This window comes from Alnus glutinosa, chromosome 2, assembly GCF_958979055.1.
Source record: "Alnus glutinosa chromosome 2, dhAlnGlut1.1, whole genome shotgun sequence".
In the NCBI taxonomy this organism is placed as follows: domain Eukaryota; kingdom Viridiplantae; phylum Streptophyta; class Magnoliopsida; order Fagales; family Betulaceae; genus Alnus; species Alnus glutinosa.
The window spans coordinates 32,564,240-32,697,108 of NC_084887.1; the positions used below are offsets into that span (position 1 = coordinate 32,564,240).

The following is a 132,869-nucleotide window of genomic DNA, read 5'->3' on the forward strand; positions in this document are numbered from 1 at the left end:
ATTAATCCTCCTTTTAACAACTCTTTCTATACTTACTTTTCTAATCTTTCTTTATCTCGCTATTCAAATGCTATAATTGTTCATAGGTTTCAGATATTCCCTTTAAAATGTTTTCTTCTTCTGAGTTCTGACGCATTAAAAGTAGGAAGAAGAATACTAAGAAGAACGTGGCATCGGAGCACGGAAGAATCCTATATGCATATTTTTTTAATCCTTGTATAGTACTGTAGCATGGCAGAGCGCACTCGTTTGACAGGTGTATATATGCTCCTTTTGTAATTCGTGGATGTTCCCGTTCTCACTAAACTCTTCAATTTCTTGGACCTTGTAGACTGGTCAAACGGTCCTAGCTATAGCGTGCGTTGCAGTGTAGGGGTATACCCTCTACTAATTGTAATCTCATCCGATCAGTACAACATATACAGTACTGTTGCAACTTAATTAAATTAATCTTCTGTTTAATATTCATCCAAAATATATATATATATATATATATATATATATATATATATATATATATATATATCTTCTGTTTAATTGGAAAGTATATTTTCCAACAAAGAAGAATTGTCAACCTTTTTGTTTCTCTTGTCAAACAAGGAACTGATCACTTTGATTGATTTCTGATTTAGACCATCATTTTGTTTAAGAAATCTATAGAGTTTGCAATTAGTCAATAAGCAGTTCTATTGGGTTTAGAAACTTTATAATTTTAGGGCTAGGCTACATGTTTAGGTCAATGATTGAGCCTTTAGAAAAAACTGAGTCCACAAAATGCTTCAATGCTTAAGCTTGAAAGTCCTTATATAGACTGTACAAATATTTCTCATCTATATATGGATGTCGACATGTCGTTATAGTTGTACAGATCAGTGCGACTGTACGTCGTTGCTCTCGTATATATATATATATATATATATATGTTTCTTTAATTAGTACGAACTTTCTACAGTTTAGGGTTAAAACGACTTTCTACAATTTTGTGTAAAATCAAATTTTAGTTGAATACGAGTTAAAAGTTGAGATGGGTTTTTGGAGATCCTGAAAGAAGAAATCACAAGCCTAGAGCCTAAAAGAAGAAGACATCATGCGAGCAAAGATGACTTTGACATCACAAAGACAAAGAGGAGCACATTAATTGAACATGATTATTTCTTGAAATTTGGTTTAATGGAGGCTGTTGAAAAAGTAATTAAAAACCTTAAATATTGCATGTATTTTAATTTGTAGTACTGCTTCCTACAAAGAGCTTGCAATTTACTTTGTAATTCCTTAATTAAAAAACATGTAGTAATTTGATTTGATTTTTATAACCTATAGTTTATTATCATTTTAAAAAGCTAGTGATCTGATTTTTTGTGTGTTGCTAGCCTGGGCAATGAGGATAGTTGTTCAATATATAAATGACCATACACCTGTTTAGGTCATTACTTAAGTTATTTAGAGATAGTGGTAATTTATCTATTCTCAATATATAGTCATGATGAAAATATTGCTCGATCGCTTATGCAAATATATATATATATAAAGTCAAGTACTAGCTAGTGGACGTTTCTCGATCTTGTATGGGGGGGACTACATAAATAAGTGTCACTTTCATCTTCTGTATATTGTGGTGTAGTTTCTATCACCATAGAATTAGAGTGATCAGTTGATTGATAGAACCTTTTCACCATCTCCAATATACTTGTTTGGCATGTACAATAGATGCAACTTAAATTAATGCAAGAGGTAGTCTGTCCAATCTTAATCAATTGATTGATGATCTTGTTATCTAGTGGTACTTCTCCTCTCATGATCAGAGAAGGACGTTTGAATATATATATATATATAATGACCCACCTAAGCGCGATCAAAAATACCCATACTAAATAAGCAAGAGATTAGGTTAACAACAACAAATTATTCTTCCTTCAAGCCTAATTAAAAATAGCCGACTATATATATATATATATATAAATAAAATAGATTGAGATTTTCAGTAATTTGCTGTTCAAATTGCTAGCACATTATGAGGAAGTTCATATTAGTTTACCTGTCCAAATAAATTTTTGATTCCCGTTCACCTACTCGGACAAGTGAGTATGTTTCATGTGGTCCGATATTGATCCTTATCCCCTATTGTATACATATAATTTGATCACTTTCATAGAACATAAAAGTCGACAGATCGACTATGAAAATAAAAATGAGAGACATGTTATGTTATGGAAGATCGATATATATGCTCTTGTGGTCCATCCCTAGAAATCGAGTAAAAACCAAAATAAAAAGAAGACTTATTGGTAAATGGGATCATTATTTTACTGTACTATTGTAGCTAGGTGATGATCTAAAACTTATCATAAATGTGGTCCCATTAGTACTGATGAACATTTTTTTAATTTTTTAATTTTTATGTAACATTATCGCATCTCCTACTCCTAGAACAAAAACCTGCTGGCCGGGGACCATATATCGACCATGGGCCGCAGGCAGCTGCCTCGTGCACGAATATACCTACTTTGATTCAAAGCAAACCTTAAACGTTGTACACGTCTAGCTAGCCATCTGCACATGCATGCCATGGGAGACCATTTTATCATAAATTTTTAAAAGAGTAATGTTATTTAATTAGTATTTAGACTGTAATGGAATTGTTATGCAATTGAAATGATTTGACAGAAAAAATTAGTTGTTTTTTTTTAATTATTTTTTTATAAGTACTGATATAAGGGCTGATTTTTTCATCCTCACATCATCAAATTGTATGGTACCTTTACTTTTGTTTGTTTGTTTTGGAGCAAAATATTTTTTGAAAATTATTTTTCATACTTTATTGTATTCGGGGTACTAGATGAAAACTATTAGGTTTTTCCCTTTTTTTACAAAAAAAAAAAAAAAATCATTATCAATATAAGAATTATGTACACATGCACACAAAACTTGTGTGAAAACATAAGCCATTTTTGAATCAAGTCTATTCCAAATCTGTTTATCATTATTAATAATGTTTATCATTACAAATCTGTTTTATATGATTAAAATCGTTTTTTTTTTTTTTTTTTTTTAAGTTTAGCTAGACACTCTTCAAAAATACTAAACATTCAATTCTCTAAATCTTTCTCTATTCAGTTTAAATATTCTTTTTTATTCATTCTTTTATTTTATCCTAACAAAAACACCTAACAATTGACAGCTAGCCTACCCGACCCGAAACATACAACAATTGATATTGCTTTAACACAAGAATTTTCACAATATAACAACCAATCTAAAGCAATTACAATAGAAAAAGGTGAACCCTAAATTCATGGCCCCGACCGAAATTGAAATTCAATTTCTCTCTAATTACTCAATCTTCAAACAATTGAAATAAATCAAAATCAACATCAAAAGACTGCAGTTCAGTCCCAAATGGGCAAAAGGGTGATTGGGATGATCGAGAAGAGTACTGATTGGGTAATGATCGTATTTGGTTTTACCAAGTTGTGTGTGTGTGCGCGCTTTTTTATTCGAAAAAAGGCAAAAGAGGGCGATCAACTGTGACTACTCTATCTGAGCGTTACCAAGGTAGCTAGTAACTATTTGCTGAAAATTACTTAAGAAAAACTTAAACCATAAAAAACCGCATACATTCCTTTAAAATCAATCGTAATTGATGGAGGTGCTTCTATACCCATTCAATTGCAAGAAATCTTGATCCGGTCATAATTTTTTCTAAAAAAAAAAAAAAATTATAGATTTACATAATTTTTGTGCACACTAATCCATTGAAAAAATACCCCATCTCTAGTCAATTTTTTTTGGAATCTGCAAATAGATAGAGTGGCATTTTTTTTCTCTCTAAAAGGACAAAGCTTCTTGAAACACGCCGACCAAGGACCCTCCTCACTCCAACGCTGAAATTGGGGGGATAAGGCTTGTGCCCATGTTGGCAGGAGATGGTGCAATTAAGAAATGGGAGCCCAACTTGTCTCAAAAGTCATACGGCAAATATAATTAGTTTTTGCAAAAAGAAAGAAAAAAAAAAAAGAAAAAGAAAAAAAAAGTCAATAAGTCATTGTGAAAGGACAAAAGATATTAAATAAATTATAACTAAATTTAAGCCTTTTGGTTCCCGTTTCATTGCGTTAATTAGGATGGTGCTTCAATCGGGTACTGAGGGCATCACTTCAAGGACGCAGATATGGGGGCCATCTATGGCTTTAATATTTTTCTTATAAAACTGCAATACTATACTAAAATAATGTGATAAAGAGTACTAATATTGTAGGTTTATAAAATATCTACGTGCAAGTAACTTAATAATAAAAAAATATATTATACTTTTTTTGGAACATAAATTTTCTTCAAACTAGATTAGATGAATTTCCTCTAATTCAGCCTATAAAAATGACATGTGTTCTTTTGCATGTAAGAAATACTTATTATTTAAAAGACAATTGTTATAGCTTCTTCTTACGTCCTTCTGGATGATGTGCATTTAATTTTTTTGCTTAAAAAATTACATTTCGTAGGTCACCTTTTGAAATAATTTTTTATTAATATTATTAAATTCATGTCGATCATCCAGAAGGACGCTAGAAGGAACTCTAATATTTGTATGTGGTTTTTACATGCAAAAGGACACATGTCATTTTTAGAGATCAGTTTGAAGGAACTTCCAACCTAGGCTCAAGGAAAAATTCAGTCTTTTCTTTCTTTCTTTCTTTCTTTTTGAGCATACAAAATATTGTGTTTATTAAGTTAAATCACAAGCTTTTGTTTTTCAAAAAATAAGATATACTATTAAACTACATGAATAATTATAGTACGTTTAATTTCTATATATATTGCTACTTTTCCTTGAAGCGAGAGATCAAAGAGAGAGAGAGAGAATTTCGGCAACATGGCAAGGTCTTATGAAGGCAGATTGATATAAATTAAAGCAAAAGATAAAAAATTTAAATAAAACATTTTAATTACAGATGTTAAAGTTTTATATTTAATATAAAAAATACAAAATAATTTTTCTTACTTTTTAAGATTTAGAACTACTAATCACATATAATGAGATAAAGTGGGAGAGGGGGGAGGTTAAAATGAAAGATTAATAGAATATGAATTGTTAAAGAAAAGAAGAAAAAATATTTGAAAAATGAATGTAATTGCTGATATATATGTACGACAATTTTTTTGAGAATTGCTTTCTATCAAATTAAGTAGGTGAAACTATCCTTATTATGGAGAGAAATTAAACCATATCGACAAAATGAGATATCTCTATTCTTTCTAATTTGTAAAGTAGTAATTCTTAGACCACATAATAATAATATATTAGTATTTAAAAAATATTATTTCTTAGGGCATTAGGCGATCGAGCATTTAATTTGCTTTTCCATTCCTCCTTTAAAAAAAAAAAAGATTTTCCAATGAGGCGGCCCTAGGTCTTAATTAATTATTCAAAAACAAGAGAGGAAGGGGATTTTATTATTATTATTATTATTATTATATCAGTGGCATGGCCGGCTACATGCAGATATAACTATATATAAATTTGAATAAATGGTTAGTGTCATCAATTTTTATTTTAATGGACTTCTGTTGATGTATTAAGGATATATAGGTCAAGAAATATTTAGTGCTCCATATTTAACTCAATTATTACTCTTAAAGACAATCAAACCGTGGAGAAATATCAAGAAGAACAAACCAAAGAATAATTGCACAACAATGCAAACGTGTAAGTTTGTTTTAAATTTTTTTTTTTTTTTTTTTTTTTTTTTTTTAAAAAAAAATGATGCTCGATAACATTAGGAGAGGTTAAAACTCACTTACACGTCAGCATTGTGCAATTATTGTGTAAAAGTTGTACAACTAACATATGTCCAAACGAAAACCCAATTCGGCCGTTCAAATCCCACTAACATTTTTTTTTTTTAATCCAAAAACTTACATTATTAAGGGAGCATTAATTAACCTGTGTCTTAGGATCCCCAGGAGCAGGATCCTTCAAATTATTCGTAAATGGTTCTTCTTTTTTCTTTTTCTTTTTCTTTATACCCCAATATATTAGGCGATTCAAAGAACATGCACCAGAACCGTTGAAATCAACGATAATGCAACTAGCTAGCTAGGTTTGATTCTACGAAAATGATTAAAAAGTTGAAGGAAGGTTCGATCCCAATACTTATCTTGTTCCAATTAATCACATATATCCTCAATCTTTAACCATTGAATCATTAAAGTGAGACTCCATGCACCAAACAGAACAATTTAGAGCCCACTTATACATTCATGACACTTTAAAGTTTAACGTAATTAATCGTGCAATAAACATCATCAATGCCATTAATTAATTATTATTTTCTCTTGTACTAATATGTTTCCTACAAGTCAAATATTCAGCCTAGACTATTTTTGTAACAAGTTGACTAGGAAATCAAAGCAAAAAAAAACTCTTGTAGCATTAACCAAGACCAAAAGGTGTCTTCCTTTTTCTTTGTTTTGGGTCCTATGCTAATCTACTCGCCTGCTTAATACTTTTGAAGCACAGTTTCTACCAAGTCGTGGTAAAATTTGAGATTGAGGCTAGATATTGTGCCCATATTGACAGACAAGGGTGAATCATCCTTAATTAATATATATATATATATCTGCATGTTCGATTCCTATATGTAGTACTATATGAGACGTGTTATATATATATATCCTCTAGCTTTAAGTTTTTCTGAAAGAAGGACCAAAGGAGGAAACAAATCATTTCTGATCATATTATATGGTTCTGCAATATTGCGTAATATGTTGAAATTAATATATTGCTATCTTCTGTAAAGAGTTTTTCCTTTTGGATGAATGAATAATGAATATATTGACATAACTTCTGAGACTACAATAAAAGATCGAGTTCGTATGACGACAGTTTCCTAGAAAAGTTAAAGCTTTCTACCTTCTACCTTCGTCATAATAAAAACGTACCTACATTAAAACTGTTTAACGTACGGTTAACTCTTTGATTAATTGTATCACTCATTTGAAACATGCTCCCTCCGAAAAACTCTCTCATGATCAACGCTCCTCGCTAGAGAGAGGAGGGGAAGAACCTACTCCCCTTCCCCTCTCAATGTGATGTTTCCACCACCAACTTTTTTAGACGGGTAATTACTTTTACTGCTTTTTTATTTTCCGTCTTTTTGCTTAAGGTTTTGGAGATTAAATCTACATTTATCCATCCACGCTCCCTCTTCCTACTTTCACTAGCACTATGCTATTTTCCATCCTATGACTCCTATTCTTATGGGTGTACCACGCGCACCTCTTTGGTGCATGTGCGTAGGTTATATGCGCCACTGTTACCATGGGTCTTTTACAGCAAATTCATGGTCTCCTGGCTCTTTCTTGGAGAGCTCATTTCCAAAGAGCCTTTTTGGTTCCTCAAATTTCTTAGATCCGGATCTAACTTTGATAAAATCTGAGGTGGGATTTTAGATTCGTTGCCCTAGAAGGAGATTCCTCCATTGTTGAATCTGTTGTAAATATACCTCTTAGTTCCTCCAGTTATATGTCTCGAAAGCTAGTCATGAGCTAAGTGTTATGGGGTTCTCTTGTTAGCAATACTCATTATTTCTACCTGGGTCCCCTACCAACTTCGTTGGTGTCATTTTTGCTTGACTTTTATTTTTGAGGTCTCCTTTCGGAGCAGTGAAGTGTTAGTTGTTTGTTTAAATTGAATTTTACTGTTGATTTGCTTGTATCTGGTTATGAATTTTTCTGATTTTTTTTGTCGTTGTAATGTTTATTATGTGTAGTTAAGTTCTTCTATTATACCAATAAAAACTAATAATAATAATAAAAGATGCATCGATCAAAGCATTCTGGCTACCACGGTTCGTACCATCTTTGCCGAATCATTTATAGTCAATATATGAACCATAGTGATCGGTCAAATCATCTTTTAAATATCATATTTAAGCTGCTAGAAAAATAGCGTAAAACTTTTTCCTTATGGTACTAGAACTTAAATTTCCCTAGAAAGCAACTGGATTGGATGATAAAAGGCAACATGATAAAATTATGTTACAATTAGACAATGGCCATGAGAGAGTTAAATTTGAAAGGAATAGAGAAATTATGTGGAAATAGTCACCTAATAATTGTTCCTTCTCGGTTAGAAGTAGTGCTTAGGGATGCCTTTGCATGCCTTTGTGCCCCAAAGAGTACTGGTTTGACATAAAATTGTACCATGCATTTAATCGCAGGATTTCTAGGCATGCGATGATCCTTAATTTAGGCTTTAATTAGTCTTTGGTAATTAGGACTAATTAAGTTAACCATTTCCCACAAAATAGGTGGTTGGTTGGGTCTTGGGGACTATCTACGAATGTAATTGGTACGTAGTTAGGCTCTCGATCTGGTCCGTTGTTTGTTAATTAGTTACTTGTTAGGCTGTTTTGGTTGCCTTAATTCTTTGGGTTAAATATATGTTGTTAACTTGTTAGTACTATCTTTAATTTTGGTGAATTATGATCCCTTACAATTTTTTAAAATTGTGAGAGTATATAATTCCTTCAATCAAGGTCGTTCATTAATTGTAAATGAATAGCAAGGATTATGCCATGAAAGTTTTGCAAGAAGAAAAAAAAATAATAATCAAAAGAGGTTAAGCAAGTGGTCGGCCACTTCTATAATAGGCTGAGGGGGGCTGGACCACCGCTAAACATAGGCTTCTGAGGGTGGTTAATTGGTCACTTCAAATTGAGTGGTTCGGGTAGTTCAATCATCTCCTAATACATATTTTAGTCCAATCACCGCTAAACATAGGCCGGGAGTAGTGGGCCACCACTAAACATTGTTTCAGTTTTTCTGGGCACTATATATAGCACAAAGTCTAACTAGAAAGGTTGATTTATGTAAGTATATGTGCATTAATTAATTGCTATTTATAATTTAAATTCAAGTGAAGAAGCAAATCATTTGATTCCACTAACTCACACAAAATTCAAAAATTACGGTACTTCTTTTTTACAGTTTAATCTATACATAAGTAATTAATCTTATCTATATATACAGATAATTGAGATCGATCCTGCATGTGAACATTGAATGGGATGACACTTAGCTTTATCATGACTTATCTCTTAAATATACCTCATGAATGCAATCTTAAGCTTTTTAACTTGCATTTGTTAAAAAAAGTGAATATATTTAACCTTTTCTATATGATTTGTAAATGCTGGGCCAAATTAGGCCAGAAAGACAAAATTGAAAAACTAGTCTAATTATGGTATCTATCTGTCTTTCCTTCTGATTAATAATATAAATGCCACTGATTCCCATTATTATTTGCTTACTTTATATGGCAACTGTTGGTCTAGCTAGGTCGTGTTGCCTTGTTAATTAGTGTAATATTTTCTGCTATATATATATATATATATAGATATAGATATTAATACCCTCAAGAATAGCATGATTAATTTTGTTACCAAGTAAGGAAACTTTGAGATCGGGTCATTTTGATAAAGACTGCGAATTTGTTACTAAGTAAGGGAATTTGTGATTGATATATATATGTAAAGGCAATGGAGTGGAGGGCAGTCAAAATCAAAGGACAAAGAGCGAGCATTTAAGTAATGTATAGTAATTATATTAGAGATTCTTTTTTCGTACGTGTGGGGACAAACTAACAGTAACAGTACTATAAAGCAAAAAGAAAAAGAAAAATAATCTTAATTTTATCAAAATGGATGAGTGTCCATCTGTTGATCAGGGAGGGATCCCTTTTCTTTCGGCTCGATCGATCGTGTCCTTTTGCATCCATCCACGTGGGATTATGTGTTTCCAGTCTCTTTTTATATTTTTATTCAAAACCAATTATTTTTAATTTTCAGACATTAATTCTTCTAATATATATATATATAGATTTAATTATTATTAATTGTATGGTGATTATATTTGTTGTTAACATTCTTCTTTGGTCTTTTTCCCCTCAATTAATTGCTTTTTTATGCAAGTGGCGGGGACAAAATTATGGGGGTCAGTCACTAAAATATACCTAACTAGCCATATGGAGTTCACCCGTACACAGATATATCTGCCTTGATGGACCGAATCTTAGTTTATTTTAATCCTAGGATGCATGCATCGGAGATCATTGGGGAAATTAAATTCTTCCCCAGAAAAAAGTCAAGTAATAATGTCATTCTTCTTAGGTTTTATTTTATTATTTTTTTATTTTTCTTAAAAAGAAAAAGCAATAGAAAGGTAGGGGTATATGCACCAAAGCAGTACTAAGCCATTGATGAAGTTCAGGAAAAAAAAGGAAGCCACTGAGGGAAGCTAACCAATCATCAAGTGAGCACCATATTCATGTCCTAATTATGCCTTTGTAAATGCGAAATGAATAAAGGGTCATTATCTCAATATTTCAAGTATAATGATTACATGCCACCACAAGAAGGTTTTGAAGAGCATATATAGTAAAGTTACATAAAAATCATGAGACAATGCTCTTTAATAAAATTGATATTAATTTGTTCGAGTAAACTTTACTTTAACCCTTCCCAACTTTCATCATTTTTGCAATCCTTCATTTAAAGTTTAAAAACTCTCAATTTAATGTATCGAACATTAAAAAATTTGTAATCTTATTTTTCCATTAGGATTTTTCGTTAAATCCTAACGGATAGGTGATAAATTTTTAAAATACTCTAATTTTTTAAAACAAAAATAATTTCTAAAATACCCTCATTTTTTTAAACAAGTAGTAAAAATTTTCCTATTTGTTTTTAGAGTACGTGATTTTCAAGTGCATTTAATAGAGATCGGGTGTATACAAAAGCTAAGACAGCATGTAGAATTGTTAGATGGGCTTTGGCCCAACACCAGAAGCTAACACATTGCATGTTTGCAAATTACACGGGTCGTAGGCCAGGCCTGGATCGGGTGTGAGATAATTATGCCAGATTTGGGGCAGTTCTATCAAAAGAACGAGTTGGGCAACTGTTATACATTTGCATCAAGTTAAAGGGAAGTGGGAAGGCGTTTTCTACACTACAGAATGTTGGGTAAACTCAAAAAATCTTGAAATCAATAAATATTGCTAGTGAAGAGCTTATATATATATATGTTCCTAGTAACCAAAAGTAAAAGCTTTCTGCTGGATTTTATGTAACCTATATTAATGTATAATGCATATATGTCATTTGAAAGAAAACAATTACCAAGGGCAAGCATGTAGGCCTCTTAACTAGAGAAGAACAAATCATTTCTTCCACTAAAACTTATCCGAAGAATAAATTATGGGAAGAATGTACATTTTAGAACAAGTTACGATCGAGATTGGACGTTAAATTATTAGTTGTTCCAAAAGCTTGAAAATTAACATTAATATGCGGGCATCTATATGCCCGAGTGGTTAATTGGGAGGATTATAACTGCATCTTGCTTTCACAAATTAGAAATTTTGGAGCACCGTTTTATAGGATTTCAAGGTCATCAGAATCACCACAGAATATTAAGGACTATATATATATACTAAGATGAGTAAAAGTTAAGTGAAACCACAGCCTTGAGCCTTATATTAATTTGTCTGAAAACCATAATAAATTAAGTCGATCTCCCCATAAGGGTTAAGTTTTCAACATTATATATGAACTCCTTACATGCCTTTTGCTTGGCTAAAGGTTCCATAGTGCTCTGTAAGTCAGTCAGTGCTGCTTAATTTTATGTTAATAAGAGCTTACAAATGCTTAATTATGAACCATGCATTAAGATATTGCCACCGGCCACCAACAAGTATTTGCCTAACTGATGCGTGCGTGCGTGCTTGCTTGGAACGCTGACTCAAAGCATCCATCCGGGGATAAACCCATGATTGACTTGTTGGGCATGAGTTGTAGCAGTTATCTGGTCCGAGCTTGAGGCACTATACCTGCTGTGACATCCAAAAAAGGAGTTATATTAATTAAATTAAAGAAGGGGAAGTTGTATGCATGTATAGTCAAATAAACTTGACCCTTGTTTGAAGGTTTACCCTATCTGCAATGTGGGATTGCAATCTAAAGGCTGGAAGAACCCCTGAGATTGAGCACTCTGAGGATTATATGACATACTTTGCTCACCGCCTTCCCATGTTTGTCCAAGGTGATTTCTTGAACTAATTTCATCCAGCTGCATGCCAAGAAAAGATATTTTATACCATATATATATTTATATATGTGAGTGGTCAACAATCATATTGAGTCTAGATATTTTTTGTGGTCTTTTGATTGTTGGAAAGAAATATTGACCGGCCGGTATATATACTTAATTTATAGTCATAGACAATTAATTGCTACACATGCAGGAACATAAGGGTGCCTTCATATTCAGAAACCCAAGAAATTCGCCCAAAATTTAAAATTTGAAAGCATATTAATTCATGAATAATGACTGGTATCCTTCCACAATCATGCAGCTTGAAAGCTGGTGAAGAAGCCTAAACCATCCATGAAAATGAAGCAGCACGGTTATTACCTTTATTGTCAAAGCTCTGTTCGCTTCCAGTAGTAATTGTTCCTGTACTTGAACGGTAGCTTGTTAATATTAGAAGGAAAGTAAATAGCATTACTATCAGTATTATTGTTCGATATTCCATAATTAAGTGCATACCTTATTTTGGAGATCAGAGAGCTGGTCCAGCATGTCTTGCGTCTGCAAAGCAGATTATAAATATTTGCATTAAGCTCTGATCGATCTTCCTTCACATGACGCTGGAATTTCAACTTCACAAAAAACTTAAGTCTATAGCTAGATTTAAGCTTAATTATGTTATATTAATTAAACACTAACATATATTTATGACATCTATCCAAAGTGACACTTAAACTTTTTATACTCATATCATATGGTGTATGGTACTATACTCAACAATTCGTCCCTCACATGTACTTCAATCACATCTCTATACTTCTCCTCGAACAAAAAATTTATTAATTTCATGAACCGTCACAAGGATAATTTATGTAGTTTTCTATAAGAATTTTATAAACAAAGAAAATTTACAAGGTGGCCACCCAAAGGATGAAGGCATGATGAGGGATATGCCAAACAAGCTTATGCCAAAAAAAAAAAAGAAAAAAAAAAGCAGCAGCCAAGGGGGCCGGCGGAGGTTCTCCCAAGCAAATTTGATGGAGAAAAAGCCAAAGGGCCGGAGATCCCATCTAGACAAACGAATCATGGGATGGGTCAATCCCACCAATCTAACAATCTTACCGTGAAGAAGCAACCTAAGCTTCAAAATACTCCTCCAAGACCATGAGAATCACTAGGGGGCCTTGTGGCCCAAAAATCCCTACCTTTAATGAGACAGGTTCTGACCCAGTTAGTCCAAACCGAGTGGTCGTTGTCGAAGAAGATGTGCCATAGATGTTTTAAGCGTCGCTGCTTTATTCTCAGATCCAAACGCTTTAAACCAAGCCACCTTCATTTTTAGGACGGTAGATGACCATTTTTGTAGGTTATGTGAGCTTTATCCATGCCATGCGCACACCTAGCTTCATCCCCTACTTCTAATCAAGGGGCTAGGTCTAGCTCCAGAATTGTTGATGTGGGGGGTGTGGGGGTTGGGGAATGGATTGAGGTAGGGAAAAATAGGAAACATAAGGTCATTGGGGATGATAGTCACAATTAATTAAGGTAGTTCCTGCTGCTCCTAAGACACCTCATTTTCTAAGGGTTGTGTTGGCCGGATATATAGTAATACTGAAGCTCCCTCATCGTCTAATCCTTTGGGCAATGTTCAGAATGATGTGGCGATGATTAAATCACCGGGTAGCAGTAACTAATTGGATGGTGCTTTGTTGGCTACTTCGGTCAATGAAGTATCAGCTTCTGACCAGAAGCTTTCCTATCCATAGAATATTTAGCCATAATTAAGGCTAAGAAGATGCATATTTGGAGAGTCTTTTAGGGAATCAAAGGCAACAAAGCACCTACTGCTATTCGAGTTTCAGTTTGATCAGTGTATGCACTATAGGGTTCAAGATGATCATGGTAAATGGAGTTGCATGGTGTCAAATTTGTGGTCAGACCTTGTCTTGAGCGCTCTTCCTTCAAGGATACTGTGGAGATATTGTGAGAATATCTTTACAAGAATCAGCCACAAGAGGAACCACCATATTCCAAAGTAAACTCGATGAAGAGTTTTGTGTTAGTGGGGGTGACTGATGTAGGACAATAATTTCATCTTGTACTCGACAGGCTCTTATTACCGAGGGGGCTCGTCTTGCCGTTAGGAATGCTGATGAATGGGCTCATTTAGGAACATTCTTACCATTGGATAAAGAGCTTTACCGAATGATTATTAGCAAGTTAGGACGGAAATGTTTTATTGTTGGGAACCAAACAAAAGGTTCCAACGAGTAAACTACTTTAAGCGGGACATTTCGTATTGTCGGCACCAAGTAGACATGATGACAACTAATATCTTACGGTGGAAGTACAAAAGAAAAAGGCTACCGGCCGGGTCGATGAAGAGTGAGAAATGACCGACAGGCATGAGTAGAAAATTATCGACAAGACTTTTAGTACCGTCGAGCCGTCGACTCCAAGGTCAAGATGTCGGGCCCAAGATGAATGAAAAATTACTGGCGAGACTTTTAGTGCCAACGAATATTAATTAATTGGTCTATGATGTGGTGACGTAATTGATTCTTTTACATCCATAACAGATATCATAGTAATAGACCAAATCAAGAATATTTAAGCAAGAAGGAAAGAGTCAACTACCATATGTTGTCCAAGAAGAAGAAAAAGAGACTATTGACAGATGGTGACTTAGACGATATTCTGCATAATAACTTTTCCTAAATTTCACAATTCCTCCTCTAGAAGATTCTTATATTTAGATTGACGTAGCTGTACAAAATTGCTCTAGTTATTTTATGTTCATTATTTGTTTTAACTCATTTCTTAGAAAATTTTACTCTTTAGTAGCTTTAGGATCTTTCCATATTTCAGCTTATGTAACTACTAAGTATTTCCATAGTTTGTTTCTTTTGTTTTATTTCTATTCCTAGAATATTTTACTCTTTTGTAGTTTTAGGGTTTTATCATAAATCAAGAACAATTGTAATAGAAGAATCAGTTCAGGTTTTTGCCATCAATAATATTATCAGTTTTCTCAATCAATGTGTGTGTTGATTTTTGTGCATTGATAACACAGTTTCTCATTTGTGTCTATCGATTTCGCTACGTCATCATATCAGTAGAAGGCGCATTGGGGACAATAACCTTTTGGCCTAAGAGCTTTTGAGAAACTACTAAAGGGATAAAAAGGTTCTCCCAGGTGTGCTTTGAAAGTTGATTTAATGAAGGCTTATGATTCTGTCTTAGCAGTTTTAAAGGCTGCTAGAGTCCCTGAGGTTATGGTACGATGGATCAAAAAATGTATCACTACACCTAGATTCTCTATTTGGATTAGTGATGGGCTTAAGGGCTTTTCTTGTAATAACCAAAATAATGTAGGGCTTTTTAGTAATTTTACAAAACTTTTTTTTTCTTTTAAAAAAAAAAGACACTGCTTGTCCTTGAAGTTTCTAAAAGGTTTGTGGCTCTTCCTTTTGTTAAGAAGTTTTAAAAAAAAAAATTAAAAAGAAAAAAGAAAAGAAAAAAGAAAGAAAGAAAGAAAAAGAAAAAGAAGAAGAAGAAGAAGAAATAAACAGAAGAGGTAGAATGTGTGAGAGTGAAGAAGAAGAAAAATAAGAAGAGAAGAAGGAGAAAATGAAGGAAATGAGGGTAAGAGAAAAGAAGAAAGGAAGAGAGAGAGAGAGAGAGAGAGAGAGGGGTGATAGTTGAAGGAGAAGCCTCCATCTCCAAGGTGAAGATCTCTAACTTCTTTATTTTACTTGATAATTTCCTTTGGGATTTTGTTGAGTATTGGATATTGGTTGCTTATGTTTTGGAGAAGGACCTTAGGGTGAACAGTTTGATTGAGTCTCAGAAGTGGCCAGTTGGTTTGGTCCGTATAGGGAGGTTGTTGTGTGGGATCAAAGCGATAAGATTTGGGATGGGGAGAATGGAGTTTTCCCTTTCCCTTTTGGTGTTTATCCGCCCAATATGCATTTGGATTGGGCAGGGGTTGGTGGAGAGGATGAGGTTTCGGCTTTGGCTCCTAGATGCCAGCGTTAGTGAAGAGGATAGTTTCAACGAGAATCTATGGTTGTGCGCCAAAAGACTAAAGTTAGGAAGGATGTATTGAATTTGAAAAGCTTCATTAATTATGGCGATGATTATGCAACCTCCCGGCGTCGGAAAAGCAAGGCTCGTGGGTCTTAGGTCTTTTGGCTTTATGGTTTATGGATAGAAGGGTGTGCTTCTTAAGGGTTCGGGTTTGAGGGCTTTTGGTTTATAGGGTTTGTTGGGTTTCTTTCTTTTTGTGGATTGCTTCGGCTGCTCTTGTGTATATTTCCTGCTTTAGAAATTTTGTGTTACTGATTAGGGCGTGAGAGAGAAGAAAGAAGAGAGAAGAGAGAAAGAAAGGAAAAGAGAAGAGAAGGGAAGAGAAGAGAGAGAGAGAGAGGAAAGAAAAAGAAGAGAAAGAATAAAAGAATGGAAAAAAAAAAATTTAAAAAGGTCATGTACGGATGTGAATGAAAATGAAAAGGAAAATGTAAGAAAAAGACAAAATTTGGGAAATGTGAGAGATAAAAGATAAAAGTGAATTTATTTATTTTTGACTATTTTATGAATTAATAACTTAAATAATATGTATTTTTGTTTTAGGTATTGATAATTAATTATTTTATTTTTAGGGACAAGTGACATAAGCTGAGGCGTGGTAAATCCCCATGGTAGTGGTACGTGAATTTAAAGTAAGTAGAATTAATTAATCAAAGATTTTATGAAAATCATATACCCAAAAGTGAAGATTTTCAAATGAAATGTATTTGGGTGCATATACATGTGCATATATCTTATTGTAATTGATTCTCACAGTAAATGATAAATTTTGAATAAATCATGCAAATAGTGAGTCGAGCTATATTTTGATAATGCTAATGCAAAATGTAAGATTGATATAGTGGTACCATTGTAGAATTTATATGTGAAATTTCATAAGTATGAATTGTATTGTTGATTTGGAAAGGCATTGGATTGCCAATGTGACCGATGATATTTTTATCATAAAATATGACATTGAGTTTTCGAGAAGTGGACATTAGCACCTTATATATGATTGATGAATGATTAATATTGACTGTGAACATCTTGATTATTATTTGAAAACTCCCTATGACATAGTGAAATTTATAAGCTCGGTACCGAAACTATTCCTTGTATGAGGATGTCGACTGTTTGGATCATAAATTTTAGGATCGTGCAACTATGTGTGCTATGGAGGGAGAGGCAACATAGTAATTGGTCATGGATGAATTTCTCAGAAATTATATGGGCAATCCTATGGTTAGAGACTCCAAGGAAGGTTGCTTCTTCTTGCCCAAGAAGAGGTTTCAGTCCCAATATGGGGATCGCACAACCCGATCAGATGGGACGAAAATGTTTAACAACGAGTGTATGACATTTGGGAGATGGTTTTAATATATTTGAATCATTGCATTATTTTATTGCTTACAGTAAGAATGGTTATTCACGTGCACAAATTATTCTCGTAGTTATTGAATTCAACAAATGTAACATTTCATATCTTGTTTTGAAAATATTGAGAATTGTTTTATTAAGTTATGTGCATAATTCCAACTAGTAAACGGCTCGACATTACTTGATTAATTATTTCCACATATTGAAGTTGCTCATTATATTTTATTTACATTTTTCAGAGATAGCAAAGACTCTTAATAGAATCGATACTGGGAAAATTTGAGGATCTTGGAGCTTAGTGAAAGGTTGCGTATCTTGGAAAGATTTTTGGTGACTAGTTAGTTGGAAAAATCCTACATTATTTATTTTTTATGTGTAGGCTTGATGTATGTTTTGTCAACTTTTTAGAGATATGTAATGGTGTAAATATAATGAAGTGACTTATGGAACTCATGTGGATTATTAGAGATATTTAAACTTTATTTGGGGGTATTAAGATTAAATATCTTTTTTATATGGAACTCAGGTGATCTTTAGATAATATTAATTACACGTCAAACGAGTTCTCAAATTATCTGAGAGAATACAAGATCCGACGCCAGTTGACTACTTGCGTATTCGTCTATAGGTCAAATCATATATGTAATTATTGGAATAATTGTTGGAGACTCAAATGGTGGATCAAGACAATTGGCCGAATCCCGCGAAACTTCTCGTTGATCAGTTCGCCTTCGCTCTATTGAAAGGTCTCAATTCCTACGGCGATTTTGTCAACGAATAAGTTTCGGGTTGGATTGACTAACCTAACCCTTAAGGGGGTGGTTCATTCATCTGACCATATACTAGAGCCACTTTTGATTAAGTGCTTGAAGATTATAGAGATGCCCTGGTTAACTTGTTGAAATTATTATGACAGATTCATTTGATAATATTATAAATAGAAAGTATGTTTCCATGCAGATTGTTGGATTGGGGTGTTACATCTCTCCCGGGAGTTCTATAAGATTAAGGAGACACCGTATTATTAGAAGAACACATGTAACAACTAAATGGGATTGGCCGGCCGGAGAATGGATGAACATAACTTTTTTGGGAAAGGATTGTAACTTACTGTATACTCTAGCTCTAATATTGGTTTGTCTCAAGAGATTTTGATTGACATGGTTAATACAACTTGTTCTTTGGTGAATAAACTTCCATAAATCATTCAATTCTTGAATGTTGCAGTACTATTTTTGAGGTATGGTACTTAATTATGTTGATTACTCGTATTAATTTGTGAGTATTTGGTTATCCTTGAGCTTATGAGCGTAGTGGTAAACGTGGATCATGTGCAAAGAAGCATATATTGTATTTTTTGTTTTTAGTTTGAAGTATAAAAACAATTTTTATATGTATTTTTTTATGGGATTCATATTTGAGAAGATGTTTTATATAGAGTATACCTGCTTATTTTAAAAAATCCAAACAAATGTAGAGTCTCGCATGAAAAAAAAATAATTAGAGAGAGAGAAAAAAAAAAATGTCAGTTGGGGCCACCCCTTCTCCCCTTGGGGTGGCTGTAATTTTTTTTAAAAGAAATAAATAATAAATTAGCTTTTATCATTGCAAGTTCGGCATGGATTTTGTCAAAATATTCATACAATAAGAAAAGAAGAAAAATTGTAAACAGTATTTTATATTTTAAGGAGTGAATTATTTGTTAATATATTTACATGTTAAAAAAAAAAAAAAAAAAAAAAAAACAAAAACAAACAAATATCACCTAGAATACAGAGCATTCCTAGGTTTTGGTATTTTTAACCATGCAAAACAATTAACCCATTCAAAAGATGAGGTGATGAGATCATGACCCTGTTTAATAACTCCCCTCCCCTCCCCTTAAAGCATTCACAGTGGGTTATGTAAAACCCACTGTAAATCTATAATAGATAAGAAAACACCAAAAACACACCTCCATCGGCTTCGCTACTCTTATGCTAGTTTAGGTTTCTCTTCCATTTGTGTACAGTGTAACGCCAGATGTGGCGTTACATTGTGCACAAATGTATTGTTATTTTATTGTTTCTTTCTCTCTCACTCTCTCACAATTTCCGTCTCTCTCTCTAAGTTCGTCTTCTCCGGCCACCCCTCTCAACGTGCCTTTTGTCTCCAGAATCAAAACTCACGGCGGCGACGATCAAGTTCCCGGTTGAAAAGGCCGGCCTGCCAAAAGGACCACCACCGTCGAATCGTTCGGCTTCAACGAAGCCTCGCTTCCCCAACCCAGCCCCACGAGCGGCGATGATACAAGCTCAGCAGGCAAAGAAACCCGTGGCCAATTGGGATTTGGGAGGATGGGTACGGGTTGCCGATTTTTTGGAAACTTTTGAGTTTAGGCGTATGGGTTTGGGTTGCCGATCTTTCGGAGTTTTCTGGTGGTCTGGTGCGGTGGTGATGGTTGCAGTCTGTCTGGTGCGGTGCTGATCTCATGATGGTTGCTGGTTGTCAGGTGCGGTGGTGATGCCGTGATGGTTGTTGGTTGTGTGTAGAAGTGTTTGTGGGTCAGTGTGGTGTGTAGAAGTTTCCGGTGATGATGTGTTTTATTTGGTATTTTTTTGTGAAGATTTATTATTAAAATTGATTATTTTAATAAAATAGAGAAGAAGTTTAGATAAGCTGATGGAAGAAAGTGTTGAAAAGTAGTTAGCTAAATTAGTAAAAGTGGGTTTTCGTTAGTTATTATAGATAAAATTTTACACAAGCCGATGGGAAAGCTCTTATGGGGGGAATTTTTTTGTTGCGTTAAAATAAAAAGTGATTGATGTGATATAAAGTAAAAATAATTTATATGAAAAAGTGAAGAAAAAAAAATGATATAAAAAGTAAAAAATATTAAGAATGTTTTAAAATTAATGTTTTTTTAGAAAGATAAAAATAAAGGAATGAGGTTATTAAACGGAGCCATGTCTAATACTAATGATGAAATAGTACAAAAGCACCACCACTATATGATTATATCTAGCTATTTGGTAAAGACTTTTTATGTAAATTTTTTTGTTTGAATAATAATGAGTGATTGATGTGATGTAAAGGGAAAAGAAAATTTAATTTTTTTATAAGAAAAAAAAAAGTTTGGTAATAGAAAAAAAGAAATAGAAGTGCACTTTTTTGAAAAAGAAAAAGAAAAAAAAAAAAAAACAGGGAAGTGTGTGCTGCCAAACAGATATGATATCGATGTCTTCCCTTTTGTCTGTGGCTGAGTCTAGTTAATTATCATGAATATTACAAAATAGAAACATGTGTCCTGTGTCCATGCAACAGGATTACCACATTCTTATTCCTCTAATGACAGTAAAGCATGCATGTTCAGGGTCTCGTTAACAGGTGCCTTAAGGGCACATTTTAAAGAGTGTTAAATGTTCAATTATTAGATATATATAATGCACGTAGGTCATAGTTCATAATTAATCACCTTAATGGACCTGACTTGCTTCAGGGATGACTCCAGTTGACGCTCAATCTTCTCAAGATCGTTTGTGTTTAAAGGGCCCAAGTCTTCCCCAAGAAGGTTTCTGGAGGACCAAGGAGAAATGTTTCGTGAATGAATGCACTTATGTGGCAGCTGAACTGCTCATAAACAAAAGATGCAAAAATATTGCTAATCCCATCCTTTTCCTTTTCTTTTCTTTTTTCCAATTCAAAAAAAAAAATCATCCAACTCGAAGTTTTTGGAGAAAACAGTACTGATCAATGTAATTAATTTTTCTAAATAGTAATTACCTCTGAGTTCGTTGTAAGGACTCAAACCTAGTTTTCAGCTTCAAGTACTCCCGATAGCTGCTCTGCTATACATCACATGACAACAACGATCGATATGAAAATCACAAAACTGAGGCATGGTCCATTGCAGAAACAAAATACCAACTTCATTTTATGCCATAAACTAGCTAGACATGGAAAAGAGATGACCTTTATATTTGCCACATTCCAACAGTCACACAACAAGCCTAAAGAGCAGTAGATACAGTTTCTATAACACTAAAACTTTGTCATCAGCATACTGATGATTACTGCAAAGTCAGTTATATAAGTGCTAGAGATAGAACAGTTAAGCTACCTCGAGCTCCTTGCCAGGTCTGTTGACTTCCACCGAACCATAACTGCTTTTTTGGTACTTTTCAAGTGTTTTGAGCATGCTATGTGGATACAATAAAGAGAAGGAAATCAGGATGATCAGGGACATAAATTATGATTAAATCTAGTTGTCATAACAATTTTAATCCATGCACCAATATAATCAAGCTCTAATGTCATTTCACGTAAGCAACATTGTATTCTTTTTTCATCCAGAAAAAAAGGTAATATTTTGATTTACTGCCAAAAACATGAAGCAAAGTAATAAACACTATATATCCGTACTTCCTGATCTATGTAAATGGTACACTAGAAGTTGAGAGTTACGAGTGGAAAGATTGAGGGAAATACAGGCTAAGATTCATGCCAATCTATCTCTTGATATCTTTTGAATGAATGTTAAAACATGCATGCATGGGCTTGTTTGCGTGCATCAGTGGGAGCATACACTAAACTTCTTCTTCTTCTTACATTTTCTTTGCTTTTCTTTAAGTGTTGTAGTATGATGGTGAGGTCTTGTCAAGGAGTCCAGCTGAGAGCAAGCATGGTTCCCGTACACATCTACTGTGGACACTATAGCTAGTGAGGTATATAGTACGTATCCTGTAGTTGAGTTCTTCAAGGGGCATATTTCAAGTTCTCTAGGGCATTGGAGCTGCTGTAGAGATTCTTTTGAGTAGGCAGGAAAGTTTTCAAGCTCTACTTGGTAGACATTATCAATTTTTACAAGAACAGATAGCCTTTTCCGAACAAAAGGTTATCAATGTTGACAAGAATTGGGAAAACTAGTACGTTTATGTGGCTGGTGGAGAGTTATTTATGAATGCTGACGCCTGACGGAAAGCCAATCTCTAGAAAATTATGCCATGCTAATTCTCTCTTGCTATTCATTTGATAAAGAATGTCTGAACTTGAAAGATGGCAAGTTCTAAAATGTTGTTTGCTGAACAACTAAATTGATTTGAAAAAGCTGCAAACCCTGAAATGAAAAGATGTCTTCGAGTAAAACTCTATGAGTAGTATTCATAGAACTAATTCTCGTGCTGTTTTTGGTGTAAACATCATCATCAATCATTATATATCACTATTTCTTAATGAGCTCCAACTTAAAAGGTTCCTCCTCTTACCCATAAGAATGGAATAGATGGTGATCAAGTCGTGGATTTGTATAGATTATAACAAAAGGGAACTACACCATGTAGTTTGTAAAGGATGTCAATAGAAGAAGATTGATTCATTTCATGAAGTTTTCAATGTGACTAGTTCATACTGTGAAGTTATATTAATCTCAATATATATAGACTTGATTTGTACAAAAGGCTAGGTGTGAAGTTGTCTTCTAGGCCATAGCATGATGATGTATACTGAGATCCTGCTACGTACGCTAGGATATGCTAATCAGCGAAGATGCTAATGCATCTTAGATGCTGCGGTGTGTCATGCATATTTGGAGGGAGAGAAATCAACTCAACATCTTAATAAATGATCTGTTGACAGAACCACCACTTAAATTCAAATATTTTACCAATATTATGAACTTCTTATTCTTATCTGGCTATAAATGCACGTCTTTTTTTTTTCTTTTTTTTTTTTGGATGAGTGGTAATATCGTAAATGAACATTTTCGTTCTTGTGGTGACCTATGAGAATCTGTTTGGACCAGAAATCCATGAGTACTCATGATACTTTCGAAGTATAAACCCCCTTTCAAGTGATCGAATAGAAGAATCCTTAGCCCTATTAATATCCATTACTCCTACATCAACCATGGATACTTTTAATCCTAAATCCCCCTCCCCCCCCCCCCCCCCCCCCCCCCCCCCCCCAAAAAAAAAAAAACAACCACCAAGCTTCTTCATAAAAACCAAGCTAAAATACTATATTACTTCTAAAACATGATCTCATTTAAACAGACGTTTAGTTATTAGTACGTGCAAAGAAAGGAGCAATAACTTAAATTGACTTGTTTAAATTAATTGCACTTAAACAAAATAGTCCTACGGCTACAAGGTAAAGAATTAAGTATAATTCCCTGGTCATCACTTTTAAGAAAGGGGAAAGAAATTAAATAAAAAGTCACAGCTTAACCAATAATATTTTAAGTGAATGCTTCGTTGAAATATGTGTCGTTACGGATTTGTTGAGAACATAATAACGCAAAAGAACTTTCTCTGGCCATGCCATTTAAATCTGATCTCTATACAAACCCCAAAATATGGTACATGTACATGATCTCAGGCTTTTGGACAAGTTTACAGCGATCTCTCTCTCTCTCTCTCTCTCTCTCTCTCTCTCTCTCTCTCTCTCTCTCTCTCTCTCTGTGAAAATTGACACTTGGGTCGCAACAAGTTCTTTCCAATTCCAGGTGATCTACTAAACTTCATGCAATGTCAGTAATTATCAGAAAGAGACTTTTTTAGAGGACCTAGCTAGGAATAATAAGTAATTATCTTTTTAAGGAAAAGGCCAGAAAATCTGGGAAAGAACTAGATAGGTAAACAAAATCTAGATGGTGTTGTTTGAAATTTAGGTCACATATATGATATATACATAATGAAACATGTGAGTGAAGGTAAGAAATTAAACTAAACATACGGATCTTTTTATGAAAAAAACAGAAAGCTGTAGGCATGCTTCAGATCTCATAGTGCAATATTTCCCATTAAAAAAATATGGTGTGAGATCAGACGTAGAAGATCAGATCAACAACTAAAGTTAAAAAATCACAAACTTATCTACTACTGAACCTTGGAAACGATAAAGAATCATGAAACTGACATTCCGAAAAAACTGAAATATAAAATCAAAATACAGAGAGAGAGAGAGAGAGTGAGTAAAGGAGTAGAGAGTGTGTGACAGGAGGTTCACTGTAGAAGAAAATCAATCAAACAAGAAAAAGCAAACAGATCCTTCACATCTGTAGGGACGAAAAGAGAATTTACCTAGAGCTGCTACAGAACTCATAGAGCTTGCCACGGTTGGAGAAGATGATGAGGGCAACCTCAGCATCACAGAGAACTGAAAGCTCATAGGCTTTCTTCAGAAGCCCATTCCTCCTTTTTGCAAACGTGACCTGCCTGTTTATCTTGTTCTCTATCCTCTTCAACTCCACTCTTCCCCTCCCCATATCCTAATTATCCCCAGACCCTTTCTTTCCCTTTTTCTATATATATAAATATAACAAAAGAAAAAAACCTTTCTTTTTCTTGTTTTCTTTTTTTCTTCTTCTAGTGTTCTGCTCTTTAACCACCTTATGAAAAACAAGAGGAAGTTTGGATTCTGAAAACCCTAGAGAGAGAGAGATAGAGAGAGTTTTGTGTATTTGGGTGTCTTCTATCTCTATCACATGGCCTTTTAAACCTCAGGTTCTGAATCTACACCACACATTGAAATGTAGTTTAGGGTTGGTGTTGTTTCTTGTTTCATAAAACCTGTTTTTCTTCTTCGCCTTGCTTTTCTTTTGTTTGAAAATGTATATCCCACTTGTAGTTGGGGCGCGTGGTCACCAAACCTTCTTGACTTGAAGGATGACCAGCAGCGACATCCACGTGGGCAGCATGGATGCTATCCGATAGGAATAAAAGCCTCGCAAAATTTGAAAGTACGTTACTCAAGTCAATGGCGCGTGGCAGATGGCGATGCTGAAATAATTTCTGATGTAATAAATGATCTTTTTTGTGAGTTCTATACAGTCTACAAACCTATCAGAACGTCGTCACCTTCCTTAAAATGGATCGTTACGTGTCGCCTCCTTACAGGCTTGCAATCGCCATCAGCCCATCACGTTGAGTTATTCTTGTCTATCTTTCTTATTTTCCCAGATATTCGTGTGACCACAATGCCCCTGCATGATTAGCTAATTACAGGTAAAACACCTAATTAAAAAGTGCTTTGAATACTCATCTTACAATATAAACTCTATGAGATTTTAGATAATTAAAATACACTTTTTGCTTGTTTAGCTAATTATTTTTAAAATTATCCTCCAACCGATTATTTAGATTTTTATTTATTTTATTAAAATAATCATTTTTTTTTTATTGGGTTAAAAACCTCTCTCCATTGTGCACTTAGAAATTTTTGGACCGTCCTTCCTTTCCAAGTTGCTCTCTCTAGGGCCTCCAGCCCATCGTTTTAAGAGAAAATGCTTAACCGTAGTGTTTCTTTGACCCACTACAGTTTAGAGCTTCTTTTCCTTCTTCTTGTTATCTAGATTGGGTACGAGATTTCAATTTCTTTTTGCTCTCTTCTTTGACTGGAATTTTTCTTGGAATTTATCTCTCTCTCTCTCTCTCTCTCCAAAGCCTCCAATGGCTTCCTCATTGACCAGGGAAGATTACAGCAAAGCTGGCAGAGCAAGCCGAGCAGTACGAGGAGATGGTGGAGTCTCTCCCATCGGAATGTGCCGTCGATTGAGCAAAAGGAGGAGGGGCGGTGTCTCCCCTGTTGGAATCCCGAAGCTGCCACAAGAGAAAACCTAGAGAAGAACGCGCGCAGAGAAGAAGAAGAAGAAGAAGGAATCTTTGAGAGAGAGAACGGAAGAAAAACAATATAATATTGATACATATATGAACAGTGTCACGCTCCATGTGGCGTGACACTGTTCACAAATGGAGATTGGATCTACTCTGGCGTTGGGATACATAATTGGATGGAGTGGTGTTTTTGTGAGTTTCTTATCTATTATAGATTCACAGTAGGTTTTACATAACCCACTGTGAATGCTCTAAAAAATTCTCTATTTTCTTATATATATATATGATCTACGTGATACAACTCCGAAGATTTGCATTAGGATCCTTGAACTGGAAAGGATCCAGTTTGTTGTAGTGTAGGGGTATTTTTGTCCAAAAAATGTGAAAAAATAAAAATGTCCTTACATTTATAACTAATGGAGAGGATTCGTTTCCCAAAAATTTAAAGTGAAAGGACATGAAGAGAGGGTCTACAAGTTTAAAAAAAGAAAATCTTATATAGACTCAAGCAATTATCGATATCCAATTTTGAAATGAAAGTTTTGGTGCAACACCTTATACATTGGGAATAAGAGTTTCTAGAGATAGAAATTCGAGATTGTTATACTTTGATCATGAAAAATTTCTGGAAAACTTGATTAAGAGGTTTGAGATAGATAAATCTAAACCTTTAAGCACACCTGTTTCCACAGGTCAAAACTTAAGCAAGAAAATGTGTTATCAGGATGAGACATAAATTGAAAAAAATGAAAATAGTCCCCTATGCCCAGATTGTGAGTAGACTCATATATGCCATGACAAGCACAAGGTTTGATATTTGTCATGCGATATGATTGATGAGCAGATATCAGTCCAATCTAGGGAGGAGACATTGGCAAGTGATAAGTAAAACTTTTAGATATTCGCAAAGCAATCAAAACATGGCTTTATGTTTTGGATTAAGTTGTAACGCCTCGAATTTGAGCCTGCAAATTCGTAAGCAGAAACCTCCAGTTTTCACATGACATTACTACATCAGAGATAAACTCTCGCAGCAGAATATATTTTTTCTTCTTCTAAAGACTTAGGAATTGATAGCTTAACACATTAGAGCTGACTGAAATACCTCGATGCGTTTATTAAAAGTTACTTAGGTTTATCCTTACAAGCCATATGCACACTAGGTGCATCAAAATTAATGCAACATGCAGCACTTAAGCATATAACATAAAACGTGTCAAACATGACATCGTTATACATATTTACATGCCATAAAACAAAACACACATAAATACGACTAGCAATTTCTAAGCTGGCACATATTACTAGTAACTATGCAAATATGACGTTATCATATTTGTATAGACAAACAAGTGAGTCATACATTTTCACATCTAAGTTACCATCAACCTAAAACAGTTCATAAAGAATGCAAATGCAAGGGTTGTATAAATATGCATCGTAGTAATCATTTAGTTTGGTATTTTATGATCATCTTTCTTCAGGCCTCTCGTTCTAGGTTATCTGAACCCGTTCACATCCGTTGTCTCACACTTAAAGTCTTACCTGTTTTTACTGGAATCTTACTGGTTCCAGCATTAGCTATATATTACGACTTTGGACTGTTATTACACAGTCCACTGATAGCTACAACTTTCCAACTCTTTTATTATTGATTTTGGATCCGGTAGCTACAATATGAAATGCATGAACAAACACCCATGCAATGAACACACACCACACAATCCTAATGAAACATAGAATCATCCTCAGTAAGTACATCCATACTTACTCTCTACTTCATGTAGTTCCTTAGACTTATTTTCTGCATATAAATGCATTCACACAATAATATATATATATATATATTCAATTATCTATCAAACAAATTATTGTTTATAGACCATCATCTCTTTATATTTAGTATTATCCATCACTTCATTATGTTTGAAACGTTCACTTATAATAATTTTAAAACCTTAGTTCATAATTTGATGACGAGGTTATATGACCAATACCACCAAATATGAACTTAAAATATTTAAAATATATAATAAGAACAAGAAGAGTAAATACGATCAACTCATGAAGTCATGAAGACAATCAAATGTAAAAGGAAATGTAAATACGATCAACTCATGAAGTTATGAGGACAATGAAATGTAAACAGAATTATAAATACAATCAACTCATGAAGTCATGAGGACAATAAAATGTAAAAGAAAATATAAATACGATCAACTCATGAAGTCATGGGGACAATGAAATGTAAAAGCAGTTTATATTACTTTTTAATTTAATTCTTTTATCTCTTAAGCTTATTGGGTCTTTAAACAACTCATAAAAACAAGAAATGAAATCAAATAGTAAGAATGAGATGCCAAGTGGTTCATAAGATATTTCTTTGAAAGTTTCACGTTCAAACTATATTTTTTGAGTTTTTGGACTCGATATAGCGGAAGTGAATTAAACACTTTCTTAGGAATATTCAAGAAGTCACTCCATAAATCAAAATCACTTACCAAGTTGATTTGGAGAGAAAACCTTTAAGAATACCAAAGTGATCGTGTGGTAGAAGGAGAGAAAAATGGAGAGAAAACCAAAGTACAAGCTTTGATGAAAGTTGTTTATGATTTGTATGGAAAAACCGAGACCCTTGCATGCTTAGGGTATTAAGGTGCAAAATGTAATAAAAGAACTAACTTATTAGATAATATCTTGCAAACTAGTCCTTACTCCGACCTACTTTTTGATGGTCAAACCGACTCCGATTGATGTGAAATTTTGAGGGTAGATAGAGTACTTCAAGACAAACACTTTCTCTTTTTGGTTTGACTCATTTCGAGTTCATTTTGACTTAGTTCCGGTCAAGTCAAATTTTCTGTCTATTAAGCCAAAATATCTTTAAACTACTTTCTGCGTTCACACTTGCTTTATTGATTTTTCTTTCTTTTCATGATTACTCTTGAGATATTCTTGAGATATTTTATTCCTTCATCATTACTCTTGACTTCTACACAAAAATGTTCTAGAACTATGATGATATTTTTCTTTGATAGTTTTTCGTTTAATTTCGACAGTTGGATTATTTAGGCTCGGGTCAAAAAGTCAACTGGTAGACTTTTTTACTAACTTTTCCCATATAATAGATCTTTCTTTTTTGAGCACAACGGTCTTTGAATCAACTAAATCTGAGTTCGTTTGACCTATTTTCGGTTCAATCAAAGTTTAAAGCTTAAATGTTACTTTTAGTTTTTTAAGGGTTTTTAAGTTTTGATCTTTAAGTTTTCAAAACAACTTTAGGTTTGATTATAAAAACATATGGATATTGTCTCCTCAACAATATTAAGGTTTTCTTAAGAGCTTGAATTTTTCAGATATTGTCTCCTCAACAATATCAAGGATTTCTTAAGAGCTTGAATTTCTCGGGCGTTACATAAGTAATCTGGAAATTGTAGAGTACATATGCATATTTTGCAAGAGATACATATGACAAAAAGTTAACTAGTGGTTATATGTTCTAGTTTGGTGGAACATTTGTTTCTAAATTAAGCAATAAACAATATTTTATTGTTAAATCCACATTGGGAGCTAAGTATGTATCATGCAACACAAGGGTAAGTAATTTGGTCTAAATTAAACGTTTTGTAGATAGTTTAAATGTAAGTATACATAGTTGACCGATCAATGTGTTTTGTTACAATAAGTCTACTATCTCGTTAATAAAAAGTGGAGGACATGGCTTTAAGGGTAAACATTGATTTGAATTATCACTTTATTCAATATATAGTAGAGATGAATGAGATCAAATTTGAATTCATTTACTCGATCGAGATGGTGGCTGATCTTATGACTAATGGATTGTCTTTGGATAAATTCGAAGGGCATGTAGCTATAATGGGATTAAGAAACACCTCGGTAATAGCTACATGAGTTAGCGCATAGTCAAACGGATTCGGAATGTCTGGATGAATGATTCTTTACACTTCTGCCAAATGGGGACATAATTGGTCAGTTAAAGGTAGATGACACTAACGAGGTACGGGTATTACAACTCACATAAATGTAAAGTCCATTAAGAGGCATTATGTTGAGTATGGTATATATATATATATGCTCAGAGAGTGTAAAACACATTGATAAGGTGTATCAAGGAAGACTCTAGGAATAATGGCTTTAGAGGAAGTACTTGATTGAATATTCGACGCAAGTTGACACATGGACTTGGGCATGGCTGAAGTCATCAATTGTGAAATGATGTGTGGACTATATATGTTCCCAACCACAAAAAATTGATGTTTTAAACGTACCTCTAGTATGTTGTCAGTGGGAGAGCATATAATAAAGGGTGCAATCAGATAAAGTAGTGACAAAGTGTTCACACATATAAGTCAATTATGATTTGACGCCGATATGTTGGGCTCACATATGAGAGTTGGCATGAAAGATTTATTAGTACCAAGGTAATCATGTTTAATTAAGTTTATCACCTAATGTTACAGTGTAATCAAGTGGTAGATGATGATATGTTTTAGGAGATGTCATAACAAGCGCAACTTCCGTCCATAAATAAATGAAAATTCACATAAATTTGTATCGTATATGTACCTCATTAATTTTTTTTTTCTTTTAAAAAAAAAAATCTAAAAATATTTTTATTTTTTTTCAAAAAAAAGCTTTTTGAACAAAAAAAGAAGGGTGCAGCTCAAGCCACCCCCTAATAGCAAAATGGGGTGGCCGAAACCACCCCAAGGGCCTTGGGGATGGGTCCCCTGTTTGGCCTGGGGGTGGTTTCAGCCACCCCTTCAGCGTGTTTGGGGGTGGTTTTGGCCACCCCTTTGGGCAAAATGGAAATGGGCCATGGGGGTGGTTTAGCCCTCTTTTTTTTTTTTTTTTCTTTTTTTTTATTCTTTTTCTTCTTCTTATTATTATTCTTCTTTTTTTTTTTTTTTTTTTTTTTTAATATTTTTAGTTTTCTAGTTGTTTTTCTTCTAGTTTTTTAAAATTTTTAATGAAGCATAGGGACACATGTTTGTTTTTGAAGGGTATTAACGTGGATTTTCATCAATTTATAGACAAATATACCGTACCTATTCTTAGCCATAAGCGATGTTCCATCTACGATATAAATTGAAACTTAAGTGTAAAAAAATAAAGTTGGTAAGTCGTAAGGAAGAAAAAAGTATTTAAGCCATATATAAAACTTTTGTAAGTTAGCGATGATAAAGAATCATAAGCCTTTTTATTATTGTTTATAATGTATGTGTAACCATTATTAGTTTGAAACCAATTAAACACTAGTTTGGAAGATAGACATTAAAATATTAACTCTAAAACGAAACACTCATGGAGTTTCTATAATAATTATTGATCTTATATCCAACAAGTACTTTTTTTTTTTTCTTTTTTTCACTAGAGTTAGCTTTTTGCTAGGTTTCCAACCTTCTCTACGAAATAGATAATTGGATAGGCTTTTAGGACTATTTAATTAAGAAAGTAATTGGTAATTACTATATTTTCTTGTTAGTGGTTTATCAAATTGTTTTAACTGTTTCCTTTGGATTGTATGTTGTTGGGGTGTGCTTTTAATAGGGTTTTGGAGCTGCTTAATTTGTTCGGTCTCTTGCCTTGTAATTTTTATTTTTTCCTTTAATAAAAAAATGTACGGTCATATCGTAACAACAAATAAAAAACAAAGAAATTGTGGTTGTTGGGTTGGTTTGGCTATTCCTAATTAAGGACTGGTTCAGCCACTCTCGATGACCGGTTTGGAAGTAGCTTAAACCATCTCCTTAGTCACAGGATGGTTTGGCCACCACAACAACTTTTGTTTAGTCCTGATCTGAGCCGTTTATTTTAAATGAATGGCTCCCAAAAAATATTGTATTGCACAAAGTGAAATACCCTAACTATTAATGTGTCGGATCTCAATCCCATCAATCTGATGACATGTGAGAGAAATCTCATCTATGCTCTTACCCGATACATCCAAGTACTCAAATGTTCCACATGCATGTCGTGTGCTAAATGCTAATGTCTATTGGTGCATGAAACTCCTTGATTCCTCCTTAAAAGAGCGATTTTCATCAAACTTGGAACATATCACTTGGATATCTTTTCCAACAAAATATTGTGGGCAACTTAACACGAACTTGAAATTAAAACTGCAAAAAGTCCAACGTAGTTAATATCAGCTAGCTGATCTGAATGTATCAGAAATAACGGAGGAGAACCTCCAATCCTGGAAGATGCTGGGAAATTGGAGAGCCAAAATAACTACCTGAAAATCACCTTCAAGTATGAACCTGTTAAGCTTGAGCGAAGAAGCCAACGACACCGCCAGCAAAGCAGCCAGAGGTACACCATAATTAGGTGAACAAAGAGGACTATTGTATCAGTTATCAACTATTCCACCACAAATTAAAGGAGATCGACTCATATTTGGTCGTCATAAAAAGGAGTCCAATTCAAGTTCTTTGTAATTTGAAAAATATGTCAATTTTGAAAGACGTTTTATTATTATTTTATTTACATATTCATTCTATTTTTCTGTTTACCATGTGTACGTTTGGGATCACACGAAAACAAGTTGAGGAGACAAATACTGTCAATATTGCCAAATGATCATAAATTTTATTGGATTGAGAGAAAAAAAAAAAAAAAAAATTTAAAGTTGTGAACTGGAGAGTCCCATTATTCTACCAACACTAATCCTAGGACAACATTATTCTACCAATACTACTTCAACTGTCTTAGGTAATAAGTTCTTTAACACGATGCTTGTAGAAATTTTTATATGTAAAATAATAATTTTCTTCTTAAATGGTTTGGATTGAAAAGTGATAAAATTTCAGCTATATATGTTGAAAAAATAATAATAAAAAAAGATGTATGACCATATAAACGGAAATAAATAACTTTTGTCCTTATTTTACAATAACTATCACTCGATTCAACCATATACAAACTATGTATCATCCAAAATCATTGACCAATATTATCATGTTGTTAACCATTCATCACGTAACCTCTTATCAACAATTATTAAACGGTTTAAACCTTCAAACAATTTGTTATCATCAAATAAATTTCAGAGTTCATGCATAATTCTGCCCATTTTCAAACACAACAAAAAAATAATAATAATAATTATTAGAACACAAACTTGAAACTTCTCTCTCTCTCTCCTCATTGAAGAATATATATATATTTTTTTACATAATATTAATTGCAAATAACATTAAAGAGTACAAAAAAAAAAAAACACCATGAAAGAGTACAAAGCAAAAAGGCAGAGTTTTGATTACCCAAGAGACAACCTAGTCAGTTAAACACGTGTCTTAATAAGAAACCCGTCTTATGTCCAAAGCAAATCTATGTTGTAAGAAGGACGCCGTTTACCGAGGACTGAACTAACAGCACTCTGCCAACAACGTGTCGACTTCTCATTGCTGGGCTACTGTACCAGGTGACGCAGAAGATCGATGGCGAAACCTTGGCCAGTGACCGTACAATCCAAACGGAGTCTAACTGGACAGTGACCTGCCCCAGACGCACACGTGTCAAGAAAAGACAGCGGAAACACAGGCCCCAGTAGATTTTCGCTGGTTGACGTTTGTGTCGGACGCGTGCTTAGAAAAGCTAAGCTGTCTATAATCTATAGACTATAATAATTGGGCAGGCAGAATCGGGGGGTTTTTACTTGTTTACCCTTTGGTTATGTTTTCGAATATAGTACAGCCGATAGATTTCATTTCATGGCTGACATGGTTATAAAAAGGTCGAACAGTATACAATAATATGTTCCCTCTATTTTCTGATTGAAAAGAGAAAAAGGAGGAAAAATAGTGAAAATAATGCATTGGCAATCAATGACCATCCACAAATTTGATTCTTGCAGGTACAGAGTGTGTATTCAAACCGACACCCAAACAGAAAAGGTCAGATTGATCTTCTTCGATCTCGGATTGATGGGTTGGGTTGGTTTGGTTTTAAATTTTGAAAGAATTATTTTAGTATATATTAAAAATAAAGATATTTATTTGTTTTTATAGGTCAAGAAACTTATATCATATGCACTTATTTTTTCCTTTTATGATCCTAAAAATATATCAATTATTGTAACTAGCTTATAACTCGCGCTATGCGCAGTATATTCATTAATTGTAATTTACTTGAAAGGTTTTAAAAAGATTATGAGTAACAAATTTCCTTTCCCAATGTTGTTCATCGATTAAGTATGTAACAAACAAAGTATTAAAAAAAAAAAAAGATAAAAAGCTATTAAATAAATAACTGCGTAGACTAAAAATAGATTGTTATACCTGATATCAAAAATAATGATAGGAAACTCTCCTATCTCACCATCATTTCCATGAATTGAGTGTAAATTTTCAAAAGAAAAAAAAAAACTCAATTTTGAATACAAAATAATATATAAATTAGAACCGAAAATAAAAGAAAAAAACAGAAATTATATGCAAATGGGTAAGAGGTAATTAGAAGATGAATGCTTAATATGCCTTATATCTTTACTTAACAGCATAAATAAAACCCAATAAAACAATATATTCACTACAAAATACTTTGTTCTCTCGATAATTAATAATAATATTAATATGGTAATACTCCCTGCAAAAAACAACGGAGGAAGCTTTGTCACTCACCATCATTTCCTTGAATTTACTGTCAAATTTACAAAAGAACATAACCACAAACAATAAAAGGCCAAAAAAAAGAAATTTTTTGAAAAATACTAATATATATAGACAATAAGTGGCTTTTCCGTATATTTTTCCCGGTTCCAATGAAATTTATAAGTATAGGAAAAAGTCCTATCAAATAGATATTTTTTCAACGTAAAATAAATTACTTTTAAACATAATTTAAAAATTAGAAGAAAAAGGTAAAAAATAGAATCTAAAGAACATAACCACATAAACTAAAGACAAACAAATAGATTATTTACCATTCTCTTTGAACACAACCCCTGCAAACACATTTTCCAAAACCCAATCAAAGTTAAAATTAATAATAATCTAACGGAAAATTAATTGTCTTTTCCATACACTTTTTTTTTTAATTTTTTTTTTTTTTGGTTTCAATAAATTTATTGGTATAGGAAGAATTCCTGTTAAATAAATATTTTTTTTTCTTTCGATCATTATTTGCATATATAACATAAGAGAAAATATTTTTAGAACAGAAGTAATAATTAATATAAAAATTAAAACAAAAAATAAGGACAAAAAATAGAATCCGAAGCATAGAATCACAAAAAATAAAGACAAACAAATGGATTATTTATCATTCTCTTTGAACACGACCCCTGCAAACACAATTTTCAAAACCCAATCAAAATTAATACTAATATAATAAAAATTAACTTTCTTTTTCGTATACTTTTTTATGTTAATTACAATGAAATTCATAGGTATTAAAAAAGTCCTGTCAAATAGATATGTTTTCTTTCCACCCTCTTTCGCATATATAACGTAAAAGAAACTACTTTTAGAAAAAAAAATAATAATAATAATACATAAATTATAACAAAAAATAAGGACCAAAACAAATGAAGATATGAAAATCTCTTTCTCACCATCATTTTCTGAATTCAATGTAAAATTTACCAAAAAAATAATATACAAATTAGAACAAAGAAATAAGGACAATAATAAAAATAGAAAAACAGAAGCCAAAATGTTTGATTCGTCCTAAAAATATAAAGTTGTAGAGATATATCCAAATGCATTGCAGAAAATGTTCGTATAATACTTGCTGTTAATTGTAGACTTGGTAAAGTAATATTTGCGTTGCGTTGCATATAGTTTATGAAATGGTGCATGAGGGATATCAATATTTGGTTTTAGACTTATAGACTACAAAAGGTTCTTAGTGGTTTTCATATTGAAGAAATTAATGGTTTATTTTTATTTGTAGTATTTTAAAGCCGTTTTTTAAAACAAAAAACAAAAACGCCACTTGTCTAAAAAATAGAATGTCATTATATAATGATGCCACTTGTCTTAATATACAATTATTTTCTAGGAAAAAAAAAAAACTGTTTTCACACAAAAAAATAAAAAATTTACATCCACATGAAATTACCATCTTAATGCGTTGCAATCTGGGTTAGAATTATATCCCCTTAACGGAAATAGGTTGTGGCAGAGATAATTTATTTGCAAGTTAGTTTAGAAATCATTTAGAATATAGAATTTTGGTTCTTTAAATTACAATCAAAACAAAAAGAATCCAAAAAAATCACAAAGAGAGAAATCAACATAGAGAAAGAGAGCTAGAGAAGCACATTTAGGAATTTGGCCGGAAGGAGAAGAAACTAACGTTCAATGTAAAAAACCAACCCACATTGTTAATTAATTGAAAACTGGTTAAAAAGTGTAACAGTTTTTCAGGAGGATATATATAATTTAGTATGAGGGAAAGCTGTGTTTAAGTGAAAGTGTGAAACAAAGTGTTTTAAACTCACCATTAACTTAACGGATACTTGTCAAAGTTTTATGTAGCCACTTGTCATAATTATAGGCACTACTCTAATTGATTCCCCTATTAAATAGGATATAGTTATTTTCTAGAAAAAAAAAAAAAAAATGTTCTTTGACAATGTTATTTTTTTTTTTTTGAAGGACTTTGACAATGTTATTAAAAGCACAGTTTAACTTTAAAGGCCCTTCAAAAAACAAAAAAAAAACTTTAAAGGGACACTTGGCTGCATTTTAAAACACCACTTGTCACAATACTATGCAATGCTCTAAGTGATTCTTATATATATATATATATATATATATATATATATATATATATATATATATATATATATATATATATATAAGAATCATTATTATCATATGTGACTTGGACCATTATTAAATAGTCACATCGGTTACAAAAATTATCCTATGTGGTACTTATAATTGTTTAATTAACAGAATTATTCCATTCGTTCCTGTTTCATTCAAAAACTTTACAACATATTACCTCAAGACCTCTCAAAATTTGACAAGTATCTCATGCGCCACATCATTTATTATAATCATCAAGACTTAATCCACATTAGCTACATGTTACTGACACATGTTTAAAGAATTCCACACCAACGCCCTATTAGAATTACACTTTCTCCAAAATAATAATAATAAAAATAAAAAAAAATAAAAAAAAATTACCATAATTTGTAAATCCATCATTCCCCTTAATTTCTTCCCCAAATCACACAAACGAACCTGGTCTTTCTCATTTCTCCCATCTACCCCTACCTCGAATCACTTGTTGGTAATTTATGGAAAACATTTTGTGTGTTGATGAGTTTTTAGTCAATGAATTGATTGACATATGTATGTGTCATCATTTTATTAGTGCTAACGTGATGCATTAACGAAATTCGTAAAGTGTTTTGACAGAATTTGATTGCATAGATTAAATTGTTATTTTGGCATACCCTGAGAACCTCTAAATTATATATTTTTTATACGGAAGATAACGATTTATAATTTAACCCAAATTGATTTTAAATTTATCCCAATATATAATTTATGTTCTAAGAAACCTAGCTACCTAGGCAATCTGACGACACAACCCACTTGGGGTCCCTTCTTGCCCCATTTGATGCAAAGCGACACAAACACATTGCCATAACTACCATCTCCCCTCCCCCATTTACCCACACCCACATGCACTAACATTTTGTCGTTCCCATTTTCCCCCAGTCGAAAAGATAGAAAAAAGTCCATTGAATAGTCAACATCGACGGTCACGTAGTGGCACATATATACCAAATCAACCAAAGCATAATTAATTATCCTGTCGGTGAATATGGTCAAACATGTCCCATATATGAATGCTCCTCTCCTCCATAATACAGTGAATGTCGACCCGTGTGCGATGTGCTTTTGGCATCGGGGGGGATGGCAACCAAATTCGATCAATCAAAGAATAACTAATCAACTTCAAGTCCAATCCCTACTCCGACAATGTGTATTGGAAATGAATTGAAAGTAGCTCTTGTCCGCAAAAAATAGGATGGTGGGTTCTTTTTACTTTAAAGCTTTGTCGCAATTTCTTTGCTTTGATTTGATCGCCTTTCATTAGGATGATTGCTTGGTATGTTCTTTTCTGAAACCTCACATATGGTGAAATCCAAGGAAATGTGTGCATGCTGTGGGCAAGTAGCTGACTGAAACAAGTTCATCGCTTGCCGTGGGAGCACTGAAATGTGTTTATATATAAGCTCTTTTTGTTCCTCGGACTTTTGTTCTCCATTTATTCCTTAGTGGCACCGTAGGTTGTTGTAAAGTTTGTGAGCCAAAAGACAAAATTCGTACCAATATCATAGAAGATAACGATATTCATTCAAGTCCAACCAAGGCAGAAACCAAAGCAAACAATGATATTCATTCGGTCCAACCATAACTATTTTACCTTGGTTTAGTGGCCTCAAGAAAATCTCTAAAGTAATTGAACATGTACTAAAATGAGAGTTCGAGTACTCCCGAAAAGAAAATCATCAATCCTATTAGTATTAGTCGCATTAAGTCACACTGATAACCTATGAGGCTAGGTTAGGCTATGTCTCAATCGGATTTGAAGAAACACCTGTGGTTCCTACTGTTTAAGCCTCTCCTATGCAGCTCTTAACGAGAATGTGTTATTATGGTCACGCTCAGGTAGAACAGCTACGGTTGGTATCCACTGAAAATCAAATTCTTTTACTCATACTAAGATTAGACCGAAGAATATTGTAATTTGCAAGCCAATATTCAGTGTCTTAGCATCTCTTGACTAGTGTTTACTGAGCTCCAAGCACATTTATTGTTATATCAAGATATATAATAGATTTTGCAATTTTTATAAATGAAATGCTATTACATATTTCCAAATTAAAGTTTCCAAAGTCATGAAATGCTTTCACATGACCTGAGAAAATTCAAACTGATGCCATTTTAGTGCAATCAGGGCAGGAGAAATGGCCCTTGGCTTGACATTTAGAGCAGGAAATGGAATATTGCACCTTCGACTCACCATCTCCAAGTGATCGATACAAGTCACTGTCAATAATAAAACCAAAAGGTCCACCATTGACTCGTCCAACTCCTTTACATTTTGAGCACGCTATCATCCTCAGATTGCCGCATCTCTTGCACATACCCAAAGAACTGAACATTTCAAGGTTGAAGGCACAGCATGCACATGTCAGAATGTTTCCACAACCCTCATAACTTGAAAACGTGTTTACAAGGATAACGTAGTTATATCAGTGTTTTAATATAAGTCTCTAACATTTGTGAGGAAACTTGCAGTACTTGTGAGATGCCACTTGCTTCTAAAGTCAAACCAATAATGCAACTCATGGGACTACCTGACAAAGTATGGATAATCTAATAAACCTCAACCCTTCAAAGACCAGCACTACTGCAGATAAATTCCCAGTTATAATTAAGTAGCATATAATTAATAAATTCTGGACAAGACACAGACCACCAAAGAGCTACAGCAACAGCAGAATCACCTTGAATACTGACACAGTGGTGAAGCAGTTCATTAAACATCGATTATTCATAACCTAGAATATTTAATACAAACAATGGTCAAGAAGTTTAACGGGCAAGTCCCAAACTAATTGCAATGCAGAATGGCAGCCTCTTTTTTAGAGACTTTATAAAATAATTCAGCCGGCCACTAGCATTTTTCATTTTCAGATTTCTATCTTTATAACTGTTTGGCCACATACAAATTCTGTTCGAAAATTAAGGAAATCAAGCACCCAATAAAAAGAAGAAATGAGTACTTGCAAGTAGCAAAACAACAGAATTCTAGTTTCCAAGCTCAAGAGCAATCATCAATACCATTCACGAGGTAATAATCAAACAAGAGAGCCAACCACAACAAACACAAAGTGGGGTGGAGATACAATACCGTTAAGAGGAATAATTCTAGAAATCCATCATGTGTTACTCTTGTGTTAGTGTCCCTTAAAAAATGAAGCGGCTTTTAAAATCACAATTTGATCAAAATTCAATAGTGATCAATCACAAGTCTAATGGTAATTTTAAAAGTCATTTCATTTTTTTAGGGATACAAGAAAAAAGAAGAATTTCTAGCATTAATCGCCGTTAGAGAGTGTGCAAACAACTCTTTCACGCTAAAGTGAAGTACCCTAAAAAATAAGACACAAATACGTATCCCATTTTAACCAATATCAAGTCCAAGCCTTCTTCCAATTGACAAGCTCCATGACACCTACGGGTAACTACAATTTCAGCCGTAAGCACTAGATATCCAATATAGTTAAAACAAGTTAAGCTTAGAATAATAAAAGTTCCCAAATACAAAATTCAGAAAGGGTATTAAAATGCAGTCTAGTTATAAGAATCAGAGGTTGATAATTTATCATACTGACATTAACTCAAACATCAAAAGGACAAATTTAGCAGAACTTTTTTCAAAATTACCCATACCAATATTCCAATATTTCAAGTCAAAATCTACACATCTTGCTCAAAAAAAAAAATGGTAAATTACACTTCGCCCCCTAAACTCTCACCCCAATTGTAGTTACACCTCCAAACTGACTCAATGCAACTCAATCCTATAAACTGCCTAACTGTTTTGATTTACCCTTTGAATCGGATTTGGCTGTTAGTTTGGATGGAAAACGTCATACGTGACTAGCATGTGCACTTGAGCAATTTTTACATGATTAATTTACCCATGTTTTGTATGTAAACACGCCTTTTTCATAACAGCGGGGAAAAAAAATTGATGCAAAGTCCGTTCAGATGAGAATGGCCGCCCAAAAAAAAATGAAAGTTTGAGTTTCATGTTATATATTCTCTTGGGTTTGAAATACCAACAACAGATTTGCTTTTGATTCGAGAGGACAAAACCGAGGTAGAACACACTAAATAGCTAATAAGAAGCATCCACGAACAAGCTTTTGGAATTTAGCATCATCATAATTAGGGTGTCCAAGCAACTCTCTCATACTAAAATAAAGTAAACACACTGAAAAAGAAGACACAAGTACGTATCCCCTTTTAACTGATTTCAAGACAAGGCCTTCTTCCAATTTAGAAGCTCAATAAAACCGAAATGGAAATACAATTTCAATCATAAGGTTCTGGATGTCCTATATTTAAAACAAGTATAGCTTAGATAAATAAAAGTTCTCAAACACAAAAGTCAACAAGGGTACTATATTCCACTCCAGTTATAACATTTAGAGGTTGCAAATTTTTCATACCTAGGCTAACTCAAAAATCAAAAATCAGAATTGGACAATTTTAACAGAACCCATATACATTCTCTTTTTTTTTTTAGATGAATGAGAGTTTTTATAAAAGATCACGATCAGTACAAAACAATCCAGTAAACACATTCAACAATTTCTCTTCCCCCACCCCCCCCCCCCAAATTCTACTACATCAGCTAACAACTACATTATGCAGCCAACATTCTCCAGCAACAGAGAACCCGTATACATACTTGTCATTGCCAATATTCCAAGTAACAATTTACACACATCTTGGGGTAACTTTGAGTTTCATGTTATATATTTTCATGGGTATTAAATGAGAGAAGAGCCCCAAAATCAGGTAAAGAATATGGGATAAAGAGTTATGAAGTTTACCTGCGCTGGGAGGCAGAGATGAAGGCATCAACTCTTGGGGCAGCAATGGTGGCGCATAATAGCAGTGTGCCAACCCCAAATCCAGCCAGTTCGCTTGCTGTTATATTCTCCATCTCTTGCTTGTTTATCCTTGTGGCTCTGCTCTGCTACACCGCCACTTAAGCGCTGGTGGCACAGACCCTTATCGGAACTTCCAAGTCCATGAATTTGCGTTAATAAATTGTTGGTTGAAATGAAGAATCGAAAATGGCCTATTAGCTCAGTTGGTTAGAGCGTCGTGCTAATAACGCGAAGGTCGCAGGTTCGAGACCTGCATGGGCCAATTACTACTTTTGTAATTTTTTAGCAATAAAACAAGGCCTATGTGGGCTTCTTGAACATTGGGTGACGATCCAAGACCAAAACCAATGGATTGGTGATCAATGCCGGAATGGGGTATATATATATAAGTGATTTTTCTTTTTCTTTTTTATTTTTTAACTTGTCCATGCCACATGGAATTTCCTCCGACGGTAGATAATTTCTTGGAATTGGATCGTAGAAAATTTCTTAAATTCAGTCAATTAAATTAATGTATGTTCATTGCTTTCAAGGTTTTTTTTTTTATTTACTTTATTTTAGTGTGAGAGACTTGGCCAATTGGACACTCTAATGAAGTAATTAATGATGATACTAATTAAATTCCAAAAACTTCTTCGTGTCTACACGGATGCAAGTCATTATTTCTGCGTAAAATATGCAAAATTTGGGAGACTTATAACAAGTAATTTGATAGAATTAAGCAAGACGCAAATTAGATGTTGGCCATGATGAAAGCTAGCAATAGAGAGAGTGGGGTGAATGAGGAAGATGAAGCCATAGTTGGATCAGACAATAGGGTACGTGTTAATTAGCCAAGAGGCGCTCATACCATATATAAAAGAGTTTGAAGAAGAATAATTTTACTTCATAATTTCATACTGTACAAAAGGCAAGTCCTAAACCATGGGAAAATATTGTTAATGAAGGAATAATATTGAAGCTCTAAAAATATAGTTCAACTTAGGATTGGGCATACAATAAGTAATTTGGATAGCTATTGTGAAAGAGATCATTTAGATCCAGTTGCCCAAATAAATTTTGGATTGTCTGACTACCTACCAAGATAATTAGGTCCCACACGAATTCTCTCAAGTTGTTAATTATTTGGGCAGCTAATTGTTGCGCATTCCAATCCACTTCATTTCTCACAAAGATTTCCAAAGTAAATATATTGATTCCAAAAAAATTGGTACACACAACGCTAAGACCCCATGCAAATGCACCAAGTTATGAAAGAAAGAGATTTTCTTCCGCAAATTCACAATGTTACTGAATTCTTAAAAAAAAAAAAAAAAAAGTAACATGCCAAGGTCTTTATTATTTTTAGGCAAAGCCACTTAGGCTCTCCTTTAGTCAGTAAAACAATCAGACTTAAGTAAATATATCTTATATATGCTTCAAGGAAAATGTATTCTCCATCATCGAAGCTATTCGAATCCAGTCCACAAAGAAAAACCAGTAGGTGGGTGATGATCCATGTGATCATCAATGATGTCACCCTCTGGATCGTCTGCTAAGTCCCACAGGCCACCATGTAAATCGTCCTCTCTGATTGTATCCAACCAGGACGCAACATCCTGACACATCATAGACAAGCATTGGTCCTCCAAAGTAGAGCACATGGAAAAAATCTCTTTCTTTCCCTGTGCTTTAATCATCTGTTCACCACTTGGGTCTGCATAAGGTGTTGTCCTTCCCATGTCATCTTCCTGTGGTTGCTGCTCCTTTCTCTGTCGTGCTGGTTTTTGCTTAAGAATCGGGGCTTTTCCCTTTTCTTGCTTCATATTAGAGGATTTCTGTTTCTTCTTGAAATGGGTTCTCCAGTAGTTCTTTATCTCATTGTCTGTTCTCCCAGGCAAGTATCTAGCAATACTTGACCACCTGTGTTTGCATAAAATAAATAATTAGACATAAGAAATCAAGGAGGGAGAGAGAGAGAGAGAGAGAGAGGATTACTTGTTACCCAAGAGAGCATGCAATTCAATAATAATGCCTTCTTCTAGAGGTGTTAATTGGCCTTTCTTGAGCCCAGGCCTGAGATAATTTACCCACCTTAGCCTGCAGCTCTTGCCACTCCTTTTCAAACCTGGTAAAACAAACAAAACACGATCAAATAAGGATGATAAAGGATTAATTACCTCCTATATTCATACACTAAATTCACCTCTACTGAACTTCAAAAGGAAGTAGTCTGCTAAGATACTGTAAAAACATAAAGTAGCCAAAATGAAAATTTCAGGCACAAATTTGTTCAGCTCTACTTGCTCGAAAGCTCCCTCTCTCTCTGTCTGATTCTGACCACTTTAATAGGAGAATAAGTTGCAGTATATATACCTGTACACCTAGCCACAGAGCTCCATCTTCCCTCCCCATGCAACTTGACGTATTGACTAAGCAATTCATCCTCTTCATGAGTCCAAGGACCTCTTGTCCACCCTTGTTCTGGAATCCCCCAACCCATCATCTAAGCTAATATTTCACACTCTCAAGTACTTGTCTGATGTACCTCCAAATTATATGTATAAAAATTCCCCAATGGCTTACCTTATATAGTCCTCTTAAAATGAATTTTGATTTACTAAATTATGATCTTAATTACTAGCACTAATTAAGATCTTTGAATCGAATTTCTTACCAACCTTCTTTATAACGAAATCGACCATCTACCCTCTAGTTTGAGACCAAGTGTCCAAACGTACATGGTGCTCGCTGGCTTAAACTTTTATGTATAGCCAATTAGAATGGAACAAGTGGGCTTCTAGTAGGTTGAGATATATATAACAATTCTAAATTGAATGATTTAAACATTGTTTATAGCAGATGTTCTCTGCTTTTATAATATAGTACAGAAGATTATATATAATATGCCAATGATGGCCGGTAACGGGGGGGCCGCGTCATCGATCTGACTTGTGGCTTTGATTCTATTTAAGCTCATATGCTTTTTATATTTAGGTGTTGATGATATCAGGAAGTTTCCATTAATATCGATAACATCAGCAAAAGATACTGAGAGTTCGAAATGCTATAAAGTTCTTGTATCTTATTCAGAAATGCTTGATTTGATAGTGCAAAAAGCACATCGAGCTCAACAATTAATATTAGGGCCAAATGTAGAGCAGTGACGAAATTACAGAGTTGGAGTTCAAGAGATCAGAGGCATATTTGGTACACTAAGCAAAATTGAACAGTATTAAAATATTGATAAAATGATTAAATCGATTTATATTTTACTATCAGCTTTAGTTTTTAGAATTGGTGGTGATTTACCATAGTATCACAGCCAAAGGTTAATGACTTTCAATAATAAATCAAGATGAAACAACTTGTTCAACAAGTACAATATCAGTAATCCTCCGACCCACTTCACAACACTTCAAACACCGCGGTGGGGCACTAGTCGAAGTTGCCCTCTTAGGCTGCGCATTTGCTTGCCCTTCTATGTGTAGATGGCGGAACCATATTATGATTAGGCGAGGTGTTGGATAGGGAGCTGTATGAAGTAAATAGATTAACCGACCATCAAGTTTCCATTGGAGAGGATTTGGGGGGATCAAATTGAAAAAAAAAATTGGGGAGGCCAAAACTAAAATAAATAAATAAATAAATAAATAATTTAGGGGTAAAATTTTAATTTTTTCTTCTTTTTAGATTTTTTTTTTGGGGGGGGGGGGAGGGCCAAGGCCTAAGGTGGCTCTGCCCCTGTGGAGAAACTTGTTGGGTTTGTGGAGCTTGGTCTAGACAGGCAGCACACCCTGTCCAAACAAGTACTCCAGGGAGTGCCTTTTCGCTAGGCTCGTTTGGACAAGCAGTAGGGCCCGTCCGGACAGGAGTTCCAGGAAGCGACCTTTTTGGTGCATGTCCGGACATGCCATGAGGGCTTCCGGACACAACAGCCTGAATACTTCAATTTTCTATTTAAAAACTTGTTACGAAACTCTGTTGTAATGGAAAATTTGTAGAAACACATAAAGATCTTTTCTAAGTTTTCTATAAAGGAGTTTGAGAGTTGAATAGTTTAATCAACGTTTCTGGATTGTAAAAGTCTATTATATTATTTTTTCCATCATATTGAAATCTGTTGCTACTCTGTGGATGTAATCCTTAGTGGTGAACCATGTAAATCTTGTTGTTCTTGTGTGATTGCCTGAAAAACTTTCATTCCGCTTTATTCTCTTTCGCATCCCACGGGTCTTGGGAAATAGGATGTATTTCCTAACAAACCTTTTGTGAAGAGAAGAGTTTCTTTCAAGTGTGGACATGCAATTATGTAGGAGGCATAATTCTTGCTTGAGAGATTGCGATAGGATTTTCGCTTGACAGCTGCTCGAGCAAGATGTTACGAGGGAAGAGCAAAACTTTCGCTCAAAGTTTGCTTGACCTTGGCTCGAACAAGAATGAGATTAAGCGTGGAATAGAGACTTCGCACGACACTTGTGCAATGTCCGCTTGAGGGAACACAGTTTTAGAAAATGCTAGTTTTGTAATTTTACTTTCGGGCTTCAAACCCTAGTACTATTTACTTTCCTATAATTAATCTTAAATTTTTTTCTAGTTTTTTTATAAAAGAGTTGTGAGTTTTTTGTTTGCGAATTTTGTTCCTGACACACCATGCTGCATCACCTTTCAACTTTACAAGTAAACAAACAGCTCTTATTAGAGTTACTAGCCAACCCTGAGATATCCCTAAAACGATTCAAACACTCATTAACCATGGAAACAGAGCTAAATACTCCTTAATTAGAAGCTAGACCGAATATTATAAACAAAACAAACTAAGAAATAGGTCTTAACGTGCCCCTGTTTCTGCCGTTTACTTCTATGTTAGTCTTTCCTCTTTGTATAAATTAGAATCGATCATTAGGGGTACTTAGAATTCCTCCTTCTCCACTGAACTCATGTAGGACAAAATTTGGTATAGCTAGGAAGCATATATGCACATATATGTGCGTGTAATATTTGGTAGAATTTCTCAAACACATATATGGACAGATAATTCCATAGAAAAGCAGCCAAAAAGGAAAAGCAGTATATATTTTGGGTCGATCTTTTTGTTTTGAAAGTCTAATATCATTTTATTTACCCCGAATCTATTTAATGTTTACATGCAAAAGAACGAAAGTAGACTTAATTCATCCAAACGAAAAAAAACACAGAATTAGACTTATATATGATCAGCCTTCCTAGAAAATGTACCCTCCACATACGAAACTATTGGAAACCACTCCAAAGAAAAAGCATTGGCGTGACTTATTCGAGTCCCCTTGACAAGAAAAAGGCCGTAGTTTGAATTTCCATGGTTAATTAGTTTGTTGTTGCACAGCCTTGAAAGTGTCTAATCGTCCAAGTCCCACAGGCCACCCCAGAGCACATCATCTGCCACTGTGTCCGACCAGGGTGCAACATCTTGGTACACAACAGGGAAGCAGTGGTTCTCCGAATTAGTCGGGTGAGTGCTGAAAACCATCTGTTGCCTAATTTCTTGAGCCTCCGCAGTCATTTTCTCAGTGTTTCCAGTCTCTGCATGAAATAAGACACTTCTTATCATGTGATCATGATGTTCTAGTACTGGTTGCTCCCCCTGTTGCTCTTCTCGTTGTCTTATTTGCTGTTTGCGCTGTTCATGCTTCCGAGAGGATTTTTCCTTCTTCTTGAAATGTGTTCTCCAGTAGTTTTTTATCTCATTGTCTGTTCTCCCGGGCAAGTATCTTGCAATAGTCGACCACCTGTATTTCCACAAAAATAAAACATGTCATGTAATAATAATCACACAGAGAGAGAGAGAGAGAGAGAGAGAGAGAGAGAGAGAGAGAGAGAGAGAGAGAGAGAGAGAGAGAGAGAGAGAGAGAGAGAGGTGCATTACTTGTTACCCCAAAGAGCATGAAGCTCAATAATGATGCCTTCCTCTTGAGGTGTTAATTGGCCTCTCTTGAGACCAGGCCTGAGATAATTCACCCACCTTAGCCGGCAGCTCTTACCACTCCTATTCAGGCCTGGAAATTAATATAAGAAAACGAAAGGTATATATGTCAATGTGAATTACGTCATGATCAGCTAGAGAAGTTCAAAGAATTCGAAGTTTTTTTTTTTTTCTTGGCTTATCGCATAGATAACAATAGTGGGGTATATATATATATATTTACCTGCGGATCTAGCGACAGAACTCCATCTTCCCTCTCCATGCAAGCTTACATAGTCGCTAAGCAATTTATCCTCTTCAGGAGTCCAAGGACCCTTCCTCCACCCTTGTTGTTCCGGCATCCCCCACGCCATCATCGTTTGCATAATTTCGATCACTTCCACTAATTAGTACGCTGTTTCAAAATTGTATGGCACAAATTGGACAATCTAGGATCTAGCTTATATATCATCCTAAATCAGTCATCTTTACTTTTTAATTATTTCCTTGATGAATATCTCTCCGGCCAGGAACCAAAATCTTGAATCGAATTTTCGCCCGAATTATTTATTGCCATAATGATCCTTTAGCCTATAACTTCAATCCAAGAGTTACTATATCCATGGTGCTAACCAGCTCGATTGCTTTTAGCCAATCAGAATGATAAAAGTGTGTCTTGTGAATCCTAGGGACCGTACAGGATGTCGTCAATGCCGATCTTCTGATAGTGTGATTCCGTAAACTAGCTGAACACGAGCTATTTTGTCGGTATCTAGATTAAAGAAAAGATAAACTAATTAGTGGGTTGTTGATGTTTCTTCGAAAACGGCTTTTGTTCCAATGGTTTTGTAACATTTGTTGATATACATAATCCTTAAGTGCATGCTTTTGTGTTTGTTTATTGCTAGAGCCTTGTTTTTTAAGCATAAATTAACAAAAGAGTCTAGCTAGCATGATCGATCGATATGCAATTAGGGTAATGGAGTACGTATCTGTATTTGCAAAAGGAGACTACTTTGGATGAGTCACCAAACCTACATATGGTAATTTATGCTTATCTGGACTTTGGTGCATTGTTTAATTGGTTAAACTAATTTTTTATTTATTTATTTATACCTGCTTTGCCTATATGTAGGTGTTGATAATGATGGGTTTAAATAATATTTTAAAACTCAAAAGAAATTGAGAGAGACAACAAGATCTTAAACAGTGTCAAAAATATATCGCGGAAATGCTTGATATGATTCTACTATCGATTTGTTTGAGTTTACAATTTAAAAATAGTAATTTTAGAATTTGTGATTTGAAAAAATAATATTTAAAAACGCAAGTAAGCGCTTGGTAAAATCGTTGTTTGACCTTTAAAATTATACGTTTTAAAAAAAAAAAAAAAAAAACACTGCATTACCTGCAATTTGAAAAAGTAGATTGCAATTTTTTAAAAACAAAATTTTTCAAATGATTCAATTTTTACGATTTATTTTAAAATTATACTTTAAGTCCACAGAATCGCAATTTCAAACGCACTCTAAGAGAATAGAGATCAGGTTTTATGATTAGACTTTTGCTTAATTACTACTTGGGTGATGTTTTGATGTATGAGAAGCATGCGGGTACATGTGGTACTCATCCTTCAATCCTCTACTTCTAAAATTGTTTAATCAGTGACTGTTAATTAATTAGAGCTTTACTTGAGAATTAATTGGGAACCAAACATTTGTATGGTAAGTATTTGAGGAGATTTGGGAAGGTTCTCGAAAGCAAACATGTACAAAAGAATCAAAAGATCATGTATCCTCTACCACTTTAAAAGTACGAATTTGAAGAACATATTTTTGATGTCGTAATCCTTCTAGAAGATTAAAGTTTCGACATCATGGACCCCAAATGATTCACTGAGTAGTTACGGTAATGCGCAGAAAAATATATATATTGAAATCCCTGCTGTACCTAGCATTCTAGGCTGTGTTTGGCAATATGAATGATTACATCCCGTTCAACTGTTCAAAGTTATGAAAAGATTTCGTCAGAACGTGATTCATGGAGAAGGAGACAGTTACTTCGTTGTTTAATTAAGTAGTCAGTTCCCCAACATGAAGAAAATGGTTCATTAATTAAGAGAGAGACAAAAGGGAGGAGGAAAAGAAAAGAAAAGCAATAGCTTCGTCGGTGAGAGGCAGCGGAGGGGTGGCTTGTGAGGCCCATGCACGGTGGCAAAAGGGTAGGAAGAGGCGCTTGAGGATGGATCCGAGCCTATAGTTAACTATACTTAATTAATTGTACTTACTAAGTTACTAAGTATATACTAACTTAGTAATATATTACGTTAACTAAACTTTTCGTTTTGGTGAGAACATACAAATGACCAAATATATAAAGTAACCTATATAATATACATTATTTAATTACTAATATACATACTTAAATTTATATAACCCATTTTTATTCGTATATATATATATATATATATATGAACGAGCTAATAAATTGAACCAAGTTTTATACGAATTATGTTCACGAATGTTAATTGAGTCGAGCCAAACTTTATACAAGTTAGGCTCACGAACATTAGCCTAGTCGGGCTAACGAGTTGAATCGTACTTTATACGAGTTAAGCTCGCAAACGTTAACCGATTCAAGCCAAGCTTAATCGGGTATGTTTCACTTAGTAATCGATTAGGTTTCTACAGTAATAAGCGGTTTGTTGCTTTCACATTATCAAATTCGAAATAAGTTTATACAATCGGGTATCGAACAAACTTGTTCATTTACAGCCTTACCTACAATCCTTTTACAATTTGTTGACACGTGCCCAGCATGTGATTGACGGGTGTTAATTTTTTTTAATGGGCCGACATGCATGACTCCAATTACGTGCTAACATGTATTAACAAATTGTAAAAGAGTTCATATAAGATGCATTACTCTTTTAATTATAGTTCATTACCCTTCAAAACTTGTGTCTGTTTTCACAGAGGATGCTTGAAGATCTTATTGGTCATTTATAAATTATAATGTAGCAAATTTAATTTCTTCGAACTCCAACTACATGATAAGGAAGTGAATAATAGTATATATTTCTTCATCCTAGATCGTTTTCTGTAATGTCACCTATATTACCTCTAAAATATTGCTATAAAGATATGATATATATATATATATATATATATATATATATATTAAGAACACGTATGGGTCGATTCCACAACATTCTAATTCTTTCATGGAAAGCAAGATGCATCCAACAAAACGTAGAATAAAGAAATTGCTCCTCTTTTAAAATGCACGACTAACAATAACAAGAGGCTTTTCAAATTTCTTGAAAGGATCCTACTTCCCAGTCCAATGATTCATAAGCCCTTTGATTTTTGTCTTAATTAGTAACGTATTCTCAACTAAACCCTTAAAAAAGAGGCATTATCTTTTTAGAATATATTATCAGATTTGATCTTATATTATAAGATTTTATTTCGGCATTAATTAATGTAATTGATTATAATCAAATCAAATCATATTTGAATACAATTAAATTCGATTAGTTTGATTTGATATCTCATACCATTTCGTATTCTCTTCACCTCCCTATAAGTAGGGACCTTCTGTATTGTAACATTATTAAGTGAATAAGAGCAATAATGTAATATTCGAGACTTTATTTTAGAGACGTATGTCATAAACCAAATCACGTAAAATTTATATTTATTTTATTTATTCTGCCTTTTCATTTTATATTTTCGAAGCATTATGTTTTATTTCATGATATTAAAGCTTTAAGTTATAGCCAATTTTTTATTTTAATCAATACTTTAACACTCCACACCTTTTCATTTAATATGGTATGAAAATTCAAACCATCTGTATAAAGAACATATACAATGAGTCAATGAGCCCATCAAGGCCCAACCCAATTATCCTGTATTGCCACGATCTCCATGCAAATGGACGGTCCTAAGATTGGGGCCGGTGGTCACAAATGAACGGTGATCCGAGTATGAAAGGGCATTCGAAAGGTCTCACAGATCAAATTCCTTCATGTCTCCACTGCCCTTTTCTTTTTAATTTGTTTTTGGATTTCGTGTTATTTGAACTACATGATGAGAGCTTAATCTTTCACTTATAAGGAACCACCATTAATCATTTTGCTTAGGCCTGAATGACCTTTTCATTTCTCATAATTCAGCCTTTATTTTGAGCCTTTAATTTGATCCTTCTTTTTCTGGATACCCTTTACCCCAATGCCAAATTACAACACTAAGAAATTACCTCATTGATCAATAATTAATGACCGATTAACCAAAGAGATTTGAGCTTTGAAAGTATCACTGACAATGAAATTAACAATTTATGACATGGTCAAATCTATATCCATATATAGAAAGATAAAATCCATGTAGGTGGGCAAGGGGCATTGTCCTAGTCCCATAAGACAAATCGTTTCTGCCAATATTGATCCATGCCAAAGGAAAATAGTCTTTCACACGATTGATGCCATTAATTCACCCAATTGAAAGAGCCGATCGATTATGGCTTAAAACATGTTGGATCGATGTTAAAGTATTTAACAAGGTATTAGAACTAAATGTTCTGAGTTTGAATTTTGATTCGGTCATTTATCTCTAATTTCAATTAAATATTCCACATATTAGATCTTACCTATTGAAAAGAAGTTTGAGCACACACGTGAGGAGGGCGTTAAAATATTGATAAAATCATCAAACAGCAACAGTAATTAGAGATGAGATGAACAGCACAGTATAAAGATAAATAGACAGATGCATCGCGAAAAGACTAAAATTACTGATTTAGTTTATTGTTCATTAAATTCTCTACTCTCTAGAAAAATCTGTCAGTGAATGTACAATCACGCACGTTATAACGATAACAAATCTTATTTTTATTGTTTTCTTGTGGGAAACGTTTAGGCAAGAGTCCACTCAACAAAAAGTTCGAATCGATAGACGTTTGCAAAATAATTATTGATAATGATAATAGATTAAAAAAATGATAATCAAGGTACTTTTAAGTTAACATATAAAGATTTTTTTTTTTCTCTTTTCTTTTTTAACAATTAGTGGATCGAATTTCCAGATTAATCTTCTTTGCATCTACTTATTGCACTTCTAAATTATTATTCTTGGAGCTATGTCGCGCAATCAGGGACACACATCACACATGCATACAAAGAACTTTAGTTGCTGACGAGTGAGGTGGACACCACTGCTAATTAAAGCTAAACTCTAAGAGGAATGTAATTTGCCTTTGCCTTTCATTGGAGGGCTGCTTCTTCACGTGGCAGCAGTAGGAGAGAGCCAGAAGGTTCGATGGAGACATGGCTGGTGTTGGTGAAAGCGGAAGACGACGGAAAACATAGTGGTGGCGCGTGTGTCAAGCAAGATCTGACGGAGGAAAGTAAATCTAACTTCAAAAAATTTAATCCAAAATCCTTAACAAATCCGACAAGAGAGATGGTGAAGGAGGGACATGACTAATGATGGTAGTAAGGAAAAGAAAAACAAAGCTTCCAAAGATGTAAATAGGACTTTTGAAAGAGCAAATAGAACCTCCAAAAAGGTAAATGGGGCTAGAAAAACTCTAGCTAGATAGGGGCCTCAAAGGAGGCATGAGGAGAGGGAAAAGAGAGGGATAGAGGAGGAAAAAGAAAGAAAGAGAAGGGGGAGCCCATAATTGTTGTTGTAGAACGTTTATCAGGAGAGAGAACATAGGTTTGGGACGGTTTTTTGCTTTCCTTGCTAATTTGTTAAGTAATAAGTAGTTAATATAGTAAGTGTCACATGAGTTTATAAGAAATTTATAGTAAAAATTGTAATATGCATAACACAATTGTTTTAATTTTAATTACTATAATGGATATAATGGCCAATTTGTCATCTTATCTTTGTTTTTAGTTTTGAAATCATAGTTTTTATTATTATTATTTGGTACGAAATTAAATATTTCAAGGTCATGCCAGGGCAAGAATTTATGGTATCAATTCCCATTTCCCACTGGTTCAATATTTAATTATATTGCATGAACCGAACCTGATTTATGTCAAGGTTAATTTAAATCCTATATTTTCCATTGACTAGGAAAGTCAATATTAATGAACATGTTCATAGCTCCTTAGAAATACTTGATGACCCTTTTGTAGCCATTCATTTGGAAGTGTAACATACTTCCAAGAGCAAAGCTCTCATCATTTCATTCTCACCTACTCCTTCAAAAAATTGATTCCCCATATATATAATCAAGTCTTAAAGCATCCCACAAAACCTTCCCTGATCAGCATTTAGCACAACCCAAATGAATTCAACATCTCCTTCCTCAAAGCCGGACGTAAATCTTTCCCTAACGTTAAAATCGTCTGATCCAGCCTGCAGGCCGCCGTGCCATGTTGATCAAGCTGCCTTAAAGCCTGAAGAAAGAGGCATACTTCTCATTCAACTCCTCTTGACATGTGCTAAGCACACCGCATCCAGCAACCTCCACCACGCCGACGCATGTCTCCGCCAGATATCACCGCTTGCCTCGGTTTCCGGCGATCCCATGCAGCGGCTGGCGGCCCGGTTCGCCTACGCCCTTGCAACCCGCCTTGTCAAGCGCTGGCCTGGCCTTTACAAGGCTCTAAACCATTCTCAACCATCTAATAAGCCTGAGGTACTACTGGACCGACCCTTTCCTTGCCTTGCTTTTGCCTATGCCATCATAGCCCGGACCTTGGTCCACGCCATGTCGGAGGAGCGGGTAATCCACATTGTAGATTTGGGCTCCGGCGATCCGAACTTATGGGCCTCACTTATGCAACGCTTCGTGCTTATGGGCCACGGGTCGCCCGGCCCGTCCCACTTGAGGATCACGTGCGTAAACAGTAACAAAGCCGTTCTAGAGAGGCTGGGTACAAGGCTTGTGAAAGAGGCAGAAGGCCTAGACATGCCCTTCCAATTCAACCCGCTGAATGTTAGTCTAAGAGAGCTGACCGTCGACATGGTTAAGGTAAGGTCAGGAGAAGCATTGGCTTTTGTTTCAGTTCTAGGTCTTCATGTCTTGTTGGCCGAGGATGATCGAGTGGACGCAAATTTTGGGTTCGGCGGCGCGCGCGGCAGCAAAGGCAAAATTGGCGTTAAGGATTGCAAGCAAATGGGGCAATTCTTAGAAATGGTTAAGTCAATGGCTCCAAAAGTGTTTTTACTGGTCGAGCAAGAAGCTGACCATAATTTAAACCGTTTGGTGGAACGGTTTGTTGAGGGGCTGCACTACTACAGCGCCATGTTTGACTCCTTGGAGGGAAATTATGGGCGTGAGGAGAGAGTTGGGATGGAGGAAATGTTTGGGAGAGAAATTGAAGATATTGTGGCGTGTGAGGGTTTGGAAAGGGAGGAGAGGCACGAGAGGTACGCGAGGTGGATGGTTAGGTTTGGTAGTGGTGGGTTCAAGCCCGTCCGGTTGTGGTGCGATGGTAAGCAAATGGTGGAGGCCAGTGGGAAGGGTGGCTATAAAATTGTGAACGAGAAAGCTGGTGTGATGATTTGTTGGCACGAACGGCCTCTTTATGCAGTGTCAGCCTGGACTTGTTAGCTATTTCTTCTCTTTTCTCCCGTTATGTGAAAAAATAAATAAAAATAAAATAAAATTATCTTTGTGAATTATCAAATATCAATGGAAGTAAAATCATAATTGCACAATTGAAGTGCTACTTTGGTCCTTAATTCACGAGCAATAAGTTTTTAAATTGAAATGCTAATGTGGCTGTTAAAAAAAATTAACTACCTAATCTATTTAGATTGAAACTTATTAAAGTTGGCCGGTTCCATCTATATCCAGGTCGAGTGTCAAAAAAAAAAAAAAAAAAAAAATCACTTTGAGAGGGATCGGTTAAGGGGTAGGCTCTCTTGAGTAACAACAATATATTTTGATTACAAATGTCACCATTTTTCGAAATAGGTTTTTTTTTTTTTTTTTTTACTAGGTAATATTATTCAAAATGACTTAAATTTATAAGGATTTCGTGGAAGGAGAACATGTTGTGGGTATTCTTATTATTTAAAATAAACGTGTGGGATGTGGGTATTCTTATTATTTAAAATAAAGTAAACATTCTCAATGGCAAGGAATGTGGATTCTTACCTCTCTATAAAAGAATCTACATTCATAGCAAAAGGGGTTGGGATGCAATTCAAGTCCTTTGGCTATCTGATTTCATCTATTAAAATGCAACTAAACGGGGTAATCTTTTAGGATTCACAAAAATCCTAGAAGGTTACCCCCATCCAAACGCCCCAATAGAGTTTTGTTTTATGGGCTTTGATTTAAATTGGTTAAATGGACGGATCCTTAAAAATGACTTATTCGCAAGGAGCGATATGACCAAATTTTAACTCCCGTAAACAGATAGACAAATCCTAAAACTACTCCCGTTAAGGGGTAGATATAGAAGTGGGACAGGGATCGTAGGGCAAAAATCCGCATGTAGGGAGCGGTACTCAACCCTAACCACAGTCCACAGTCGGTAGTTAGGCGTTATAAGAGTTGTTCCCCTTTCCTTTTGGAATGATGCTTAAAATATTTTACCAACTAGACCACTTGGTAATTATTTCTCTCTTTCCTAATTATTTGTTTTAATAAAGATCAATAAAATGAAATCGTATTATTTCTGGGTTGAGTCGTATTCCAATTTTATTTTGGCAACTGTGTATGCAGAATAAGAATTGTTTTCTAATGATATATAACAATTGAGATTACCTTAAAAAATAAAAAAAATAAAATAAAAAAAGAGTATGCTATCATTTATTCTTATTATTACATGGATTTTCATCACGAGTCTATGGATTTGCCTCTTGTGCAACTTCAATTAGGGGTGGGCGCGGGCCGGATTGGGCCGAATTTGCATGTTTTTCACAACCCGCCCCGCAGTGAACGGGTTTGAAAATCGAGATCCGCAACCCGCATAGTGAATGGTCAACCCAATGGGTCTTGGGTAGTGCGGATCGGGACGAGTTCGGGTATTCCTCTTCTTTTTTTTTTTTTGCCCAAAACCAAAAAAATAATTTTCAATCTTGCTAACCCAGTTCAAAATTTGAAATCCCAATTGAATCAACCACACTAGCAAACAAGAACAATAAGAAAGAACCAAAATTACCAACAAACCCAACTATTTTTTTTATTCTTTTTTGTAATTGTAGATTGAATGGGTATGCGTATGTGAAAATGTAGAGATTGAAGTGTATATGAGAATGGAATAAAAATAGAGATGAAATGGATAGTGCAAAACTGTATTGAATGAAATAAAATGTACACAACCTGGGCAATTCATGATTCTAGTGGTGACTTTTATAATTTTTTTGGAAAAAATTTGATGAAATCAAAGACACACTCCTATTCGTGACTCTTATAATTTTTTTGGGAAAAATTTAATGAAATCAAAGGCACACCCCTTGTCATGACTCTTATAATTTTTTTGAAAAAAATTTGATAGTACGAGTATAAAGGGATTGCGGGGCGGGGCGGGTGTGCGGGTGGAAAAAAATTTAATACCGCAACCTGCCCCATAAATCACGGGTTGGCATATTTAGGATCCACACTTTTTTAGAAATGTCTTATATTCGTTATTGGCGAGGCGGGGCGGGACGGGTTCTCGGGTACAGGAGGGTTTTGCACACCCCTAACTTCAATTGAAGTCAAAATATATATTAAAGTCTAATACAAAATATTGTCTAGATATCATGCTTTTTTGGGAATCAATGATAATATACGAGATTGGTATCTTAAATTATCATTTAAAAACATATCGGCCAATACATCATCTATTTAAAAAATAAATAAATATAAGAAATATATCGGTCAATATATCATTATTTTTCCGTTCTTCTCACATCTTTTTATTTTTGAAAAATCATTATTAGATTTATGAAGTCCATATGAGGGATACATATAAACTCCACAAATTTAATAATAATTTTATAAAATAGGATGATGAAAGAAAAACGAGAAAAGAAAAAAGAAAAAAGATATATCAAATATCAATGAAATGTTGACAAAACCAGTCCAAAGTCCACAATTCCATCCACCAGCTCACTTTAGTAATAGACGAACAACAATTTCTAACATGCACCGGGGGTAAGAATTTGGGTTTAAGGGAAAATGAAAAAACAGAAGAAAATATAAAAAATGAAAGAAAATTACCTTTTTCCATACCCAGAATGGGAAAATCCCGGTGGCAGCAGTCACGTAGGGTTTCCACGAGTAGAGTAAACGTTTCGTATAAAACTATAAAAGCACCTCCGTTTCATGTGTATCTTCCTTTCACGAGCTCTCAAGCTCCAACATCAGAAGCTTAAAACCCCGACAAGAACAATAAGGTCTCAGACTCTCTGCCACTCACTCTTACAGTTTTTGTGTTCCTTCTCTGCTACATATAAGTAAGAACAGGTACAAGAAGTGGAGCAGAAGAAAAAAGATATGCATGAAACTGGTGGAGGAGAAGGAACAATGTCGGTGGATCTCAATGATTACGCTATTATCAAGGAGGGAGAGGCTGAGATTCTCATGCGCAAGAATGAAGTCTTTTACAATCCGACCCAGGTGCCAAAATCTTCTCTTTTGGTGGTTCTGTGCAGTTTGGTGGGGTTTTTCAGATGAATATTTTTATGGGTTTTGTGTTTGGGATGGGGTTATGGCTTGTGTCTGTGATGGGTCATTATTGGTAGTTGAAGAGATGTGTTTGGTTGCTGAATAAATATGTAGGAAACTAAAATAAAGTAATTGTTTTAGATTAAGAAACCCAATTAATTTGTTTTCATTTAAAAGAATGTCTGTCAGGGGGTTAGGAGTTGAAACGTTTGATGTGGTGCAATCTGAATTGAAGACCAATTGATTATTCACAGAAATTTCGAGTATTATGTAATTTTTTTTTGATAAGTATTATGTAATTTGCAAAGAGAACCTTCTGATTTTGTTATGATTGAGATAAGAAACTGTTATGGAATTAAGTAGAAATTTAGTCTGGGACTGAAATTATGGGCATACATTGCCTTGAAGTTCGATATTGGAAATAATAACATGCAATAAGTCAAATTGGCCTGTTTTGAGCTTTGTTAAAGCAAATATGGCTAATGTTGTAATTCATTTTAGTCAACTGAAGTGGAGACTATATGAGATAAGGATTTCAGGATATCTCAGCAAGATATCCTAATTCATGCTTACACAAGCAATTTTTTTCACCTAGTTTTGAGTGCAATAGGAATACATAATGGCATTCTATACATTGTGTCACGTGGAGTATTATATGAACTTTCACGTTGCTGATCAAAATTTATTTTGTGTTGTTTTTTTTTTCCAGCAATTCTTGTTCCCATAAGATTGAATTATTAAATTGCATTGTCAGGTATCTGTTCTCTACATAAGTTAATGTAGGTTTCCCATTGGTCTGATTAAAACTATTTAGACAACAATATGTTATCTTCAAGCTTTCCTCTTATATTCAAAGTATTTTGGAAGATGCTAGATCTAATGGGGAAAGTATCAACTGTTATGACTAGTAACTTCAATAACCTGCTTTGTGGTTTTCTTGTACAATTACAGGATTCTAACTGTTTTACCTTCTAATACTCAGGTTGACAACAGAGACATGTCCATTGCTGTCCTGAGGACATTTATATCCAAACGTAAAAACGAGCATGAAGCACTTTTGTTGAAAAGAACAAAAGCTGCACAAAAGGCTCCTGAGAAGGATTCCTGTGAACCTGATGGAGAAGCAGCTGAGGAATCTGGCATGAATGTTGAAAATACCAATGGAGAATGTGAAGTGCCTGAGGAGATATCTCAGGATGAACCATGTAGCATTTCAAAAGAATCAGTTAAGACCCCCGAGGGAAAAGGACGCGGGGAAATGAGGCCACCAAGAGTTCTTGAGGTGTTTCTATGTTCTTATGTGATTAGTTTTTGGTTTCCCTTTACAGTAACATTTGTTTGTCCAGTTTTAAGAGTCCATTAGGAATTGGAAAGTTATTGCTTTTGGTATTGTTAAATAATTCATATGAGTACTTTCCTTGTGACTATACAGGCCTTGGCAGCTTCTGGTTTGAGATCTCTTAGATATGCTCGTGAAGTAGAAGGAATAGGTCAAGTTGTGGCACTAGATAATGATAAAGGTGGGTATTTCTATTTCAATATATGACTTTATGTAATGCTAAATTTTCTGGAGAAGCCCTTGGTTTTTCATGGGCTTGAAAGGGGCATATAAATAATGCACACACTAGACTGAAAGAACTCAATACGGTATAAATAATTGTTTATAAACACAAAAATTTTGTTTTATATTGCATATATGTGTCCTCCCTCCCTTTTTTTCTCGATGATTGTGTTGTTTTACAAATAAGATGTTTCATTTCACCTCCAGTTAAAAATTACCTATTCATTTATGTGCATTTACTTCTTATCTAGTGCCCAACACTTGTTATAATCATTTGCTCTTTTTCAGTGTCTGTTGAATCTTGCAAGAGAAATATTAAGTTCAATGGTTCCGTAGCATGTTCAAAGGTGGAATCACATCTCACTGATGCTCGTGTATATATGCTCACCCATCCAAAAGAATTTGATGTGGTATGCATATACTTTTTTCTTTTTCTTTTTTGTGTGTACATGTATTTGTTGGAATATATATATATAAGTTGCATCTATAGTTCTCTGAATATGCTGTCAAGTGCAAATTATCTGAATAATAACTAATTGCCTGCTCCATTCCTTGTCATTAACTTACCTGTTGTGATATAATTGAATTGAGAGTTAGCCTAGTCTTTATCAACATTTTCAGAATAAGCCAGTATTCATAGTCTTTATTGGCTGTTGGTGTTTCAGGTTGATCTTGATCCTTATGGTGCACCTTCCGTGTTCTTGGACTCTGCAGTTCAATCAGTTGCTGATGGGGGCATGCTGATGTGTACAGCAACTGATATGGCAGTACTGTGTGGGAGTAGCGGGGAGGTTTGCTATTCCAAGTAAGCCTTTTTACTGGCCTCACCTTTAGTTGAAAAAGGGTTGGATTTGTGGGCTCATCATTTACCAACTTTGTGATATTAGATATGGTTCCTATCCATTGAGAGGGAAATATTGCCATGAAATGGCTTTGAGGATCCTCCTTGCCTGTATCGAGGTATTTCTATGTCCTTGAAAAACACATAGACATTGTTGAAAAGATTATTTATTTATTTATTTCTTGTGCTTTGGACCAGAAACAGAGAGAACTGATATTGGCAATGTCTCACCTTAATTTGTTTGCCTAATTGTTTTTGTACAATTATGACAACTATGCAAACTATCTGAGCTGTTCAACTCTGTTCTCTTATCTTTCTTTGTTTCCTCCTGTTTTGGTTTTCTGTGCATTTGCCATTGCCTTTACAAACTATTTATCTTTTCTATAAGTGTCAAATGCAAGTGAGTGAGTTTGATTCTTGAGACTAGCCAGTTGATGTAAAATGGTCAAGGTTAGGACTGTATTTAGATCTCCCTCCTCCGGCACCCATGTGGGAGGAATAGCCTAAAGTTTTCTGTTGGTAGTTGGAGTTGTATAATTTCAGAGAAGGCCTATTCAAAGCTATAAGACAAGGAATTGCTGTCCTTTTCTCATAATATCACTTGATAATAGGAATATTCTTCACTAGAATAAGATGACCAGGATATTCCTCTTCACAGGCAATCTTTTACAGGCTCATGTGCGTATGTTAAAATTCTAGGCAGTGCAGGTGATACCTCTGATAGTTGTTTGAGTAGGATTTTAATGTGTATAACAGATATTAAATCACTTCTCACAGGCACCCCACATGAGGGTTGAATGATCTGGATCTCTTCTTTTTGTGTATCTTAGGATTAGAAATTCTTGCATATCTGTGAGGTGGAGGACCACATATTTGTTTCTTTTTTGGTACACTTTGTATAAAGAAGATTATTAGTGTTAACTTCTTGGATATCCATGAAACCATGCCAACTTTATTCTTAATAAGTACTTTGCAATTTGCTTTACTGTTGTTCCCCTCCCCTCCCCTAGAACCCCAAATGTGATATACATTTTAGTCATTAAAAAATTGCTTCTGGTCTATGGTTCAACTCATCATGATCATTTGTTTAGAGAAGCCAAGATTGCACCCCACAAGATAATTCCTAGAGTTCTGCCAAGAAAACAACTGTAGAGAGAGAATATTTTTCCTTTTGAAATGTGAACTGTCAAAAAGACATTAGCAGCACATTAAGGGTTAAAATGTTTATGATTGTAACTCTTAATTCCCATGAAATTCTGAAAGTGTCTGCCATGATGTTCTAATTGAGTGTCTAGCGATATAGTCCTGCCATCACAACTTTCCTTTTAGGATTCTGTCTTTGTTTGGCATGTAGCTCATGTTTAGGACTAGCTAAGACAAATGGGCCTCCTTTTTTCGGATGAGAGGCCTTGTTATGTGTAGATATACCTCATTTTGAGAAATATCTACAACAAGGGAAGAAACTTTTGTCTTTTTTATAAAATAAATTTACTTCTTGTAAAGACTACTCTTATGCATATTTTTCTGTTTCTTTTTTATTGAATGCAGAGCCATGCAAATCGGTACAAGCGGTACATTGTTCCTGTTCTATCTGTTAAGATGAACTTTTATGTCCGGGTTTTTGTTCGCATATACACGTAGGTGGCCTATCTACTTTGCAATAAATTCAGTCAGCTATTGGGATTATGTGGTATAATTTCTAGGATAAGATAGCGCTTTGTTATGATATTGACCAGAAGCTGAACTAATTGGCTGCAGTTCTGCAAGTGCAATGAAAAACACTCCCATTAAGCTATCTTATGTTTATCAGTGCACTGGTTGTGATTCTTTCCATCTCCAGCCGATTGGGAGGACAGTCTCCAAGGTGCGTACATCTCGATTTGATATGAAATTGGTGCTTTGTAGCTTAACACCATGTTTGCCTACTTACATTTGACAATAACCTAATGTGACAAACTCGATTTGATATGAAATTGGTGCTTTGTAGCTTAACACCATGTTTGCCTACTTACGTTTGACAATAACCTAATGTGACAAACTATATTATCTGGAGTGTGAAATGGTCAAGTCTTACATTGGAAAGATGTCACAAGTGTGAATGACTAACAGCTTGTATGGTGTTCCCACTATGTTATATTATGGTTTCGCTGAAAGAACTTCTCAAGGTTGAGCCGTAACAGCTTGTATAACGGTTTCCATGCTCCTTAATTACCAGTTGTTTTTCATCATGCATGTGCAGATGCACATGGGTTCATATTTGTATGACTTTGAAATGTGTACTATTATACAAATTACTTCATGTGTTTCTTGCTTGCATGCTTACATCTGGATGTGGCAGTGGGTTGTTTTCAGTTTGTTTGAGGTGGAACGATATTATCCAGGATAATAACCAACCAAATTTGGAACTAAATGGACAGATTTGCTGGTTCTTTTTTCCCCCACCCCCACCCCAAAAGAAAAAAGAAAACTTCTTTTTTAAGGGTAACCTTGGGGTATTTGTACCTAATGCCACGTTATCCTCATAAACCTGGTTAGTGGGAATTCTAGCAATATTTGTCAGAAATGAACTCATGATTGCTGTGATTTACTGAACCCTATCTTATGATAGTGGGACATGCCAGCAGGTTGAAGATCAGAAAAGCTTGATGGAAAAACGGGTTTGCGCTTTTGTGGGTGGTAGTTGGGTTTGTGTTGCCATGAGGGTATATACTGTATTTGGTTATTGTTATATTTTTTTGGGCCATAAAATACTTAAGTTTCTCTAGTCCAGCAGCACGTAACCTGCAATATGGTTTAAAGAATCAGTGGGGTTGAGGATGGGGAGAATTTATACTGGAGCCTGGGACTCATGTTGAATTTTTTTGGTATTGCGCAGTGTCTGATTACTGATGCTCCATTTAGTTCTTCAGATGACAGTGAGCATGAAAGGAAATTTTTATTGTAGAATTGCATTTGCTGAAACTTACAGAAGTTATTTTTTAAGAAAAAAGTATTCTCTCTTTAAATTATTGTTTTTTTTTTAAAAAAATAAAGTTAAAAAAAGAAAGAGAAAGGAGATAAAATATTAATGATTAGTCCTTGTAAACCACTAATGCATTGGTTTTTATGAATAGGCACAAGGGCTAATTTATTATACATATTAAACAAGTTATGTGTGACCAATTTTTTTGTTTCTATGTTCAATTCAAAATTTTGAAAATTTTCTGTTTCTTCTCTCCCTTTTCATCTTCTAGAACAACAGTGTAAGATATCTGCCTGGGTTTGGCCCTGCTGTTCGTCAAGATTGCAGTGACTGTGGGAAGAAGTTTAACATGGGTGGGCCTATATGGTCTGCTCCTATCCATGATCAAGAATGGGTAACTTCCATACTTGCAGATGTGAAATCTATGAAGGACAAGTATCCTGCTTATGATCGTATCTCTGCCGTATTGACAACAATATCGGAGGTGTGTTTGTTTTCTTTGACTTGATCTCATATCTCTGTATGTCTACTTTTTTAGCGTGTTTTCCAAGAGATTGGTTGGTAATTCTCAAAATTTCTCAAGATTGGTGTCTAGTCAACACCATGCAAATGTGCCTCATTCAATTTATAATATCTTTAAAGAATGAGTGGGAGGTCCCCACTTAAAAGATTGATATAGTTTTCTTACATATTTGGTTTTGCCTAGTTTTCTTATAGAGGACGAGAAAAAGGGCTTTTTGGATTTTGTTTCAGATAGTGCAACTTATGGGCAATGTTGTGGACCTTTTCAATTGATAAATTTCCTGTTCCCTTATGACAACGGTGTTACCTATATGTCAATTCTTATTACATGAGTATATTGTTTGCAGGAACTGCCTGATGTTCCTCTATTTTTGAGCCTGCACAACCTCTGTGCCACTCTTAAATGCACCTCCCCGTCAGCAGTAATATTCCGTTCAGCTGTGATCAATGCTGGATTCCGTATATCCGGTACCCATGTAAATCCACTGGGGCTGAAATCAGATGCTCCGATGGATGTCATATGGGATATAATGCGCTGCTGGGTTAGACTTCATTTTCACTGTCTTATCTTTTTGAAATATACATATACTTGAGATATCCATTTCTTTAGGTCCCTTCACTTCTATCTCTGTTTATTTCTTTTGATTTTCCTCTAGTCTTCCTAGAAACTGGTTAAAGTTGCCAAATTTTTGTGTCACCATGTCAATTGCTTTGGGTTACACCAACCGGCTATTCTTTATATATATATATATATATATATATATTATTTGTTCTAAGTAGTAAATGTGAGCATTTTAGAAGCGATGACATTTCATGTATTTAGTATGTGGTTTCCCTTTCTCCCCAGGTCAAAAGTCATCCGGTGAAAACTCAACCACCAGATCAACCAGGAAGTGTGATACTTGCCAAGGAACCAGTTCTTCAAGTGCGTGAGACCTCCCAAATTGCACTTTTTTTTTTTTTGGGCTTATAATGATTCTTTTGTTTTTGCTATTGCTTTTATGACATCATTTTTTACAAGTTTATTGCCCTTTAGACTACGTTCTCAGAACACAAGCTATTATGCACTGTCGGTGCATGCACGTGCACTCACTCTCACACACACAGATATTTGGTGTGACTGAAAGTTCTAGTGTCTATGGTTGTTTTTTCTTTTGGACAGGCTAATTTTGCTCGAGCTGTTGCATCTCTCAGTAAAGCACAAGCCAAGAAGGTGACACGCTTCCTTCCAAATCCTGAAAGTCATTGGGGCCCGAAGCTGAGGGCAGGTCGTCAAATCACCAGCAAGCACATCTCTCTTTTGGGTCCACAGGCATTAAATGGAACTGTTAACCATGAAAATGGCGAAGAGCCTACTGCCAAGCGTCAAAAGATAGAGGAGCCCACCCCAAATTCATGAATTTGATTTCATTTTTGGGAGTATGTCTATGAACAAGCCTGCCTAGTTCTCTGCCAGCTCTCCCATTTCTTTTTTATCTTTTTTTTCTTCAAAATATTGTTTGCTTTCTCTGTTTCCCCTTTCCTTTCTCCTTTTAAAATGTGCTCGCGCACGCCTGCCTGTGTTTGGGGGATCGGAAAGGGTCAAAGAGAGCGAGCGGGAGAGAGAGATCAGGTTCTATCCCAAGAAATGGTGGACGGTTAAATATGATTAAGAAAATGGGAATTGAGAAACTCTGGTGATATTAGAAGTGAATTTGTTGAAATTTTTGAGTATTTTTGAAATGCATAAATAATGTAAAACGTTATTATTTATTTGAAGTTAGAGGAGTTGTTCACTTGCTATACCAAAGCCAGATCTTTCAAGTGCTTCATTCATGTATGAGGAGTGACTTGAATTTTCGTCCATGTTCAGTTGCAGATAGAATGAACCAAAAACAGATGGCCTAGACTGGACCCGTCGTAATTTTATTTATTTATTTAAATTTTAAGTGGTCATCTCTTATTACAAAATAATGAAAAGGTGAATGTAATCAAGTAAAACGTATCTTGATTCCACCAGATCCTCACAAATTCAACTATATTTTCGGACCAATCAAAAAAGAATACCCAAATTTCAAGCGTATTTCATATAATCAAGTTTATAAAGTTTAAGAGTCATTACCCAATACTAGTATAATTTAAGTGATACAATTCTATCCTTTTATTCGTCTTTTCATTTTTTTTAAGATATAATTGCTTTAAATATATTTAGTTATTCAGATCCTTCCAACAAGTCGTTGTAGTATAGTGGTAAGTATTCCCGCCTGTCACGCGGGTGACCCGGGTTCGATCCCCGGCAACGGCGTATAGCTTTTTAATATTTCTGTCTGAAGAAAATCACCTCCTCTTTCATCCAAAAGTAATTTTCAGACGGATTTTGAATCTTGTAGTTGTCATATAAATCATTGCAACGTTGCTTTCTTTCGTAGTTTCTTTTATTCTCACCGCGTAGTGTGCCGTAAAATCTGGAGCAATGCAAATCTGCAACGGGTATCTAGGATGGAAGTCCCACATCAAGCCGAAGCTTAGCCATGTTCAGCTTCATATTTCACTTTATTTCATACATTTGATTAAATGACAAGGTGCCGGCAGGCGTAACACAATTCACGACAGTTTGATTATTACTCATTGGTCTCCGAACTTTTAGGATTTTAGGCTGTTGAAGAGCCCATTGAGATCTCAACTGGAGAGACCTTTTGAGCTTCCACCTTCAGCTTGGGTAAGTTGGGAAATGGGGATTTCATGCAATAGGACAGTTCATATGAGAGCTTTGCCTGAGCCTCATCTGTTTGGAGCCTCATCTATTACACTGCAATAGCCAATAAACAACCCTATTGGCTATTGCAGTGTAATAGAACAACTCTAATTGAAAGGGATCTAAAAAGTTGGCATCAAATGGCCTAACCAATTCAAATCCCACCTCATTTTATGACTGTCAATGATATTGACAGGAGATGAAAAAGAAAGAACCTGTCCCACAAACTTTTGTTTCTGACAGGAATGTTAAGAATATCTTTATCACTGTCAGTCAAGCAAGCAATTCTAGGTAGAAATCCATGGTAAATCAACTGGAGTATTTTTATTGCTCAGAAAAAAAAAAAAAAAAAAAAAAAACTAGTATTTTTATTGATCAGAAAAAAAAACTGGAGTATTTTATTGCTCTAAGCTCATAGGATATCATAATAGCATGAAGTCAATAAATAAAATTACACCCGCCAATCTGCAAATCCAAGAGGTAACCAAATGGGCCAGAGATAGGATACTTAAACATCACAATGACTAAAACTACCGACAGTTCGCAAAAACTATAGTAAGATAATGGCATTGGCTGTCTACCAAAATTTCAATTAAGCTTTTTGGCCATTAGGCAGTGGAGTGGAAGCTCCAGCTCCAGCCGGGTTCAGCTCATCCCAAGCTTCAATCCATGTGACCATGGCATCTGCCAGCTTGTCGAAGTAGGGATCTACCTTGCTGAGCTTTTCCTTGACCTGCTTGGACAGTTCAAGGTAGCACTTCTGAACAGACGTGCAGTCTTTTGGAAGAACGGCTGATTGGAAGAATGGGATGATCTCTTCCTGCCAGAAGATGCCTTTGTACTCCTTCTTCAGATTCACGAATGGGTTGCTTGCTTTGCTGTGCCAGATATAGGGAAGACCTGTCTTGACTCCCAATCCCAAATGGTCACATATCACCTAAATAATCATCAATCAAAAATCTGTTAATTGTTCCTTAACTTTTCGAAGGTGCAAGGAAGACTAATGCTAGAAAATATCAAAAACAAATCTGAAACTAGAAGGCAAACTATGAATAATGTGGGGAGAATCAAAGGAGAATGAGAAGGGACCTTCATGCACCACCCTGCCCACATATCATCATAACGTCCAATAGGCTGACCATCACCCATGAGACCAAAATACATTGCAGGACCGATAAGCTCACGGTCGAATGCTAAATTCATACCACACATGGGGAACAAGGTGCCCTTTGGAATAGTCAGAACTGCATCCACATACCTAAAAAAAAATAGCACTTGGGTTTATGTTACAAAGGGAAATTTCAATTTATTTTGGTTAATGAATAAACTGCAAACCTAGTGTTCCTCTCGCGAGGCTTCACAAGCTGTGTAGGTGCATCATAATCTGGTATGTTGAGCCAGAGGCCATGAGAAACAGCAGTTTTGGCACCTTCGCGGAGACTAAAAGGGTATCCACGAACAAAATCTGCACCTTCACGGTAAGGGTCGTACAGGGTATTGAAAAAATGAGGGGTGGATGGGGAGAGGATGTTCTTGATGTGCTGCTCGAGTGCGTTGATTGATTTTCCAGAAGGGTCTTTAGCAACCTACGCATCAAAAAATTAACACAACATTAATTTGGTGATCAAAATGAAGAAAATGGTCCTAGCATTATTCAAAAAGCATAGATTGACTCCACTTCTGGGATTGTTGACAACAGTATGTTGATACAGAGCCCCAGTTGGATGGGAGTTGAGTATTTATAATTACTCCATTATGATAGATCTATGTGAAGAAGTTCCAAATCTCACATGATGGTGCCATAAAAACAGGATATGCCTAATGAAGTATAGCTTCTTGTTTAATTTAGATTGGAAAGGGGACTTAAGTCCCTTTGGCTGTGATTTTAAACAAAATCGAGGAAAGCAGATCGTCTAGGAGTGTGTTTTTAAAAATTGCAATTTGAAAACCTAGAAAAATCTGTATTTTCAAATCAAAACCTATTAAAGGCTAAACTAAATTGCAATTTTAAAAGCCAAATAGTGATTTTAACAAATGCTTACAAATATCACTATCGCAATGAGAGGACAACAAAATCGCAACATCAATACAGATCACCTAGCGAGAAATATCCCTTGGCAGTTGGCAGGACTTGTTCAACACAGTACTAGACACGATTTTTATTTCCAATGCTGTGGAAATCAGAAAAACTTCTAGATTTGTTGAATAATCAGATTTGCATAATAGAATTCAGATCTAAATGATAGACATACACAAACATTAATTAATTTATGCACGCGAAACAGTCCTTCGTATCTGAAGCTCAAAATCAAAATTGCAGAGCATAAACACAAATTTTAGCTAAATTGAAATCCACGTAGATTAGATCCACGCTACCACTGCAAAAATAAAATTAGCCGACAACATGATATCAACAGGCAAGATCGAATTAAACACAAACTCAAGCAGCACACAAACAAATTCAGAATGAACAACCCCCAGAAACCAAATCATCCAAATTCCCACAAAACCGAAACAAAAGAGTAAAGTCAAAACCCAAAACAGGCCAAGATCTACACTTTCATAGCAGAAAACCAAAAGCAAAACACCCTAAATCAAAGAACTTACAAAGCAGTCATCGTCAATTGTGTAGATATACTTCTTCTTGGAGACCATGTAGCCAAAGCAGCGGCAAGCAGAGTCCTTGAATGAAATGCAGGAGGCCTTGGGACCCAGAATCCTGTTGATGTCGTTGCGGTTGTAGAGCTCGTAGTCAAAGCCCTCAGGGACCTTGATGACCTTTGTAGGGTCACCATCTTGGACGATGATGAGGTGGTAAGGCTGAAAGAATGGCCTCCACATCTCAAGGAAGTCCAGGTTTCTGATGGTGGGAATCACAATATCAAGTTCATCTTTCAGCAACGGTGTTGGGGCAATCGAAGCTTCAATGGCAGCCATTGCAGACAGAGAGAGAGAGAGAGAGAGGGAGAGAGAGTTTGAGAGTGTGAAGGAGGGGGTGCTGGTTTTGAAGGGTGAGAGGGAGACTTTGTGTGGGAATATATTAGTAGGGGACGTGTTGGCACGTGCGAGTCCGCTGAGATCGGCACGGGTGGAGGGTTAAAACGAGACGTGTCTGAAGGTTTAAGGTTGCATGACTTTTTCAAAGGCTGCCGGTGCTAACTCAGAACAACCAATAAGTCAATGACAGCGAGAAAGAGAGAGAGTTTGAGTTAAAGAGAACGTTGATGTTTCCATGATCAATTTTAAAGTCTTGTGACAAGAGGGCTATATGATTGAACCGCGTATGGAATTTTCTTTTCAAATAAGTGTAAATTAATATTATATATCAGATTTTTATCTCATAATATTAATATAATAATCAACTTTTGAATATATATTTTTTAACAATAATTTATTTAAAGATTAGAAAAATTATCGCATTATAATTATTTTAACCAAATAAAAATGTAAAATATACCATTACTCAAACTAGTAACCTCCTGTTCCAATACGGTACATGTAATAAGAGTCATTAGTAACGATCTCTCATTGTTAAATAACTTAAATTAAATACTTGATATTTACTTCAGATTTTTTGCTCAAAAAGGCCAATGTGTTTTTAGTAAATGAATAAATGTAAAATAAATGATTCGTTCAATCTAATAAATAGGAATTGGAAGTTTACCGTGTCGTATTTATTATATTCTACAAAGAGTTTATTGCTTAATTTAACACGCAAATATGAGTTAAAACGGTATTAAGCATTAATTAATTTATAACTCTTTTATAACTTGTCGGTGCAGTGTTTTTTTTTACTTTTTAATTACATGTTAATGCATTATGAGAAGTTCTAAAAAAATAGTAAGTTTTTTTTTTTTTTTCCCATATTATCATCAAATAACCATCCTAAAAAAAATTAAAAAAATAAAAAATAAAAATTGAAAAGATTTTCACTTGGAGGGAGACCAGTCGCGAGAAAAGTGAAGTACGGAGAGAATTAGACGAGAAACGAGGTGCTTTTGAATCTTTTCATGCGGAGGGAAAGGCGCAGGTGACAAAGAAAGCGTGTGGGATCAGGAGGTTACACGTGTATTGGTTTATGTGGGAGAGGAGAAGCTTTCCTTTTGCGCTAATTTAGTGAGTGAATTGGAACGGAATGGGACTACCTTAAATCTCGCCGTTAATATTGGGCAGCCGTGGTTGGTCACATTCCTCTCGATGGACTCCGATTTAAATACTACTCCCTCCTCTTCCTTCTAATGCTTTTCACCGCAATAACTTTTTGATTAGGATGCTCTTAAATTATTGTCTGAATTTAAGAAGTTTCAAGCATTTGATTGTGAGATACAACTTATAAAATTCATCTGATCAAATAATAATTAAGTTGTCCAACAATTTACTCGCACCTGACCAAATAAAAATTGAAATGCGCAACAATTTACTTGGTTAGGTGGGTTAATCTCTCAAATTCAAGCAAATAATTAATTTGATTTTGATATCCTCATATGGGCTTTTTGAGATGAGTACAAATAGTAAAAAGTCGTTTCAAAAGTTATTATTTTTTATTTTTTTTTTCGTTTTTGATTTGTTGTTTGGAAAAATGTTTTGTGTTTTAAATTATTTGTTAATAATTTTGAGAAAATGTGTTTTCGATTCTAAAAATAGAACGTGCCTTCAAAATCATTAACTAGGCCCAACATCTTTTGGACAAAAATTTCTTACAAATCAGGTTGTCGGAAAATTCTTTCATTCCAGTCTCTAACGGTGTCATGTATCTCTTAGCATATGTGAAGCACATTTTTTTTTTTTTTAATTAATAGCATGTGCTATGTGCTTCTCAAATGAATTTTTAATAACATAAAATAATAATAATAATAATAATAATAATAATAATAAAAAAAAAACACACACACACACACACACATAACATTTTTAGGGATCAGGATCTCCTCAAATTCTCTGTCCGAATTTGAGAGAATTCAAGCAGGTGATTGTGAGAGAATATTTATGGGACCCATCTGACCGGATAAGTAGTTAGTCAGCAAAATTTTTATTTGGTCAAATGGGCTCCATAAATACTCTCTCACAATTACTTGCTCGAATTCTCTCAAATTCAAGCAGAGAATTTGATAGAATCCTTATCCTGCGTTTAGAGACTAAATTGGAGAAATACCTACTATCCAATTTATAGGAAATCTATTAAGTATATAAATTGCTTTTTTAAGGTGGACTTGAGATTATGCTTAATGAACATAGTATAGTCTACGTATTTATTTTTTCAATTAGGGAAAAAAAAAAAAAATCTGGTAATGTCATGATTTCTTTCCTTACGTTTACTTGAAAGACAATAAATTAAATGATGTCTCTTTAAAAGATTTGAATTTTCTGGGAAAAAGAAGAAAAAACTAGAGAAATATGAAATTGAGGATTAGGCTAATAGGCTTGCAATGGACCTCCAATCCCGCAGGAAAAGTTTCAATAGGGGGATTAGTATAGAAACGTGTTTGACACTTCTCAACGGATTCTTAGTCAACATGTATGACCAAAGCACTTGCTCGGTGCGCGCATATGGTATATGCAAGGCCTGTGAGCCCAGTCAAAGGGTTGGCAGTTGGCACCTTATCACCACACAAGGTTGGCTAACCTTGGCAGCTTCTGAGCCACCGCCATATCCTGCATGTTCTCCAATATGGTATATGCAACTATGCAAGGCCTGGGAGCAGAGTCATGGGGTTGGCAGCTAATCACTACATAAGGTTGCCAAACCTTGGCAGATCATCACCTAGGGAAATATTTAAGGAAAATGATTGTTACATTTCACCTGCACAACTCTTGCAGTGGGTAGGTTCCACTTTCTTATGTTTGGTATGAGTGCAGGAGTTGTGCAGTAGGAGTGTAACAATTACTCATAATTTGCTGTTCTCAATTTGGGTAAGTAGCATATTATAAGGGGATTTGATTCTTGTACTACACCATCACAACAACTGCACAACAACCCTTCACATGAGGGTGGGCCCCAGTGTATGAGACCTACCCTCATGTGAGGAATTATTGTACAGTTGTTATATTGATATTGTAAATCTAACATTTTCTTATTATAAGAGAGTCCATATAAAGTTTCGCGGCCAAATAAGCTGCTTTGTTGGTGGTATTCAAAATAAAGCTTTTTTATTATTATTATTAAAATCCAAGGAAATGATTATTTAGATAAATTAATTAATGACTATAAAAATCCACGTACCCAGCATTTTGAAATAGTTCAGTTGAGCCATTACTATTTCTTTATTTGACTCGTGGTCATACACCTTGTCAAGGTCCGAGGGAATATAATGCTCTCAATTTCATTTCATGTGTTTGATTTAAAGTTAATATATTTAATGATATGGATTATATTAATATCTGACACTTTTTTTAAAAAAAATTGAAGTTAGTTGTCTAGCACTATTGTTAAAATATTAATTAAATGATTAAATTAATAATTTTTTATTAATTTAAACTTTTAGGATAATGAATAATTTTAACATGGTATCAAAACAGACATTCTAAGTTAAAACTATGTCTCTATTATTTACCTCTCATTTCAATTAAATATTTTACGCAATGAACCTCTTTGATATGAGAGTTTGAATAAAAAAAATATTAAAATATTAATTAAATAATTAAATTGTGTGCTCTTCAAGCTATACCATAAGCAACTCAATTTAATTCATTTCCTTTTTGTAATCAATCTAAATTATATATATATATATATATATATATATATATATATATATATATATATATATATATATATATATATATATATATATATATATATGAACTCTAATATTTATCATCCGTTGAACCAGTCTTTCCATTTCAGATTTCTATCTCCATCAAAGACACAAAATTTGCATATCCTATGGACTATGGTTGCGTACTTGCGTTGACACATAAATTAATGAACTTAGATTTCTCTCTCCGCAGGAAGCTTCGAATTTGTTTGTCATAATTAATTATTATTATTTTTTCTAATAATTTTTATATAAATTTTGACCTGGCCATGTGTAAACGTGGGAATGATTAGAAAGCTCGATCTGTCCTAGTTGTGTGTACACGTGATTACGTGCTTCTGTTAGTAACCTTAGAGTCTGTTTAAGTTTGCAATTTAAAAAAGTACGATTTTAAAATGACGATTTCAAAATATGTGATTTAAAAAAGTGATTTTTTGAAAACGCAGTTAACCGTTTGGCAAAATCGCAGTTTGGCCTTTAAAATCGCAGGTTAGCCTTTTAAAATACTACGTTTTCAAAAAAGCACCTAGTTGCCTGCGATTTGAATAAGCACTTTTCTGCGTTTTCAAATCGCAATTTTTTAAAAACGTAATTTTTAAATGGTTCATTTTTTGCGATTTGGTTTAATCGCATTTTTTCTTTATGAAATCGCAATCCCAAACGCACCCTTAGTGAGTTATATTAAAATGGTTTAATAGAAAGATTAGACTGAAAACTGAAAGAAATATAAAGATTTGAATGATGAAATTAGAAACCTTAATGAATTATTTGAATATGGTACAAAAACATAGCACATTTTTTTCTTTTAAATACTTGAAATATTTTCATTAATTTATAATTAATTTGAGTTTGCAATTTCAAAACATGCATCTAAAATAATATGTTAAGTTATTTCCGTAATATTCTCAATATATTACGTATATATATTCTCCCCCATGTTTTGGTATTATAGTACGTTACCGTATTGTCATTAACTCATTTATGTGCCATAATATTTTTATATATTCAGTATATATATATATTATGGAAATATTCAATCACATAAATAACAATACAATAACATGCAACAATACCAAAATATGTGAAGGAAATATATTCATAATATACTCAGAATATTCTAACAAGTGATTTAAAACATGCTATTTGAAAACGTTTAACTGCGTTTTTTCACTTTTGGTAAAAAAAAAAAAAAAATTGCAGTTTGACTTTTAAAATGGTACTTTAGCCTTTAAAATCGTGCACTTTTAAAAACGCACTTCATTGCATGTGATTTGAAAACACAAATGTTTCACTGTTTTTAAATCACAATTTCTAATAAACACACTACTGAACGATATATTTTATGGGATTTGCAATGCCAGGGTGTGTTTGAGATTGCGATTTCGTAAAAAAAATGTGCAATTTTAAACCAAATCGCAAGAAAATGAATCGTTTGAGAATTGTGTTTTTAAAAAATTACAATTTAAAAACGCATAAAATATGATTTTTCAAATTGCAAGCAATGGAGTGTTTTATTTTAAAAAAAAAAAAATGCAAAATTGTAAAGGCTAACATGCAATTTTATCAAACGCTTAATATCGTTTTTTTTTAAAAAAAATTATACATTTTAAAATCGCAAACACAATCAAACCCTTAATCAAAGACAGCTGGCAAGCGACTTACCGTCTCAATTAGCGATTTGTAGCAAATTATTAGAATCTTATTGGACGCCCTCTACAATTTTAGATGAGAGAAAGGGCTGGAGTGGAATTAATGCTCTGTTTGTTTCAGCGTAAAATGATTTCTGAAAAATGATTTCAGCATTTTATGGTGTTTGATAGGGGCGAAAATAATGGTCAACGAAAATCGTTTTTTCAGTTTGACCGTAAAAGTTTCTTTAATTTACAGAAAACGATTTACGATTTTTAAAACCGTAAATCGTTTTCCGAAATTAAACTCTTTGTTCTTACACGCACGTTTGAGATCTGATTGTCATAATTTAGCAATTGTCGATCGTCGGAATCCAACCGACGCTGGAGTCCAACGACATCCGGTCGCCGGAATCCAGTCACTGGCGCCGGATGCCGGCCAAGCCGGTCGGATCTGGCCAAAATGGCCGGGATCCGACTGGGTCTGGATGGATCCGGCCACTGATCTGGCCAAAACGGCCGGATCCTGCCATTGATCGGGGTGGATCCAGAAGATTCCGGCCGGATATGACCTGATCCAGCCGGATCCAGCCAAACTTTCTCGACAGAATCTAGCAACGGCGACCGAACGTTGCTGGATTCCAGCAGGATTTGCCAAACTCTAATTTTTGTATTTTTTCGTACAAGCCAAACATCGAAAAATATTTTCGAGAAAATCATTTTTTCTGAAAATGATTTCATCAAAAAATATTTTCGAGAAAATCATTTTTTCTGAAAATAATTTCGTCAAAATTATTTTATGACGAAAATCATTTTACGTCGAAACAAACGAAACGTAAGAGGCCACTGTTTTCCACTTTTCTTTTTCTTTTCATTTATCAAAATTCTGGGAATCTTTCAACATTTTTTTTTTTGTTTTTTGTTTTGTTTTTTCTATTGAATATGAATATAGGAGAGGGGGAATGGGGACCGGAAATCTTTCAACATGATTTCAAAGTACTAAACTGTCTACCATTTCCATGGCCTAAAACCCAACAAGTAATTAATTACAACCACCCAAAAAAAAAAAAAATAGAAAAGAAAAAGAAAAAACCTAACAACCTCAATTTTTCGGTCTGCTGGTAGAGCCTCTTCACCCAGTGGCTGTCTTCTCCGACACCTCAACCAACCTCTCTCATTCATCCTCCTTTATCTATCAATTTAAGCAACTTTTGAAATTGCTATCATTTCTAGATTTAGTTATCACATTGATGCCCATTGTTTACCACAAACGCCTATTTTACATTTACAATTCAAAAATTGCACGTAATATTAACAAGTAAATCTCGTTTACAAGATAAACCAATCATTATTGTTCAGTAAGAATATGTAAAATTTAGCTGTTAAGTGGGAATTTATGCATATTACTCAGGCACTGTATCATATCCAGATGCATATCTTTGAAGACAATTTGCACCCCACGCCGACAACTCAAAAGTGATGGTTTAATTATGAGACACATGGCAGCTGTTAATTGGTTTGATGTGGCATTCCGTTAAATTATGTATTAGAGGTTCACAGCAATACTTTTTAAAATTGAAGGGTCGGTTTGATTTCGAGTTAAACCACGTGTACTACAAAAGTAATTAACTCTCTTTTTCTTTTTCTTTTTTCCAATGGTTGAAAATTTTACTAGCTAGCTCAAAAAAGAAAAGCTGACATAGAGTAAGAAAAATAATTAAATTTGAGAAAAATATTAAAAATAAAGAGGAAATAAGCACTCAAAAAATATTATATTTTTCAATGATTCTGAATGCTCAAGTCATACACAACATCGATCTATGTCTTATATAAAGAAGAAATTGGGGGAAAAAATAAAAATAAAAAACACTTGCAAACTACTTTTAAATTTTTAATACTTGTAAATTAAAACTATTGTATTGTATGACGAAGAAAAAGAGAGTGTAGACTTTATTTGAAATTACAATAGATCGTGAGAGATTTAGAGTAAACTTGAAGTTTTATTTATTTATTTATTTATTTATTTATTTATTTTTTATTTTTCAAGTGTAGGGGACTAATATAGTACAGATTGAATTGCCAAAAATCCAAACACAGTTAAGCACAGTACTTTCTCTTTAAAACCCACTTGAATTCTATCATATGGTCGTGTTTGGGTAAAGGGAAAATTAATAGATCGATATCTAAAATTCTACTTTCTTGCATGTAGGGGTGTAAACGAGCTGAGCTACTCGTGAGCTTACTCGGGATCGGCTCGAATAAACTCGACTCGTGCTCGAATCGATTATTAAATGAGCTATTCGTGAACACGAAAATCAAACTCGATTATTAAACAATGCAAACTCGTATAAACTCGGCTCGACTCGATTAAAGCTCGTGAACCCGCTCGTATAAGGATCGACTCGTTTATTAAGGCTCGACTCGTATATATATATATATATGTTAAAAATAAGTTTTAATTTGTTAATATATAACTTATTTGTACAATATACTATATATAAGCATGAATTAAGTAACAAATAAAAATAGTCAATAAATATTAATTGATTATAATTATTTGGTTGTATCAATATGTATATAAAATAGTAAAAGTGAATAATATTAATACTTAATTGTTAATCATATAATCATATGATATAATGACAATTCAAATACTTAATCGTATAATTCATATTATATTATTTATGTAATATAATATGATTATATGATCATATAATAATATAATTAACATTGTAGCATATAACATGTAATTATTGATTCACTATATTCAATGTTATAACTTATAAGTATTATTATTAGATACTTATGAATCATTACATCACCGTCATCACGTGATTCAAAATCTAAGATCATATGAGCATACAAATAAAATGATTAAGTATTTAGATACTTAGATACACTGATTAAGTATGATGTAAGATTTTAAGTATCTAATAATTATTAATAATACTTAGAGTCTTAGATACAATGATTAGGTATATAGATTATATACATAAGTATGAATTCATATTAATTATACGAATTATAATAACACTTTTTAAACTTAATCATATTATTCATATATAATGACAATGTAATTCATATAATCCCAAATTAAGTTATTAGGATTGGTCGATTGGTTCGATTGGAATTACTAATGTGTTAATTATGATAATAATTTAGGTGTTATCATTAGAATTTAGATCATATGATATAACATTGTGCATTTGTGCTACATAACCATTAGATATGAATCATATGATCTAAGAATTATCATTAGACTTTAAAAAAAAAAAAAGGTATTATTATCATTTGATATATAGAACCATATGAAAATATAATTATTATAATTATTAATGTTTTAACTTAATATTTATATTGACTATTGTTACATTTTTTTTTATTTATAATTAAATGACATAAATTTCCTACAAACCAGTAGGTATGAAATTTAATACAACTCACATATAAGATTAACATGTGTCCCTTAACATGTGAGAATCACATGTTTTAATAACAAGTGCTTCTTGTAAGAATTCAATGTCCCACATGACCTGACACATAAGACAACTTATTAGACTCGATCTTAATGTGTAAATTAATCCTCCTTTATTAATTGTTGGTTAATGGTTAATTAATACACCTTAATAAAGTGTTGGTTAATTAACTACGAGAAGTTAATGATTCTTATTAATTAATTCTAACTTTGATGGAAAGTAGAATTAATGGTAATAAAAGAACAAATGTTAAACTCGTATAAGCTCGGCTCGACTCGACTTGACTTAATTATTACCACTCGAACTCGGCTCGAGCTCGTGATGAATAAGCTCGAGATCGGCTCGGGCTCGTGATGAATGAGCTCGAGCTCGTAATGAATGAGCTCGAGCTCGGTTCTGGCTCGCTCGAGCTCGGCACTGGCTCGCTCGAGCTCGGCTCATTTACACCTCTACTTGCATGTTTGCTACTTTTCTGGCGACAGACAGAAAATTTTCTAGGTAGTTTGGTTGCTCTAAAAGCAGAGGAATAAGAGGAAAACATGGACGCAAGGAAATTGGCAATTCAATTTGATTTATATACATATATTGTTCCATGGTTTCAAGCCCAACACTTTTTATAGGAAAAGGAACATGCAAATGGCCCAAGTCCAATACAACTGCAGGGGTTGAGGGCCCTGGCCCTTGCGGCTCTTATTCATTGCTGTCAATATGCTTAAAGCTTGCTGTCTATATATATATATATATAATTGTTAGTTAAAGTTTCCATATTTCTATTTATTTAAACTCTCGTTGGGGAAGATCAATGGTGATGGATGGAATACTTGTTTCTGTTGACTTATGATCGACCATAGTTAAAGTTTCCATATTTCTATTTATTTAAACTCTCGTTGGGGAAGATCAATGGTGATGGAAGGAATACTTGTTTCTGTTGACTTATGATCGACCAGAAAGCCTTTGCTATTATTACTTCTTCTGATGAAGGTAATGAAGGCATGCAAAAGGCAGGGAGAAGGGGGGCAACATTAATTAGCCAAGAAATGGAAATTCTCGGTTTCATTAATTTCTAACCTAAGCACTGTTAGAACATTATTGTGCAATCATCTCTCTTTTATATGCTGTCTTGCTTCTGTACATACATATGTGAGTTAATTTAATTAGTAACACGACACTCTAATATGTAGCCCATTTGGTGCTTCAACTCTTGGAAATTTCATTAGTTTATCACCCCCAATCTCTTCCCATCTGCAATCCAAGAAAACAAAACAAAAACAAAAATTACATTAGCCTAACTTATTTACCTTTTTTACTGAAGTTTTCATCTGCTCGAAATAAGGAAATGACTGAATTTACCTGTATCTAGTCACGAAGTAGTGCAGGAATGTGGAAATTTCTGCTATTCCCAGTTCCTTTCCAGGACACTGCCTGCTGCCCCCTCCAAATATAAAGAAGTAATTTTGAGACTCCAAGCTCTTATCCTGATTTTTGCAGTCATAGGTAATTCGGTCATTGGGAACATAATTTCCATGAATAAGGTAGGAAAAGAAATCATAGATAAAACAGTCACGTACCAGCCATCTCCATGGATTGAAGGTGAGTGGTTCTGGGTATACAAAAGGATCATAATTATTCTCTCTCGTATAAACATATATTCTCCATCCTTTTGGAATAACAAATCCTGAACACAGAAAAAGAAAAGAAAAGAAGAAGCTTTAATTAATTAGCTCTCCCCGACTCCACAATTGACCATGGTTAGAGAAACACGACGTCTACAGGATTCTAGATGAGACAGCTACATCAGTAATTAGGGTATGCACGGCCAGTCGGAACATGACACAAACCAAAGCACTTAATATTTAACTATACATTTCGACTGACAGTAAGGGTGGATCTAAAATAAATAGTTTTTTTTTTAAAAAAAAAAAAAAAAAAAATTCACTTTCTAAACCACATGTTGAACTAACCTACCACACCTCGAGCGAAGCATATATATATTATAAACAAAAGAAAATTTCCCCACTTTGTTAATTATTCTTAAATGGAATGATCTGGCTAGATCGGCTGGCAAAGCTATGTTCCAGACTTATTTATTGCAAATGTGCGAAACAGAGATGGTAGCTCCAAAACAGCTTCTTGAGCCCATAAAAAGTCTAGAAGCTAGAACAAAAGGAGAAGTTATTCAACTCACCATTCAGCTCCATATCTTGCGTGGTTTTCCTCAAAACACCATTAACAATTGTGGCTAATCTTGAGGTCTCAAAGATAACCTGCATGAGAAAAAGAAACCCAGATGAAATTTTATTCAACTTCGTGTATAACTGAAAAACCGGATGATGTACTCAAAGAAAGCTACAGATTAATTTCTTACCGCACGAGTAAACCTCATGGACTTAAGATCATTCCAGTTGATTGGATCCTCCGGGTTTTTCCTTTCTCTAATTGCCAAATGTTCTTTCTACAAAATTTTTGAAGATTAATTCAGCAACACAAGCATACCATACTAGAATACATTAACATTTGCAAGTAGGATGTTTGTAACTCACTCTGAGTTCTTGAAGAACTCGTGGATGATCATGGAGATACTTGATGGCCATCATAGAAGTAGTGGAAACAGTTTCATAACCGGAATACAAAATTGTAATTATTTGATCAATGATTTCTTCATCAGTTAGTTTGTGTCTGTTTTCGTCACTTCTCATAAGGCAACCAAGCATATCTTGGTGGGTTTCTTGGGAAGCTCTTCTTTCCTCTATTAGCTGGCTCAACATGCTTATGATATTTTTCCTTGCCTGTAAAACATAGTGAAGCATGTAAATTATTATTAAAAAATTCCATGAAACCAAGACTCTATATAGAATGAGAAAAATACTATGAAGCAATTTACCTGGAATCCGCGACGATAATTTGTTCCAGGAAGGTCAATAGGCAATGAAAGTGTCCCTAAAACCAGCTTAAAGAACTCAATCATGAATGGTTGCGATATTGAGCTGGATTCAATACCGGCAATCTGCTTAAGGGATGAGAGAAGAGCCATCTGCAGAAATAGAGAGAAAAATAATAAAAAAAAAAGGTTACAACTTTATGAAATTGCCTTGTCTTAAGGAATTAGGATTGTGGTTATGACACAAACCTCTTTGGTCTTTTCTTGAATATTGATGATTTGGTTATCCCAGTTGCTAAGGTGGGTTCTCATGAATTCATCAATTTTTGGCAAAAGTTGGTCTCTGATCAAGGTGGGGCTAATGAGGGCAAGCAATGCCCCTCTCATGTACTTGTGGGTGGAGCCATGAACTGCTGCAATGTTGCATTTCCCTAAGATATCCAGCATGGACTGTGGGTAGCCAGGAACTAGCCCTTTTGCCTCATTCATCAGGATGTACCTGTTTATCTCTGGTTCCATGGATACAATGGTAGGGCAGCCCAGTATGTGGGACTTGAAGAAACTGCCATATCTGTTATTGAAAGAAAAAATATATATGAGATTTTTTTTCTAGGATAAATCACAAGAATGATCAGTGATTGAGTCAAAGTAACTAGAACATCCTAATCAACTACAATAACTCAAATAAATGTGAAGAGGGCTGTTTTTGTCATATAGTTATAAAAACAAATTTTGATTAAATGGTTTACAGGCTCTTAAGACCATCTTTCAAACAGAAGGAAAGCAAGGTATTGTTAGTTTCTTAATGAGATTTGGAAGGTTTAGTAGAAGCTACAGTAACCCAAAAGCTCAATTATACTAGGGCATGCAGAGGTCAGCTTTAAGCATAAAAACTAGTTGAATATAAGAAGCAGTAACTGGGCAGAAACATAAGGTAGAAAGTACAGACAATAAAGTAAACCAAAAGGTTCCTGACCAATAATGCAAGACAGAAACAGAGATACCCTGTGACATCCAACAAAGAAGAAGACCCAATTGAAGTAAAAGAATCACCTTGCTCTCTGGTTTTTCATGAAGTTTGGACCTTGTTTTAGAAACTCGGTAGTCTCACCGAAAACTGGCCAACCCATTGTTCCTGGAGGCAAACCTTTCTTCCTGTACCTCACCTCATTCCATCTCAACAAAGCGGAGCAGATACAGAGCACCAAGAGCACCCCAAGAACCACCATGAAAACAGCCATTGATGCTCCCAAGAAGCTCCACCGCACTTGACAGAGAACTGTAAATGGTATGGGCTCCTATAGTTTCAGTTAGCCAGAAGTGTACATGTATATAATGGGTCTCACCCCTAGAGAGAGATAGAGAGAGAGGGAGAGAGAGAGAGAGAGAGAGAGAGACAGAGAGAGAGAGGCCACATAGTCCAAACCATGCACCCTACAAGGAGGGACCCTATTCTAAGACCTCAAAGTAAATGAAGCACATTCAGAAAATTAAATGACAAAATTGTTTTCCTTTTTCTATTTCTTTTGGAAGTTTTTTAACTAAAGATGCCAATTTGACTGAAACATGTAGTTGAAATCAGAAAAGAGAAGGGAGAAAATCTAGAAAAATATTCACTAAATCCATCAAACTCCTCTCAAGGTTTTTTAACTTTATCTTTTAGAAAGAGAAGAGGAGGAGGAGCACTGGGTTTAATTTTTTTTGTGCTTTTGTGGGGCCGCCGGGGGAGGCTAGGGGGGATTTGAGGCGGTTGGGAGGCAGTTAAATTTGGCAGATACTGTAAAATGTCTCCACCTACTAAATTCTTTATCAAGGGTGATGGTGTTTTCGAGAAAACCTCTTCTTCTTTTTTTCTTCTTCTTCTTAATAATTTACTGAAAAATCAGCCCTGCATAGTTGAAGACGCAGAACACTTGTGATGAGAAAAGAGTCCGTGTGAAGAAGGCTTGTTAGGTGTGCCGACGGCCTCGAATGTCTAAGTCAGTCGAGTGAATCTATTCTCAAGATATTGAATCCATACCTTATCTCTGGACCTCTTTGCTATCGTACCTCTTTGCTATCGTGCTACGCGAAGTATGACACCTTCTTCTTAAGGAACTAGGAATAAAAAGCCTTTAAGTCTCACCACGTTATATTTATCATTCTAAAAGAATTAGTTAATTTGAAATAATTTAAAATTTTCTTAAATTTTTTTTAAAAATTAGACATAACACTCACGAATATCTTCATAAACCTTTCAGAGTCACGTCATGCGGTGCTGATAGTACTGCATATTACTACCTGCCTCTGATGCTATATGAAATGATTTAGGAAAAACTATTAGTCATATTTGCATTATCACCTTAAAATGACTAGTTAATTTGAAGCTTCCTTATAATTCCTTATAAAGTATAATTTTACCTAGTAACTAATTAAGTAATGTGGAATCTAGCACTCGTGATTATCTTTATAAATCACTAACTCTCTATTTTGGACTGCTGATCTTCCTAATATGGAATTGGAATGTTATAAACTTCCCACTAAACCCATGACGTACTCTTCATAACTATGTCATGCAATGCGGACAGTACCACATAGCATTACAATCTGACTCTGATATCATTTGTAACAATCAATAAAAAAAGTGCTAACCATATCTGCGATATCACCCTAAAATGACTAATTAATTTAGAGCTTTCCTAAAATCCCTTATAAACCATAGTTTCACCTAGTAACTAAGTAATGTGAGACTTAGCACTCATATATCTTTATAAATCACTCACTCGATCTATATGGGCTACTCCTTACATTCCCAATGCGGGACATGAGTGTTAAAAACTTTCCCCCTTAAATTCCTGACATCCTCATGAGTGGCACGTCATGCAGTGTTCCAATATCACATGAAGTTACGACCTGACTCAGATACCATTTGTAACAACTTAACGCTAGTCACATATACGCTATCACTCTAAAAGGATTTGTTAACTTGGGGTAATAGCGCAGATATGGCTAGTGTTTTTCTCTAGGTCGTTACACCAGTACCACATGGCGTTACAATTTGACTCTAACACTAGCGTTGTTAGACAAAAAAAAAAAATGTTAGCTATATCTACATTATCACTATCCTCTTAAGTGGGCCAGGGCTAGTGATTCTAACCTAATAAGAGGAGGATTTTTGGTGCATCAGTTTTTATTTTTTATTATTTTTAAAATATATAAAATTGTTTCCTCAGCTTCAAGGAAATGGCTTGGGTATTACTATATTTATGAAGCTACACAAAGGTTTCAACTAATGAGTTAAAAAAAGGCATATCTAGGTGAGGAGGCACATGCAAAACACCCAATTGGACCTAAAAGAAAAGGCAGTCCAAGGTTGAAGCCCCAGTGCTCCACATGTCTATCAACAAGATCTGCTCATGCAAATTAAAATTACAAAAGAAAACTTGGTTAGCATGTGAATAAGAGGGGAGAGAGAGAGAGAGACAGAGTTGTAAATCGACTCTTTTAACAGCAGGTTTGAAACCTAGACTGTCCCTGATTCTGTGCACTGTGATTCCTACAGAACCATAGCTGTTGACTTTTTGGACTCTTTTATAGATAGACTTAAATCTATCTATAAATTCTAATATTCTATCAATAGAAATTTTTTTGACATTTTCATATTTTATTCTTTTTTTTTTCTTTTTTTTTTTTTTTTAAAGGAAAGTAGAAACTTTCATTGATATAACCAAACATTACAACAAACATTACAGCTTACATACAACAAGCAACCATTGCAGTATACATCCACCCTAGGTGTACAATCAATTTGAGTCCAAAAACTCAAATAAATACAGACAGTTACAACTAAAATAATCCAACCAAACAGAATGGTGCCTCTGCATTCACATACACCTTTACTTGAACAAGGAGTCGGTCACACAAACTGGGCAAAAGCCAATGACTGAATTAGTACACGCACAATGCAAACTGTCAGAAAAACCACAACTAAAACAAACACAGGAGAGCTCAAAGAGGAATCTGTCTTCCGGGAGCGCCACCGTCTGTGGTTTTATTCAAGTCATTTTTAAATTAAAAACCTAAACTCAATTCGTTCTCTTCAAATATTTACATCCGAATGAACCAATTAATTTCAGTTAAGAAAAAATAACTATCGAGTTAAGAAGACTTGATTAGATAAAAACTTTAGTTTTTTATTAGTTAATTGTTTGCCTTAATATCCTTCACTAAACTAGATGTAGAGTTCAAATGAAGGGCCTACATGTATCCCATAGATCCAATGATAATTTTAAAAAAATAAAAATAAAAATGAGAAAGAGACGAGAAAGAAACAAATCATTTCTCTAAATACAAGAGAGCTCAAATTAAGTTAAAAAGGAACACCCCAATATTTAATAATAAAAAAAAAAATCCCCTCTTTTAGCAACATGCAACAACATCAATCAAGATTGTTTTTATTAAATGAGGGATGTATTTACTAATTTAATGGCAAAAGATAATTGTTTTCGCACACACCAATGAGCTAATTACTATAGGTGATCTTTGGAAGACAATTAATGAGTACTTCATAAACTTCTTTCAAATATCTGAAAAAAAAAATAAAAAAATAAATAAAATTCTTCTTTCAATATAAGCTTTGGTAGTTATTGGTTTGTGCGCGCGGTGGATTGACTTTGTTCACTCAAGTAATAAATACGTCTTTACATATCTTCTTATATATATATATATATATATATATATATATATATATATATATATATATATATATATATATATATATATATATATATATATATATATATATATATCACAATAGTACAATTTATTCCCCAACCCACCAACCCACCCATGACTTATCAGGATCCTTTCATGTTGCTTTTCAATGGGAAAGGAGCCGATTCATGTGTATAAATGATAGAATTGTAATTTTATACTATATGAAATTACAATTCTGTCATTGTGTATAAATAATTTGCTCCTCTTCAATTGCTTTCGAGAGGATCTTGATTCACCCATAATTGAGTCTAACGGGTGCCCCTTAAAAGTTCCTGACATTAATAAGATGAATAGAAAACTTTACTTACTATTTTTAATATTTTATTACTTTTATAATCATACTTTTAAATTTTATAGTGTGTTATTTAATGTATTTACCTTTGATTTTATTTTCTTTTTATTTTTTTTTAACAATTTTACTTATTCGTTAGGATTTACTTTCAAATCCTGTCAAATTCTCAAAATACCTCTATTTTTTTAATATATGTATATATAAATTCAAAGATCGATTCAGGTATGAGTATTTTCATAAATTCTGTTAAATCTTGATCAATATATATATTTTTGTAATTTTTTTTCCTTAAAAAAATGAAGTGTATTTTTAGAAATTTTATAACCCTATGCTGGAATTTAACGAAAAAATTTATTAAATAAATAAAATAAAAAATAAATAAATTAAAAAATTGATATATTAAATCGATACCTTTTAAAACTTATGAGTAACGAAAGATACATAAAATTCAATAACTGAACATACAATTAAATTTCCCTTGAACATGTGCTTTTCATTATGTGTTTTCTTTTCGGAATTTGGCGTCCATTGTAGATGATGCAATAAGTAGGAATAATAAAAATATTGAAGAAAATGGAGCAATTAGCAATTAGGGCTGAATCAAAGACAAAAGTGCGTAAAGCTGGGGTTATTGTGAACATACACCATATATATATATATATATATATTCTTTTGGGCGGCTCCGTACAGTAGGTGTACATGATGATCATCAGTCTAATCAACATGGTATATGATTGTGTAATGAGACAGCCTTCCTTTGTCTTGTAATTTCTGTTTATCTCTTCTGCTCTTATTTTGTTTTTTGACTTTTTTTCTTTTTCTTTTTCTTTTTTTTTTAATTATTTTTTTTTTTGAAGCTGATGGCTTGTCTTCATGCGGCATAAAAGGCCGAGTGGATGGTGACTCGAAGAAAGTGTGGATCCATAAGGAGATCCTTAGAAAGGGATTTGACACAAAAGATGCACTCCCACTTTCGAATATTAGATGTTATACCAGATTAATTAATTACCATTTTCTTTTCTTTTTCTTTCTCTTTCTCTTTTTTTTTTTTTGTATTTAGATCAAGTAATTAAAAAAAAAGGGACGTTGTTCAAGCAGTACCAGCAGGAGATTGCTTTTGATATATTCCAAAATTCTTGTATTTATATAATTACTGTTGTTTGTACACGGATGGATAATCTCGTGATCAGAAACATGCAAGCGATGAGTCACATGGTTCAACAATCCAAATTCTGTTGCCATTGATGTGATGGTGAAAGAACATGGAACGTGAATAAAAATCTTGTGGAAAAATAGAGAACTCCTTCAAGCTAATTTTTTTACAATATATATATATATATATATACACACCCTAAAGATGTAAATATAGTTTGTTTACTTCTTGAAAATGAACGTGTGAATCAACATGTCTTTTGAACATACGTGAATTTAATAATACTAGCATAAGCTTCTCTTAATTTTTTTTTTCTTAATTTAAAAAACTAATTAAAACTATTTTTTGATTTCTTATTTAAATACACTCTACCATAGCTTTTTTTTTTTTTTTTTTTTTTTTTTTTTTTTTATTATCATTTCTTTATACCATTTAAAGGTTCTTTAAATTAAATGTTAGGGGAATGAGAAATAATTTAAATATAGTTTCAAATGAATGCTAAATGAATGAAAGAGGAAAGATAAAGTTTTTTATAGGGAAAAATACACATATCCCCCCTACAACTACCACTCAATTGTCAATGTCCCCTTGAACCCCTTCAAACTACCAATTGTATCAATGTTCCCCCCTCAAACTACCAAAATATGTCAATGTCCCCCTAAGACCAACAAAAAGACAAAAATAACCATAAATTGTTTTTCAATCAAACAAAAATGTCCTTATAAATTCGAAAAAAAAAACTAAAAAAAAAACTTTTGAAAAAACAAATTAAAAAAATAAAGTTAAAGAGATTAAAAAAAACTAAAATTAAAAAAAAAAAAAAACTAAAAACTAAAAAAAAAAAAATTAAGGAAAAAAAAGCCCGTTTTTATTTTTTTTGTATAACTTTTTTGTTTTTTGTTTTTTTATATTTTTTAAATAATTTTTTAGTTTTAATAATTTTATGAAGGGTATTTTTGTCATTGGGGAGACATTGACAATGAAATGGTAATTTGAGGGGATTATGTTTACTTTTTCCTTTTTTATATTAAAATAATGTTAAGGGAACCACTTTTACTTTCATAGATTTATGTTACACCTTTTAGCTCTCTTGGTGTTTTCTTAATTTATGAAACAACAAAGGAATCTGATTCAAGTATTTTTATTTTTTTTTTAATGAGTTTTTCTTATATTTAAAGAAGAAAATGAAATTTAAGAAAACTGCTACTAAATATTTCCACCCAATTTGAAGAAAAACTTAAACTATAGGTAAACATCATAATTGCATGAAAAATGGCGTAATGGCGGGCACCCTAAAATCACATAATTTAGATATATATTGCCGACATACTAAGATATTGATTAGAACAACTAAACTCCAAAAAAAAAAAAAAAAAAAAACTAGCTAGGCAAAGAGAACATGAAGATAGGGATATATGAACGGTGGATGAAGAAGATGCACGGAACTACAGATGGGATACGATACATACGGTAGGCCACACAAAAGGTTACTTATAATTAATAAGTGGAGAGAGAGAGAGAGAGAGAGAGGAGAGAAGGGGCAGAAGAGAGGAGAGGGAATGTCTACCCACACGCACACATGCAGCTGGATCATGCCCTTTTGCTTTTGCCGATTTCATAATAATTATAATAATAAAAAGTGGTGATGTACATCCAAACATCCCAGTAGTTGCACGAGGGCCTCGATTTTGTTCTCTTGTGCTTTTCCTTCACCCTTGCATTATTTCCTCTTAATCATTCATCTCTCTTTATTTCTATCTATCAATATCTATGCATACCACAACATTACACACACACACACTATCTTTATATATATATATATATATATATATATATATATATATATATATATATATATATGTAAGTGTATGTATGTATGTGGGGGCATTTTCAAATAAATGCATGTGCAGTTCATTAATTGTCTTTAGCAATTGCAAATTGCATCAATATCCCTTGTGCAAAAGATACTGTCTCTCCCCTCATTGTCTCAATTAACCTTCCTTTGTCTTCTTTTTAAATCATTTCATTTCCTAAAAGTGGATGTCATGTTTGCCCCTCCTCATCAACGTGCTATCTTTATCAAAAAAAAAAATCTTAACGGAGGGTTATAAATTTTCAAAATACTCTAATATTTTGAAAATAAAATAATTAAAAAAAACCTTTGAAAATATTGATTTTAAGTTTACAAGGGTATAATAGTCATTTCATTCTTTGACCGTTATTTTAACCTCAAACGTCAAACCCTAACGGGAGGGATGAGATTGCAAATTCTTCAAAGTTCAATACATTAAATTGAGAGTTTTTAAACTTTGAAAGAAATATTGTAAAAACGATGAGTTATCATGAGAGTTAAGTGAAGTTTTTTTACTATTTTTTTCCATCAAAATTCTCTGCATGAAAATTCATAGACAAATTCTCATAATAAACTTTGATACAAGTTTATTGTGATAATTTGATGTTTTAGCTAGAAAGAAATAGAAAAGAGTGAAAAAAAAAAAAACAGATAATAATAAGTGAATCGCACAAAACACTGCAGGATTTATGTAGTTTAGCTTGAAAGCATATGTCCAAAGGCAGATGATCAAGGAGAATTCAATTGACAAAATATTGAAACACAAAGGAGTGATGAACAAAAAAAAATACAAATCCAAAACCTCAATACATCTAATACCACTTTATTGTGACAAATTGATATTTTAAATTGCAGAGAAATAGAAAATAATGGAATAAAATAAACAAATCACACGAGACATCAAGATTTATGTGGTTCGACTTGAAAGCATACGTCATCCATAGGTATTAGGTAGAGACAATGGAGGAGAATTCAATAGACAAAATATTGTAGAAAATTTAGTTGTAGCTTTAGTCGTCGTATTTGGAGGGCTGTTATGGAAGCCTGTGCGTTTCCTAATTTGCCTAAGAGAATTAATTAGTCTCATCTGCATTATCATTCTAAAAAAATTAGTTAATTTGAAACTTTCCTAGTAACTAAGCAATGTGAGACATAACACTCATGAATATCTATATAAACTATTCATACTCTATGTGGGCTGCTCATCTTCTTAACATGGGACCAGAGTGCTACTTAGATGTACTCTTCAGGGCCACATCATGCGGTGCCGATAGTACCACATATTACTACCTGCCTTTGATACCACTCGTAATGATTTAGAAAAAATTGCTAGCCATATATACGCTATCATTTTAAAATAACCAGTCAATTTGAAGCTTCCTTAGAATTCCTTATAAAGTCTAGTTTCACCTAGTAACTAAGCGGATAATATTATGTCGTTGGGGGTGGGTCGTTACATCAGCGCTATTACTCCAAAAAGACTAATCAATTTGGAGTTTTTCTAAGAATCCCTTATAAAGCCCAGTTTTACCTAGTAATTAGGCAACGTGAGATTTAACACTCATGACCATCTTTATAAACCATTCACTCTACGTGAACTATTCATCTATTCACAATATGAGACCGGGGTGTTACAAGTTTGTTTTGATTTTTTATGAAAAAGTCGATGGAAGTGGGGAAAGAGTTTTGTTTTGGTTTTCAATGAAATTATGAACCACCTGAATTTATTTTATATTTAAATATCTAATTAATTAAACAACATCATTTTTAAGTTTTAAGGGAAAACGACATAATTTTGAACCCTACAAATTTATCACTTCTCCACTGTAAACCCTAATTCACTTCCTCTTCCTTGTTTGCACCGTTCGCTCGTTCCTCTCTCTACTCTTCGTTTTCCACTGCTCCATTGCTGTTGAGATTGATGGGGTAAGGTTTTTATTTTATTTTATTTTAGGGGTAATTACTTTTCCCCCTATCAACTACCAGTCATTGCCAAAATGCCTCTATGAACTGACACTTCGACTAAAAAAGAGTAGCAAACTACCATTTTTACACATTTTGACCCATTCTGTCAGGAAATTCCGTTAACTTGGATGGAATATGCCATTTTTTACTGTTAATTTTGGTTTAAATACCAAAATGCCCTCTATAGTAATTAATAAAAAATATTAAAATTAATATATATATTTTTTTTTTAAAAAAAAAACACCTAAGGGGCAGCCACCCCCTTTGGTGGAGGGGGTGGTGCGCGAACCACCCCCAGAGGTGGCTCGCGGCCACCCTAGAGATAATAAGCTAGGGTGGCCGCGCAGCCACCCCTAGTTTTGGGGTAGCCGCGAGCCACCCGGCCACCTCAGGGGGTGGCGATTTTCCTTTTTTTTTTTTTTTGTTTGTTTGTTTAAGATGAGGGTATTAAGGTCAGTTTTGAAATTGAGTTAAAGCATTTAAGTCTTTGCATGAATTAGACCGATGAAAGGGGTCAAAGTGTGTAAATATGGTAGTTTGATACTCTTTTTTGGTCGAAGTGTCAGTTCATAGGGGCATGTTAACAATGACTGGTAGTTGATGGGAGAAAATGTAATTACCTATTTATTTTAGTTTTTTCATTCCAATAAACCATTGCTTCGTCTTCCTCGTGGAGACGAAGACACTTCATCCTCGTTACATATTTGTCAGATGAGGACGTAGACAAAGATGCATCTCTTTGGACCACCTCCAAATATTTCGTCTAACTTTAACTCCGACTTTTCAATGGCGGGGCAGGACAAAAATGGCCTATTGTGGAGGTCCGACTTTGGCTAAGGTGGAATGTGAAAATATTGATTATGACTCCCTACACCTCTTATACAGACCCCCTACATATTCATATGATGATAGGTAGCTGACTAAGGTTGTTTTGAATTTCACTAATTAAATGGCTCTTTTCAAAGCTTGGTTATTAGTTATTTACTTGTTATGTTGGATATATGACTTGGTCTTGCTTCAAATAGTTTATAATTTCTTTCTCGAATTAAAGAGTTTTGAATGTAATGAGGAATTGGGATTATGCTTAATTAGCTACTACTACTCTTATCATTTAGTCATGCATTTGGATGAATTCAAAGTTTCAACTAGTTTAATTGTGATGTCTTTTACGGATGCTTAGTGTAATTAATTCATCATTTCAAGTCACATCAATTTTAAAAATCACATTAACTTTAGAACAAAAAAAAAAAAAAAAACATGAATCTTTCTTTTAAGATCATTGGTGCACAAACCATGGTAGCTTTTGCTTAGTAAAATCAATTAGTATATATATATATATATATATATATATTCTGCGTATTAATTTGTTATAATTTCTTCCAAAGGACTTGTACTTGCCCTTTAATATTTAAAGGAAGAATTTTTTTTTTTAAAAAAAAAAAGATGAAGGAAGAAACTTGAACTAGGTTACTTGTTGGTAGAGAGACAGCCAACTGCCAACAAGAGCAATTCAGTGATCTAGATTCTAGAAAGCTTAAATGGGTTTGAATAGAATTTATTGTGAATCAGGCTTCTTGAGACCAACAATCTCAGTTGCAAGCTTCAAAAGGATAAATTAAATTAAATACTTAGGCAGAGCTGTACTAGCAGCTCTGCACAAGAGGACCCCCTTTCTGGCTTCCCATAAAAAGATGTCTATTTCATTGTTTTTTAGTTCTTGACGTCTTTATCCTGAGAGAGAGAAAGGGGGTTAACACACTTACACATTCGATGATTGAGTGCACGTGTGGTAGGTCTATCCACGTGCACCTGTTTTATTCACAGAATTGATTGATTTGTCTCTTTGCTTTTTCTCTCTTTTTCTGATATCTCTTCGTCTCTTTTCCTTTGTCTCTTTGCACCTCATTTATTAGTTCCCACTTCTACTACTGTTAATAGCTATAATCCTGCATATAGAAAAGAAAAAAAAGAAGATATAATTCTGCCATTTTATTTATTTATGTAAGTAAAGAATATATTAAAAAAAAATTCACTAACAACTCTAAAAAAAATAAGACGTTTATGGACTACTTTTTATCTTTTTAAGATACGCTAAAAAATAGAGCAATTTTTTTCCCTTCTTTCTTCCTTCTCTCTCTCTTCCTCAACTTTCACAATAAAAAATACATTAAAAGATAATATTTAAAGAAATAAAGAGATAAATAATCTCTGAAATTTGTATCCAAAAACTAATAGCTAAATTAGAGAAAAAAAATGTATTTTGAGTGGCAAAAATAATCACCATTGCTATATATATATATATATATATATATATATATATATATATATATATATATATATATATATATATATATATATATATATATATATATATATAGCAATATATGTTTTTAAAAGACATAGGAAGCTCACACAAACCGGCACAACAAAATTAAAAGAAAATAACGGGAAAAAACTTTGAAAGCCAGACAAAAAAAAAAGCAATGTTACACTTCTCAATTTTTTTTTCAAAATTTAGTTTACAAATGATGTGTCATAATCTCATGCGATCTATTATTTTGTAAATACATATGTTAACTGCACAACAATTTTACACAATAATACTGATGTGTTCAGCATTTTGTTTTTTTAAAATAATAAAAATAAAAGTGCTGGACACATTAGCATTGTTGTGCCATTATAGTATAACAGTTGTGCAAATAATATATTTCTTTTAAAAAATGTGTTAAGCATCATTTACAAACAAAATTGTAGAAGAAAATTTTGAAAAGTTTATCATGCATTTCTAAAAAAGAAAAAAGAAAAAAGAAAAAGAAAAAAAAAGAAGAAGAGAAGAGATACGGAGACTCTTAAAGAAGTTGACTTTAAATGTCAGCCGGCCATTGTTACCGTAGCAGAGTTACCCAAAGGCATCGGTAGTGGGGGAGTGGGCATCCTAACCATGTGAGATCGACAGTGTCATTTCAATGTCTTTCACATTCACTCTGGAGTGACAAGAAGGTGATGGGAGCCCGGCCCCTCGAATATATTTTTTCTAATTATAGCATAGGGAACTCGATCAAGGGAGCGAGGAACAGGAGGCTTCACTTTCTGTTCCGGTTTGAACTTGAACAATAATAATAATAATATATATATATCCAACTGCATTTAAGGGTCCCTCTCCTACCACAGTCCACAATTAAAACCGCCCATCGATCTCCTCGTGCATTAAGTTAATATAAACGTTAATCAACTTAATTAAGAGTGGAGATCGAGGATTAGCGTTTGACCTCCGTCTGAATCCCTCCTGTCTCTTTCACTTTGAAAAGCAAATGCAATGGGACTATGGGAGAGTTGTAGAAGGGAGATCGTGGACGTACTCGGGACATGCACTCACATATGTCAGAAGCTTGGGATACTGGAAACTCAGACCAATATATATATATATATATATAGTGTAATAGTGAGATGAGAACTGCCAAGTAGCTTTTTGGACGGCACAAAGATTACGCACTCATGGCGTAATAATCCTTAAGCTAGACCTATTTATTATTATTATTATTATTATAATTATTATTTATTTTCACTGCATCTTTGACTGTTTTTCTACTGCCATTTTCGCAGAGGGGAAGTCACGTGTGCTGGTCCAGAGATGCTCAGTCTTTTAGACCCACAGTTACGCCTCAACCTACCTTCCTTCTGCCTTCTTTCAATATTCACGTGTATTTCTTCATTTTCTCTCTCTTTTATTTTTATTTTTTTATTTTTTCGGAAAGAAGTATGTGAGAGAAATTTCCCTGTCCAAACAACAGAACCTTGCCCCAAGGGCCCCTTCTTACAAAATAAAAAAAAAAATCGATTCCTTTTAGGCAAAACAGAAAAGACAAAATTGCATGTCTAATTTATATATTATATATTAATTTGCATCGAAATTCGTATAATAAATTATAATTGAATTTAAATTTTAAAAAATCGAACACTCAAACGTGCCATAAACTATCACTATGCATATGTAAGAGCATAAGTAGAGAAAGAAAATAGAATGCTCTTAAAGTGCGTTATTTGATCATATTTTTTTAGAAATTATTTGTTTCTACCAACTCAGACGAATTGACGGATTGGTATGTACGTACAAATCGAGTTACAACAAATACTTTTTCGGAGTACAATAAAGTCTAAAATTTATTTTTAGTTTGGTTGCATTCTGCACAAAATGAAATCAAATCAAAAGAAAGAGAAACTTAAATTTGAAAACTACGTAAAGTTTTGATCCGTGTTACAAAACTCAAATTCGTCGGTACGAAACACACAAGTCCACACCCAAAAATTGTTTCCTTTAAAGCAATAATTTGGAGTGAATTAAGCTTTATAAATGTTAATTAACTTGACATTATCTTTTTTCTATGTAAGACTTTCTTCTTTCAAAGCCCTATATATATATATATACACACACACACTAATTTTGAAAATTCTTTCTAAGATGATGATCCAATCCAAGCTCACAGTTGCAGTTTTAACGTACTCAACAAGTTGTGGAATACCCGAGCTGAACCACACAGGTTTTCAATCATTCAAATGGCATGGAGGCGTACCCGATCGATCAATTTCTATCCTGCCGTCTTTATTGAAACCTCTTCTATCCCTTGAAAGCGGCAGGCCATGGCATGGATATCATTTGGCTGATCATCAGCAAGGACTTCAAGCGTGCTTCTTTCAACAACTTTTTCACTTTTCTTCTAAATGTTATTCATCCTTCCAAATCATTGCTAGGCAATCATATGCCATAAAGACATATAACTTAATTACCATCTTAGCATAGTGGTTAAAGGATTCTAAGAAATCTTTGATATTAGGACGTGAATCGGATAATTATATTCCTGTCATTATCCCAGAATAGATAATGGTGTTATATATTGATCAAAACTCCGAATCGTACGCACGTGTACACTGCCTTTTTTTTTTAACCTGTAGTTGATGTTAAAGTACCATTAAATGTTAGATGATCAATTTTTTTTTTTTTTTTTTTATTTCTTGTTAGCTTAAGTTTGTGGGACATTAAGTGATTTAACATGATAGAAGAGTAATAATCTTGAATTTGAACTTCTGTAAGTGCATGTATAAGTGTTGTGTCCCACATTAAAAAAAAAAAATAAATAAAAAAAGTGAATAGCTAATATACCTAAATAGGCCTAAGCAGCTAAGCCCATTAGCTTAAGTTTTTGGAGTAAAGTAGTGTTCAAATACGTATATTAATGTATTCTTGGTAGACGATTCTTAGTTGGTTCTCTCTCCAACAAATTGGTATTATAGCTATGGTTCAATTTTAGCTTGAACGAGTGTTTTGGTGTTTGATGGGTTTGGTTTGGCTCATGTAAAAAGTGATCACGGAGAAAAAGTTGCATTTGGGGGCCCGTAATTGGTGCAACTCTTTTACATGTGTCACTATTAGATTAATTTGTAAATGGACTCGCACGTGAGGGGGAGTTGGATCAATGTAGAGGAAACTCACGTGGTAGGGAAATATTTGTTATGAGTGCATGTATGTGTTGATGTTGTGTCCTACATTACATTGAGAAAAAAATAAAATAAAGAAAGTACAATGAATATATCTAAATGGACTTGGTGGACTATCTAGGTGATTCTCTCCCCAACACTCTTTAAAACTATTGAAGCTTTTAGAGTAAGTAATAATTTGACTTCATCCATCCTTTTTAGCAAACCAATAAATTAAAGCAGCTATTCGACATTTGCTTCTTTCGATCGAACTCATATATATATCTTTATCAAACCTTAACAAGTGTATAATATTAGTATTTTAAACGGATTGAAGAAGAAAATGATGATCTAATGCAATTAGGAAAAAAAGAAAAGAAAGCTATAATTAAGAAATGATCGAGCATGAGGGGGTTAGCCCAAAGTGTGTGCTTCCAACCAACATTTGGGAAAAGATTCTCAGCTTTTGGTTGGATCCAGTAGTAGTGCAGAACCTCAAGATCAGAACCCCCCCCCACCCCATGTGTGAGCGTCCCCATTGCATTTTGTTTGATGCTCGAGTGCTTGTCTTTGCTCTTGGTTTCTTTCATTCCCACTTTGTATATTAATTTAATTCTTCGTTTCCTTCCATCCAGCCCACATTAGGTAACGTTATGTTAGAAAAGGGGTACCAAAACCCATGTGATCTGGTGCCTTCCTTGCCCACAATGCCGGTGCAACTTAATCTCTGGTGGGGCTGCTCCTGTTGCTTCATACAACAATTCCAACCATGTCCAAATTTCGCATGTTACCCCCTCGTGGGCATTTCGTAATCATCCTTGGTACGATAGCTAACTATTGACAAGTACCAGACACTTCGTGAGTGAGTAATTTGGTTCAATAAAACCAAAAATTTTGTGCTCTTTCAATTTCCCTGGCCTCATGGTAATGGATCGGTCTTCTTATCCATCCAAATTTTATGAATATTAATGTAAACATATTTTGACATAGGAAGGCAAAACATCTCTCTCGATCTCGATCTCTCTCAGAGACACACACATGATTTATTTATGTATATATAATGTTTGAAACAGCAATAACATGAAGCCCATTATTCTCGAGCAAAGAAACACGAAGACCAAGCATGTTGGTGGTGATCAAAGTAATATTTGGTTAATCATGAAGATCTGATAAATAATCTAATAATGCTTATAAGCCCACTATAATTAGAATTTAATTAGATTTTTATTGGTATCAGAGCATTGGTAGCCATGTGTTAGATGCCTCCTAATCTACCTACTCGATCACATGCTTCGCCAACAAGATGGATCATATGGGAAAATTAGGCCACTTTGCACTACTTAATTACTGGCTACTGTGGGAAGTCAATAGTCAATCTGAAACCACGGGAGCTAGCTAATTTTTTTTGACTAACTACTTAATTGGAGCATGATCTTTTTGACTGCAGCTTCGATCTGTCTTAGTTCATGAATGTGTCTATATTCATCATCTGGTCCGTGAAGACAGTGATATATCGTATATGTATATATGATTGATTGGATTACTTAACAGCGGTTTATATAATCAAGTTTTATGCATTCACCACATGAATTACGCCACTTTTATCTCTAATTATGGTGTGAAGAATCTTAGATCAAATCACATCATTAATCAATCAGAATTTTTTGCTTCACAGATAAATTGCTTTAGATCGATCTTCATGATTAACTAATTTTTTTTTTGGCGCAGCCACCATTTGTGAGGCTTGTTGGGTGCCATTGCCACCATTAGACGATGTATATTAATGAAGGGATTGTTGGATAATTTCTTTTTCATTTTCTGATATCTCGAGAATATTCATAATTAACAGTTAGAGCATTCCCTATAACTTATGTATATCTCAATGTAAAATGGCACTAATCAAAACCCATTTTTTTTTTTTAATTTAGCTATCAACTTTTCAAGACCTATATCCATTGGCTTATCTAAACATTTTCTTTATCTTATTAAAATAGTAGTTTTTAGAATATTTTATTCATTTTAATTAAAAAAACTCATCTTCACCAAAAACATCAAATAATACTCTCATCTTTGGCAGCATAATTACTACACTATTCTCCACCGTCCCCATCACAGTATGAGCCAAATATCACTCCAAACAAGCTTTATTATTTGACGCCGGAACAGAATAGCGATTATTCTGTAGGCTAATCAACATGCAATTTGCAAGGAAGAAAACAGGAAATTCACCCCAAAACAGAGAGAAAATTCTGAATTTTGATAATTTATCAATAACAATAAACTGTCGGAAAAACGCCCACAAGCTGGGCTAATATAGCTGAAAATTCGACCTCTAGGATTTTACAAAAAATAGCAAAACCCAAAAAAAAAATCTCCTAAGACTTGAATAAATACAAATAAGCATATTATGGAAATACTTGATACCAATGAATATCTTCAAATTAATGGAAAATACTTGGTGCCAAAGAATGATCATATTTAGGAAAAAAAATAATAACTATAATATTACTTGACGACAACGTAAATATAAATATGAGAATTCTTTAAAAGATGAATCAAGAGATTTGTCGATAGTCTCTTCTTTCCTTCTTGGTCTTTCTCTTGATGGATGTTGACAACTCGGTAGAGAATATCTTCTAAATCACAATTGTCAAAGGTCTCTTCTTTCTTTCTTGAGTAGTTGACCCTTCCCTTTATTGTAAATTAAACTAATCACATCGCCACATCATAAACTAATTAATTCTATAGTTGCGTCCGATTTCCTCCTACATCAGTCTCACCGGGTTGGAAAGAATTCGTCCTCGAATTCGAATCTTTTTTACCTCAATCTTTTGGAAGGCCGATTAATTCATTCCATCTCGTATTTCTCAATACCAAAATAACTTGAAACCAAAAGATAAATAAATTGCAACTCATCACAACAACTAGCCTCACACTGAATTGAAATAATTCAATCTTCTCACGTCTTTTATTTATTTTCTCCAATTCACGCTCCATAAAAGTCTTCAATGAATTATCAATTCTTTTTTTACCGCAAAAATTAAAATTGCCATCCGTCACACCAAAACCAACATTCAAATTATTACTAGAAGAACTTGATAGAAAATTTTCAATCCCAAGAAAATCAACATAACTAATTTCCTCATTACTCAACTGAAATCCCTCGTTATGTGGACTTTCATCAAACATATGGTAGTCATTATTTTCTTCAATAAATTTTATTGCATTACCCACAAAACTTACCTCTTTCAATAAATCTTCTTCTTCATGATAGACATCATAAATTTGGGAAGAATTCCAATCCACAAATCCTTGTGAAGGATTTTTAACATCTTCATGTTCAACATCATCATGAACATCTCCATGTATGAACTCCTCATCAACGAACTCGTCTTCTTGGAACTCTTCATCAACAATTTCTTCATCCCGACCACATTGTTCCCGGTATGGAGCAGGATTGTGATACGGGATGTCGAAGGTGGAATCGGAATCGGAGTTCATCTCACGATTACCGACTTCCTGCGCAGCTAGGCGCTGGGCCAATTCTGCAACTTGCCTCTGCAAATCTTCAATCATCATATCCTGAACGTTACGATCAGGGTGCGGAGCTTCCTCATTCGGAACCTACTCACGACGACCATCACGACTACGACCACCAACCATCGAAACTGATGAAGAACGATCATGGTGCGGAGCTTCCTCATTCGGAACCTGCTCACGACGACTACCAGCCATCGAAATTGATGAAGAACTCGTCTCAGGAAAGTGCTGAAGTTCTGATACCAATTGACGCCGGAACAGAATAGCGATTATTCTGTAGGCTAATCAACAGGCAATTTGCAAGGAAGAAAATAGGAAATTCACCCCAAAACAGAGAGAAAACTCTGAATTTTGATAATTTATCAATAACAATAAACTGTCTGAAAAACGCCCACAAGCCAGGCTAATATAGCTGAAAATTCGACCTCTAGGATTTTACCAAAAATAGCAAAACCCAAAAAAAAATCTCCTAAGACTTGAATAAATACAAATAAGCATATTATGGAAATACTTGATACCAAAGAATATCTCCAAATTAATGAAAAATACTTGGTGCCAAAGAATGACCATATTTAGGAAAAAAAATAATAACTATAATATTACTTGACGACAACGTAAATATAAATATGAGAATTCTTTAAAAGATGAATCAAGAGATTTGTCGATAGTCTCTTCTTTCTTTCTTGGTCTTTCTCTTGATGGATGTTGACAACTCGGTAGAGAATATCTTCTAAATCACAATCGTCAAAGATCTCTTTTTTCTTTCTTGAGTAGTTGACCCTTCCCTTTATTGTAAATTAAACCAATCACATCGCCACATCATAGACTAATTAATTCTATAGTTGCGTCCGATTTCCTCCTGCATCATTATTCTCGGGTAGACCTAAATATCAGAAAACAGAAATAAACACACGAAACCCATCCAAGTATTGGGTTTAAAATAGCATTAAGAGTTTCAAACAAACTTATCAAAAAAATACCCAGCTTTATCAATCTAAAGTTTTGCATTAAAGGGATCGGAAGAAATGTTCTTGGTAGATGCTGGACTCGGATTGCTGCTCAAAAAGGGGTACCCTGAATGGCAGATTTCTGCTTGGATGAATAACAGAAAACTGGAAAGCCAAGAGACATTTCTTTGTTGATGTGGAAACGAATAAAATAAACAAGGGAGAGCTTTACTTAAGAGTATCGAACTATATATCGACCTATTTGACTTAAGGGTACTGAACTTCAAAATGTCTCAAATTAGGGTATCAAATTTTCAAAACGTCTCAATAACAGGTATTCTGTTAGGATTTGCCGTTCAATTCAGCCAAAATTCTCAAAATACCCGTGTGTTTTTTTTTTTTTTTTTTTAAATTATAAAAATTTTCGAAGATTTAAGCATGAGTTTTTTTTGTAAATTCCGTTAAATTTGACCAATACCTAATTCCTAATAATTTTTTTTCCCTAAAAAAAAAAAGAGGAGTATTTTGAAAATTTCGAGACATTTGAAGTTCAGTACGTGCCCTTAAGTCAAATAGGCTGATAGTTTGATACCTTTAAGTGAAGTTCTAAAAAAAAAAAAAAAAAAAAAGAAGAAGAAAAATGAGAAATAAGTGGGGAGTGAAGACAATGGGAAATTTCTTTTCTCCGATTTTGGGTAAAGCCAAGCGTGTTCTTCATTGGTGAGAGACAGAAATGAGAAAAAAAGAGGAAGAAAAGTGCAAAGAATTTAATAGAGAGGGATAAATAACAACGTTACGTGACGGAAGCATGTACTTGTAAGCCCATATTATTATTAAAACAAATTTAAAATATATGATAAAATAGTCAATTTTCTGAATCTCTTTGGATTTTTGGTAATAATATTTCAATTGGAATAGCCGTTTAAATTTATTACAATTTTATCGTAATAGAGTTTCATCCAAAAAAATTATCTTAATGATTTTAATTAATATATTTTGAAACAATGAAGAAATGCAATTTACGGTGGCCATAGCCAGTCACATGCATAGTGTTTACATCAAACTGGAGAAAGCTCTATATATATGTTTGAGACATTACTTTTGTTATATTACGTAAGATATAAATAACGTAATTTGATGCTTGGAGAAAAAATAAAAAATAAAACATAGTAGAGAACACTTCAATTCTAAAGACAACATTGTTTTGCTTCTTGAGTTTCACCATGTCAAAACAGGGGAAAGAAAGAAAGAAAAAAAAATCACTCTGAATTGATTATGAGTACATATATATTATGGTAATACTGGTGATCACACAACCAACCTCAGGTCACGAGTACCTGCAAAAGATTAGAAAATAAGCTTGGAGATTTTGCTGGGAATGCCGGTGATGAATATTTCTAATGCTCAAGTTAACTTGGATTTTTGTGAGGCGAAATGTTATACATGAGAAAGAGAGAGTTGTAGGGTATGAAGAAAAAAACTTGTCTACCTGAAATGGCTGCTTTCCTGTTTTTATGCGTAGTGTCTTTTCAACTTGTACAGTCTTAACTAGGTGTCGTCCTTTGATAGGGCACGATCCTGACCGAGCGTTTCATTTAATTCATGTCCTTTAGCGAGATACGTCTTCTGCTAGTGTCACTCATTGGAGAGATACGATCCAGGCGGTGGCGCTGAATTCCTTGCTTCCAAGTAAGTTATTATTTTAACCTGTTTCTCATATTACTTTTTGTTCGTGTAACCAGTTTTCCATATTACATTATTATTTTTTATTTTTCTTTTAAAAAAGAAAAGTGTGAAATATATTGAATGTATTTAATGGGAAATAAGTAGATATTGTTTTGTGTGCATTGCACATGCAAGCACTTCATCCAATTTTGTTGAGGTCGACTAGGGGAGGACTACCTTTTTCTTAGCTTATTATTATTATCCTCTATTTATTTTCTGACCAAACAAGCATTAAAAGATATATCATTAATTAATACAATGAATAAGCACTGGACACGGAGAGGAACAGTTGGGTCCAAGTCTACAACAGTAAATAAATGAAGAAATAAATAAATAATGTTTACAAATAAATAAATAATAAAGAAGTAATTAAAATTAGAAATAAGAAAAATAACCATAGATGCCAAGAGGGCAAGAATTGTTCGAGTAATATTTTCGACTTGGATCCATGTAGTTAACATGAAGCATGGTGCCATGGTCTATTATGGATCCCATGGGCCCAAGTTTCTCCCACTCTGGCCCAAGGCAAAAAAAGAGTGTGTGTGTGTGTGTTTTTTTTTTTTTTTTTTTTTGAGAGGGAAGGCATAAAAAGCGTTGATATTCACATGAAAAAAAAAAAATTAGAAAAAAAAAAATCTAAGAAATTACCAAACATATAGTAGCAGTTGAATGGGCTTTGAAACATGAACAATGATTTATATTAAAGAGCCTTTTCTTTTGTTGTTTAGTATGCTTTCTGTTCCTGTGAATAGCTTACATTTCATTGCTGCTTTGACATTGATTAATTAATTCTATTCTAGATTGTCACTTCATTCTTTTCAATTATATAGGCTTGAATATAATGTTGAGCTATGAAATTGGGTAGGAGATAGTTTTTATTGTATAAAGTGTTCATTTTCAGGGAGTGCAAGCTCCTGAAGCTGATCCAGGCTGCAAAATAAAGGAAATCAAAATGGTTAGAATTTCCCTTTAAGTTGGGAAAATGTTTCGGGTACTATACTTTTTACTTCAACTTCCTTATAAACTGATGTGACAGTCTACGTAACACTGTTACGTCAGACATAATCAAACTTAATTATTTAGTAACTGACGTTGTAAAATGACACGTGAATTGCCACTTCAATTATAAGAGATTTGTAGTAATAATTATAGTACCCCTACACATTACTCTTAAAATTATTTACAAACTAAATGTTAGCTGTGAATTGGGATGCAAATTTTTATTCATTGTGATAAAAGCAATTGGGCTACAAATTGTCTTTAGTGGACTAGTATTTGCTAGCTCTATCTCAAAAATCCAGAGAACTTAAGAAGTTGCCAATATGGTGGGCTCTCAACAGAAAGTGGGGCTCAGCCCAAATAATTCAAAAAGTTTTTTCATGGGCCAAGCATGACCCATGAGTCATTAAACAATTAAATTATTTTATTAAATGTTTTGCTTAATTTTTTTACTCATGTTGTGCCGTGTGGACTGGTGAATGGGAAATGTTAGACCTTACCACACATGCATGGACATCATCACAACCACACAAGAGCTCCCCATTGAGAGTGTCCACAGCTTGAAATGATCCACCTCCCTCACTCCTCTGCACAAAATTACCAAAAAAGAATCCAAAAACTTTATGATAAATGATTACTTATATCATCTACACATCTCCTATATGTTTCCGTACATTTAAATTTCAAATTTAATGATGAATTTGAAAATGAGATGTGTAGAAAATATATTTATATAATTTCTCAAACTTTATTAATGGGTTTGCTGCATTCCGGCCCATTCATTTATGTTTTCTTTCTTTTTGTCTTTTGATAGAAGGGGAATTAAGCTCCAACCAATTATGATCCTCCCGAAATAGAATGAATGAAACAAGCCTGGGAGGAAATTTGAAGGTACCTTGTAAAAATCAACGGCAACAAAGTTAGCCCACCGGTTGCCGGCGGCACCAAAACAAGTACGGAGCATGTTAATGAGATCTGCCGAGTTATGTTCACATGCTGTTATCTTAAAGGGAATAGACGAAAAATAATTCACCAGCACCAAAGACTTAGTTTTGTCATTAAGGGCTGATGATTCTGCCCTAGTTGGACACTTTCCCACCTGCATTCCACCATCTCCATCTGCAAATTTTAGGTTTGCCATCCATAAAAGATAAACACACATTCATTAATAAAAAGAAAAAAAAAGAACTTCGCTTACAACCCATAATCTTTCATCATTTTTTCAATCATGACTTCAAACTTTTAAAAGTCTCAATTTAGGTTATCTATCTTTTAATTTTCTTTTCAATTTCCACCGTCCGTTAGATTTTTCCGTTAAATATTGTCAAAATTGTCAAAATACCGATCATTTTTTTTTTGAAAATTCTAACGAAAAATTTTGACAAGATTTAACAGAAAATTCTAATGGACGGTGCGTTAGAAAAATGACATGATGGTGCGAGAAGTTAAATAATGAACGCTTCTTACACTGATTTTCAACCATGTAATTCCACTGGTATGCAATGCCTTCACTCTGTTCTTTAGACCTAATTGAAGTGAATACAAGTAGCCTTTGGTTATTAGCAACCATGTTCGTGACTAGTGGCCAATCTTGACCATTTTTTGGCATGTTTGTCACCGGAAACCAGAATTTCATCAACCCGGCATCGGTGAAGACCTTTGTCAGTCCATTCGGGGCTTGAACATAGTCTTCTAAGATCAAGGTCACGATTTCCGTTGGGTTTGCTGATAAAAAAGCTTCAATTTCCTTCAGTGTGTCTATAGCCGGTTCCTATTAGGTCACATCATATCTATTATATTATTGCAAGAAAGTTATTTTACTATTATCTTTTAAAACTTTATTTACTGTATGATTTTTTATAATTTTTGTAATCATATTCTTAAACTTAAAAAATGTTAATTTAGTATTACTATCTTTTAATTTTTTGCAATGTCAACCCTACCGTCCAAATTCAACGTTAAATCAAACGATTGTTGAGTAAAAATATCCCTTACCCATATGATGTTTATAAAATTGCAAAAATACATTTATTTAATAATTAAAAATTATAAAAAGAAAAAGAAAAACTCAAGTCTGACCCATGGCGGGTCACATTTTTTCATTTTTTTTTTTTAGAAATGAGGGTATTTTGGAGATTTTATTTTTTTGTTAGGATTTAATGTTGAATTTGGACGGCAGGATTGACATTGCAAAAAATTAAAAGATGATAACTCTAAATTAACACTTTTTAAAGTTTAAGAGTATAATTACAAAAGTGATGAAAGATAAGAGTGGTATGTAATTTTTTTTTATTTTTTATTTTTAATTTCTTCAATAAAATGCACATACAAATGCAGTGTAGTCATAGCATTTTCCTCCGGTAGAATGGCACAGCCATACATCTCCCTCAAAATCATACGTATCGAGCATTAAGCCGCGAACTCCATTCTGCATATAACAGATCGAGTGCTTTGTTTGGCAGTTCAAAACGTAAATAAAAAAAAAAAAAAAAAAAAAGAAAAAAAAAAAGAGAAAAAGCTTAATTAATTTGCATAAAAGATCGTACGTTTAGCTGTTGAGTGACATTATCTTCCTGATTTGTAAAGGTAATCCGAGGAACCCCCGTGTGAGATGCCTCTCCTTCGATAGCATAAGCATTATGTGTTGTCAAGAATGCATATTTATTGAAGGGAAGAGAGTTATTCTGTTCACCAGTAAAAAAAAAAGAAAAGAGTAATTACCCAAGAAAGGCAGATTTTATGGAGAAGATCGATAAGGATTTGAGAGGGTACGTATTATTAACTAGGTTGAAAAATTGTAATAATATTATGATCGATCGACATGTGTGGGTGAGAGAGAGAGAAAGAAATAGATTACCAGGAGCTTGAATTGGTTTGTAGTGGTTGATCTAACACATCTAGAGCCTGAAAATCCTTGAGGGCAAGAGAAACAATAGAGTCCAGCTTGGCAATCTCCATCGGATGAGCATGGATGATCAAGTGGCTACACGTTGAAACTAGTTAGCTAGTGAGGAGCTTCACAGTTAAAGCTAAAAGCAATAAGAATATATATATATATATATATATATATATATATAGTGGGTAATAGGAGCCTAAAAATTCAAAGGACAAACGAACCCTGCAATCTCCATTGGAGGAAGCTGTGGCAACACAGAAAAATACTGAAGCTGTGATCAAAAGCAACTTCGGCCGAAGACCCATTAATTTGGCAAAGGTAGAAAAATACTCGAAGACTAAAAGGGTATTATATATATGATGATGTCTCTTGGTTTCCTCAGCTTAGGCTGAGAAATCAAAGGAAACTCGACAGAACTTTCATGAGGAACAGACAGAAAGGTACCTGCAGCTTAATTCGAATATGCTCAGAAGCAACAAAAAGGGCCGCTGGGGTTGGCTATCCAATCAAGAAAAATACTTGGATCCTGTAGTAAGAAAGAGAGAGAAAAAAAGAAAAAAGAAAAAAGAAAAAAGGTGATCCACAATAAATATATATATATATATATATATATAAATTGCCAAATGCCGCATCATACCAATCATATTATAATGTGTCATCCACAATAAAAAAAATATAAAAATAAGCATATAGAGTGGTTGAGTCACACCATTTAGTCAAATGAGAATAGCTGAACCACCTCCAAGGCCCAAAGCCATGTGATAGTTCGACTACCCCTTCTAGTTATTGGGGTATTTCGGTCACCCCCAATGTTAATAGAGTGGTTTTGGCCACCATGCCACAATTTGGTCATTTGGAGGTGGTCGAATTACCATCATGGCCATTAGAGATGGTTTTGCCCTCTCCAAATGACAAAATGAGGGCCGTCGAAACTACTACACCATTTTTGTTTACTTCCCTTGAAAAGCAAGGAAAATAAACAAAAATGCTAACTTTTGTGCAAACAATGACACTTTGGGCTGCGTCTAGACTCCATATTGACTGCATACATTCTTCCCCCCTCCCCCAATCTAATTTGTCCCCCATCTCATTTGCAGCGGGAAGGATCATATCTCTTCCCCTCCCCTGTTTTTCCTTAGTTTGTTTGGTTTCTTGTTGATTATACTTAAAAATTAAAAATAAAAATTTATTGGGTAATAGAACTAACTGAGTGACTGAGATAGAGCAATTGAGTGGAGTACACTCAGGTTCAACTATATTTTATATTGACCTTATGCATTCAGATCGAAGGGGCTCATTTTATTTTTGTTTTGAAATATGAGTATTGTTACGAATATATATATATATATATATATATATATATATATATATATATATATATATATATATATATATATATATATATATATATATATATGCTTACTACACATTCACTAAATAATTAAATTTGTTGTTGCTATAGGTAATACAATTTTTACTACAAGTTCTTTTACAAATTGAGGTGGTAGTTTATAATTGGTGAAATGAGTAAATAAAAATAAACAATCTAAGTTATCAATTTAATTAGTTAGTAGTTGATTTGTCAACTAGTACTACACTCCAATAGGATAATTTAACATTTATAAAATTCTAACAATTATTTCTAATTAAATTATTTAAATTTTAACATTTCAATATTTACCATCTCTATAGAGTATTTTTCACATTTCTTTAATTTATTGTACTCCATTAAGTTGTAGGTTGAGATAGCAAAATTAGAATGATTTGATTAACAATTATGAGCAATGCTACATATATTACACTCACATCCCACTTAGCTCGATTTATTAGTGAACAAGAAAAATATACTGTCTAGACGGACGAATAGATTAAATTTAAAACAACAACAATTAATGACTATTACTATAAATTAAAGCAAGCTCGTAATCTATCTTTGTTGCATTTTCTTAACAATGAGAAAATATTTGAAAAAGGTGAGTCGACCACTAGAACTATTGGTCTTAGAATTAAAAAAGAAATACGCTTAGTACTCTTCACTTTAATCAAATTCCAATATGAATTCAAAGATGGATTAATATTTTGTTCGAAAAAAATTTGTGAATCCAAATTTTATTGTCATATCATAAGAAAAAATTAAGAATAAATCTTTTTTTATTGAACGTGTTGTTTGTTCAGTTAAGTGAAATAGAGATGTAATATATATATATATATATATATATATATATATATATATATATATATATATATATATATATATATATATATATATATATATATATATATATATATATATATATATATATATAACATTTCTCTTATTGTAATTTTAAGAATATATACCGTTATAAATTTATCCCAAAAAAAGGGTACGTAAGATCTTGTAACCAACATCACACTGTCTTTTTCTAGGAAGTTAAGTGTAGAGAATTTGGTTATATAAAGACAAGGAGTAATGATAGGCAGGGGCAAGCCAGCCGGCCCCTGTTCGGCCCTTTTCATTTAAATGAGATTTTTTTTAATAAAAAACAACTCCTAATCACTACAAAAAAAAAGATTTTCGCCACTTACATTTCGCCACGTATACGGTCACTGTACACGTGGCGAACTGTTGGCCACGTGCAAGTGGCCATGTGTGCATGCGTGGCGGATCTGGGTGTCACTAAATGCATATTTAGCCACGTCTAAAATACACGTGGCGAACAATTAGCCACGTGTATTTTAATACATGTGACTAACGTTGGCCACGTGTATTCAAATCCAAGTGGCTAAATGTATTTTTCTTTTTCTTTTTTATTAAAAAAATGAAAAATTATATTTTTTTTGACACGTATTCTTAACACACGTCGCCAACAATGATATTATTGCTTAAAAAAAGAAGAAGAAAAGAACATATCTGTTCTTTTTTTTTTTTTTTCCTTCCTAATACGTATACGATATACCTATATGAAACACATGCAAAACCAACTCGTCGTCGACTTAGAACTAGTCGGCCGGAGTTTGGAGAGTTAGAGAGAGATACAAAGACAAAGAGAGATACAGAGAGTGAGAGAGACAGAGAGAGAGAGAGAGAGAGAGAGAGCAAGAGACGTTGGGAAGGCCGACCACGCGGTGGTCGGGGAGCTGGCCGGTGGTCCAGTATTGACGGAGAGAGAGAGAGAGAGAGAGAGAGAGAGAGAGAGAGCGAGAGACGTCAGGAAGGCCGGCCACGCGGTGGTCGGAGAGCTGGCCGGTGGTGCAGTACTGACGGAGAGAGAGAGAGAGAGAGAGAGAGAGAGAGCGATACACACACACAGAGAGAGAGAGAGAGAGAGAGAGAGAGAGAGAGAGAGAGAGAGAGAGACTGTGAGAGAGAGAGAACGCGTGCACTGTGCAGTACCGTGAGAGAGAAAGAACCGCGTGCAGTAATATATATAACGAATTTTTTTTTTTCTTTTCAAATATTTGAAACTTGAAATTAATAATGGTTAGGTGGGCGCGGGACAACTCCCGCGCGCCTATCTACACCAATTCTGGCCACGTGGCCTAAAGCCACGTGGTCAATTCTCTTATACATATATATATTTTATCAAAACCTTAATAAAATTTGTTTTTATTAATATATATTTGATAAAAACAATTGGCCAAGTGTATTAATTACACGTGGCCAATTGGCTACGTGTAATTTATACACGTGGCTGATTGCAAATATAAATATAAAAAATTACAAAAATATAAATATTTTAGCCACGTGTATTTATTACACGCGGCCAATTAGCCACGTGTATTCATTACGCATGGCCACGCATTTTTAATACGCGTGGCCAACTTGGCCACGTGTATTCAGGTTTATGTTCCAACTACATAGATAGATAGATGTTATGCTCTGATTTACCAGGTACATAGTATGAGATATGTACCATATGTTGGCTTTGCGACAAGTAATTGTACCACTGTGATGACTTATTTTGTAATGTTGTATAAACAAAAAAATGGATCGTCATAGCAAATAGTATCAGAGCAGTTAACTCTAGGGTTGTTAGGAAAAGCGGAAGTCTAGGGTTGTGTTAGAGTCCAAGGACAACAAAAGAGCCTTATGATTCTAAAAGGTTTAACAAAGATAAGAAGACTTAAACAAGATTTCTTGTGTGCATTGCATGATTCTTGTAATGCATCTATTATAGCTTATGTTCGGTAGGTCTAAGTGTTGAGTCGCTTAGTCTTTGGGAAAGGTCTAGCAGGGTTCTATTAAGTGGTGAACGATGTAAGACAAAGTTTTGGTGAGGGTAGATTAATGATCGCTCTTTTCAAGAAGTGACGACGTATTCTGAAGAGGTATCGAAAAGACTCGAATCTCGAAGAGCGTGTTCAACCAGCAAAATAGAGACCATAAATTTCACAGGTGCTACACCTACCTCGAAGAAGATGACGAATCATCTAGAAGAAACGATGTCCAACATTTGGAAGTAGAGGATCCGAAGCATCTGCGAGAGGCGTTCCTATAGAGAATTTAGCCAATACCCACATCATCCGTTTGATAGTTATACGAGTCCCTTTGGAGCGAGAAGTGAACCTCAACGTGTAACGCCTAAGAAAAATAAACAATTTAAGATTTAAATGCATATATATATATATATATATATATATATATATATATATATTGAATAATGCATAAGTATATTGGATGACATCTATGGCATATGTATATATGTTAAATGATAAATATATATTTATAAATGAAGATATCAGTGGATCAGGAAAATATCTATGCACTGTCATGAAGTCGATCGATCCACCATGAAGGTTGATCGATCGACCTATAATTCCAGTGCTTACTGCATGTGTGTAACACGTTGATGGTTTTGGATAAAAACTCATCGTCATTTAAACTGATATTTTGGGTGATTCATGAGTCCATAATGTGTTAGAGGAGATTGTAATTGGATTAGAACTAATAGGTTAATTGGTTAGCAATTAGTTAGGATTTAATTCTAGTTAGAAGATGATAAGAGATATTAAAGAATGGAATGATTGTTTTCTATCTTTTTGAAGCCATTACCGAGCACTTGTGTGCACCCCAGCCATAAATTGTTTTGCTTAGATGAATCCAGACCATTCAAAGTTCTATAAAAGGAAGCAAGCTTCGGTCATTTCAAAGAAACCGAAAATCACCTCTTACGTAGAAGCTCTTTGCAACTTGTTTTTCTCCTCAATTTAGAGCATAAACTCAACCAAAGGAACACTCCTTTTCTCTTTGTTGATCCCTCAGTCAGAAATCAAACCAAACAAAGAAGAAGCAAGCTCTTCTTTCTACTTGTGTAGTTCCGGACAGCACAACAAAAACTAGAGCACAAAAGCTCTTTGTTTCTCTTCTCTATTTCCTTTGCTGTTTGGTTTTTACAGAACAAGAAACACACTCATCCTCTTGTCCCTTCACTAAGCAAACCGTTTGGAAACCAAAAAAATCATCCTCTCTCCCTTAGTTGCAAGTCACGGTTTAGAAGTAGAAAAACAGAGCATAGAAATTTTGTTTGTTGTTTTCCTATTATCTCTTGGTCTGCATCTAGAAAACACCCTCTCTTTGTATGTTTTAGCTCATGCAGAAAACTAAGAGTGCAACTCTATTTTTGGGTCCCTTTCTTTTATATAGCTCCCCCAGCCCTTTCTCTCTCTCTCTCTCTCTCTCTCTCTCTCGATTCTGTGTCTAGAGTAGAACAAAAATCTCTCTCTTCCTCTCACGTCCTCTCAGCTAGCAGAAACTCCCCTCCTCTGTTCCTCAAAACAGTAAGCTGGTCCTCTCTCTTTCCCGGGTTCCAGCGGCAAGAAGAACAAAAAGAAAATGAAAAATAAAGAGACTTCTAAATTACGATGTGTGTGTGAACAACATGTAACAAAATATCTAAATGCAGAATTTAAATGAGACAGATATTTTGTTAACGAAGTGAAAACTCAATTAAGAGAAAAACCCATCCGGGGCAGACAAACCTAGGAATTCTACTATTCAGAAGACAAAGCTAATAACAAGACAGTAACACTCACATACCCAATGCAACGATCGTATCTTGCACTCTGACACGTAACCCAACGTGAATGCCTCACAACGAAGTCACCTACTTGAAGGGGTCTTCAATGGATTCCTTTACTTTATGGCTCATCCCTAAGATAGACTTCACACGAACAAGTCACACACTTGACAACCCTTAGAGAGCTAGCAGATCTTTACAATTTCTACCTAAACACCCTCTCTAAGTACAAAAGAATTCAATACTGAATTCATACAAATTACATGCCTAGAGGCCTCTATTTATAGGCTTAGAAGACCTAAATCAAGTCTGTCTTTGATTTCTCTAGGTGGCATCTAGACGCAAGCTGAGGTCGTCTGGATGGTGAACTGTGCAACCGACTTTCCGTAAAGCGCTGAGAATCTTTCCTGAATAAGGCCACGTCCGGATGGTATTACCCTATCTTCCAGACGGTTGCACCTCTGCTGCACGCAATTACCATAATAAGGACTAGCATCCGAACGGTGTTTCCATGACATCCGGATGGTTGCACTTTTTCTCCACGTCTTGCCTTATCAAGGATGGCGTCCGGACGGTTTAGACCTGTCGTCCGGACGTTTGTAGCTGTCTGCCCATATCCGTGTCTGAGAAGGAAAACCTAATTCTCATTGAACTCTGATTGGAATCTGGACGGTATTGCCATGTCGTCCGGAAGGATGCACTAGAACACTGGAATCTTCTCGAACTCTGAATAGCGTCCGGACGTGTTGCCATGACGTCTGGATGGATGCAACCTTGAACTGGTCGAAGCTTCTCGACACTGATGGGAGTCCGGATGTTATTGCCACATCGTCCAGACAGATGTTGCTAATTGATGAGCGTCCAGACGCTTTACTAGGATGTCCGGATGGAAACAAGGGATCCGACTTTTCTGAGTTGGAACCCACACAGAATCTTCCTTGAACATTGAAATAGCCTTCTTGCAGCTTGTGGCATTGGAACTTGTCATAATAAGGCTATTTCCATCTTAGATAAATAAACTCTAAATACTTTGAAGATTCTGGAATATACGACATCCCTGTGAAAGCAGCAACATTACATGATAGTGATTTTGTCAACAGAATGCAGCCAATCAAAAACTAACAGAAAAGAAAAATAGGAAAATAAGAAGAAGGAAGAGGAAGCACTCAACTCTCTTATCTTCTCTTTCTCTGGCTTGGTCTTTTGGTAATGCAGAAAAGTAAGTTCTCTCCCTCTTTTCATATCTTTCGGTTAGTGGCTCTAAGAGAAAAGGAAAAGCAAGAAATAAGAAGAAACAGAAATTTCTCTCTTTCAGTAAGTCTCTCCATTTTCTCTCAAATTCTCTCTTATGCTCTCTCTCTCTCTTTCTCGGCTCTGTATAGCAAGGAAGAGGATCCTCTCTCACTCGCTGACTCTCTCTCCCGATTCAGTCTAGCAAGAAAAAGAAGAAGTTGTCTTATTCTCTCACCGGGTCTTCACTTTCACATGGCCAAAACCAAGGATCCTCTCCCTTACTTCAGTTCAAAACAAAAGAGACAAGAAGAAGTACTCTTCTTCTTGTTCTCTCGGGACAACATGAACGAATAGAACAAATAAATAAAGGAAAAAGGAAATAAAATACATAATAAACACTTTCTCTCTCTCTTGGCCGGTTGAGGATAGCAAGGAGACACTTATTTTTGGACAATTGGTAAGCTTCTATACTTTTAGTATATCTAAAGCTGTTAGATTATTTTGTAAGTTATTAGTTAATCTAACGTTTTAAGTTGTGTTTTTAAAATAGGGCTTTTCAAGCAGAGTGAATAATTTATAAAACACGTCGTTGTGATACCCAACTAAAAGATGATATTTTATTAAAACGCAGTTACGCTGCCCAAATACTTTTAAATAATTTTTGGCATTGTTAATACTAATGCTGTTATTTTGTCAGATTTTATAAAGATTTAAATAAGGTTATTTTATATTAATATTATATTTACTTGTTTTTAGAATATAAAACTCATTAATTATATTAATGATGTTATTAAGTTCATTTGATATAAAAATAAGCTATATGTGGTTTAAAACTATTTTGGTATCTCACTGTTTCAGTTAAAATAACCAAAACAATACCCACTTTAAATATTATATTAATAGAACTATTATGACTATTTTTATAAAGGATATTATGTAAATAACCATTTTAATGTAAAAGGGTATTTTGGTCATTTAATAGTAAATGCTGTTGTAATACCCATATGAAATATGTGGCATTATAATTAATCTATTTTATATGTCGTGGTTGTGACGACTCGTTTTTTTTTTTTTTTTTTTTTTTTTTTTTTTTTTTTTCAATACAAACATAAACAAGTCATCGCAGTGGCACGATTACGTGTCGCTCAGCCAACATATGACACATGTCTCATAACATGCACCTGATAATCAGAGTATAACATATATCTACCTATGCAGCGGAAATCATAAACTCGAATAGCGGAAATTACAATATACACATCTATCACAAATTAATTACAACAATAGTCATTTAACATCTATTTGTTTGAGTCTTATTAACACAATATTTACATAACAATAATGGCTTAACAAAGAATAAGTGACACAAGCGTCACAAGCCATACCAGACCTATAAAATAGTGGACAACCCGTGGTCCGACAATTATAACCGTCGCGGCGAGCTTCAGTCATAATATCCCAAGTACACTGCTACTAACCCATCAACTATACCGAAGTATCTGCAGCCAAAAGAACATCATCTACACGATTGTGGTGGTATCCACAATTTAGTATAAAACATACTAAGACCTCAGTGGTATAAGACTGACTGAGTTTTCGCAAAGAACCAACCTTTATTTTATTTCTAGTCGTGCGAGCACTATATTAGCCACAATTTACCAATAGCTAATGCAGCAAACACCGACTATTCATAAATCATTTAAAACATACTAAATAGCTGGGAAAATATATAGAAGTTCCGGTCATCCCTCCTTGAAAGTTTCCATATACCGACCCCTCTACATTAATACTTTTCATCGGTCGCTCAGACATGTGTGCACACGATCACTCCATCACAGATATCACGTATACACATAAGTCTTAAGCAAGGAACATGACATCTTACTCTTCCGTACTAGGATAACATCCTTCAACAAAATACTCGCAACACCATCTCTAATCGTATTTCAGTTTCGTGCCTTGAACGTCAGTAGATCATGAGAGCACTAGAGTTAAACTCAATCATGCTAACACGTCTTTCCTGAAGAACAATAACAGTTAACCTTCTTACTCTTAGACATGCCATTACTCGCACCCGGGTAGTCATGTATCCATGTACTTTCAAGTTCAATGTATGATATTAACACATGCGATCATCCGATAGAAATATACATAAGCGCTTTTCCATGAAGACACTTATGCATATCAACACGTCTAGTAAAAGCTACTCATAACATAAAAAATTCACTCATAAAACAATGCTATATATGTTATGCATGAATTGAGGCTAATAATGCTGCTGATACTGATATGCTGCTGATACTGATATGCTGCAGATACTGTTATGCTGCTGATACTGATATGCTGCTGATACTGATATGCTGCTGATACTGTTATGTTGTTGATATACTGATACTACTGGTATGTATGCTCTATACTACATGCTCAATGTTCTGTGCTTGACCAGTATATATTTCACTACTGTATCACGCTGAAATCATGCAATTACTAAATCACATCCTCTTAAAACTAAACAAATCCAACATTTTATCTAACACTTTGAAATCATTCAAAACTTAGTTTCTTCATAAAACATAAACAGTTTCAACATGACATGTTCTCAAATTCAAAACATAGTTTCATAAAACGTAAACAGTTTCAACATGACATGTTCTCAAACAATTTGCATAATTTAAATCTTAACCGCAGAACATATTCAAACACTTTAAATCCATTAACACCTTTCACTCATGCCTCAATTCTTAAACATCATTGATATAATTTAAACATAATCGAAACTAATCAAATCATCTCAAAACATACATTTCATCATATGGTTGGTTCGGTTTTATAAACAATATATATATTTTTATCAATCCAATACATATAAAAATATATATTTTATCAGTGAGTGAAATACTCACCTTGGCTGCATTGAACTCCTGACTCGAACTCTACATTGGAGAACTCGTTGAAGTCTCTAACTATGACACGATCCTGCAAATACTTATAACGTTAGACTATGCTATAGAACTTTATACTCTATGACACAAAAGCTACCCGCTTGCTCACCCGTCGCGTCACTCGCTTCGAAAGCTATCTATATATCTTAAGCTATTATTAGATTAGTCATTGGTTATAGGTTGATGTCTTATATTGTTTCTTAACTAAAAAACGCATCTACTATTTCATTAGCTTATTTGTTACTGTTGTGTCACATTATTATTCCTAATCCTTTTTATAGCTTGTTGCTATTTACTAAGTTCACAACATATATATATTTAACGCTTAACCTAATCCGATGACACATAAATATCATGCCTGCACGTATAGGTGGATTAGTTATTGCGTTGCTAGATAATGGATTTATTTTACATTTATGCGTTCTTATAAGCTTACTAACTTATACTTATTAACTTAGGGTTATTTAGGTAATCTATAACTCTTTGATATTCTTACTAGATTGTTCCCTTGATATAAACCTTAAGCTCTAGATTTACATCTACTAATATACTTGGTATTTAATCTTTATTAACTACTAACCATCTAGGTAATTTAAACTATAGGACATTAATCTAATAACTCTTAGTGAACTAACTTATAATCACATTTTGTAATATTCATTCTTTTATTACACTTTGCCAATTTATTTATTAAAGCTTGAGGCTATACATTGATTTTCTATCAAAACTACATAGACACATACATTCCCCAAAACTACATGCTTCATTGACTTTATACACAAACCCAAATAAAATCCTCTCAACCAACACTACATATAATCGACCACTACAAGGAATCACCAAATTCATCCTATAAAATAAAATTCCATATACCATTGAACTCAATTTATTTACATAATGGCAATGATATATTTTTCCTCCTAAAACCTCAACACAACTAACCAACATCCTCAAATTACTAACCCCAAAATCAGATTTGGGTTCCACTTAAAACACCCATCAAAATCGTTCATTAACTCGATCAAAGCCCGTAGCCATTAACTCCATCAAAGTCCCTCTAGATCAGCCCATCCAAATTCCCTCAACAAACCTCCAAATTCGGCCAAGACCCACAAAATCCTAGAAATTCCATACCAAAGCCACAACTAAAATCACTCCACTGCCAACACACCAAAAACAAGGGTTTTCATGCTTTAACCGAAACACAAAACCAATACACAACCATCAACCAACTTTAGATTTCAATTAATTAAAACAGAGGATCTAAGAACCCCAAATACTCAAACTCATCAATAAGCTAACCAAGAGTAAAATACCCAAACTAAATCAACATAGGTTGTAAGAAATTACCCCAAGGATTTTCATAGCAAATCCACTGGAATTAGTGAGCTAGAATCGCTAGAAAATATCACTGACCCGCCGGAAAATTTGCCGGAAACCTAACCTTCAAGCCATCGGGTCACATGGGTACGGGTCACGAGTTTCGGGTTATGGGTTTCGCCATGGGATCGTCGAAAATTGCCATCAAACCATCGGATTTCAACTTTGGTTCACCGGAATCGCCACTGGAACCGCCGTTCGTCGGCTCTGTGCACTGTTCGACGGGTCGCGGGTTTCGGCTCTTGGCTCCCGGCTCTCTCTTTCGATCTCTCGGTCTCTCTTTCCCTCTCAATCTCCCTGAATCTCTCTCTCAGCTCTCCCTCTTTCTCGGTCTCTCTCTCACTCTCAATCTCTGTGTGTGTTCAGGTGGGTAGAACAGAGAAGAAGGAAGAAGAATATAAGAGAAAAGAAGAAAGAAGTCGTGGACTGCTGTCCACCGAGGAGAGAAAAGAGAAAAAAAAGGAAAAGAAAGAAAAGAAAAGGAAAAGTGAAATAGATAAGGGATAAGGGACATGTGGCAAGTTGTAAGAGGGTGGGGAGTTTTCCTTTTATTTAAAACCCCCTACTACTACTATTAATCACAATGGGACCTCATCTAATTTTATTTCTATCTTTTATCCTAGACTTATTTAATTTAAATACTATAAATATCACTTAGAATCTAATTATTAATCCCATTAATTTATAAACACTATTTATTAATTGCTAAATCCCCCATTTATTTTCATGGTCTTCACAGTGGTAATGTCTAAACAACAGTAGAATTAAGTTAAGTGGTTTATAAATTATAAATGAAAAGAAGTGGTAAATAGGTATTTAGTATTTTATACTAATCGTATGTATATAACTATGCAGTCGTCTCTCTATGAATCAATCTTTGTAGCAGGAAAGGATTGTGAGTATTCCACTCACTGAGAATGATACTGAGTTCTTTAATGTAGTGATATATAGGTTTATTTAATGATATGCAATTGTTTAGGTTTATGTATGTGTAAGTGAGTATTACTAGAATACTTACTAAGTGTGGTGATAAGTCTTGAATTTTTCGATTCAAGACCCCTTAAATTGTATTTGTTAGACCTAGTTTGTATTGTATATATAACGTTTTGTTGTAGTTTTGTTTTATGTCTTATGTTCAGGTCTTAGTTGAAATCTAATTAAAAACACTTGAATTAGACCTGAAAATACATCAAGAGTACTTTAGTCATTTTCCTCCAAGTTGAAGAATTGGCCAAGGCAGTTCGATCGATCGAAATAAAATTGGATCGATCGAAAGTTAGATCGATCGAAATAAAAGTCGATCGATCGAATTCTCCGTCTTCCAGAAAATCAGATATTTCCAGATCTTTGCATTCTTTATGCAATTTAAATCATAAGTTGGATTTTGTGGACAGAAATGGATGCCGACCAGCTCTGTTTGTGCCGCTAGAATTAACTCTTGATGGTCTTTTGTAAATCCAATTCTCTATATATATGAGATTAGGGATTTAGGTTAAAACATGCATCTTTTGGGGTTTGTTCGGATTTTCTCAGGTGTATCACTTTAATTTCTCATGTTTTACTCTACTTTGATGCACGTTTTCTGGGCTTAATTCCAAAGAGCAATTTCTTCTTCTTTTCCTCTTTGTTCTTCATGTTCTAGCTTAGGTTTTTCTTCCTTTTTGTAATCCGAATTTCATAATTTCAATATAGTTGTTTTTGATTCATTTCTTTCTTGTTTCTTTACTGTTTTTCTTTAAATTCATGCTTAGATTAGATTCAATTCATGTCTAGCTAAATTCTAGCTTAGGGTTTGATCCTAATCCTATCCAAAACCTATGTAGTGTTCTTGAGGTTCTTTGGATTTTCTTTAGATGTTTGATGATTGTTAAGGGCTAGAGGATATCAAAACCCATGCTAAAAGGTTTTGGTATCAAGATTCCAATCTATTTATTCATGAAAAAGAGTTAAACTTGTCTATAAGTTTTCTTAGATTTCTTGAGTAAAACCAACATTCTTAGAAATAAGAATGATGTCTTTTGCAATGGTTCTATATGACTTGATGTATGACTACCTATTAGAGTCACTTTATAGGGTATGCTAGGGAACACTGATCATTTCATACCTTTGATAGTATAGAATGTCTTTCCATTGTAGTTTAATCTTTACATGGAATAGATCGGTGTGGAACTAGATACCTTATCATTGTGGCCTAGTTAGGGTTTTCGTATATCTTGTATGCTTATTGTGATGTGTTTTAGAGTAGTAAGCTAAGGAGCATTAGTCACTCCACACCTTTGGTAGAGTAAATGTTTTTCAATTATAGTGTAATCTTTACGTGGAGTAGATTAATGTAAAACTAGGTGCTTTATAACTACGTCTTAACGAAAGTATTTTCGTGTCGAGGTCGTCGTAATGGTTGACACCCATTACGCGCTCATATCAAGCATGTTAGGAAGATCCATATAGACTTTAAGCATTTAATTGGTTGAGGATTGGATAAGATCAACACCCTAAGTTTTCTTTAAGTTATTTTCAATTTCCGCTTTCATTCCTTCACTTTGTTGTTGTAGCTTCAATTCTACAACCTTTACTTTTATTTTTATCTTTAAGTTAAGTTAGATACGCTCTTTAATATTCTATTACGCAAAACAACCAATAATCTCTGTGGTTCGATCACCCTTACTATAGAACAATCGATACGTACTATTGCGAGTGGTAAACTTATAAATTTAAAATCCACGTAGCCGCTTGGCGTGCTACCATGTGGTTTGTTTGATTATGTGGTGATATCGGTTTGTTCGATTATACGGTGATATTGATTACTATGATGTTGTGATATTAAATGGTATGTAATATAAATGGCATTGCATATTATTCTATCATGAGATATGAATCTTTTAATAAGAAGAATTGAAGGTTTAAGTCCTAAGGCACGAATGAACCAATAAAGGAAAAAGAAGTAGTTAGAGTCCATGGTATCAATGAAAGAAAAAGAGGTGGTTAGAGTCCACAGAATCAATGAAAGAAAAAGAGGTGGTTAGAGTCTCCAAGCAACTATCTATGATAAGATCGTATAATGTGTTAAAGTCTCACGGCATCTATCTCTTCATCTACGCTAAGTAACGAGATTGTGCATATAGAAGTGTTAATAAGACTGTGCAGATGAATCCATCATACATCATGTTATAGTTTTGTGTATTGTTGAATGAATCATTATGTCATTATATTATTGGATGCAGTTGACTCATTGTTTTTACAGTATAGGATTGTGGTGTTAACCACAATCACATTCGAGTTTTGCAGGAAGAAATGAAGAATGGAGTTACTAGGATTATTATGCTAGTATTTATGATTAACGATAAAGCCATTTGTTATGTAATGATTTTATACGTGTTGGTTTAAAACAATGTTTTTATTATTAGTGCCGCATGTGGCACATATGTTATTCTCTTGAGTGTATTTATTATATTAGAACACAAGGTTCATGTTTTAATATAATGAGGTAATTCAGTCAACTCTAAAGTGTTATATTCCTAAGTTGTTAAGAAAATATATATTCTGCTGCCAATTCTTGACTCTGATGACGTCGTAATGTCACGTGAAAATCAAAATTTTCACTTACGTTTTTTTTGTAAAAGGCGGGGACTGAAATTGCCAACACCCCAACATGAGTAAGAGTGTGTTTGGCACTGAAATTATACACATCAAAAGTATGATTCTAAACCAAATCGCAGAAAAATGTATCGTTTGGAAGTGAGTTTTTAAAAATGGGATTTGAGAAACATAAAAAGATTTGTGTTTCCAAATAACACATTTTAAAATCTTTATCTTTAAATCGCATGTTTTAAAATCGCAAATCCAAACTGTAGCGCCTCAGATTTTAAGACATAAAATTTAATGTCTTAAATTAGAATTTAAGACTAAGTAAAATGACTGGCGCTCGATCTACTCAACACTCTTTCTTTAATGCACCTTAGGCTGATTTCAATGAATTAATTGACATGATATTATTAGTGTTACAATATTTTTGATAAATAATATTATTGTGAGATGTAATGCCCGGTAAATAATATGCATATATTAGTAATGCATATATATTTACTAATAAACGTGAATATACACATGTATGCATATCAGATTTATTTAACCTACATATTTGCATGTATTTAATTAATTCATAAAAAGAAGTGCTAATTATGTGGTTCATTATATATATTTGATATAATATATAAATATATAGAAGTGATAGGACCTGGATTATATATATATTGTGCCACTGTGATGACTCATTTTGAATGTTGTATAAATAAAATGGGTCGTCACAAGAAACTCAGATCTAAAAACTTCAAGATACCGGGGGAAACATGGCTTAGAGCGGAGGAGGAGGGGGAAACCGATCCAACAAGAGAGAAGCCGTCGCTGGTGATATAATTGGTGGATAGATTCTTCGAAGCTAGAAAAACCTCTAGCCGGAGCAGAAAGCTTGTCGGCTGGTTGTAAAACGGACTGTGACATTAACGTCCTGGCATGGTAATTCTCCAAGATAATGATGCAGGAGCACGAGGAAAGTACTCTCTCTCTCTCTCTTATATATATATATGTGTGTGTGTGTGTGTGTGTGTGTGTGTGTGTTCATTTGTCTTCCGAGAAGAAGTGGTTGATGGTAGGCATGATCTCTGGCGGGCGCGTTCCAAGGAACTTGCGGAGGCCACGCTCAGCGTACTTCTCTCCCTCCTCTTTATTGTCAAGCACTCCCATGCTACGACGAGATTTGTTAACTCTGCAAATTCCACCCCCATGTATATTTACTCATAAGAAAGAAAGAAAGAAAGAAAAAAACAATACTGCTTAATGATTTTTATTTATTTATTTGTTCCCCTTAAAACTCTTGAATTAATTCCTACCTGACATCAGGATTGGTGAGTATGTTCCTCACAAGCTGGAAGGTGCACAAACCAGTAACGAATGTCATTGCAACCAATAGTGGGTAGACCTGAATCCACAAATTTAACAATGAGCATTCCTAGTAGCCTCATCAAAATAGTTTTTTAGCTATTTTGGTGAGCCAATTTGATGAAAATCCTGAAAAATCACTCCCAGTAGCCTCACCATTTTAACCAAAAAAATTTGATGACTGAAATTACTAATCAAATTATATGAGGCATTTTCACTCAACAACTCACTCACCAAATTTTGTTTCACCTTTCTCTCTCACATGATTAGCACATTTTTTTTCTTTCCTTTTTTCTCTCATTTTCTTCTCCCATCTCCCATCTCTCACACGATAATGTCTTTATTTCATGGATATGAATGATTTTTTGTAAAAAGATTATATAGAGAAAAAAAAAATAAATATGAAAAAATTATTATTTAAATGGAATAGTGAATATTGACTAGTTAATATGGTGAGGCTGCTGGAGGAGTTTTAATAAAGTGGTTCACCAGAATAGAAAAAAGTGATTTTTAATTATTTTGGTGAGTAAAATTTGGTGAGGCTACTATGATACTCTAAGACGTTAATTAACATCACTATTAAATGCACCCATATCCATTATTCAGTACATTATAATAGAATTTAAAAAATAAAAAATACAATTTTCGTATGAGCAAGCATCTACCAGATATTTTGCCTTATGAATTTTGAGATCTAAAAATTAAGGCATGATGGTCTTACCCCCCAATTCTCTTATATGTTACCCCGTAGCTCTTCTGGTATTGAACTTCCGTCTTCTTTTTTTTTCTTTTTCTTCTTCTCTTTCTTCTTAAACATAAAATCTGAATTTAGTGACGTGGCAAAAATTGACACGTGACTAATTAGTAGCGTGCTAACTTTGGCACGTTACTATTCACACGTCACTACATGCCCGTCAATCAATTTTTTATTTTTATTTTTTGTTGTGAAAGAACATCATAAAGTGTGCCATCCACGACATACGGAAACTGCATCAACAAACTCCATTATATATATATATATATATATATATATATATATATATATGAACATCAAGTGCTTTGTTTGGCAGTTCAAAAGGTAAATCAATAAAAAAAAGGAGCTTAATTTGCATAAAAGATCGTACGTTTAGCTGTAGGTAAATCAATAAAAAAAAGGAGCTTAATTTGCATAAAAGATCGTACGTTTAGCTGTTGAGTGACATTATCTTCTTGATTTGTAAAGGTAATCCAAGGAACCCCCGGGTGAGATGCCTCTCCTTCCATAGCATAAGCATTATGGGTTGTCAAGAATGCATATTTATTGAAGGGAAGAGAGTTATTCTGTTCACCAGAAAAAAAAAAAAAAAAAAAGAAGAAGAAAGAAAAGAAAAAGAAAAAGGAATTACTGAGTGTACTATTTGGAGTATATATATAAAACTACTAAGATTTTTTGATTTTTAAATTTTTTACTTTTCAATTTGTGTTGTGTTATTTGGAATATTTATATGGATGTTTTGATATTGTTACCCAAGAATCTTTGCACCTTTACCCCAGAAGCCCAGTGGTTAATTTCGATTTCTCTCCTAGAAAGACAGATTTTAATTCGATCACTATATATATGGAGAAGATAAGGATTTGAGAGGGTACGTACTATTAACTAGGTTGAAAAATTCAAATAATATTACCAGGAGCTTGAATTGGTTTGTAGTGGTTGATCCAACACATCTAGACCCTGAAAATCCTTGAGGGCAAGAGAAACAATAGAGTCCAGCTTGGCAATCTCCATTGGATGAGCATGTGGTGGTTCGTCTACTCCCTCTAGTCATTGGGGTGTTTTTGTCACCCCCAATATCATTAGAGTGGTTTTGGTCACCACCATTTAATCATTTGGGAGTGGTCGAACTACCATTATAGTCATTGAGGATAGTTTTGCCTCCTTCAAATGGCAAAACGAGGGATGCCGAAACCACTTCACTATTTCTATTTACTTCCCTTGGAAAGTAAAGAAAATAAACAAAAATGCTAATTTATGTGTTCATAATATGATACATTGTTTCCCCCCCCCCCCCCCCCCCCCCCAAAATCTAACTTGTTCCCCATCTCATTTGCAGTAGGAATGATCCCTTCCCCTGTTTTTTCCTAGTTTGTTTGGTTTCTTGTTGATTATACTTCAAAATTAAAAATAAAAATTTATTGGGTAATAGAACTGACCGAGTGACTGAGATAGAGCAATTGAGTGGAGTACAATCAGGTTAACCTATATTTTATTTTGATCTTATGCATTCAGAAGGGGCTCATTTTATTTTTGTGTAGAAATATGAGTATTGTTAGGAATATTATATATTTTATTATAACTTTTTTTTTTTTAAAAAAAAAACTGACATAATAATCTATGTGATATTTACTGCACATTCGCTAAATAATTAAATTTGTTGCTGCTATGGGTAATGCAATTTTTACAAGTTCTCTTACAAATTGGGGTGGTAGTTTATAATTGGTGAAATGAGTAAATAAAATTATAGCAATTATTTCTAATTAAATTATTTAAATTTTAACATTTCAATATTTACCATCTCTTTAGAGTATTTTTCACATTTCTTTAATTTACTATATTCCATTAAGTTGTAGGTTGAGATAGCAAAATTAGAATAATTTGATTAACAATTATGAGGAATGCTACATATATTACACTCGCATCCCACTTAGCTCGATTTATTAGTGAACAAGAAAATATATTATCTAGACGGGCGAATAGATTAAATTTAAAACAACAATGATTAATTTCTATTGCTATAAATTAAAGCAAGCTCGTAATCTATCTTTGTTACATTTTCATAACAATGAGAAACAATTTGAAAGAGGTGAGTTGACCACTAGAACTATTGGTCTTAGAATTAAAAAAGAAATAGGCTTAGTACTCTTCACTTTAATCAAAATTCCAATATGAATTCAAAGGCGGATTAATATTTTGTTAGAAAAAAATTTGCAAACCCAAATTTGATTGTCATATCATAAGAAAAAAATAAGAATAAATCTTTTTTTATTGAACGTGTTGTTTGTTCAGTTCAGTGAGATGGAGATGTAGTAAATATATAGCAATTCGATCTCTTATTGTAATTTTAAGGATACGTAGGATCTAACCAACATCACGCTGTCTTTTTCTAGGAAGTTAAGTGTAGAGAATTTGGTTACATAAAGACAAGAACCCACCAAATCCCCCCAACAAGAAAGACAACAGAAAGAGAGAAATTCCACCCAAATTCAGCGGACAACCATACGTTACAAACTTTGAACACAACTAAGAAATTCTTTTCTATCTTTTTCTTTTTTTGTGTGTGTGTGTGTTACGTCTGGCTAACAAACAATTCAAAACACGTACAAAAACTACTTCAGTTCACCTCTCTATTTTCTTTGTATTTGTGGAATATCAAGAGAGGCCCCTTGCCAGAGAGGGCGTGGCTTCCGCTGCAACTGTAAGTGCTCATTGCCTAAGGGAAGGGAAGGGAAGAAGTACACACATAAGAAATGGGTCCCAACATGAGCGTGGAAGAGAGGGTAGTAGCCAAAATAATGCAGGATAGTTATGAGGTATGTTACAAGAGAAACATAACCAGAAGCAAAGGCCTCTGGCGGGCTGAAAGCCCCTTGGTTACTTCTCTCCCAATCTTCGTCCTCCAACTATTATGCATTATTCTTACCATTCGCATAATCACGCTCCTTCTAAAGCCTTTGCGCCAACCACGTATAGTGGCTGAGATTCTTGTACGTATGTGTGTGTGTGTGTGTATATGTGTGTTCTTGTCTCTAGCTATTACCTGATCGATCATCATCAATTTTAATGTCAAATTAATAATCAACATGATTTTTTTTTTTTACCGTAATTGGTGTACGTGTAGGGTGGAGTGTTATTGGGGAAATCTGGATTGGGAGGCACACATTTCTTTAGAACCCGTGTGTTTCCTGTACAGAGCATTGTGGCATTAGAGACAGTGGCAAGCTTAAGCTTGGTTTACTACATGTTCCTTGTTGGGCTAGAGACGGACGTTAGCCTAATACTACGTGCTGGGAAGAAGGCCTACAGCGTGGCACTCGCTGGTATTTTCGTTGCATTGCCTACTGGGTTTGGCTTGTTTCACCTTCTCCGACCAAAGGCAAGCATGGCTGGGCATGGGGGTGATCTGTTATGGGGCATCGCTCTCTCCTGCACCAACTTCCAAGAGCTGGCTCGAATCCTCGCCGAAGTGAAGCTTCTCCGCTCTGAGGTGGGACGGACGGCCTTGACTTCCTCCCTGATCACCGACTTGTCTAGTTGGATTCTTCTGGTGCTGGCACAGGCGACACTCGAGACCCAGAGAATGTATATTACACTGTCCTCCACCATCGTCTTCACGATTTTCCTTGTGTTTGCAGTGCGTCCAGCTCTCAAACGGGTCATATCAAAAGAAGACAATAACTATAACGATTTCCATGTGTGCTGTGTTCTGACTGGGGTTCTCCTCTGTGGATTCATCTCGGACGCATGCGGCGTACTCCCCATCGCTGGGGTTTTCATGCTGGGAGTTATCATGCCAAAAGGGGAGCTTAAAGATATGCTAATGGAGAGGATTGAAGACTTTGTGTCGGGGTTCATGATGCCTCTCTTCTTCATAGTTATTGGACTCAGAACCAGTCTGAACCAAATGGCCTATCAAACCACTCTGGGCCAAACCTTGCTAGTAATAGGCTTAGCTTGCGCACCCAAGATTTTGAGCACGTGCCTTGTTTCTCTATTCTACAGCATGTCAGCTCTCGACGGTCTCGCTCTTGGACTGCTTATGACCACCAAAGGTTTATTGTCTTTCATTGTACTTAACTCTGGACGTACTAGAAGGGTATGTATATTTTGTGCCTTCATTTTGAAATCATCAAAATTTTATTTTGTAATGATAAGTTAGTTTCAGAAACTTATTATTAACCATCTGCTATTAATTATTTTACCAATTACAAAATAATTTCATGTTAAGTTTGTCAGAAAATTGTAATAAAAATGTAATTGTTGCAGGCTTTGGACGACCAAACGTTTACAGTGATGTTGGTGGCATTTTGGTTCATGACGCTTGTGATAGGGCCTATCCTGGCATGCACTTACAAGCGCTCAAGGTATGGCAGGCAATACAAGCGCAGGACCATACAAAGTATAAAGCAAGAAAGCGAGTTTGTAATCCTTGCATGCGTTCATTCCATGCGCAATGTATCCGGAATCATCAGCCTCCTCCAGGCTTCCATTGCCAGTAGTACTACTGAACTATCCCCAGTCTGTATCTTCGCCGTCCACCTAGTCGAACTCACCGGCCGCGCTTCCTCCATGCTCATTGTGCACGACACGTACGGCAAGTGTTTAAACAAGGGTAGTGCTGCATGCACTACAAGAGCTGCCCATCCTGATAGCGTTTTGGGTGCTTTTGAGAGCTTGGAAAGCAAAGGCAATGGCGTGGCCGTCCACCCTTTAACCGCCATGTCCGCTTATGACTCAATGCACGAAGACATTTGCAGCCTTGCGGAGGACAAGCGTGTGATCCTCATACTCATTCCCTTCCACAAACAACCCACCTTTGACGGTGGAATGGAGGATTCCAACCCTATTCTGAGAGGAGTCAACGAAAACGTGTTGGCAAATGCACCGTGCTCAGTTGGTATCTTTGTAGACCGTGGACTCATTTTGTCCACGACGAGCAAAGATTCCAACCATGGTAACATTGGGCAACGCTTTCTCGTACTCTTTATTGGCGGTCGAGACGACCGTGAGGCATTGGCTTATGCGTGGAGGCTGTCAGGGCACTCGGCTGTAAGCTTAGACGTAGTCCGGTTTCTTTCAGGTTTCACTACTTATCCTCAAAGCTTAAGTTAATAAGAATTAATAAATTTAATAATTTGATATGGAATATTTAATTGAAATGGGGTAAATTGTTAAGTCTTAGTTGAAACTTATGACCTTTAGTTCTGATACCATATTAAATTACAACTTAATTATTCCAAAAGTATAAATTAATAAGAATGAATTTAATTATTTAATTTATATTCTAACACAGATGATGACCATTTGAACCCAACAGATGAGAACCACCAAGGAGACGAAGACGACGACAAGGAAGAGATTTTAGCAGCTACCCCAAAGGATATTGACAAAGAAAAGCAGTTGGATGATGAGTACATAGCAAAATTCAGGCAAAGTTCAAGTAGCAACCCCTCAATTACATATATGGAGAAGGTGGCAAATAATGGGGAAGAAACTGTAAAAACAATAAGTAATTTGGGGCATGAATATGATTTGTACATAGTAGGAAGAAGGGAAGGAATGGTGTCACCATTGACATCGGGTTTGACGGAGTGGAGTGACTTCCCAGAGCTTGGAGCTTTGGGGGACACATTGGTGTCTTCGAGCTTTTCATCAAATGTATCAGTCCTAATCGTAGTGCAGCAACATATTGGTGGTGGTGGTGGAAGAGGAGAGGAAATGGAGAATGATGAACCTGAGCACACTGGACATCTTAAGGAGCAATTTGGGCACATGACATGGCAGCCACCTCCCAAGGGTAACCCTGATAAGGAACCCTTTGTGCATCGTGTAGGAGATGATTATGACGACCACGATGATTTTTGACTTTTCAATGTTATTTAGATTTATGTGATTATTGAAAATGTAGAGCGGGAAAGAAATGTTTATGTGCCAAGCAAATAGAAAAAAGCCCAAATGGAATATATATATAAAATTAATGGAATCATATTATAATTAAATTTTCTAAAATACTCTTTATAATACAATTTTATTTTATATTCGTTGATGATCTTGGTTGCCAATTTTGCGGGCTCGAGGTTGAATCAAGTGGTCATTCTTTGTGGGGGTGTGAAGCGTCCATAACGGTATAGGCAGAATGCAGTCGACAGCTCCAAAAGTGTAGTAGAGACGAATATGATTTTCTCACTATTTTTTAAGCACTAAGCAATAGGATGGAGTGAGAAGAGCTGGAGTTAGTAGCAATGGTTGTACAAAAGCTCTAGTTTCGCAAAAACCGGTTTGTTTTTTATGGTACCTTTATGTCCCCCTCCTGTTTGATAAATTGCACAAAAGAATCACTCGCCAATTTCAGATAAGTTCAAGGTCAATCAATGACTCCGGTATCTCTGATTCAAATCCCCCAAAACAGCACCCTCCAATGGTCCAAGCCGGCCCTTGGCCTAATCAAGGTGAACTGGGACGCAACGGTGGATCGTAAAAATAAAATGATGGATGTAGGACTCATAGCCTGGTATCATATTTGCAATCTACAAACATCCAACTGTTCTTTTAGGCCATATGTGTCTGATCCAATCGTTGCAGAAGCTATTGGTGCATGGGAAGGAGTGACTCTTGGCCGAGATATAGAGTTTCAATCGATTATATTGGAGGGGGATGCCTAGGAGATTGTTATGGCTATGAGACATGTGGACTGTTTAGGCAGATACAGGAGTGTCTTGGTTTTATCTAGTCATGGGAAGTCAACCATGTGAGGCGAGAATGCAACGGAGCTACTCATAAATTAGCACAGTTATACGGCTTGCGACACTTGTGTCACTTGTCATTGTGTAAAGTCATTCTTTATAATGTAATTATTATTTTGATAAGCCTTAAATAGATAAATGTTAAATGGCTCTTTGTTGTAATTAACTTGTGATAGGTGTATAAGATGTGATTTCCGCTATTCAGGTTTATATTTACGTACACTGCATAGTTAGATAGATATTATACTCTGATTTACTAAGTACATAGTATGGGATATGTTTCATATGTTGGCTTTGCGACAAATAGTCGTGGCATCGTGTCACTGTGATGACTCATTTTGTATGTTGTATAAAAAAAAAAATGGGTCATCACAGCAAATGGTATCAGAGCAGTTAGTTCTAGGGTTGCTAGGAAGTCTAGGGTTGTGTTAGAGTCTAAGGATAAGAAAAGAGCCTTAGGATTCTAAAAACTTCAACAAAGATAAGAAGACTTAAATAAAATTTCTTGTGTGCAATGCATGGTTCTTGTAATGTATCTATTATAGCTTATGTTCGGTAGGTCTAAGTGTTGAGTCGCTTAGTTTTTTGGAAAGGTCTAGCAAGGTTGTATTAAGTGGTGAATGATGTAAGAGAGAGTTTTCGTGAGGGTAGATTAATGATCGCTCTTTTCAAGAAGTGATGACGTATTTGAAGGCTTGAATTTCGAAAAGCATGTTCAACCAGAAAAATAAGGACCAGAAACTTCACTGATGCTGCACCTACCTCGGAGAAGATAATGAATCAACTAGAAGAAATGATGCCCAACATTTGGAAGCAGAGGATCTGAAGCATCCGTGAGAGGCGTTCCTGTAGAGAATTTAGGCAATACCCACATCGTTTGTTCGATAGTTATACGAGTCCCTTTGGAGCGAGAAGTGAACCTCAACGTCTACGCGCTTACAGGAGAAGCAACAAGGCCATTGTTCGAGACCAATTCAAGGAAGCGGTTCGCCAGTAGTACTCACCAATTTTGTTGCCATCATGCGACTTACAAAATATTGTGCGGAGAACTAAGCCATTTTCAAAGAAACGGCCTAACTGCAGTTACAAGTGCGTCAACATAGCAAGGGGACAACCATCAGCCGAGACGATTACACGAATGACGAGAGATGTTTCCACGAGGAATTTGATCGATGGTTATGAGTTAAAATATTAATGCAAGATAGATTAAACGAGTAACTAAAATGATATTGAAAGAACATTTTTTCAAAAAAAAATAAAAATAAAATTGATGTTTGAAATAAGCACGTGTTAGGAAGGGTTTCCAAATGGAATACCCTTTAGTATAATAGAGTTATTGCATACTCTCGATTAAGTATAATTTACTTAGAAAGATTTGTGTTAAGAGAATAAACTAGAGAATATGGTATATAAAAATAGGTATAATCCACCATAAGTCATAGTCTAAATAATGAGTTTTGAACTAAGGAAGGGAGACTTAGTGAATTGATTTGGACTTGTAAAAGAGACAAGTGATACTTGTAAAGTTGCATGTAGTAAAGCGACTTATGAGTAGAGGTGATTGAGGATTGTG

General features: G+C 34.4%; 10 protein-coding genes, 2 non-coding genes and 1 pseudogene across 13 annotated transcripts; 5 read left to right on the forward strand and 8 right to left on the reverse strand.

Moving 5' to 3' along the window:
- Positions 1–11,537: 11,537 nt before the first annotated feature.
- LOC133861182 (agamous-like MADS-box protein MADS2) lies at positions 11,538–24,811 on the reverse strand. The gene is made up of 8 exons (XM_062296904.1): positions 24,597–24,811; positions 21,638–21,716; positions 21,301–21,365; positions 20,993–21,092; positions 12,610–12,651; positions 12,475–12,516; positions 11,993–12,129; positions 11,538–11,890 (listed from the first exon to the last, which is right to left on the reverse strand). The coding sequence occupies exons 1-8, from the start codon at positions 24,779–24,781 to the stop codon at positions 11,803–11,805; spliced, it is 738 nt and encodes a 245-aa protein (XP_062152888.1). The 5' UTR covers positions 24,782–24,811; the 3' UTR covers positions 11,538–11,802.
- A 14,141-nt stretch (positions 24,812–38,952) lies between these two features.
- Positions 38,953–41,953, reverse strand: LOC133861342 (uncharacterized). The gene is made up of 2 exons (XM_062297097.1): positions 41,755–41,953; positions 38,953–39,280 (listed from the first exon to the last, which is right to left on the reverse strand). Exons 1-2 carry the CDS (start codon positions 41,865–41,867, stop codon positions 39,052–39,054), a joined length of 342 nt encoding a protein of 113 aa, XP_062153081.1. The 5' UTR covers positions 41,868–41,953; the 3' UTR covers positions 38,953–39,051.
- A 49-nt stretch (positions 41,954–42,002) lies between these two features.
- On the forward strand, positions 42,003–42,076 carry TRNAI-AAU (transfer RNA isoleucine (anticodon AAU)). The gene has a single exon. It is a non-coding gene; the product is annotated as a tRNA-Ile (tRNA).
- Positions 42,077–43,146: 1,070 nt separating this feature from the next.
- LOC133860522 (transcription factor MYB8-like) lies at positions 43,147–44,498 on the reverse strand (annotated as a pseudogene).
- Positions 44,499–46,979: 2,481 nt separating this feature from the next.
- LOC133860995 (MYB-like transcription factor EOBII) lies at positions 46,980–48,277 on the reverse strand. The gene is made up of 3 exons (XM_062296686.1): positions 47,979–48,277; positions 47,699–47,828; positions 46,980–47,561 (listed from the first exon to the last, which is right to left on the reverse strand). Exons 1-3 carry the CDS (start codon positions 48,118–48,120, stop codon positions 47,171–47,173), a joined length of 663 nt encoding a protein of 220 aa, XP_062152670.1. The 5' UTR covers positions 48,121–48,277; the 3' UTR covers positions 46,980–47,170.
- A 5,599-nt stretch (positions 48,278–53,876) lies between these two features.
- LOC133861327 (scarecrow-like protein 3) lies at positions 53,877–55,442 on the forward strand. Its single transcript, XM_062297083.1, has one exon. It carries the CDS (start codon positions 54,038–54,040, stop codon positions 55,307–55,309), a length of 1,272 nt encoding a protein of 423 aa, XP_062153067.1. The 5' UTR covers positions 53,877–54,037; the 3' UTR covers positions 55,310–55,442.
- Positions 55,443–57,932: 2,490 nt separating this feature from the next.
- LOC133859548 (tRNA (guanine(26)-N(2))-dimethyltransferase 2-like) lies at positions 57,933–66,027 on the forward strand. Its single transcript, XM_062294974.1, has 12 exons — positions 57,933–58,312; positions 59,343–59,642; positions 59,793–59,880; positions 60,210–60,331; positions 60,587–60,726; positions 60,809–60,881; positions 62,311–62,399; positions 62,521–62,626; positions 63,996–64,208; positions 64,594–64,788; positions 65,094–65,171; positions 65,409–66,027. Exons 1-12 carry the CDS (start codon positions 58,190–58,192, stop codon positions 65,643–65,645), a joined length of 1,764 nt encoding a protein of 587 aa, XP_062150958.1. The 5' UTR covers positions 57,933–58,189; the 3' UTR covers positions 65,646–66,027.
- A 431-nt stretch (positions 66,028–66,458) lies between these two features.
- TRNAD-GUC (transfer RNA aspartic acid (anticodon GUC)) lies at positions 66,459–66,530 on the forward strand. Its single transcript has one exon. It is a non-coding gene; the product is annotated as a tRNA-Asp (tRNA).
- An 802-nt stretch (positions 66,531–67,332) lies between these two features.
- LOC133859549 (probable UDP-arabinopyranose mutase 2) lies at positions 67,333–69,999 on the reverse strand. The gene is made up of 4 exons (XM_062294975.1): positions 69,588–69,999; positions 68,316–68,566; positions 68,070–68,238; positions 67,333–67,917 (listed from the first exon to the last, which is right to left on the reverse strand). The coding sequence occupies exons 1-4, from the start codon at positions 69,915–69,917 to the stop codon at positions 67,573–67,575; spliced, it is 1,095 nt and encodes a 364-aa protein (XP_062150959.1). The 5' UTR covers positions 69,918–69,999; the 3' UTR covers positions 67,333–67,572.
- A 9,875-nt stretch (positions 70,000–79,874) lies between these two features.
- On the reverse strand, positions 79,875–83,153 carry LOC133860886 (cytochrome P450 85A). 2 transcript variants are annotated; one of them, XM_062296528.1, is made up of 9 exons: positions 82,768–83,148; positions 81,964–82,285; positions 81,718–81,867; positions 81,377–81,622; positions 81,202–81,288; positions 81,022–81,100; positions 80,405–80,511; positions 80,187–80,311; positions 79,875–80,078 (listed from the first exon to the last, which is right to left on the reverse strand). In XM_062296528.1, exons 1-9 carry the CDS (start codon positions 82,953–82,955, stop codon positions 79,991–79,993), a joined length of 1,392 nt encoding a protein of 463 aa, XP_062152512.1. In that variant the 5' UTR covers positions 82,956–83,148; the 3' UTR covers positions 79,875–79,990. The 2 variants fall into 2 exon arrangements, with proteins under 2 accessions (XP_062152512.1, XP_062152511.1); XM_062296527.1 differs by having other exon boundaries at positions 80,187–80,511; positions 82,768–83,153.
- A 20,956-nt stretch (positions 83,154–104,109) lies between these two features.
- Positions 104,110–107,775, reverse strand: LOC133861113 (PI-PLC X domain-containing protein At5g67130). Its single transcript, XM_062296827.1, has 8 exons — positions 107,532–107,775; positions 107,272–107,397; positions 106,961–107,098; positions 106,744–106,842; positions 105,882–106,185; positions 105,310–105,533; positions 104,915–105,001; positions 104,110–104,345 (listed from the first exon to the last, which is right to left on the reverse strand). Exons 1-8 carry the CDS (start codon positions 107,613–107,615, stop codon positions 104,313–104,315), a joined length of 1,095 nt encoding a protein of 364 aa, XP_062152811.1. The 5' UTR covers positions 107,616–107,775; the 3' UTR covers positions 104,110–104,312.
- A 15,703-nt stretch (positions 107,776–123,478) lies between these two features.
- LOC133860523 (uncharacterized) lies at positions 123,479–123,818 on the reverse strand. The gene is made up of 2 exons (XM_062296110.1): positions 123,751–123,818; positions 123,479–123,626 (listed from the first exon to the last, which is right to left on the reverse strand). The coding sequence occupies exons 1-2, from the start codon at positions 123,816–123,818 to the stop codon at positions 123,479–123,481; spliced, it is 216 nt and encodes a 71-aa protein (XP_062152094.1).
- Positions 123,819–127,303: 3,485 nt separating this feature from the next.
- LOC133860524 (cation/H(+) antiporter 15-like) lies at positions 127,304–130,418 on the forward strand. The gene is made up of 4 exons (XM_062296111.1): positions 127,304–127,540; positions 127,675–128,649; positions 128,820–129,633; positions 129,847–130,418. Exons 1-4 carry the CDS (start codon positions 127,304–127,306, stop codon positions 130,416–130,418), a joined length of 2,598 nt encoding a protein of 865 aa, XP_062152095.1.
- Positions 130,419–132,869: the final 2,451 nt, after the last annotated feature.

Coding starts and splice junctions, on each gene's coding strand:
- LOC133861182 (XM_062296904.1), bottom strand. CDS start 24,781: ATGGGGAGGGGAAGAGTGGAGTTGAAGAGGATAGAGAACAAGATAAAC. Junction 21,093..21,300: donor TCCTTACAACGAACTCAGAG/GTAATTACTATT, acceptor TTGGTCCTCCAG/AAACCTTCTTGGGGAAGACT. Junction 12,652..20,992: donor AGCAAGTCAGGTCCATTAAG/GTGATTAATTAT, acceptor TCTGCTTTGCAG/ACGCAAGACATGCTGGACCA.
- LOC133861342 (XM_062297097.1), bottom strand. CDS start 41,867: ATGGAGAATATAACAGCAAGCGAACTGGCTGGATTTGGGGTTGGCACA. Junction 39,281..41,754: donor ATCTCTGCCTCCCAGCGCAG/GTAAACTTCATA, acceptor TGAAATGTTCAG/TTCTTTGGGTATGTGCAAGA.
- LOC133860995 (XM_062296686.1), bottom strand. CDS start 48,120: ATGCAAACGATGATGGCGTGGGGGATGCCGGAACAACAAGGGTGGAGG. Junction 47,829..47,978: donor TTCTGTCGCTAGATCCGCAG/GTAAATATATAT, acceptor ATTAATTTCCAG/GCCTGAATAGGAGTGGTAAG. Junction 47,562..47,698: donor CATGCTCTTTGGGGTAACAA/GTAATGCACCTC, acceptor GTGGAAATACAG/GTGGTCGACTATTGCAAGAT.
- LOC133861327 (XM_062297083.1), top strand. CDS start 54,038: ATGAATTCAACATCTCCTTCCTCAAAGCCGGACGTAAATCTTTCCCTA.
- LOC133859548 (XM_062294974.1), top strand. CDS start 58,190: ATGCATGAAACTGGTGGAGGAGAAGGAACAATGTCGGTGGATCTCAAT. Junction 59,643..59,792: donor GGCCACCAAGAGTTCTTGAG/GTGTTTCTATGT, acceptor GTGACTATACAG/GCCTTGGCAGCTTCTGGTTT. Junction 60,332..60,586: donor ATCCAAAAGAATTTGATGTG/GTATGCATATAC, acceptor TTGGTGTTTCAG/GTTGATCTTGATCCTTATGG.
- LOC133859549 (XM_062294975.1), bottom strand. CDS start 69,917: ATGGCTGCCATTGAAGCTTCGATTGCCCCAACACCGTTGCTGAAAGAT. Junction 68,239..68,315: donor CCTCGCGAGAGGAACACTAG/GTTTGCAGTTTA, acceptor ATTTTTTTTTAG/GTATGTGGATGCAGTTCTGA. Junction 67,918..68,069: donor GGGCAGGGTGGTGCATGAAG/GTCCCTTCTCAT, acceptor ATGATTATTTAG/GTGATATGTGACCATTTGGG.
- LOC133860886 (XM_062296527.1), bottom strand. CDS start 82,955: ATGGCTGTTTTCATGGTGGTTCTTGGGGTGCTCTTGGTGCTCTGTATC. Junction 81,868..81,963: donor TTCAAGAAAAGACCAAAGAG/GTTTGTGTCATA, acceptor CTATTTCTGCAG/ATGGCTCTTCTCTCATCCCT. Junction 81,623..81,717: donor ATTATCGTCGCGGATTCCAG/GTAAATTGCTTC, acceptor TATGTTTTACAG/GCAAGGAAAAATATCATAAG.
- LOC133861113 (XM_062296827.1), bottom strand. CDS start 107,615: ATGGGTCTTCGGCCGAAGTTGCTTTTGATCACAGCTTCAGTATTTTTC. Junction 107,398..107,531: donor CCTCCAATGGAGATTGCAGG/GTTCGTTTGTCC, acceptor TTCAACGTGTAG/CCACTTGATCATCCATGCTC. Junction 107,099..107,271: donor CAAACCAATTCAAGCTCCTG/GTAATCTATTTC, acceptor ACTGGTGAACAG/AATAACTCTCTTCCCTTCAA.
- LOC133860523 (XM_062296110.1), bottom strand. CDS start 123,818: ATGACATTCGTTACTGGTTTGTGCACCTTCCAGCTTGTGAGGAACATA. Junction 123,627..123,750: donor CTCACCAATCCTGATGTCAG/GTAGGAATTAAT, acceptor TGGAATTTGCAG/AGTTAACAAATCTCGTCGTA.
- LOC133860524 (XM_062296111.1), top strand. CDS start 127,304: ATGGGTCCCAACATGAGCGTGGAAGAGAGGGTAGTAGCCAAAATAATG. Junction 128,650..128,819: donor ACTCTGGACGTACTAGAAGG/GTATGTATATTT, acceptor TAATTGTTGCAG/GCTTTGGACGACCAAACGTT. Junction 129,634..129,846: donor CGTAGTCCGGTTTCTTTCAG/GTTTCACTACTT, acceptor ATTCTAACACAG/ATGATGACCATTTGAACCCA.